The 102,570-nt window shown below is 41.9% G+C and overlaps 6 protein-coding genes across 8 annotated transcripts; 4 read left to right on the top strand and 2 right to left on the bottom strand.

Annotated features, from left to right (window-relative positions):
- The first annotated feature begins 47,104 nt into the window (after positions 1 to 47,104).
- On the top strand, positions 47,105 to 49,200 carry msx1a (muscle segment homeobox 1a). Its single transcript, XM_035152289.2, has 2 exons — positions 47,105 to 47,641; positions 47,895 to 49,200. Exons 1-2 carry the CDS (start codon positions 47,209 to 47,211, stop codon positions 48,311 to 48,313), a joined length of 852 nt encoding a protein of 283 aa, XP_035008180.1. The 5' UTR covers positions 47,105 to 47,208; the 3' UTR covers positions 48,314 to 49,200.
- Positions 49,201 to 55,025: 5,825 nt separating this feature from the next.
- Positions 55,026 to 57,151, bottom strand: LOC118105514 (cytokine-like protein 1). Its single transcript, XM_035153378.2, has 4 exons — positions 56,893 to 57,151; positions 56,762 to 56,806; positions 55,963 to 56,109; positions 55,026 to 55,864 (listed from the first exon to the last, which is right to left on the bottom strand). Exons 1-4 carry the CDS (start codon positions 57,037 to 57,039, stop codon positions 55,763 to 55,765), a joined length of 441 nt encoding a protein of 146 aa, XP_035009269.1. The 5' UTR covers positions 57,040 to 57,151; the 3' UTR covers positions 55,026 to 55,762.
- Positions 57,152 to 57,862: 711 nt separating this feature from the next.
- On the bottom strand, positions 57,863 to 69,707 carry LOC118105334 (limbin). 2 transcript variants are annotated; one of them, XM_035152970.1, is made up of 23 exons: positions 69,223 to 69,707; positions 68,878 to 68,953; positions 68,195 to 68,376; positions 68,019 to 68,075; positions 67,707 to 67,893; positions 67,480 to 67,580; positions 67,291 to 67,356; positions 67,007 to 67,141; positions 66,641 to 66,780; positions 66,126 to 66,450; positions 65,678 to 65,917; positions 65,342 to 65,517; positions 64,538 to 64,697; positions 64,228 to 64,404; positions 63,800 to 64,110; positions 63,490 to 63,664; positions 62,177 to 62,320; positions 61,841 to 62,068; positions 61,298 to 61,530; positions 61,109 to 61,196; positions 60,774 to 60,949; positions 58,613 to 58,714; positions 57,863 to 58,411 (listed from the first exon to the last, which is right to left on the bottom strand). In XM_035152970.1, exons 1-23 carry the CDS (start codon positions 69,421 to 69,423, stop codon positions 58,024 to 58,026), a joined length of 4,068 nt encoding a protein of 1,355 aa, XP_035008861.1. In that variant the 5' UTR covers positions 69,424 to 69,707; the 3' UTR covers positions 57,863 to 58,023. The 2 variants fall into 2 exon arrangements, with proteins under 2 accessions (XP_035008861.1, XP_035008862.1); XM_035152971.1 differs by having other exon boundaries at positions 62,177 to 62,308.
- A 283-nt stretch (positions 69,708 to 69,990) lies between these two features.
- On the top strand, positions 69,991 to 77,275 carry LOC118105482 (ellis-van Creveld syndrome protein). Its single transcript, XM_035153325.2, has 20 exons — positions 69,991 to 70,427; positions 70,500 to 70,595; positions 71,073 to 71,162; positions 71,554 to 71,774; positions 71,876 to 71,960; positions 72,065 to 72,163; positions 72,317 to 72,445; positions 72,536 to 72,697; positions 72,779 to 72,995; positions 73,709 to 73,857; positions 73,989 to 74,087; positions 74,179 to 74,391; positions 74,505 to 74,614; positions 74,802 to 75,003; positions 75,210 to 75,434; positions 75,769 to 75,904; positions 75,993 to 76,095; positions 76,201 to 76,327; positions 76,427 to 76,523; positions 76,944 to 77,275. The coding sequence occupies exons 1-20, from the start codon at positions 70,245 to 70,247 to the stop codon at positions 77,090 to 77,092; spliced, it is 2,892 nt and encodes a 963-aa protein (XP_035009216.1). The 5' UTR covers positions 69,991 to 70,244; the 3' UTR covers positions 77,093 to 77,275.
- A 1,963-nt stretch (positions 77,276 to 79,238) lies between these two features.
- On the top strand, positions 79,239 to 82,566 carry LOC118105170 (major intrinsically disordered Notch2-binding receptor 1). Its single transcript, XM_035152638.2, has 3 exons — positions 79,239 to 81,233; positions 81,576 to 81,794; positions 82,117 to 82,566. Exons 1-3 carry the CDS (start codon positions 79,239 to 79,241, stop codon positions 82,309 to 82,311), a joined length of 2,409 nt encoding a protein of 802 aa, XP_035008529.1. The 3' UTR covers positions 82,312 to 82,566.
- Positions 82,567 to 89,586: 7,020 nt separating this feature from the next.
- On the top strand, positions 89,587 to 96,630 carry LOC118105502 (rac GTPase-activating protein 1). Of its 2 annotated transcripts, none has more exons than XM_035153351.2 (17): positions 89,587 to 89,761; positions 90,136 to 90,229; positions 90,698 to 90,900; positions 91,103 to 91,254; positions 91,585 to 91,654; positions 91,781 to 91,834; positions 91,994 to 92,071; positions 92,216 to 92,333; positions 92,486 to 92,631; positions 92,965 to 93,129; positions 93,225 to 93,320; positions 93,480 to 93,678; positions 93,855 to 93,960; positions 94,110 to 94,242; positions 94,374 to 94,482; positions 94,687 to 94,795; positions 95,373 to 96,630. In XM_035153351.2, exons 2-17 carry the CDS (start codon positions 90,145 to 90,147, stop codon positions 95,446 to 95,448), a joined length of 1,899 nt encoding a protein of 632 aa, XP_035009242.1. In that variant the 5' UTR covers positions 89,587 to 89,761; positions 90,136 to 90,144; the 3' UTR covers positions 95,449 to 96,630. The 2 variants fall into 2 exon arrangements, with proteins under 2 accessions (XP_035009242.1, XP_035009241.1); XM_035153350.2 differs by having other exon boundaries at positions 89,588 to 89,761; positions 90,130 to 90,229.
- Positions 96,631 to 102,570: the final 5,940 nt, after the last annotated feature.

Raw genomic sequence — 102,570 nt, 5'->3', positions numbered from 1 at the left:
AACACATTTGACCGAAATCAGAAAAAAGTAACATATCCCTGGAAATATCTGACCCTAGTGACGGCCTCTCTCAAAGTTATTACCTCTAAAATTGAAGTACTGTCCATTTTCACAACTTCCATTTTGTCATTTATGGCATCTCTTTATACAAGTGTGAAACAGAGGCACAGTGAGTGAAGCTGTCACCAAATAAATGTCTCATTATATTCCCTTTCCTCTCCGCAACAACTTTTACCACGCCAAACTGGTGCAAGCACATATGCAACACACACACACCTACACACACACCATGCCCCATAGTGTATGTGCTGAGTGGTATATGAGATTTTTTTAAGGATGGTGGTTTAATGTGTTACTGCTGCCAAAGTCATGAAAACAGTAAAGAACAAAGTGAAGACAGCTGTACTGATAGACAGAGCACGGTCAGCTACATGTATGTTTCACAAAATATATTAAGGGATGAAGAGAGTGAAAAAGATTCAAGAGAAAAAAAATGGGGAAATATTACAGAACATAAATTGATCTTAGATAGCACAATTTTTCATAGTAAAAATCTACAAAGCACACACTGCCTTTCATATGTGCACCTTGGAGGAATGTGGTGACTGTGCTGCGGTGGAAGGGAGCTGATTTTGCCGATCTTTGATGCTCCCACTAGTGAGCCGTCTCCCACTGAGCACTGACATCCTGTCAGCATGAAACCTCTTCTCATTCCCCGGGTTAGTCACTACATGACCACAAGACGCTTGTGTATGCGTGTGTGCGCGCGCGCGTGTGTGTGTGTGTGTGTGTGTGTGTGTGTGTGTGTGTGTGTCTGTCTGACAGTTCCTATACAGGAGGAGGGAGGAATAGTGAAAAGAGAATAAAGAAAAAGTTTCACATTTCCTGAATTTAAATGAATTTAGGTTTACACAGACCAAAGTGAAACTGACTTCCTCATTTCCTCCCAGAATATAAAAATAAGTCAAAATCACATCAACATTTGTAATGAGGCAAATTACAAATTACCAGGAACAGAAATTTACACAAATATATGTAACTTTTTAAAAGCCTAATATTGTTTAATATTTGTCTCTTTGGTTGTATTTCCTTATGAGTTCAACTTTAGCAGTTTAGAGATTATGAGTAATTTAGACAAGTTTGTGATAACACCAGGACTGAGAGGACTGGTTAATTTTAAATAGTAGATATTGCCGCTAAGTCACTTTAGAGTAGAGTGTTGGAGGAAGAAGCCATGTTACAATCAACTTCTAATAGCACGATTTGTAGTAGCTGCTCTTCATTGAATGCCTTTAATTATTGTATTTTTCTATTTTAAAAAATGTGTCAGTTGAGTTAAAGAAGCTGGTGGAACAGCAGCTGCGGAGATGGAGTATCTGGACTGGCTGTCTATTTTGACTTCGGTCTTATATTTGTAGTAGACTATCATTTCTGTTGATAAGAATAAACGTAAGCAAGTTAATTGCTGAAGTCTGGGAATTAGCAACATTCCTAAAATAGGTCAAATTCAGCCAGAAACATAAGTTGAAGTTTGTTAAAGAAGCCTCAGATAAATAAAAATTAATTAGAAGAGGAAACCATGGTGAAAAATAAAAATTATAATTTAAATTGCTGTATCGAAAAACACACAGACTGACTTCTGGGCTGATTTTGACCTACTTTACTTGTTGCAGTTGTTTATTTCCTGAAATAAGTGGTTCAGTTTGTAGTAAACCAATGGATGAACTGATACGTAGCCTAAAGGATCATCATAAACACACGTCTATAATTTCAGGACCAGGGGTCACATCCATGTAACTTATTATTATCATTTTAGACATGGATTTAAAAACACTTCATTACACCATCCATTATCCACAGCTCTTTATAGGTAACCAGAGGCTGAAAACCTCAGCTTTCAACTAAATAACTAACTCGTAACATCTTGTGGGCTGGCTGGAATTAGTTACAATTACCTTTTCAGGTAATTATGAATCCTCAGCAATAAAGACCCTTGCTCAACCCTCGAGGGCCCTCGCCACTGTCATTTAAATGTGGAGCGGAATTAGTGTGACGCAAACCAGGGTCTCACGCCACCTTAATTGCGAGGTGGAGGGAGCCTGTGGGTGGGTGAGGTTTCAAATAGCTTTAATTGATGCTGAGGTAACAAACAGGTAACAGAATCGTTGGGAGAGGACCGCCAGGGGGGTTAACGATGAAAACTGGTGAAAGAGTGTCAGTGTCACAGCTTTGTTCACCAAGAACAAGCCCAGAGAAAGAAGCTCTCAAGAAAATTCAGACTGAACAACAGCACGTTTGTGATTTTAATGTTTCTCATTTAGTAAAATTCACGCCTTCATTTTACTCTGAGTGTGTTTGTCGTTTTTTTTAAGTCTCTCTTATCTTTGTTTCTATTGTGATAGATTGGCAGAACTGTGCCTCCCCCGCTCTACCCCGACATATCCAAACGTCAAACTGTGAAGTCCTCATGAGTAATAATCTCTTTTCTCGCCCCAGTTAGAAAAGGGAGAGTCAGGCGGCTTCACTGACCCTGGCTTTCGACAGCACGTTCCAAAGATTAAGCAAACACTGGTAATTGCCCCTGAGATCAGGTTCTGTTTTGACTGTTTGTCATCCTCGCTGCCGCCTGATGTGCATTTGATCTGCAGTCGGATGGCAGCAGTGATCCTCGTTCACTCCTCACATCTGAGCTCCACGCAGAGAAACGGCAAACCACCAGGCGAGCAGGGAGCAAGGACTAAAAACACACACACACACACACACACACGCACACACACACACACACACACACACACACACACACACACACACACTGGTACAATGTGAATTAACAGCCACTCACTGAATGCTGTGTGCATGCTGTTGGCTGCGGTCGACGTCAGGATTTCATAAGATTCTCCTCAAAGTGGCTGAAAATTCTGCACAAACCGATCGTGCATGTGTTTGCATGCGAAGTCGCTCTATTTACTCTCATACAGTAAAACAACAAAATATATTTGCCATTAAGTGTAATTCAGTTTCATTATCTCATCTTGAGGTGATTTTGAATGTCTCAGTGGAAAAAAGACATAAAATTTCATGCTTCCACGGGGATAACATGGTCATTAAAAACAAACAATTACTACGCACTTTTATTGGTGCAAACAAATTATGTCCAGACAGCCACAATAAGCACCACTAATGAGTCACATTTCTGTGCTTCAATACGTCACGTGGTGTCAGTTAAAACACAAAAAGCCAGATCCCTATGAGATGTTTGTTTCAGTCAAAGTATTTTGTGAAATTATGTTAAATTGCCTACAAATGGAAGCCACGTTCCACGTCTAAAACTATTTGCTGGGGAGTAAGAAGAGGATTATGAAAATGTTACATTGACATTTTTCAAAACTGAAAAGGATTTTTGGACTTTTATTTTCCAGCCAACTCTCATTTTGAGCAACATGACATGCTGACAAATGATTGCACAGATGAGTCAGGAGTGCTTTGCAGTCAGTCATGTCAACCTCTCAGCCAGTTACAGCTGACCTTGTCAACAGGCGCACATCAAACCAAAGTCAGCAGCGCGACTGTTTCAGTAGCCCGGTGCTGACCTGAGGAGGTCTAACCAGAGGTGGGGTTAATACCTGCTGCAGCAAATCAATCTGCTTTTCATTTTCAACCTGCTGGACCATCTCAGCCCATTTAAAAGGCCTCTGTCAAGGGGAAAAAGACAATTTTTGCAAGTAATTTTGACATGTCAATTATCGTGGATTTACTGTTATTAGGATGATTGCTCCAATGAATCCTCCCAGTGAGCTGCTTGGATTAAAGGAGCATTTGACATTTTTCTGGGAAGTTTGACAAGGAAAACCCGCAAATATTTTTGTGACTGAATCTCTGTAAAAGAGGATATTATGAACACGCCGTTCACCTCCAAATCCTCGCTTGCAATTTGTTGTTCAGACCGTGAGATTTTGTGACACAGTTTTTTGTTCTTTTTTTAATTAGGAACACAATTGTAATTTCATTTTAATGTATTGAGTGGTTTGTTTTAAGTTTGTCTCATTTGATCGATTAGTTCAACATTTTGAACGGACTTTATTGATTTGATGATTAAGGTTGTTAGTGGTTAACAATATTCTCATACGGTTATGACCTGACAGCCATGGGAAGGGTTTGGGCTCTAAATGAGGCATAATGACAGCCTGCAGGCAAAGCTAATACTAATAAAACCGCCTGACAACGCTACAGGAATGTTGCCACAATTAATGAAACCTACCGGCCTCTCTTCTGTCTGGTGCCAAGGCACATGTGGAACCTCTAAAAGCCTGTGTTCCTGGTGGAGTGAATTACCCCCTCAAACCAGTCACACCAGGATATCAGGATGCAGCGCTGACTGAAGTTAAAAGGCCCAACGCAGGGCCCAATCCCCTAAAAGCATTATTGTATACACGCAAGCTCACGGGGATGGCTTGTGTGCGCTTAAACACAAATACACAGACAGGAACTCGGTTTACTGGCAGATCAATGAAAGAGTAAACAGTGAGTTAAGATTGAAATGGTTGAAAAGGCTCACGATGGACCCGGGATTAACAGTTCTCACTGGAATCTCCTATGGAACTGCAATGTTTGCATGTGTAGTAAATAGGATTTTGTGTGGACTATTATCTCATACTTTGTGTTTTTTAGCATCACTCGTGTTTAATGTTTCAATAAGATGTGAAACAGAAAACAGAAAGAAAGATGAGGAATGTGAGAGTTTAGAAGAAACAATGTTGTGGTGCAGACACCAGCAGAGGGAGGGAGGGGAGGAAGAGGGACCAGGGAGATTCTCCTGTAATTGCTGGAGCGACATGGGGGCAGATTCAAGGCCTTGGGCTGATATTAAAGTGACCTGAAAGACTCCAGACACAACAGGCCTCTAAACAGTCCTGGCTCCACTGTGGAATGAGCCTCCCACGCTGGCCGACCCACTGCCCAAACATCACCGTCTTGCCCATGTTGGCTGACCAGCATCTTCAAAGTCATGTGACTCTATTGCTTCTGAGGTGAGTTTGATGAAAAAAGAAAAACCAGTGGTGTCTCACACAGAAGCTTTAAATATCTTCACAGTCTGACTAGTTGAGGTGACAGAAAAACAACAGGTTTTTGAGTAAACTAAAATGTCATGTAATGAGGGGCATTGTGAGAAACCAGTAATTACAATGTACCATAATGAACAACAACATGCCTCATGACACATTTAACAGAATCCTGAATAGGCAGATCTATCCAACATGTCTGCAAAAGTGTTTGACACAGCTTGGCAATTCTATCCAGAAATCCCCCCAAAATGTTTTACCGCCACAACTTGGGCCACCTCATCTGCAACCACCTCTGTGAAAATCATAGAAAATTCACTCACTGTTAGAAAATATAAACTTAATATTTGGGGGGAGAAAGCAGAAGAGAAGTTTTTTACCAACGATACAAACATACAAATCTAGTTATCATTATTTCTCTATTTATCAAATCTATTTGCCTGAAGTTACATGAACAATCTTGCTGTAGAAATATAATATTCTGTGAGATGCCTGCATTGAAAATATCCCTTAAGTGAAAGTGTAGCAAAAAACAATCATCACCTCAAATGTATTATGCTGAAACATCACCCCTGTGAAAGTTACACTGTATTATTATTATTATTATTATTATTATTATTATTATTTGTAACTGTAAAAGCAGTCGCAGCAACACTAGTATCATTAATATTATTGATACTGTTTGGTTGAGCTGGAGTTAATTTCAACTACTGTGGGTCAGTTAAAATATTTTAGTCTAAATTCTACCATCATGAATAAGAACAGCTAAAAAAAAAGTATAAGTACCTTACAGTTGTGCTAAAGTACAATTAACTGTGTAAGTAAATGGCCTTGGTTATGTTTAATCACTGCTGGTAACATAACCCACAGTTCCAGCATTATTCTGGGGATATATACATGCAGAAATCATCATTATCATCTTTTCTTTCTGTTGCAACAAGTCCTTGTGGGTCCTTTGTCTCTACCCTCAGCTTCAGCCCACAGGAGCTAGAGTACCAGAGGCACAAGGATTGTAACAATAATAAACATATGGTGAAGGTTTTGGCAGAGTCACGGATAAAAGAAGCAACACTGACTATAGGGCTCACAACAACAGTTGTCCCTCCTGATGTGGACTAGGTATACTACATCACCGAAGGTCCTCCTTTGCTGCTGTCATAATTACGGCTGCTAGTTGTTGTTTCACAATAAAGACTAACTGTGGGTCATAATAAGCAACTTGTACTGACAACATACGGTGTCGTCTGTTACAGGAAGACAGTCTCCTCTGTTACATTTGAATCAAACCGTGTGTTCACAATCTAGTGACTCTAATGATGAAGCAGTCTGTGTATATTCCCCTGTTTGTGTGTGTGTGTGTGTGTGTGTGTTTACAGCTGTGAGGTCCAGCGGTGGCTGAGTGATGCCTACCTTGGTCTAACACCATAGTTAACACGGACACTCTGGCTCCACGATGGGTGGAGTCGCCAGACAGCATAACTGGGCCCTGCAGCCCACTGTAATTAGCCTTATTGAAGCTGTCACTCAATGAGCCGCCCCAATCTGGTCCCAGAGCGCCCCGGTGTTAACATCAAGGAGAAGGTGCTAGGGGTGAGGGCTCCGAGCCGCTGGTCATGCGATGCTACTAGCTATGAGCTATCTGTTACTGTGGTAATAATGCGGTAATAACTTTGTGCTCCGCCATTCTTCCCCTCGCTAGCTTTTCTCAGCCCTTCTCTCCAGCCTGGAGATGTGTTTTGACAATCTGATTGTTCGTTGGCATGACGTGATGTAACGAGGGACACATGTTGCCGGGGAGGAGGAAGAATATGGACGTAACATCAAAGAGAGGAAAATGAGATCTTAGGCAGGACCCAAATGTAGAGCGAAATAGGACTTTTAAATCTGTTTATGTATCTCAATGAAGATGTTTTCAATTGGGGGAAATGTAGAGCTCAGATATAAGGGCATGCCTTGAGTGCGGGTTTGATAGGATAACAAAGTCCACATGAAACATGCTGTGTCTAATAGGCTCATAGCTTTAGAGATTTCTGTTGTTCCTCTTAAACTCACAAGTGTTTTTACTCACCGTTGCTGTGGCTCTGACATCTGCTTATTAATACTCCATGTCAGACAAATACAAAATGTTCACCAACAAGCACCACACCAAACAAAAGACAGGTCACACACACACACAAACACACGCTAGTCCTCGAGATTGTCATTCACTGTTTGACAAATTCAGTTGAGTTGCCGTTTTCACACAAGCGCTGACGCCCAAACAGCAAAGTTTAAACTCTGTCCAAATATCCTGAGGGTGATATGAATGGTGCAGTAGCGCCGTATGTTCACTGGAACTTCCTGATATGTGCCAGACATAACAAACTGTGTTTGTACTGCAATGACTCTTCAGGAACATATTTTTAAAAGGTTGTATTATTGCTGTCAGTGAATTTTTTGTCACAGTGTGGAATATATTTCTTGAGCTATTACAGCCTTAATCATAGGCCCGCTCCTGGTTCATGAAAGCTGGTACAATCTTTGGCTTTCATGATGCATAAAATATAAGGGATGACCTTTACCTCATAATCACCTCATGTAAAAAGTAAGTTTCGTTACATTTATTGTATAATATGGATGTCCAACTATTAAAAGAGAAGGAAACTGTGATTCTACCCTGGGACACAGCCCTGTCCTGTAATGGAAGAACTCTACAACCACAAATCTTTTATTTACGGAGACTTAAATTCATTAGAGTGTCTTAATTAGCAGTATCTCAGAACTGACAAACAAATGTGCAACATGATACAGTGACATGTTGCCTTGTACATGATTGACTCCAGAGTCATTCCCAGCCAAAGCTCTTGTATCGACTACTTAGTGTAAAGCAAAGTACTCACACGCTGTTAAGGCAGTAAAACAGCTTTGCTACAAAAGCCGGAGGTATTTGTGGGCTTAATTACATTCATTTTAGCCTTGGCATTTTGATGGTAAAACACTTAGCTTAGGAATTTTCATTCCGTTTGTACACTATTGTAATGAACACAAACCCATAATTGTTTCTCACCCATAGGCACTAACTGGGCTTTTTTAATTTTCCATCGCCTGCTCAGTAGCTGTGCCAAGTTTTCTTCAGGTAATGTTGAAACTATGACTCACAAAGGGTGCAGGCTATGAGAGCAGGGCCAGTTTTGAATGGAGCTAAATATATACCATATTCATAAATGCTTCCTGGAATTTGTTATACAACCTGCCTCTTTCCAATGAACCTTTTTAGGAGGGTGCAGCAGAATCACATGTATTGCTTCTTTTCTAATTAGAAGTACTATTTAATTATGTCTTTGTCAACAGCATCATTGTGCTTTGTTGAAGGAAAGCATCACTCAAATGTAATTAAAGGCTAAAGTCAAATTCAGTAAAAGCTACATCCATCACAGCAGCACTTTAATGAGGAAAATACTATGTTGTGCTCATAATTATTGCTTTACTATTGTCACAAAAGAAAAACTTGAGATAGCTCTCAAGTGGATTAAAGCAAGTGGAAATCAGACTTGGTGGACATAGGTTTAGGGTGTTCCTAATACATCATTTGAATTTTGGCAGAGATGAGACCGTTGAGAAGAGGGTGAGACGTTTGGAGACAGTCAGGGACATAAGATTCACTGAGAAAATGACGAAACAGCTGGAGGACGCTAAACCTTCTCGTAGTACCATCAAGTTTATCATGGAGCTCCCTATAACCCACATTCTGAGAGAGGCTGTCATGCACATCTGTGTAGACAGTCCCTTAAAGAACCAAGATGCAGAGTCTCTAGAGTAACTGTGCAAGCTCTTCCAGATTATCTGCAATAATCTGGAGGTGGTCACAGCCAAACAGGTCATAGACTCATACTTTGACCAAATGGCTAACATTACAAAGGAAAGGAAGACATCAATTGGAGTCAAGAAGTGGAACATCCTAAAGACAGAACAGGCTGTACAAGAGTGCAGCCTCAGGTTCTACCTCCAAGCCCACTGAGGATGGAAGGCCACAGTTAACTGTGGACAAATGTGAACAAGTGAAGAAAAAGTCCCACCAGAGGCCGGGTGAAAGGGAGCCTGTGGTTTTTGTGGGGCCTCCAGCTTCCTCCTGTAAGAAAAGAGTTAAGGCTTCATCTAACCTGAGGAGCAAGAAGAGAGGACAAAATCAAACAAAGCCATTTTTTGTGGTAAATGCTGCATTTTACAAAGAGCAGCCACAAGTCATGATTCATTTTGAATCTTCAACCACCCAGATGACTGAGATGGGGGAACAAATTGAGTGAGAATGCTGTTGAACAGGACACAGTGGATTTAGAGTTCATTATACCAACCAAACTATATTCAGTTCATCTTTATGTTCAAGTGAATGTTTGTGCAAGATTGGAAGAAATAAGGCATTCTTGAGACATCCTGTTCACAATCAAACAATGTGCTTTGTGAGGTCCCAGCCACCTTGACCCTTGACCACCAAAATTGTATCACTTCATCCTTGAGTCCAACTGAATGTTAACAGCATAATTGGAGAAATTCTCCCCCAGGTGTTTTTGAGAATCACAAGAATGGGACGGACGGATGTACTGACAACCCAAGTATATTGGCACGATAGGAGCATCATTACTTTGCTGCGTAATGCTGAGTAACTCCGGATGATTAACAACATATACCACCACACACAAAAACCATCCTCACTGCAGCACTCATCCCAGCTCTTGGGCTAATGATCACAAATACATATGTCAATTCTGACTTGAATGATCAATTATTTTTCTGCAGCAGGGTTTTGTCAGTTTTGTAAGTGAGTTCAGATGAGTTATCCCATTTAAAAAATATGTTTGAAATATGATCTATTTCTGGCCTTGGATAGTATAATAGTTGTATTTCACTTTAGTGATAAATTCATTTCACTCTGAATGTTGAAATATGATATAAGCAGGGAGAGAGAAAAAGGTTTTTGTGTATGCCTGCCAAAGAAATCATAGAAACTGTAGTTTTTCACAAGCCTCTTTTCTAGCATTTTCTGCTGGTTCTTACAATGTTGCCTGTTGTTTAACTGCTTTATATAAACTATCATATGTAGTTTAAACAGCTAAAATTCTTGCATGTAAAGTGTGTGCTGGTATTGAGTAAATGTCAGCATGCGGATGTTTCAGCATGTGGGAGGAATTGAGGTTAGACTGTGCAGAGACCGGCAGTCCTCTGAGTGAACACTGGAGAGAGCCCGTCTGCTCGGTGTGAGCGCCGCTCTCTGCGCCCCTCCCCTCTAGGTGCAACAGCAATCACTTCGCTCCACACTGTGGTTTCATTTGTTTGTTTTGACAAGAGCATTAACTTACCAAATTGCACCTTTAAAGTTTGGTATCACTTTGGAAACATACACAGACGGCATCATGAGAAATAAATGCACCGGCAGCGGCCAGGAGAGGATGTGGGCAGATGTTCAAATCTCTTATCCCAATGTGCACTCTTGAATTTAATAAGAAGAATTACTTTACTCAAGCCATGAGACAAATATGATGTCTTCATCTAACTTTTTTTTAAAACTATATTTAGAATCATTCTCAGACCCAAAGTGCAGACTAAGACCATGCAAAAAGAGAGCGTCAAACTGTCTGCCACATAATGAGCATCCCTTTTCTTACTTTACATGTGTGATTGCTCTATTTGGGTGGTCCTGCCATCATACTCTCTTATTTAGGTGTACAAACACGAGAAACGTTGGAAAATCTAATCAAGATGCAAAGATAATGACGTGCTATGTACATAAACACATGCTTTATACAGTAGACGTACCCTAAACAAATTTCAAGTCTACTTAAATCACGCATAGTCTCTGAGGCCCTGAAGGAATCATCATCTTCATCATCATGAGCTGGATTCACAGTGGACATTGTGATGGATTAGATTTTATCTGCTCTTGACAAATGGAAATGAATTGCACGTTGAGAAGATACGTAAATACACGGACGAGAGAAAGAGGATGTATTGCACACAAAACAGGACAAAACGTGTGGCATGTGAACCTGCACACAAGCAGGCATGTGCGAGTGGAAACACACGCACATGCGTGCTCAAATCTGTAACAACAGTTTGGTTTCTGAGTCATCACCATGTGAACAGTGTGACAGATTGCTGAGAGACAGGGTGGTGCAAATAAAATACTAATGACAATATAATGGCTCATTAGCTTATGATGTGGGGAGCATTGTGTGCATGTATAACCGTGAGTGTGTGAGCATGTGTGTGTGTGTGTGTGTGTGTGTGTGTGAGCAGAGGGAAAGCCTGCAGTGTGAGCATGTTCCCAGGCTAACCTGACTAGGTGAGACTTTCTGGCACCAGCGTCTCAGTGCAGCCCTGAGGGAGCTGTACAGTGCTGCAGCCTATGAACTGAGGTATGTGCACACTCACACACACACACACACACACACACACACACACACACACATTAAAGAAAAGGCAGAGGCTTCTCTTTCTTTCTATCTCGTCTCTGAACACGGCTCCGTTTGAAGCCGTAAATGCCACCGAACATGATGATATACTGTAACATGATGTAAATACATGGTTCACATAGTGCACGTAACCAACTATAGCTGCATAATAACTTTTTAAAACCTGTGGGAACGCTGCATCCTCATACTATTTATGTTCCCATTACCACAGTGTGTCACACTTAACACTCAGGTAAAAAGGTAACCTACTGCGGTGATGGGTGAGTTTCAGGGTCAGGTCTCTTCATGTGTTTGACATTATTAGCAGAGCTACCATGTAATCCAGACTCAATCCTCAGGCCAATGAGACTTTATTGGGGGTAAAGGGTGATGGTTATGGAAGCTATTAGACAATAATGGAATAAACTCCCCTCCTTTAACTTATTTGGTCCCTGGAGGATTGTCCCATTTCCACCAAAGTTACTTATCGCTGTGTATTTAGGAAGAATTGATGACATACCTTAAAAGGTTTGGGGGAAAGCTAATCTCGCAGTCTGATAATCCCTGTTTTCGGTTATGATTTTAAGTATGGTAATCTCAGAGAGCACTTTCCCAGGGTAAGAGCGGAGGAGGAGGGATGGGTTGAAGAGATACGATCAGTAACTAAACCATGAGGATGTTGGACTTTAACTTTTTAATTTTATTTTCTGCTTAAAATGTTTATACGGCCTCTGCTTTATTTAATCATATGCTCTAAGTTTTTTCTGTTAATTCAAGTGCGAAGTCCTGCGTAACTCACTGAAACATTACACAAAGGAATCAAAATGTATTTTTTTCTTTGTCAACTCGACTGTTATAAATTACTCTAAAGAACAAAAGCACAATGCATCCCTGCTGAGTGTAAAGTCGCATCACACGTACTTAAAAGAGTTGGTAATGATGACTCTTCTCTCTCTCTCTCTCTCTCTCTCTGGCTCTGTAATATCAGTGTTATTATCCGTCATTAGCGTCTATTACACACTAAGTTGTTGCACTGATCATCATCTTTGAAGATGCCATAATTACAGAGGAGTTTGCCAGGAAAGGTTTTGAAACGTCTGAGACAATATGGTCTGACGAAGACAAATTCGCTACAGGTTGCCTCCACTCAGAAACTGTCACTGGAGGAGAATGGTGCTTGAAAACACTTCAGACAGCTGCATCTGCATCCACCAGCTCAGATTGAACAGTTTTATTTGTCACAACTCTCCTCCTTTTGTTATTCTGCTTCAAAGAGGGACATTCTATTGTTTTTCCACATGTCTGTAACAAGACAAACAGAAATGAAACCCTGGGGATTTAAATTCTTACATTTATGAGCTACAAAAAAGAGCCAGAAAACAGTTCAAACTATGCTCTCACTTCAGTATAATGCCCATCCCCAGACTGGAGGAACAGGCGCAGGAGTCTAACCTGTGTGGGTCCCTGGGAGCCTGTGGTGGGCCGTTTGGCTCTGTGAGAACGTGGCGTGGAGGCTAAACCCCCTGTTTCACTGGAACGTGTTTTCCTTTCTCCATGTTTGGACACACAGCAGACAAGTGGAGGTTAGGAAAACACTCCGCTAGGAGCCAAAGGACTTATCCGACAAGTAATTAGGAGCGGGGTCAAGTTGAGAGAACTAAGCCCTGTAATTCCCCCTGCAATGCCACGGGTGAGGTAAGGCCTGCCTGGAGATCCTTTTCCTCCTGAGAAGGCCCTCAAACAGAACAGAGAGACACAGAGAGAGGAGGGATGAGAGAGGGATGAGTAAGTCAAACAGAAGCATTTAAAGTGGAGAGAAGGGGAGATGGTAGACGTAACGCTGAATCTTTGATTTTGCCAAAGGATAAGTGCTAGTATACTATATAACATACAGCGTTAAACTTTTTCACAAAAAATGTTGGTCAAATTTGAACAATTCATATTTTACCATTTCTTTTTGCTTGGAAATATTGAGAAGTATTAAAATGCCCTCGGTCAGAAAGGTTGAGCTTTATGAACAACAAACAAAAATTCGGAAATAATCAATGATCAAAAAGTGAAAATAATTTTATTTTGCCAATATCCAAACTGTTTTCCAAACATACTGTGATGACAATATGTTTGGAAACAATTAAACTTGGGAACATTTCCTAAAATATATTGTATTTGACCATGTTTATTGGTTTGTGGTGAATAAATTATACTTTAGATTTTTTTCCCCAAAACAAAATAGATTTTTTCAGCTTCTAATCTGAGCAAGAAAATTATTACAGATGTATGTTACTATGAAATCTTACAAGTTCAAGCATAGATACTCAAGTGGGATTTTGACATAGCTGTAGTTAAACATTTTCCAGGGTTTTATATTTTCAGTCCATTGCACGTGAGATGGGAAATATTGTTAGTTTTATTAGTTGCCTTTAAGTTATATATATATATATATATATATATATATAAACTAATAATTAAATAAGAAAATAAGGTAATAACAGAATTACCCAACAGCATATAAATTAGTTAAAATTAACTCATTAGCTTTGACAGCAAATTAAATGATTAAATGATACTTAAAAATAACAGCTCTCGACAGACATTCCCATTGCATAAAATATTGTATATAAATACAAATTAAGAACCAAACCGAGACAAAGACACAAGCCACTCTTCAACGCTGTGTTAAAGACACAACGTCAACACAACGTCAACTCCTGGGTTGTCTTTCTGCTTTAAGCTGCACGTGAAATTGCCTGGTGATGAAAAATCCTATTTACATTTTTGGAGCGGACTCTCCTGTCAATGGTGGCCCCGCCGAATGTGCCGTCTGTCCTTGAGCCCAGCGGGTTCATGTGAGCCCTGGCGAGAAAACACCCATTATGTGTTCATAGCCACAGTAGGCCCGTGCTATTGACCTTCACCTCAGCTTTCATGTGGCTCAATCCTAAATCAAACCTCACAACCCACAACATGTTCGTAAATCAGTCGCTCAGGACAGATACAGCAAGAATCGTTTTAAAGCAACATAAAGAACAAAATATAGCAAAGAAAAAAAATGAAAATAAACATTCCTAGTGATGATTTGCACTTTAATTCAGTTGTTGCCAGTAATTTCTCTTCTCTCAGCCCGAAGACTCCATGTTCCTCTTAGTAAATATTGTTATGTTGAATGCTGCGTTTAAACATAATTTTCAGAAGAGCTTTCATCTTCCAAGTTATCTAGCTCTTCTGGCTTTGGTACAATAGCCCTTTTATCCACTTAGACAAGTGCAGTTTCCAAAAAAAAACTACAAAGCAGCGTCATGTCAGCAGATATAAGATACTTTTTGTTCATGTATCAAATTATTACCAGACGATTACTACAATGTGGACGTTATGGAAAATATGATAAGTAAAATCTAAATTTCTTGGGAACCTTTGAGCATTTTATGTAAGTTGACAAGAGGAGACAACCTGAAGAGGTATAATAAAGAAGTCCTGTGTGTTATTGCTTCTACGTACCGAACTATGTGTTGAGGAGGAATAGAGTGGAAAATAACGGACTAACTCTAATTTAAACAATCCAGTCTCCACAAATCCTTCCCCTGGTGTTTATTGTATTTTTTATATTTAATTTTGTTTCCTATTTTTATATTTTTCATATTCCTACTTGCACAGATACACCACAGCAAATTCCTTGTGTGAGTAAACCTGCTTTGCAGTAAAACCCGATTCTGAACCATGTGTCGTGGAGGGATAGTGGCTACATGTTAGCGAGCACTGGTCTCTATTTGGAAATGCCTGCTCAGTGTTTGTCTTCACTTTGCGGTGGTTTCCAGAGGGTGTTATGGAAGGGCAGATCAGCCATCTCAGCGATGGATTAGAGCAGACTCGGAGGCTCTGCAGAGAAGTACTGCCCTCATTAGAAAAAATGGGAAATAGACCTCTGTTTCATAAAGAGCCATTAGCGTTTATTGATGAGACTAATGTGTGTGTTTATAGTAAATTAGAAGGAGAGAGGCCATGCTTTAGGGGAGCTGGTGATGAAAGGCTTGCATTAATGCACGTGGTGGAGGGACTGCTGTTTTCCATTTGAACTAACCGCTTCCCCTCCGCTCAATACACCAAACCTCACATACAAACACACGCACACACACACATACACAATACCTGCTTAGATATACTGTACATACTGACACTCTCTCACTCACACACACACACAAGCACACACACACCAGTCCTCCCTCACAGCAGCCTACACATGTAAGTCATATACTAACCAGAGTAGGCCTGGCGCCCGGGGAGAGCAGCCTGGAATTGCCCCTAAGAAACCAAATCCACTTTATCAAACTGCCAGATGTCACTACCAATCCTCCTCCACTGGGCACTGCTTTCACCAGGCAGCAGCACGGAGACGTGGAGCCTGCTGGAGCCGACATGGTGACACTAAGACACAGAGCAAAAAGGACTGAGAAAGATATAAATCTGCAGGTTTCATACACATTCATTATCTGTAACTTTTACTGGAAACAATGCATGTGCGTGCCATTTCACAATAAAGCAAACTTTATTGTACACCTGTACAACTTTATTTTGAAATCCTTATGCACACCTTTGCAGCTTCTCATCAAAGCACATTCGTACACGATGTATACACACATAAATACACATAGACTTTTGTTTCTTTCTAACCCAAATCTATTTTCTAGTTTGTTTGGCTGAATTTTAAAGTCTATCTTAAATTATCTTTGGTTTTGTCTGTTGCATATATTTTTCCTATGTATTTATGAATTGTCTCTTAAAAAACAATAACAATAAAAACCTATAAAAAATATAAACAATCAAATGTATTGTAATACTAAAATAGCCTTCTTCATTGCACTCACAGTACTTCTTTAAAATACCAGGCCAGCACAGATGTACGATACTTTTAAAGTAAAGCCAGGAACATTAAACATTCTCAGACATTTTTTTTTCCAAATCAAGAAGATCATTTCCTTCACTAAATCTCATAAGTGCCATTTCAATTCATCCGCTTACATTAGTGGATCTGTTCCATGCACCGTTGGGATGTTGCTGTTGTAAATAAGGCATAGACGAAAATGAACTTTCCAAAATGGTAAATTATTCTTCATTACAACAGGGTCACGGTTACCGGAGATGCCAAGCAAAGCAAACACTTTTCAAAGTCCAACAGCTCCCTTGACATCTCGACTGCCCGCTCAGATTGAACAGGAAGCAAGTGGTAATTTGCCGTGAGTTCTGTCCAGCCTCAGAACTCCCAGACATTGTGTCGTCCAATTAGAGCGGAGTCGCGTGGTTACAGAGACGCAGAGCCAACGGGTCACGAAGTTAAAACGGATTCCTACCGTCCCCAGACAGTTGTTGATTGAGTTCCTGGTAATATGTATATATTGAAATCACTCCTTCCCCTTTGTCATTTTGAAGTCATGAGCTTGTGTGCATGTGTTTTGCATAAATGAGTCGGCCTCATGAATCTGAAAAATCAGCTGCAAATGGGACGAATGGTAAATATGGTTTGAAAACAAAATACTGTATTACGGGCGCTTTGAGGAATGGAAATGGGAAATGGGAACATGCAACGTGCACAATGTGGTTTGAATCAAGTCAACCTTATTTTGCCATGATTATGTAACTAATTACATTTCAGGCTTTTCCATTCTGAAAATGGATGTTGTCTTCAGTGGGAGAGAGACATTTTAATGCATTTCCATGCCATAATTAATTAGTTCCCCTTAATAGCTTGGAAAAGCCTCCTGATTGTACTAACAGCGTACTATCTTTTCCCCATCAGATCCAGACACTATCAGATATTGATTGGCCTTTAGAGAAGAATCATTAGTCTGTATTTTTGGGGCACATTCCGCCTCAAAGTTATATTTTTACTTAACCTGGTTTAGTAATTTTGAAATAGATACGAGTTTCCTCATATTTTTCTAATTTAGTTTGGATCTGATATCAGATCAGATCACACTGAATTAGAAAAAAACTTTCATGTGAGATCATTATGGAAATTTTTTATGCTCTGGAATGAAACGCAGCACAGAATGTATTCCCATTTATTTTGTACAAGTAGACATGTTCAAAAATAAGATCATTGGCTAAAGTGAGCATAAAGACTGACTGGAAACAGGGAGAAAAATCCGCCAAATGTTGTCTATGTCATCATCGTGAGACGGCCGGGCAACCAGTAGCCAAAACATCATCCACAATGTGTTGATTTTACACTTCATCCATCATCTCGTCTCCGTCTCAGAAAGACTATGAATATGCAAATTTCAGAAAATTACAAACTTTTCCTTTAAGACTGCATCTGTCTGCACACACAGCAGCACCCAGACTTAAACTTTTATTTTCAACAACACATTCGCACACACAGACACACACACACACACACAATGCAGTGAACTTATGTAATTTTCCTATCATACACAGGAAGTGGTTTCTCCACCATCACCATCCTCGAGTTGCCATGGGTAACATGGTGTTTCCTTACCACCTCTTCCTCTTCATCCCCTTTTCTCTTGCTTGTTTGTTTGTTTCCCTGATGTTTTTATTTAAGGCATCAAAAGACACCCCCCACCCGCTCCCTCCCTCGCGACGTCTCCCCCAGGCCCCAGACCAGTCAGGATGATTTGTAAACTTCAAACGACTGAGAGCCCCAGCCCGGTCTCCTCTGCTCATTTAGGTAATTCAATAAGCCAGGGGGGGACAAGCACAGCGGCGCACTGTTTCCCCCTCCTGCCCTCTGCGCCCTCTCCCTTCCGACCGAAGCCTCTGTGGACTATCTGCAGCAAATGTCAGTCTGCAGTCAAACCAGCTTCCGCTAAAGGAGGATCCACTGTTCAGAAAGGCTTCATTTTTATATTTCAACCACTATCGTTTTATTTAGAATAAGGCTCATGTTAGTGATAATGGTTGTCCTCCTGCTGACCCTTATCACTTTTATCTTTTTCCCTTTCAAAGCTCCCCTTATATCACGACTACTGAATGCGAATTAGGCCTTACCCTGATATTAACGTCTGTTTGATCCGATAACCTCATAAAGAGACAGTGGTCTGATAGAGACACCCTGGGGAAATCCTCCCTGCAGCTGTCAGTAAATGCTTATCAGCATGGTCACTGTATGCATGTGACAGTTCATTGGGGCAACAGTCTATCAGGGTTTGTTCTCTAGATGGTATGGTGGGGGGGTGGAGTGGAAAAGGTGGGGTCAGAGGGAGGAAGGAGTAGTTAATGATATCCGCCTCCCTCCCTGCTTGTCGAGACAGAGGTGGCGGCAGGTCTAAGTAGGCATTGCCACAATGTCCCAGACTCATAAATGCTGGAAGAGCATAAATCTCTATCTTTATCAAAACCACACAGAGACGTTGGTGGCCACTCCCCTCCATGGCTGCCTGTACACACCAAATGTGCATCTGATAAACTCCCCGCTCCCAAACCCCACTGCTCCACATCAGATGCAGCTAATAATGCCACACAAAAACCTGGTAGAGAGAGTCAAAGGCTGCTTACCCTGCCACCACAATCCACAGAGGATTTGACATCCCATGACTTGTTCCAACTCATGTCTAAACATAAATCACACAGTTTTTAATATTCCAACGAACCAGTTTTAATATGAATAGCAATTACAGACAACATAATGAAAGGTGGTTCTGTCTTTACTGGTAACACTGTGGCATTTGTGTTTCATTTTGCTTGGTTCATCTCTGACCAACAATCAACAATCAGCCAAATTAAAGAGAAAATTCTCAGGACTCGAAACAATGTGAAAAGTTAATGATCTTATTAAGAATTTAAAAAGCAGCAGAGCGTCTTGAACCTCAGACCTGCTGTGTTTCCCTCTCCCTGCCTGAGCCCACCCCCAAAGGACGTAGTAAATGGGCCATTTTATCTCTTTTCTGTCAACCATGACTGCAAGAGCACCAGATAGTCATCTGGAAGAAAAAAAAGAGTAAAAACAATTTAAGTGGCCTCACAATTTTTTTTTTTTAGAGTCGTCCAAAAACCTTTCAAAGCAAACTATGATTGGGATGAAATTGCAGAGCCTCTTCCGCAGGAAGGAAAAGCTGACTAATCACCTCGTCATTAATGCTGCGGCTCATCAGGGCCGTGCCGCCTGCTGGCACTGCCCACACGGCCGACACTGACTGCTGCCGTCACAGTGAGGCTAGTTGGATGATTTGCTCCAAAACAGCTCACGGAGAATATTTGGATTGTGCTGTTCAAATATTTGGTGCGCCCTGACACAGCCGCCGCCATCCAGAGCTGGCAAGGCAAGAGACTGCCTGTAATTGATTTAATTATCAGTAATTACCCAACTGTTTTTGTGTACGCTCTGTAGTCCTGGGTTGGGGAGGAGAACAGGGGGCGTCTGTAAATGATGTGTTTCCATCTTAATTAATGCTGTGGTCCAGTCAAGTTAAAATGCGGCCACACAGACACATGTAGATGTAATTTTGTGGAGACCGACACAGGTCGACGCTGAGGGTGGCAGTCTGACATGAGATTGAAAGGAGAATTAATTAGCTGAGTCGTGCATTTTGTATGTGTGTGTGTGAGAACCATTTGCATGCACATGAGCTCCTGTAATATGTGTGTGAGGGTGGGGGGAGCTGTTAAAAGTCTTGAGTTCTAGCCTGTAAATGTCATGTTTGGTCAAAGATTTCCGTTTTTGCCTTCTAATTGGTGTCGGGGGAATTTGGTTTTTAAAAGGGGAGGGTTAAAAAAAAAAAAGCGGGCGAGGAAAGCGTAGAGGGGGGAAATAAGCCTACAGAACTGCCGAGTTCCACTGAACCCAAACTGGGTTTTAATGGTTCCTACTCCAGGGGAGCGTAGCTTGGGTCATTAAGACGGGAAAATGGGGTCGTGCTAGAATAACAATCCCCCGCTTTTATTTGACAGCACAAGAAAAATATTGTGTCAACACATAAAAGAGGTTAGTGGTGATCATAAACTACATTCGCTGTTCAAAAACTGTGGAGGGGGAATAAAATATTGTTGAGGAGGTGGCAGGTTTTGCAGAAGGTGTGATGCTGAGGCGCCTTCATCTTGAGTTTGTAGGTAAGAATAACAGAGAAAGGAAGAATTCTTCACCAGGACTTTTTTCACTTACAGAGGGACGTCCTCTGGTGCAGCTTCAAAGCAGACGCTGCTCATCGCTGCTTATAAATCTGAAGGCACACTCTATATGTTTCATGCACAACCACCCTCCAGCCCTCCAACACCCCCCACGTCTCCTCTTCCCCCCTGGTCTTGGTCTCGACAGTGAGTGGGTTACTCTACTGTTTACAATATTTCAAATTCCCTCTCAAGTGTTTGGCTTGGCAGGTTGTCCGGCCTTTTCCCTAGCAATTACAGGCTTGCAGGGTTTCTCAAATGGGGCTTTTGAAGAAATAACACTTTTCTCCCCAAGCTCAAGGGAAAAAATTGAGACATTTGGCGAGCAGCTCGTACAGTCAATCATACAAACTGTGCTCAAGCTCTGTCTGACGCACTTGGCCACTAAAATATCCTCATACCTTGTGTGTGTGGAGGCGTACAGACACACACACACACACTTTTTGATGCTCAGTTTAGAGTCCGTCAGACAAGTACAGTGACTGATGTGCTGTTCCGGAATATGAAGATTTGATGCAAATCTGCCAATTGTTTTGATCTAGTCATCTACCAAAAATATTTATCCTATTGTGGGCACGAATGTTCCAAATGTCATGGAAATCTACGCAACGATTGTCGAGATAAGGATTTCAGTTTTCCAAAACATTATCATGGCTAACAAAAGCTCACTTATTGTGAAAAATAAACAATGGTATTTCCCATATCACAGTTTTGAGAGCAGATATGACAGAAAATGGAGCCGGGGAGGAGGACGACATGAAGGCTCAGAGATATAGATGCTGATTGTTTACTTGTCCATAATTGGACAAGATCAACGTCCTCAGGTTCTGCTTTATCTCCCAGAGCGCAGCAGAAATTATATTTAATGTGTGGGACTGTCAATGAGAGAGAAAGAAGACAGCAGAGAGGCAGATATGAAGACAGACAGGGGGAATTTGTTTGTTTGTGCATGAGCATGCACGTGCAGACGAGAGCCTGACAGCGAACATTCTGAGGACGTAAGTCATTGCCGCTTCTCATTCTGGTATTTACAATAAACGTAATTGTTCTACTAAACTTTCTCTGTGAAGATTACGATGCCGAGTTCAGATGAAAGGCCCAGAAACATCAACATAGTTGGCCTTGCATTGTCATAGGGCGGAGAGAGAGGGAGGGAGTGCAGGAGGGGAGGGGTAGATGTGGGGAGGAGGGAGGGGGGTCTTGAGTTCCTTAGCCTGAGGCTAAGAATCTCCCCTCCCTCTGCTCCCCCACCTCCCCTCGCTCTTCCACCCACACAAGGGAGTTAAAAATCCCATTTACTCTGACTGGAGCCAGGAGTTGGCTTGAAAAGGCCGGGGACAAAAAGCGATTTTCCACGGAACAAAACCATTACAATGGTCCAGCTTTGATCTGCACCCCCCCCAACTCCACTCCTACCAGTGCCAATTGAACTTTGTCACCATGCAACTGTCATCCACGAAGGGAAAGCCCTCATACTCTGAATGAAGCGGTCCACAGCAATTTACTCCAGACAGCGCTTTGAAGTGTCAGGGAGAAGTCCAGTTCCTAGGCTGCACTTTTTTTGGGACCGCTCTCCCGCTCTCTCCTCTCCATCCTTCCCTCGTTCCATTCCTTTCTCTTGCCAATTTCAAATGGCCAGCAGGACAGCGTGGACAGTCCAGCGGGGCAGCAAAAGAAGAGAGAGAGCATTAAATGTCCAGTATCTTTGCCTTCTCTCTCTTCCCCTCCCTCCCTCCCTCCCGTCTAAGTAACAGAGGCATGCAGCGCTGGCATGTGGATAATCAGCCATGGGGCCCCGCGACATCAAAAGCTTGGAGAGCCCCTAAGAATACAAATGTGAGGCCTAATGGTACACTTCATTAATGTCCTCCCCATCAAAGGCCACTTTACTGACTTGGGAGATTGACTAATTTACACATTGTGGGAAATTGCTCCCAGCCATGCGTAAAACTGCCAAGCATTTATATAGAGAGAGTCAGAGAGAGAGCTGGGGGGAGGTAAGTGGAAGGGACAGCCTCTGTTCTCTTCTCTAGTGCTTTCTTTAACTGTTGGAAGTGGCTGAAGGCCAAGCCACATTATCACACATATGAACACTGGGGAGTGCACGGCTTTGTGTCTCATAAGGATTATTACTTTTGGCATTTTGATGTGCTCTATCGCTCTTCCTCCCCTTTTTCTCTTTCGTATCCTCTCCTCTTCCCTCTGTGCAAGATCCACTTTTTTTTTTACTTCAGCTTACTAAAGAATAGTTTAACATTTTGGAAAATCTAGTTCTTTGCTCTCCATGAGTGTGATGAGAAGGTCAATATCAATCGTGTGTGTTTTAAGTACAGACCTTAAGCCAAGATGAAGTTAACTTAGCTTTGCGTAGCTTAGCATAATGATTGGAAACAGGGGGGAAGCTGTGCTCTGTCTAAAGGGAACAATGGTATCGTGCTGGTTTAAGCCGTATATGAACAAAAATGTAAACATGTCAATTGTGCACGGCAGCATGTGTCTTCACAAGCAACAGGTTTTCTTTGCGTCCAGTGTGGGTTGAAACATTTAGTGTTCACAGGTTCTGCTCTTTGTATAGAAACCCAAGAAATATGTTCATATCGGGCGACTTTGCACCTCACACTACATCAGATGGCAACATTTATTACCAAAGCAGGAAGTTGTTTTTTCCCATCATTAAGCTGGCTGTAAAGTAAAGGTGGAGGTCACAGGCATCCCACGGAAGACGGGAGGAGCTGAGTTTAGGGTTTGTCACACACTCAATGATTGCTTTGTTATATCAATAATCCTTATCTGTCCATAATCAAGTTTGAGTTATTTAACTAGGTAGGGGTGGTAATTTGTTTCTGAAACACTTTATATTACTTGCTGTAATCCTCTTTACGTGACAAAAACCATCAATAAATAAAGTCATCTGAAATAAAAGCAGTGTCTATAGCCCTCGCAGAACTGTAATAAACACAACATTCAGACCTGATGAAATGATTGGCTGGCTGACCTGTCTGTCACTAAACGACCTGCCTGCCTGCGTGCACCCTGCCCGTGCTCTTACTGCACATGACCAGAATCTTCCCAAGCATGAGAGGCTCACAGCACTCAAGCAAAGACGATAGCCATAAATGATGATCATTTCTAAATCATATTTTCTATCTGATGTGGTTTTTACAAACTAAAAGTTCAACAAAGTTCCTAAGATTAGATTTACCGCTTCGCTGTAGATGAAATATTCAGAATCACTGAACATGCAAATATATGTCTTTCATTTCTGAAGTTTGACAACTGGAAACCAAATATTTCCTACTTCAGTGGAAGGTTATTTCTCCGTGTGTGTACACAGTGAGGTTTCAAGTTTACACAGTCATGTCATATGTTCCAAATCAGACAAATTTGGCTTGGACTCAATTTAGATTCAGAATGTGAAAACACAGAAATTCTCCTCTTTCATCTTCAGCAGATGAATGTGAAATCAACCACAGCAAGTTTTTAAACTTTGGACAAACCCAGGCTAGCTGTTTCCCTCTTCTTCCAGTCTTTATGCTGAGCTATGATAACTGCCCTGACTCCAGCACTGTTCTTAATCTGCTGAGATTAGAGTGTCACTGCCTACACGTATATCCCAAAGATTCTGAACAATTACCTAAAAACATACAAATAAACTTATCTTCAGCGATTCACGCCTTTCTTCCTCTTTCCTGCAACACGTTTGTATAAATATTTCACTATTGCCCTGATTCACACAAACACACACACACACACACACACACACACACACACACACACACACACACACACACACACACACACTCATATTACTGTCAGCACCAGTTATTACAAGCTGGAGCCACTTGCAGGCCGGCGTGTTTTACAACCACGTTAACCATGCTATGGGGAGTGCTTGTGATATTTTCTGTCGCTGTCTTACATATATGTTAGTGTGAGCATGGACCGTGTGTGTATATGAGTGTGTGTGTATGTTTGGGCGGCTGGAGAGAGTTAACGCCTGCTTCGGGCCCTGACACTCGCGATACAGAGCAAGTCTTTCAGCAGGCAAATTATATGGCTTTAATTTGTCTTCTTGAAACAGTGTAGCAGAGCCGCAGACGCTGATGCCAAGTGCCGCTCGACTGTAGCACTGAGGAGAATGTTAAAAGTGTGTTGAGTGTCTGTACATGTAAGCAGAGCCTTGACATAAGTAAATACACTGGCTTGGGTGGAACACCTGTTTATGTTGGAGACTGGAGGAGCTGACAGATTTTATAAAGGAGTTTTCAATGTTTTCCATGTAGCCAGAGAGTAGCAACGTTTTCAAGGAGCTACACTGGCAGAAGTGCTGTGCCACTGGACGGGGGTTCTCTGGCAGGAGCGGAAAGCCTAATGTGTCTTGTTTGCAATCTGGACAGAGTTGTGTGGTTGGCCCAGCCTGCAGTAGTACACACTTCAGTCATTGGCTGGTCAACAGAGGCGATTTGAATATCGTGACTAATTCGACCAATTAAACTGTCACAGGCCTTTTTTTTCAATAGTCCGTTTTTTTCACAGGCTACTCATCCATAATGCTTTCCTCTGTTACTCCAGGCTTTGACTTTAACTCTCTCTATTCACAGAGAAGTGGTGCAATGAGCTAGATCACAGAGTATGTAAAAGCATAGCCAGAGGCACTACTGGGCCAAGCCACAGTGGAGGGGGGATCTTTACAAATTGAAGAATGAGGTCAGTATAAACAGTTTGAGACACTGTTATTTGGCTGCTTTCAAATCAGAGGCGGTCAGGGTGGTCAAAACAAAACTTACTGGAATTATATGGAAGTCATAAAATAAAATTAACTACTTATGGATATGAAGAGAAACTCATAGCATCGCTAATGTGATAGCCGTAACTCGACTAGTCCCCAGCGTGCAAGTGTACGACTTGCACGACTTGAGCTTCTCATTTCAAGTAAATGGAACTGATTCTATTTTGAATCAGTTAGACACAGAGCATAGATAAACAGAGAGATAGACATACTGGATTTTGTTCAGTGGCAGCCATACTGCACAACACAGCTCCACCGCTGTCGGTAACTAACTCATGACCCTTTGGAAAAACCACAGGTAATTCAGACACTTACATTACTGAGGCTAAAACAAGCTTTTTAAGCAGCAGTGCAGAGTTTTCTAAGGTCTGGGTGTACTTTAAACAAACTAGGTCGTTGAACCCGATCAAAAGGCAAAAGTGTTTGTACCAGTACCTTAGGGCTTTTCTTGACGGTGAAAGGGATTGGGGGGGCAGGGTTTCAGGCACTGATAGACGATCAGACATGCAGCTCAATTGGAGCATACAGGGGACCTTAGGCCTTGTTCAAACAGACAACAGTGTTCCTTTCTTCATTTCAATAAGAAAGAACCATGTCATCCAGGAAATAAAGTTAAACCTGGCTTATATTTTGCTGCAACAAAACAATGTGATTTAGCCCTGCAAGAATTTCCTTCGGGATTAATAAAGTCTGATCTTATCTTATCACACAACCATATGTATAAGAGAATATTCCTTCGTCATGTACGATTTGATACGATACAATGCACAACACACTATTAGTCCCTCAAGAGAGAAACTGAATAAATGAATGTGAATCTTGTAATTCTGCTGTTTAAATGCAAAAAAATGAAGATACAAGATTTCAGAGTCAAGGATCTTTAGCTAAGACTTTTTGGACCTTTCTGGATTTACTGTCTCATTGCTACCTGAATAGAAGAGGGTTGCTTTTGATCCGAACATCTACTTATTGAGACTGTTGCATCATTAGAAGGCCTCTGGATAGTTCTTTGACAATCATTGAAATGCCAACATAAAGTAGCCGACTCCCTCACTCTCAATGTGTTTGGAGCGTGGAGTAAGATTTTCTGTCAGTGTCACAAATTGATACAATGTTAAATTGAATGTGCAGATGACCAATCGAAGCTGTTGTAGCTTGCTAACATCATTACAGACTCAGAAAGACATAATCAATGTACTTATGTGCTTAAATTACGATTTAAATCGGTGTTTTACCTGTTTTGTTTGATCTCCTTCATCAACCACACCAATAGCAATGTTACAGAAGGTATTTCAATCTATTCTCTGCTCGAACGGCAACCACCTGCATGTGTTTAATTGTTTGAAAACTTCTGCCATTAAAACATTGTCTTGTCAAAACAAAACAGCAGATGGTAATGACCAAGATCAAAGGGATAAAGGCGCATAGGTGTGACATTAGCACACATTCAGTCAAACACGACACTGGTTTGTCCTCAGGGATGTGAGTCATTATATCAATATGATTGCTCTTGTTCTAGATGGCTGAAGTGCAACCAAACTGTTGCACAGGTTGTCCCGAGACACTGTGGTGATGCCTGACCAATGGAGACATTTTGGGAGACTGAAGGGAGACTTGGCATCAATAGACTTGAGTCAGGTCTTGTGAACCTCAAAGGGAGCGCTTGAATTCACCTTTTGTCCGTCCCTAAACGAGACGCTGGGGAGACTGTGCCAATCTAGTCCGCAGATCTCAAAGAGAGGGAGAGCCACGCTTGGATTTAAGTAATGCGGTGCTCCTTGTTGAACAAATTCACCATTGTGACTCTTTAGCCTGATACTATCCACATACCTGCTTTTGGGGAATGCATGTGAAAAGGCAGTCTAGAGTCTCTGCCAAGAGGAGGGATGGAGTGGTGAGGAAAGAGGAGGGGCTCCACTTAATGGGTCACAAATTCACATTGAGAGGAGCCACATCTGCATTTTATCAGCAAGGCCCAGATAGTGTTACAGGGGACGATTGTCTGCAGATTGGCCATTGGGCCTTTTAAAGTGGTAAATTGTTGAGCAAAAGCAGAGCTGCACACAGGATGACGTAGCATGGTGCCGCCTGCCACTCACAGAAGCTGAAGGGCCAACCCCAAGGCAAAAAGCCCGATGAGCTTGGAGGAACCAGTGGACGTTTCCTCGTCATAATACTATGTCATTGCTAAAGCTCTCTGTGTTACCATGTCTGTTCAGTTACTTGTGTGCACAGAGGCCCTGCGACAACTCAGATTAAAAAAAATGGTCCAACCCTTGGTCCAACCTTGTTGTTTTTTATTTACCCTCCCTGACATGAAAAGCACAAGTGGTAATCTGGCAGAAAGACGATATCTGGTCAGACATGGTCTCTTCCCATGGCTGACCCAGAACATCCTCGGACACATCTACACCACAGGGAGCTGTGGACGTGGGGGCCCGCGTGGTCTGACAGTGAAACAAGTCCCGTGAGGCGTCAGCGTACCCGCGGGGACTTCTTGTCTCTTCCCTCTGCTTCATTACCATCTCCCCCTTCTTTCTACCCTTTCATCTGCAGTCTATCGCTGGCTCCAAGCCATCGCATCCGGGAATATGGTGAATGGGGTGGGAGGCTACAGACGGAGTGGGAGCGGATATGGGAAAAAGAAGAATAAACATCACAAAGAAAGGGGATTTTTTTCATTTCAGTTTTGACGCCAGTTTCTAACAATGAAAGTCGACACAAAAGTAGAAGAGACGTAAATGTCGGTGGTGGGATTAAAAAATTGTCAGTTGCAGCCCAGGTAGTTCTAAACAGACAGAGTTGACTGCAAACTGGACTAATCCTGAAAAGGCCAATAGCATTTTAGTGTAATAAATGATGCACAAATACAAAAATGGTGATTATTCATTGCTCCTTATAAATCTACACTTGCATAAAATCGCAATGGATCTGGCTTTATCTCTGAAAACGGTTTTGATATGCATGACTGCGGGCCTATGACACCAACACCTGGCGAACAAATCAGTGAGCTGCATCGCACAGCTCAGCAGAATCAGCTGCAAAAAGCAACAAGAGACAGTTATCCCACTCGTCTTCAAAGTGGCCAATAAAGATGCTCAGCTGAATCTCCTCACTTTATCTTAATTGTCGGAGTAAATGGGAGGCAGAGCCATTCCAGTTTATGATCACCTATTTGCCCTCTAATGGTGTTTATGAAGAGGATGGAAATAAACAAATTACAGCAGATGAGTAGGATAACACAGACACACAGACACACACACACACACACACACACACACACACACACACACACACACATTATTCCAGAGTTCAGACGTATTGCATACAGTGCAACTAACATTTGAGTTATCTTCACTTTTTGTGGAAGGATATATTATCTACATTACATTTCATTTAGCTGACGCTTTTATCCAAAGTGACTTACAATAAGTGCATTCAACCATGAGGGTACAAACCCAGAACAACAAGAATCAAGTAAATACAATTTGCTTCAAAAAAGCCAAACTACAAGTGCTACATGTAAGTGCCATATAAGTGCAACTAAACTGAATTTTATTTTATATTTATTTTGTATTATTTTACAACAATACTGCAGAAGTTTCAAACTTTCGGGACATATTTTTGGAAACAGTGTGTGAAGCTCCTTTCATACAGGACAAAAACACTGACCGACACCCTCTACCATCTGGCTTTTGTCTTCAGTGGAAAAGGGCACATTTGAAAGCTAGCTAATATTAGCCCTCATTCCCAGTACTGTCATTTTTATTCCTGTTCCTTTCAGCACTCGCTGAGTCATCAGAGGCTCCCACACGTGTTGGGAGCGTTCAAATCACAATGGGACAAGTAGCGGCTAACAACATTGCTCCCTAGTTGACCAGCCGTGTGGCCACTGCTAATGAAGTGATGTCACCATTTTAATACCTGGTCATTCATCAAATTCACATCACCAACACTGTTAGTTTGGACCCAAAAATGTACTTCTCCTGGAGAATGGTGATTTAAGGGGCACTATTCTGGTAGAAATATACATTCCTATTATTTTGAAATAAAGATTTGCCCAGTACACAAGTCAAAGTAACCAAGAATATTACAACATATACTGATTTCTACTCTCAATCACTAATAAAAAGTAACTGGTTTGGAATGAAAAGAAAAATCTTAATATTATGAAAAACTATATCAGATATCACAGAAATCATGGACCAAATATAATCTTCCATTATTAAGCAAAAGTGTCAGACTGTGATAACAAAGCCATCTCCGGTGATTTCAGATACATTTTATTGACAATAAAAAAGGAATATGCACTGATTCTCTGGCCAGAGATATGAAACCAATCCAGCAGTTTCATTCGACAACCATTAAGTAACTGAGGCTAATTTATTGCTTTCTCATTTATTGATTTCTCTGACCTCCGACAGACACACACCTTCACTAAACGCACACATAAATCTATGCCTATCCACCCACTACACACACACACACACACATGCACACACACTGCAAGCGGCCTTATCGCCAGACTCTCATGCGCACCCAGACTCCACTAATCAAGACAAACTCCAGCCATGCCCCTCACACCCCAAAGCCCACCCTATCATATCCTTCTCTCATTCCTGACCAAAGCCCCCACCCAACCCCCCTTCCGCCATCATCTCCTCCCACTGGGCCGCACAGGGTCCCACTGTTATTGGTTTGGACATAATTTACTGCCCACTTGGTAATGTAGCATTTCAGCATATGATAAAAATCATATCAAGTCACAGCAATGGGTGCTATGGCTTGAAAGGGACTCATTGTAATCATTTAGATACCAGAGGAGGTCCCTGCTCTCTCCCACTCAGTTCCACTCTCTGTTCTCACCCTTCTCTCAGTCGTCCTGTTCCTCTGCACAAAGATTAAAATATATACTGATATATTCACTTGGACGTGTTCATGTAAAACTCCCCGCTGGCATTTTCCTCTTTCCTCCTCCACTTTTTACTGCAAGACATTTTCAAGGGTCAAGACTAAGCACTGTACCCATTATTGTTTAAAAAAGAAATCTGGCTGCAGTTAGTCGCTTTACTATTTGTGGTAATATTCTCGTTTCCCCTTTCCTTGTGAAAAGAGAGAGAGACAGATGGGGGCGTGAGTGAGACAGAGAGGAGGGGAAACAGCAGACTGAGGGGGAAAATCTGCCTCTGAAATAAAAGGTAAAGTAAGGAAATCCCAACGTTGTGACAGTGAATTGATGAAAGTTGTAATTATCATAATTAAGTTAGTTTGGGGCTTCATATGGAATTGCAGGAAGCGTGGCTGTCTTTTCTCTCTGTACTTACAGTGGGTAATAAATTGAGCCCCAGGCTGATTCTGTTGCCACATTTCTTTCCACACCATCACTGCTGAGCTACTGTTAAACTGCGGTTAAAAGGCATGATGGTGTTTTACTGTGCTACAACAGATGTCGATAGGAAATGTGCTGTTCCCGGGTACCTGCAAAAGTAAAAAAACAACATTATTTACACAAAACATTTTGAATAAATTTCACACAGCAGCAGAATAGGTATTATGTCATTATTATATCATAGTTTAATTGAAATGGTCATTATTTAGTTTGAACCGGTCTGGTTAAATTTGTACTGTGTAAACAAGCACTGTTGCATTCATTCAATACATTGTTGTAATTCCTCTTTGGCGAGCTTGGATTCAGAGATTGCCGCACTCCTCAAGTTTAAAAGGTTCTGTATGAGCGGATATTGAGATAATTGGTGCGATGCGTAAGGATATGAACTTTGGGTTCAATTACGTGTGAAAGGACTTTCCTTCCAGAACTATGAGAGCGGAAAGGAGGCTTATGAAGCAGCTAATCCAATGATAACACTTATTACACCTTAGTTTGCAGATTTTGGTCTTGAAGTATGTGCTGTATATGTATACTGGACTATGTTCAAGCCTATATGTGTTTCATTATTTGAAATTCAGATAATGTGGAATTCTAATAAAGGTTTAGGATTTTTTCTTATCAGACAATTAAAACGTATAGATTACAAGACATTGTAGACTATGTTTATAAAACATTCTATTCCATAAGCAATCTAAAAATAATTTTAAAATGGTGAAAAAGATGAAAACTTCCATCTACTCACAAAGGTGGGAAAAAAATCGACCTCACTTGGCAGAGGTATTTAAGATGGAAAATTAGTGGTCCCTATTTCCAGGTCTTGAGGGAGATAGCTATAAGCGCACAATTTGCCTTGTGTTTTATGTGCGGCCCTAAATCTGGGTTTTATCAGTGTGAGGGAAAATCCTGACGCACTCTTCGGGTTTCACTGACATTCAGCGCACTCACCACTGGACACAAGACGCTCTCTCTTCACGGCTCATCTGTTCCAGGCTTGACCACACAAAGGAAGAAGCCACATGGATAACCAAGACGCTATCTTAACACTAAACAGAGGCCTCCTGTGTACAACAGTCCAGATAAGTAGACAGGTGATCAGGCTGTGATCAAAGACGCAAAATTACTTCCAAGGAGATTCTTGCTTTTAAAACAACACATGTGATTGTGCCAATTATCAACTGTCGACTCCCATTCAGTGAGATAAGAACTCACAGCTACATCTGTGATGTCTAGTGTTGTTGGAATTTTATCTGTTTTACCAACTGAAACTAATAACAATGACTGTTTTTGATATCGTTGTATCATGTTGTGCATCAACGTGAAAACTAAACATATAAAGTGAAAGAATGAATTTACAATGAGACAAACTGAGAATGCCAGTAATACGCAGCAGGTTTCAGTCCTGATCCGTATTGAGGGTGACCAGCACTCTAGCTTGCTGAAGCTGGCTTAGAGTTTCAGTGGCCAGTGACTAAACATTAGGATGGAACAAGTGCGGGCCTTTGTGCAGAAAACTAAACCCAATGTCGTTTGAGGTCAGCTGACTTGTCTGTGTGTCATTTGCTTGCAGCTAAGGAGGCCGTCACTATGCTGCAAATCTCACACGCTGCAAGGCCGCTGTCCAAGAGAGAGCCATTAGTATTCGTTGTTAAGTGAATCGCTGAAGTGCTCACCAAATTAAAGGCAGACTTTCATCTTTCAAGAAGTAAATAGGTGGTTTTCCTGTTCGTTCCAAAGTAAATAAGTTAGAAAACTGTTTCCATCCACTCCCAACCCAATCGTCTGGGTCCTATTTACACCACTAGCTATTTAGCCATCTTGCACATCCATGACCATATGCACAGCTGAAAGGTATTGTACACTTAGAGAGAAACCTTGAGAGAGGCCAAATCTGTCGAGTTGAAACAACAGAGAGAGGATTAACAATGCGTGTGGCTGTGCGGTTAAATACCCAACCTCTGACTTGATAGTTTTAACAACTTAATAATATGTACAAAAGGAGACTGGAGAAAAATCCGATCTGTTCACAGGACTGCTTTAGGACTGGAAACCATTTCAGAAACCAAACAGCAAGTTAAGTGTTTTATACAGCTTTGGTTCATTTAACAGAGCCCTTAGAAATCAGTTCAGGTGTCATTGGACGACAGAGTAATTGCATGTTAATCCCTTCTAATATGTCTCAAAACTGTGTAATGAAACAATTAATTCTCAGCACCTCCTCTTACCTCCCACGTCTGCAATCACAGGAACATTCTCGAGCTTTCATAATCCCCTCAGCCCAAATGAATCCGCACAAGGACCTGAAACCTAATATCACTCTGCACTGTGGTCCTGACATCATCGTCCCCCTGGTGTGCGCACTCTTACTGGGTGCGCTCTTCATACAAGAGTGTGCACTTGATAAGATTCACAGGCCACTTAAGAAGCTTTTCAGTGGTTTTCAGCCGCTGTCAGGAGTCAAGTGCAACCCCTTGGCTTTGTCCCACCAAAACTGTTGACTGTGAACGACACAAAATCCTAGGAGCACGCCGCACACACCCGCCAAAACTCACTCTAGTGTCAAGCCATGGAGGATTAACTTCCGACCAATAACATGCAATTAGATTTATTTTCCTCTCTTAATCCTATTAGGCTGCAGCTGAGCAGTCAGTGGTCTTGCTTTAGCTGAATTTAATTGTGTTTCTTATGCCCAATGAGCTGTGTGCTGCGGGGGGGTAAAGGAGTGGTTGAGGCCCCCTCCCCGTGTCAGCCTCAAAAAGCCACGTCTGAAGGGTTCACGAGCAGCTGAGGCGATCTCAGCTCCGGGGCAGAGCTCCGCTGAGCTTCCTCTCATGGAAGGGAGACTGAGAACACTTCAAACTGTAAAGTGAAACTGACACCACCCATAATCGTGTCACTTTGCGTGCTGTCCCCTTTCATGGGCTCGCTAATCCTGTTACGCTAAAATAAAGACATGGCCACGTCTCCGGCTCTGAGGCCTTCCACTGCTCATTTACAGACCCTTTCTCTGCCTTTGTGTATGTGTGGGTTTATCCACCATTGTTGCTTGAGTGGGTCTGAATAAGAAAATAAAGACAGGCAGAGAATAGGCTCACTTCTACAGCACATATGGCCAATAGCAGTGCATCTTTGAATTTTAAAAGGTTGCAAACAGATAGTATAGTTCCATCTCTGAAACTTTACTTTGTAAGATTAAACATTTTTCTAAGCAGGATGAACATCTCTCGTGAAAAATACTATTAGCTATCATGTATTAAGCCGTGCAGGTACAGTTGGTTAATTGTTTATATTTTTAGATAAGTTAATGGTTATTTAATGATTATAAATCACAATTTCAGGTATGCGGAGGTCTGGCTGACAAAGAGGGGGCTCTCACTCTCGCAGACAATAACCCTTTGTACCTTTTCTTCTGATCATATTCAAACCAGAAGCTAAATCACCTCCGGAGCCCACCCCCTGTACTCGCTTTCTCTTCTATTCCCCCGACTCTTGCTCTCTGCTCAGTTACACATGTGATGTCTAACTCCAGTACAATTAAAGATTTTGACAAATGAAAGATCAATCCGTTCTCGTCAGGTGGATGTAATACCTTTGCCGGCAAACTGAATGACTCCATGAAAAGAGCAGTTCATCACATCCTCGTCCGTGTGGAAAAACGCAGCAGCAGAGACAATCAGAAGAGGAAACGAGAGAAGGTTATCGTCTCAGGCTGTGAGCAGAGACACGTAAGGCGGGAGAAGGATGTTCAGAGGTTCCTGGAGTGATTTCTCCTCAACAGCAAACATGACGCACAGTGTATCACCAAGTCGAAAAGCATCATTACTGTATTACATTACATGGGTCCAGAACTAAGTGTGTCTTTTGTAATCTAGCATACAGTCCCTGACACCAACCCTGGTGTACCCAACAAATTGCTGCCATTAAAAGTAGATTGCTACACCCACAACGAGACCAGTGAGCACCCGGACACACATCGAACCTCACGCAATCCAATCAGAACAAAAACAAACATCTGAAGCAGCAAACTCTCATTACACCGTCATCCCTCCAGACCCACACTTCAGTTTGAAACACTTCTTGATGACTGAACAAACAAATCCCAACATTTTTAGTGTTTGGCTTTTGGGGGGGCAGATTAGTAATCATATCTCTGTCCTGTTATTCTATGTCTGGGCAGGGAGGGGGGCGGGGGTGGGATGTGTGTGTGTGTGGGGGGGTGCAGATGAAGGAGAGGGAGGGGTTCGTGGGCTTTCGCTGAAAACATAATTGGCATGGCCCCGGTGACACTGTCCATCAGATTGCGCTGTGCCTCTCTGTGTGTATTCGCAGGCAGGGCCCCTGCGATGTTTCATTAAACAAGGAGCAGGGGCCTCTGAGGAGATGTTTGTGCAGCCTCAGTGGCTCCACCACACAGTGAGGAGCGCGCCTCGCCATCACAGCCCCACACAACTATAACTAGCTGCAACCCCGCATATACCTTTGCCCGAGTCTGCGTATATGAGTGTTTTAAAAAGTAAAATTAAAGTTCTAATAATTTTCATGAAATCAAACCACATTGGATATATATAGCTTTAGTCATTCAATGTGTTTACATTGTGTGCCTATCTGTGGTAGTTTTCACTGTGTGGTCTGCTGGATACAAATTGATTTTGCAAGCACAAGGGATTCACAAGAAACAATGTCTGCATGAAATCCAGCATTACAGATTGAAATTTTATCTCACTGATATCGGCCTGAGTGTTTACTGTTCGCTCTGCTCCAGAGCTGTATAAGGTTTCTGCTAATGCAGCTGGCAAAACACAATGTGGCTTTTCAGTGTGAAGTAGTCACAAGAAATGTAATGTAGTTGTCACAGGGTTTAGTGCTGACAGTTATTATTAACAACTGCATGTGTAAATAAAGAAAATGTTCAGCATTGTTTGACAGAGGATCAGTAAGGAAAATTTCAGGGAGTAAAGGAAGAAGACGGAGCAGCCATGGCGAGCAGAGCGCCAGGCTGCACATCTCCCAACAACACAGCAAGGCAACCCTCTGCTTTCCCTGGAGCTTAGGTTGTGTCCAAAACGAGCTGTAATTTGTGCAGATTGCGATTGCACTTAATCTGATTGACTGAGTTTGCTTTTGTGAACAGATACACCAATTGCTAATCTGTTGTATTTCCTAAAAAGCTGCTGCCCGAGGTAAGTTGGCTTCCCATAGAATTCTGGGACCTTTGGTAATAAACCATCACCACCAAATCAACCAGGACTGTAATTTTAAGGTATATAACTTGGCCTTTTATCACCAAATGGTATATAAGTAACGTGTCATTTTCCTTAGGTTATTTAGCATGTTACTGCTATGCATTTTTCAGTTGTTCATGTATCATTTTACACATCGTGACGTCAAACCTAACCCTCCCAGTCCCAAACCCTTACAATAATTATAGGGTGTTAATTGACATGGTCATTAAATGATCAGCAAAAAGCTTAAAAGGTGTAGAAATGACATGTGAAATGTCCTGAAAGTGGTGCGCTATTTATACACAATCCCACAATACCAGTGTGCCAAATGGAGACTTTTCATCCTGACTCACTGAGGAAAAGCACTGTTGATATACAGTAGGATTCAATTTGCAAGTCCAGTAAGAATTAAACCATCCCTGAAATTATCTGGGTCACTGAGTACTCGCTAAGCTGCTTCCAATTTCTAAGAAGAATTTCAGGTCCAGTGAGCTGAATAGCATTATGTAAGAGTCAGTGAAGTGTGGTTATATAAAAGTTATTCAGTGATGCTGTCAGATTCGATTGTCGTCACCTGGTCGAGGTAATCATAACTCTGAACGCATGCCTTCCTGTAAACCATCCAAACCTGCTGAAGCACATACAAAAATACTCACTAAATCTGCATGTCTCCAGAAAAATCGCTCCACAGTTTAGAATAGTTTTATCGTTAGTTCACAGTAACAGTGGATGACCATCCGCTGGAAACAAAACCTATTATACAACCGTTACACAATGACACAGAAAACACAAACCAAGATCCAGTTGTGCATAAAAGGGCCGAGGCTCCTGGTCATGGCCCTCAACTTCAACAAAGATAATCATCAGAGATATTGAATGAGGGGGATGTGAAGATAATGTGAAGCATGCAGGCCAGAGGAATCCACGCTGCCTTATAAGGTCTTAAGTATTGCAGAGAGGGCAAAGGAGTTAGTGCGGGCACAAAATGGTGGACAGTACCTGCTCATCCACGGAACGAACGTTCATCTACGGAACAAATGCTTCATAAATAACATCACATCCAAAAGAGATTCCATTGTGAATAGATCACGCATGTCCTGTTGTCTGGACTTAATGTTACAAGGTGGAGCCAAATGGATTCGGCACATGCTCGCCAACTTTTTCTTCAACTTTTCCAACTTTTTCTTTTTCTTGAGAAGGGTTGATATCCTTTCCTGAATTACCCTTAATTCCACATTTCAAATGGTTCTCAGTATTTTCCACTAAATCATCCAGTCCCGTCCTCCTGCACTGTAGTTAACCGCTAGATCCATCGCTTAATAGCACACCTGTACTTCTCACTATGCTCACCTGTCCATCAAGTGAAATCTAATGATCATATTTGTGTAACTCACCCAAAAGATTCCCATACCTTTTAACAGAAGCCAAAAATATATACCACTTCAGCTGGCTCCACACATCTAGTTGTGTCTGCTAACAATTAGCATATAGGTTTGTGCGACGCCATTGTTTGGACTGCCGGCCTCTCAGAGAGATAATGAACCATAATCGTTGAGTGACGCTGTAATTGCCAAGGTGTATGGTGACACGACAGCCGACACAATTACCCTACTTTTGACATCAATGCTCTCATTAAATGATGTCATGGAAACACGATGCCCTGCATATGCGTACACACCCTGTGAGACTTCGCACATGCGTGTGCACAAACACACACCACACCGTCTGGAAAATGGTTTCTGAAGTCATATTCTTAGAAATGGAAAAACGTTTGTCTCATTGATATTTTATCACAAACAAAATGTGTTTTATTTATGATTGTCAAAGTCATCAGCTTTGTCAAAATCAGCAGTAATATTTGGATTCTTACAGTATTTTTTTTAATCAATAATAGAAGATAAGTTACTTATTAATTTTTTATAATTTAATTATGAATAGCAGTTGGCCTCCTAATTTGTCAATCTTTTTTCGAAACAAATTATTAATATTTCCTCAGAATTTTTGAGGTTATAGACTTTCTTTCAACTTTCACATTTTCAGTATTTTGGAATTAAAATAAAAGAAATAACCTATTTAATTTTTTGTTATTTTAATTGACAGAACTCATTGGTCAGAGTCTATACAAGTTTAAAGGTGTGTATGTGTTTTGTTTTTTTGGTCACAAACCTTATTATGACCAAGCAGTTAATGGATTCAGGTAATACCAGAACAAAGGTTGACCTTCACTTCTTCATTCAAGTCTGTGAACCCTAACCCATTCAAAGTGACGGCAATATTCATTTCTGTTTTCACTTAAATCTGGCTTAGAACTGCCTTTACAAGGTGCCTGTGCAAAGCGTACAGAAGTATTTCTTTATTAAGTGTTAGAAGCTACTGGTGTTTTAGTCACCACTTAAATATATGCCGTAAAAAGGTGTCAAGCAAATAGCTTGTTACAGTTTTATTGTCACAGCTATAACACTATTCATCCAGATCACTTTTCTGCACTACAAGCTGAAGAAACTACAATATGAGAGGCAGCAATAATAACAAGACCGAAGTTCACTCCTATTTACATATATATATATATATATATACAGATTTTCTTGTATACACACACTACCTCTCTCATGCACACTGACTCACCTCCTTGAACTACTTTCCTTCACCTCTCTCTCTCTTACACACACTACATTGACCATGAAGCCTTGACAAACAACACAAGCAAAAGGCCACAGCCATAAATAAACACGAGAATTTGTAAGGCTGACTTTTGCAATTAGGACTGCAAGGGAAAATATATCTCTGAGAAACATTTTAATGAGCTTCAGCTAAGCTGCCGTGCTTTCTAAAAAGAGCACCCCTATAACGGTTCATCACTCAAAAACTGATGTAGGGAAAATTCTTGAGGGTGTGAGATATTTCACTGGGCCCGGTGATGGGCTCAGTAAAAAGCCTCAGGCGTCATAAAACCTGAAGGCAATTAAAAGTGGTTATTTTTCACCCGCGTATCTAAATTCTGTAGCAATTAATCTGCCCAATTTGATTACGAACGGCACAAATTAAACAATAAAGACCTGTCTAATGAGGGATTAATTATGGGTAGCAGGAGGGGAGTGGGACCGAGGCAACGGCCATACGTCAGTGTCTCCTGTAGACAGCAGAGGGCCATAAGGAAGACAAAGAGGCTCCTGGTCCATGTGGTCCCGCGCTGATAGGGCCCCCTCATCACAGATCAGTAGATCCACAGCCCATGGAGCCCATAAACGGCTGAGCCATAATTGAAAGTGCCAAAATCAATAGCGTTGACAGGCCTTAATTAAATTAAATATGTCTCCCATAGGGGAGGGGTGGGGTTGTGGAAGGAGGTGGGTACCAGTGCTGCTGCCCCAGTGAGCTCACTGAGGAACTGAGACTGCAGGGGCATCTTTGGTGTGTGTGCATTGACAACACCCTGCGGTGATGATGTTATGCAGAGACACATGCTATGATTAAACAGGCAGTGGCAAATGTTGTAGATGTTCTTTGAAATAATTTCAATCTATGAACGTTTAAATCAACAAGAGCTTTCAACAGTCAGAGCATCGGTTTTCCTGAATTTTAACTCTTATGCCAAACTGCAGGCAACACAATGCAAGTTCAACTTCAGGGGAGTGCTTACTCATTCCATCTGTGTGTATTTGGTCACCTGTTAGGCAGCGCCTTGGTGTGTATTTATCTTTGGTAAACTTATTCAGTCATTCAGACATTAAAGTATGGTTTTGGTTGGGCTCCATTCCCTTCCCAATACATAATACAGAAGCCACCACATAACAGCATATTCCCTACTATCTTATACCACAGCAACTTCTAAAGAAACACTGATATAACTTGAGAAATATTTTGAAATGGCATCAAATAAAGGAGAATTCTTCTTTTAATGGATTATCAAAAATGTTCAATGTTTCCCATTAACAACGTAAGATATGTCAAACCTCATGGCCTCCTTCCTTTCAGGTTTTCTCACAACAAACAAAGGGGATGTACTGTACCTACAGTAGTGACCTGCATGGCTGAATCTGACACAAATCCTCATGCATTCCTGCTGCGGACTGCTGGATGTGGTGATATCTGCCTGGCCCATTACAACCAGAGGATCTCTTGTGTCTTTAGGCTGATCCTGCTGGCCACAAGGAAACACAGAGAGGCAAAGGACATCACCTGTATAAAAAGCCCAACTCCTCATCATTTCAGGCTTTGCCCACATTTAAAGGATTAGGCAGCCAAAGTCAGCAAAGGGTCACTGACAGAGTGTTCCGCTGGGTGGAGGCAGGCGGAGGACAGGGGGTTAGATGGGATGGCGATGGGGGGCTACAAGAGGCTGAACCCCCTCTGGATAAACTTGAGTTGCAGACTGTTGAGACTTGTGAGATTAGGATGGAGCCAAGTCTGCTACAGTGTGATCTGAAGGACAGGGCACGCCGCAGCTTGCTGTCCACAGTGCAACTTCCCAGACAAACCCCTGATTCTGCCCCGCTTTGTTGTTTTGGTTTGCTTTTCTTTGGTCAGATCTAAAGCGAGTGGGAACAGCCCGAAATGATGGGCTTAAGGTTTTTGGGAGGATGGTTTATGTACAAGGAAGTGCAAGACAGAGATTTTGTGGTGATCTTTTAAAAATGGCTGACCCACACACAACCGTGCAAATTCCTTCAGTTGCATTTCAAAACCTATTTGTATCTGATGTCAGTTCCCACAGAAATAATTTTCAACACAAGTGTTATTATATTGCATATCTTGATGAAAATGGGAAATGATTATGTCCCAAGGAAAATAAGATTTGGTGATGTTATCTTCAGAGGAGATAATCAGCTATCGGTTTACAAACTAAAACATGTAATTGTTTAATATTTGGTTCAATATAATGTGATAACATGAATGGCACTGACAAATAAAAGAGCTGATATCTACTTTAATACATGAGGAAGATTGTAATCTTTTTTATCTTGTTTATAGCAACGTTAAACATTCTCACAACGGATTTTATTTATTTAAAGCTCTGAATGGGATTATGCAATAAGTATTAATAATGTAATATGTATTACTGTATAGAATAATGATAAATTGTGATGTAATTATTATTATATAAATATCAGCATAAGATAATTGTGACAATAATAATTCTTGTTATTATAATTATCGATAATAGTAATTTAGGTATTATAATTATATATTATAATTATAACTATAAATAATGTATATGTGCTATATGTGTATAAACTTAATAATATATATAATCATCATTATTAGTGTAAAATACGTTCATAGTAATAATACATAATTATATTAAAACATATTTAGTAGTAGGCCTATAATATTACTATAACTACTACTACTACAATAATAATAATAATAATAATAATAATAATGTTTATTGTTATTATTGTTATTGTAATTATTATTGTTTAGGCTGGAAAAGTAACTGAAGCAATAGCATAAATAATGGTTGCAGCAGCTTCTATCCTAAAAATAAGACTGGACATGTTTTCATTATTCCTGCAATTTGTTTTGAGCGTTGGGGTATATGGCTGATAGCGTTTTGATCATTTACTTGATCATTAAGCATCCTTATAATCCTCATATGCCCGATTATAAATGAGTTGTTGTTGAAACTACTTCTTGTTATGCGCTTATTAAGCATTTCATTTAAGCATCTATTCAGTGTCTAATCAACAGGGACACTCGCTGTTCGAAAAAAAACCAAACGATCGACTTATCTAAATAAATCCCGTTATTTGTCATGAGTGAATCAATCCATTTAGATGCTCTATATCATATTAGCCAGGCCAGTGATTTGCAAATGATTTGAGTATGCTTCCTGTTTAATGGCGTGAAAGACATAAAGACATAATAATTCAATTTCACACCAATACCTCGGGTAATTGAGATGTCTGTGATTTAACGATGGAATGTTGTAAATTTAAAAAGCCGCAGTTTTATCTAAGTTTTACAGCGGAGTGAACGACGAGCACCGACACAGATACCACATGATGAAATGATTTTGATTTTAAAGTCATGCAGAGGTCAGGCTGTGAGTGTGATCCTATCACTGTGTGCGTGTGTGTGTGTGTGTGTGTGTGTGTGTGTGTGTGTGTGTGCGTGTGTGTGCGGTGTGTTCTCAACCGACTGTGTGTAAGCTTATTATTGTATATTATACATAATTATTGTATTATTAATGTAAAAGGTATATTATTTTCTAGCGTTTTTCTAAACATTTCAAATTTCCACCGATTTCTTGTACTTGTTATTTTGTGTTATGTCTTAATAAATAACAATAATAATGATAATAATAATAATGTATGATGTTGTAATATGATGTGTAAATAATGAATTATTTATTAAATGGGCAGTATTAGTTAATTGTTTTATTAATCGAACAAAAACTGATTCTATTAATCATACTTCATTGCAATTAAATCAAATTGCTCTGTCATTTGATGAAGTTAAAAAGAGTCCTGTATACTTTTCATAAATGTTATACCTCCTGCATCTTGATCAATAGGCAGCTACAGTATAGCTCAAAGTCAGGTCAGTGATTTACTAAGAGCAGCTATGATGATGATGATAATGATCCTAACACTGAAAATGAAACCTGGTATTTAATATATTCATTCTTAACGACTTTAGCGAACACAGTTGTTAAATAACCTCGGGACAGCAGGAGGAGTGGGTTTTCATTAGCGCATTAATATGAAACGAACAGTGATGCGGTCACAGGTGCTTCAGGTAAGCTGCAGCTCAGCCAATCAGAGCGCAGAACCGCAACTGGTTCACGGTGCACTGATAAACCTGGAAAATAAAGCAGTTTATAAAAGAGAGAAATTGGAACATGGAAATGATTTCCTTTTCTCGAGGGTCGTGTGTTTTGTATCCGAGGCAGAAGACTGTCTAGGTATCGATATTTCCCAGCAGACAACCATAAAACCACCATGCATCATTTCACCGACTTCGTGGCGATGCCAGGCAAATCCAGTATTTCTTCTTTAGAGACCCTGCCTGCAGGACACACCCCCACCTCTCACCCGCGGCTCTGGCGACAACCGAGCTGGAAACCTCTTCTTCTTCTGCTGCCCCTGGACCGCATGAGGGTTTTTATCATCACCGTGGGACACATTCATCCCGCCTGTCCGCCGCTGGGAGAGCTGAGGCTGATGAATGGAGAACAGAGTTGACTAAAGCGCTGCATCTGATCCACTTAAGAGATCATAATTCCAAAAACATCCGTTTCTTCTTCTTTGTGGTATAATCCCTGAAACTCTACATTTATCTCCGGTGTCTTCACGTGTCGTCTCTCCGAGCTGCTGCAGCGTTTTACCACTGTAGCATTTGACTAACTCGCACTGACTCCCTGAGAGAACACAACTTCAAACTGAAGGTTATCAATAAATGTGTAATAACTCACTGTAATAAATACATGTTAATGTTATATTTTTTATCATCACAATGAGATAAATTATGACAGGTATGAGTAATTTTAAGTGTCATTGCTAAGACAAAATATGCAGAGCTGCACGGTGCAGTCTGATTAAAAATATGAACTATAAAAAATATGTAATAATTAACTTCATATATAATCGAATTTATTGAGTTCAGCCTTTATATTTACACAGGATGCACTGAGAGATTGGATTACATTGCATTGTTGGTGCTATTTTTTTTAATTGGCTATAGCACAAACGTTTATGACCAAAACAGTCTATTTTATATGGTGTTAATGCCAAGATAATTAAATGAGTTAATGAACACAAAGTGTGATTTGGTCTCATCCACCTGTCGGACTGGACCAGTGTTGCAGGCGCTGTGAGGAGTGAAAGGCGTGTAGAGGCTGAAAGGACCGCGAGGCCTTGTTACTCACTGGCAGCGAAGTGATCTCATATCCGCCTGATTGCGCTAATTGCTTTGAAGTATATGGAGACGTGATGTATAAATGCGCAGCCCCGGGTTGGTCCGCTCTTGTCGCTCCGCACATCTCCACTAACTGCATCAGCCTGTGGGACCTCCACGGTCACGTGCAAGCGCAAATTCCGCTTTAGATTAAAAAAGTGTGACCGGGATTAGGATTTGCAGCTTCTCACATGTGCGGGTGTCACAGGAAAAATCACGGACCGGCACCAAGTGCAAATATTTTCTTCTGAAAGTGTCTTTTGACATCCTCGCCGTCTTTACAGTCTAAACTGACAGGGCTCGCATGAAAAGGGGGTTAAGACAACTTTGAGAGGAGGCAACAAAGGGCCTTTGTGTGGAGTCCCTGCCTCCTGACTGCAAATCAAAGGTAGTTTATAAAAGTTCAATAAAGGCCCGATGAGCCTCGCGGTCGTTTTGTATCGCAGCTCGGCCCTCATTTGTTGCCTCGGGATTTCAATAAAACGCGATGGTAATCGTCTTCTCCATGGCATATCAGTCTTCTGTGAGGCCACTGTTTGGGATGCTAATTGCCACCAACATTGTTTCGCAGCACCACTGTCCCTCTGTTCCCCAGACGAATAGACTGGAGACGAGAACAGTGCAGCAGCACATTCAGGTTAAAACAGAAGTTCATTAAATTCACCTCCTGGTCGAGAGAATCCAACAATATTATCGATGTGAGGAGACAATGGTGGAGAGGAGAAAGTATTTTTTTTCTGGGGTGTTACGCGTCGATTCAGATACTGAGCAACTGAGTGTCTGAGCAAGTTAAACTTCAAGATGATCCTTTTTGCACCACGGTCCTCGGCCCATAAAACACTGGAGAGTGCAGTAACAGTAATCACAGCCCTGCAGTGTTTCCAGTCTGATTATGAGTCTCTGGAGGAGCAGGCCTGCACATCCACGCAGAGAGAGAGAAAACACAGCAGGCCGTGCGCTGTGGCCACACTTGACCAAAACAGCGCGCGTTAATGCGTCTCATGTGTGCGTATTTGTGTTTACGCAGGCTCGTTTAACGATCGGTGTAGAGGGGACGGGTTAAGTGTCGGAGCCCCGAGCAGAGAGGCGCTTCAGACGGACGTGGGAGCCCGGAGACTCCCGGTGACTTCAAAGCAGTCGGAGCAATGGCACTCGTTCCAGGTTAGAGGCTTTAAGTGTTTCCAAACACTCTGCAGCTGCATGCGCGCGGGGCCTGCTACCTGCACGCACACGCACACGCACACGCACACACACGCACACGCACACAAACAAACATATAGAGAGGCTGCGTCTGAGGAAATGATACATTGAGACTTAAGCTGTGCGTTAAGAAACCAAGCGGAACCTGGTTATCTGCTTGGCTGACTGCCATTTAAATATGAACGCGTCAACCGGAAGTCACACTGTTTTCCAAGACACATGTTGGAAGGAAGTATTTTACAGGCTTATTTTAGGAAATTATATGAAGCACAACTCATGAAAGCAATCAACATGCTCAGCCTCATGCATTATTTCTTAAATCATGATAAGGCCTACCTTGTCGTGTCATCTATAGATTTGCTCATGTTTACACAACAGTCGAGTCCACAGTGTTAAATCACTGTGTCACCTTGAATATGAATCACATTGTTCCAGTGCAGGAAGCATTTAGGGCTGTTTCGACCAATCAGACCACGCCACCGCAAGTTTAAGCTTTACCAGGGACTGGTTCCACTGGTCCGCGGTACCCCCGTGGTCCTGGGGGTCCGGGAACTTTATTATGATTTCTCTGAACGTCACGGCGCAGAGTCTGGGAGTCAGTGATGTGAAGCCTCACACTCAGCCAGTCCTGCACAGTCACATTACAACAGCACACACCTCCTCACACTGGGATCATGTGGTCTAATGTGTATCTCGGGAAACACTTGCACCGAGGAATCCTTTTCAGCCATGGACTCTCTGAAAGTAACGAGCCGGCGCTGACCTTTTCTTCTGAGGCGCCTACTATTACACCGACCGTGGCGCTCATTTGAATAGATGGAAATGGCGTGCGATCGGCTGAGAAAAAGCTAATTTTTCAGGCTGAATGGCTCAGTGTCCCTGGGCTAGGGCGGGTACGGAGGAGGAGGCGGCGCTGCGCTCTCGGTGCGGGTTGAACTTTTTCAATAGTCTCCCTAAGAGTGGAGCGCTTTGATCCGGCCGCTGCTGGCGCCTAAAAACAACATAACTTGTCTGGCCATTAGAGTGACTGACAAATCTTGACAGATTGTTTATGCCTGACAATTAGCGACGCCTGAGAACTGACGACACCGCAAAAAAAAAAAAAAGAGGCAACCTGGTTTCATGTCAAGATTCCTGAGGCATACTTTAAGTCTAAAACGTATACTGCAAAATTTGAACTGCATTATTTGATATGGAATCCAACTTTAAGAGCGCATCCATTGAGATAAAAACATGTTCTAATAGATGTAGTGATATTTAATATAAGTGACAATAAGAGGAGCGTAATGCGCGGAATGATAAGGCACAGAAGGTAGAGCCAGGTAAATCAATGACAGGCCCTGGGTTAAACCCCTCCCTGACTCCACGCTGTCTCCGCCCCCTCGCCCCCAGACTCCACATAATTTTGACATTAATGGATGTAGTCAAAGAGGGACAAAATCCCAATGACCCCCCCCCGCTTCCAAAGCCTGATAATTACCCCTAAATGACTCCGAAGGCCTGTGTGTTTCAATCTGATTAAAGCCCTAAAGCCGTCAATAAACAACGCGCAGCGAGAGGTTCAGCACATAAAGAGGACCAGTAAACTGTTGTGCAATATCCCAAGATTCACTGCTGCGGTGTAAGGACCAGAGTTATCAGGTGGGTCCAACACAAAACAGCTTGTGGGACAGAACATTTCTCAGAGATTGTGTAATCATAAAGTGGGTAATAATAGAAATAATGGACATGGCTTTAGCCTTATAGGGTTAAAGGCTGATCTTTTAAAGATCGTAAAAAAGATGATCATTGGAGGATTTAGTCTTGGAATTAGCTGTGTTTAAAGTTGGTTGTGTTTGATGTAACTATTGTTAACTTTCCCACTGTGATTTCTTTTCCTTTTTTTAAATTTTTTTTTAGTGTCTCTCAGGGGCCAGCCCATCTCAGCCCTGATTGGCTGCCTCTCCATCCACGCCTGCCTTATTATAGCCCTGCGCTCCAATTTGGTCACATAAACATGAGGATACCGTCACCTTAGGGCGCACCGCATGCAGCCACTTTTTTGAAACTCCTTGCGCGATACCCACTAAAGTAAACCGGTCGCTTTCCCACCAGTGCCAGTCGGACCTGTATGGCCCCATCGATCGCCATGTCAGCTCTGACCGCTGCTTTGAAAACCGAAGACCTTCCTCCCCGCTCGGCTATCCTCAGCAGAGGCGAGATGCAGACCAGCCTGAGTCCCGCAGAGGAGCCCAGGAAGCCCAAAGTGGCGATTCTGCCCTTCAGCGTCGAGGCACTGATGGCTGACAGGAAGCCCAGCAGAGAGGTGCCATCCTCGGACGCCCTGTCCGTGGCCGGGACGTCCCAAGTGCTAGGGAAGAGCGCACGGATGGGATCCTTCGGGAGTCTGGATACTGCACTTCCTGCTTTGCCCATGAGCTCTTCGTTTTCAATGGGAGAGATCATGAACATGCAAGAAGACGTGCTGATTAAACCCGAGAGCCCGGACAGTAACGAGAGGTCTTCATGGATACAGAGCCCTCGTTTTTCCCCGACACCTCCACGTAAGTTATATGATGTTAACGCTGTGAATAGATTCGAAAAAATAGGTAATATCGTTGTTTAATACAATTACAATATGTGTCAATGCATGTTCTTTTTGTTAAATAAATCAGGACTTGTGAGGAGAAGTATATCTATTTAGAGTTATTGAGTGTGAAATGTGAGAAATGTGTACCCGAATGTATTTGTCTTGTGGATGGGGCATTGCGCGCAGTAATCCAGGGGTTTAAATGAAAGCGTTTTGTTTTTTTGCAGGAAGGCTGAGTCCTCCCGCTTGCCCTCTGCGAAAACACAAGACGAACAGAAAGCCCCGGACCCCCTTCACCACGTCCCAGCTGCTGGCCCTGGAGAGGAAGTTCCGACAGAAGCAGTACCTTTCCATCGCCGAGCGCGCAGAGTTCTCCAGTTCCCTCAACCTGACGGAGACCCAGGTCAAAATCTGGTTTCAGAACAGGAGAGCCAAAGCCAAGCGGCTGCAGGAGGCAGAACTTGAAAAACTGAAAATGGCAGCTAAGCCTATGCTGCCGCCAGCTTTCGGGATTTCCTTTCCTCTCGGTGCGCACGTCCCCGGGTCCTACGCAGGTTCGCACCCGTTCCAGAGGCACTCGCTGCCGGTTTCCCCCATGGGACTGTACGCCGCGCACGTCGGATACAGTATGTACCACCTGGCTTGACAGGGACGCAGGACGAGGGGTAGAGACTACTTTGTGACAACCCCAAAGCAGTTGGACAGGTGAGGTGACACTAGTAAATACAGAGGCATCCTGGAGGTGAGCTCAGTGTCACATCTGGTCTGGGGGCCAGGAACTTCTAATAAACCCCTCTTCTGAGGACCTTGAAGTCTATCCACTTCTCGTGACCTCGCCAGTAAGTTCACACACTGCAAAAAGAATCCAGCTTTACTAGTCATTTAATCTTAACCTTTAAATCAGTTCTGTCAGTGGAATTTGAAATAATAGTCGCAACCATGAACGCAATGAAAGAAGAAATCTTAGAAATAAGACGGCTGTGAGAATAAATGACTTTAAAGTGGGTGTTTTTGCGGTGCAGAAGTGGAAAACAGCTCAGCACCTGTAGGCCTATGGCTGATCACTGATGGACAGTTAAGTACGGACAGCAGGCTGTGCGCCACAGACAGAGATAGCCCACTCTTTGCCTTTTATTGCTGCTTACAGCACGTAGAGAGGCTATTTCTCAAGCCTCAATGAGTGACAGACTATTACGCAGCTGGACATTTTGCACCAACTAACCAATGTTGGGTTTCATTGCAATTGTGGGCTGCTGTCACACTGCAAAAAAAAAAAACACTTTCAATTTTTTGCATTCATATCAATGCGTAACGTGGGTTACTGAATCCAGTGTCAATGAATGCTCTTTGAGAATTTGGAGAACCACAGCATTTGTTTTTCTTTTTTTATAACAGCACTGTCTGTTGTCGGATGATTCCCTTCGGAAGGGATATGTGTACTGTAAAATAATGTATATTTGAAGAATATCCTCATTTATATTATGAATATATTTGTGACATAACTTAATAAATTGTTTATTCTTTTTTCATGAAGAACTTGTTCGTTTTGACTGACGTTTGCACGGTGCCTGTTGCACCAAAATGTGACTATTTAATGGTCAAAATGTAACTTTAACCATGATTGGAAAATATAGGGAAATAATTGGTATTTAACAAATCATTGTCCATTTTACGATGATATTTGTGGCTTTTGTGATGAAAAGAAACAAGATTATTTGAGAAAAAGCAGAAGTAAAAATTATCATGTCTGTTTAAGCAGGTAAAAAAAAGGAAATATTAATATTACTGCAGCTTGAGTAGAGCATAATTTATATATTATTATTTTTTATTTATATTTATCTCAATGAGATCTAAACGCTTCATACATCATAACAACATTGAGTCTGTAGAGTCCAGCATTTACATGCAGACCTCTCACTTTCTGTGCGCACGCAAAGATGCACGCAGCTCGCAGAGCATGGTGCCCTGTGAATTTAAACTTGTGACATGTTATTTTGGTGGAATGTATTGCTACAGCTGTTGCCTATTGCTTTGAACCAAAAAAAAAAAAACTAACCTAGATTTTGTTGGCGCCAGAAGAGTTTGGAGGGGGTGGGAGGGGTGACAGCCAGTTGTGCTGACTTCAAAACACACCGATAAATACTGGAGATTGCTTCTCCAGGGTTTAAATAGCTTGTAAACAATCCACCAGAGTGTCATTACGGGGCGTTTAGTGTGTAAAATGAGCCAGGTGACACCCCATCACGGAGAGGACAGGGTGCTCGGGACCCGTGCGCCCATCCGCACACAAACATGCTCCGCGACTGGGGCGCGTAAAGAAAATATTTGAATCTCCTGAGTGATGACCTTATAGACAAATGACAAAACAGGGATCAGATAGGCTGTGGGGAAAATTACAGGCCATTCTGCAGCACGTTTAAAGGCTTTCTCCTGACTGCACTGCCATTCAGGCAGGGGTTAAATTGGAGTAAAATAATTGCTGTAATGAGCAAAGGCAATCTGCCGCAGACTGAGGCCGGCTCCAGAGAGGCTGTAGCTCCAGGCAAGGCGGAACTTTTATCATTCCTAAAATGTCAACGGGGGACTGGGACGGGCAACAGTGCTCCTCTCTGCGCGGAGACTTCCTCCTGCTCTGTCCCAAACCAGGGCCTGCATCTCCTGCTTTATCTCCACACAGAGTTTTTAACAACCATTTTATAATTTTAAAATCGCCTAGTCAATTAATGACATGCATTTAAATCCAGACTGCTTTCTTGAAGGCTTTACTTCAATCCACGCTGAATCTTCCTCCACTAAAAGCCTTTTTTATTTATTTACTTAGTGTTTTTAGTGTCCTCGGCTGCATTTTCTCCATGAGCCATGAATTAATACATGATCCCTGACAATAAGGTGAAATCACACGGATGAGAGCTCCATCTGAAAAGAGAAGAAACTTGACACAAAAGAGCCAAAGGGGGATCCGTCCATTCTCTTTAACCTCTCCTCATTGTTCGGCACCCTCCTCTCCCCCTCGCTCTCTGTCTGGCCAGGAGTCACACAGAAAACAAAACTCACTTGTTTATATCATCTGAAAGATCACAGGAGGCTGTTTGACTCTGCAGTCAGACCCTCTTGATCTCCAGCACACGAAGCGGGTCAGGCTGTGAGGAGTCAGCTCAGATAAATGATCTTTGAGGAGGACGATCACTGGATGTTCCAGAGACTTTCAGATGATGCGTTATCTGGGCTTTTTTTTATAACCTGAATTAATATTAAAGTTAATGAACAAAGTTCGTCTAAAAAACAAACTAAAGGTTCATCTGGTTTTATTCCTAAATATCCAAATGTGTCCAGAAGATACGTGATGTTAGAAAAGCGTAAAACTCAAGATAAAAGCTGGTGTGTGTGTGTGTGTGTGTGTGTGTGTGTGTGTGTGTGTGTGTTGTGTGTGTGTGTGTGAGAGAGAGAGATCGGAATGGACTCATAAAAATGTTTAAAAAAATAAAATAAACTCGCTTAACATCTTCAATCAGAAGTAAATGACAAACAGGCCTATGGATCTAATAGATGCATCTCGTTTAAAACAGGTTAAAGCAGGTTCCTTCCTTTACGACGATCTTTACATCAAATAATTTCCTTTTCTTTTTTCCAACACATAAATACATTTGTAAAGCTCCACGATACCTGATCATTAATGAAGATTCAATCATTGCTATTAGAAATAAATTGACGATTTGGGATCATGATCATGAACTCTGTAATAAACAAAATAAATGATGGGGCATTTTTATTGGACTTTAACTGTAATAAATTACAGCCCATATAAATATGTTGGTCTGACCGATGCAAGTCGCAAAGTCTAATCCCGCGCTGTGATTTTATTAAGTAAGTATCAGACAAAGTGTTGACAGGCTAAATCCAGTCCCTGTAGTAATTGAACCGTGCAGCAAAGTCTAATTGAACCTATACTAAATAAAACCCTAAACACATTATGACTATATGAGATGTGGGGGGAACTGACCATATACACGACTCTTAGGCCAAAATCCACATCTGTGAAAGTGACCCTCTGTGTTTCCTTCCAAACCCCACACCACCACCTCCTGTTCAGAGGGGGAGTAACATAAGAGCTGATGTCGGAATAAAAAGGTGGAACTCAACACTACTGCCAATCAAAGTCACAACACTGGAGCAATACTGAGATTCGTGTGCTGTAAATACAATTAATCATGCAGCATGAAAGTTATAAATCAGTGTTCACTCTGAGCACTGATACACATCATCACCAATTTCTTGTGGCCGCCTTCAACAAAAAAAATGGCAATAAAGAGCAGCCTCCTGCAGACAACCAGATGTGCTCATATGCAGGGAATTTACTGAAATGTTACAACAACGACATGAAATGTAATAAGCTCAACATGACGTTTGAGACCATCATACAGTAAAAGTCAATATTAATGAAATTGAGTTGGACATCTTAGTTCCAGGCAGCTACAAGCATATATACATACATATATATAGGCCAAATACAGATATAAACACGTTCATTTTCTTTCTAATAATTTTAGTATTTATGTATATATTTTAATATCATTTTATTTTACATTTATTAGCTAATTTAAATACTATTTTTAGCTTAAAAGTCCTTTTGTTCACCAGAATGCAATTCAGATTTTTTTTTGATTGACCTGAATTGAGACTGGCCACTCACACTATGAGGTTAAAGTTATTGACACCAGAGTCATCGCCTATTGCCATTAGAAGACCTGAGGTGACCCTCTGTTGAATAATAACTGCAACATGTAAATCCATGGAACAATTGTGTGTTTATTAGGTACATTCAGTGTTGACAGGGGGGGGCAGCTTCAGTCTAAAATGTGAGAGGTTTGAATCTCACTGTGGGTTGAACTCTACAACACATGCCTCCATCCACAGCCAGAAGTGTGGAGTGTGTGCCAGTCGTCTATTGAAAATTAAGTGGGAAACGTTTTCTTACGTGGACTAATGAGGCAACGTTTCTTTTAAGATGCAATAAAAGCACTAAATGTGATGGGAAATTGCCTGAAAACCCCATAAACAAAAAACTGAATCGCAAACTCCATCACCGAAACTTTATTGGAAATAGGTTTCTGATCTGTCCTTTACAAGGTAATTTAGTTCAACAAAGCAGAGAATGATTACTGTCACCCCTGGGCTAAATTGTTGTGTTTTATTGTGCGGCATTTAGCATTTTTGGTGCAGTGTCACAGATCATAAAGTTGCTAAACTACGTGGCTGCCTGCGGCTCCCATGTTCTGCTCTCGTTTTGCCTTAATAATGATAATAAGGTGGATTCTGTGAGGGGCTCAGACCTGATGGTTCAGGAGTGCAACTACTCCATTCTTGGCACAAAAAGAAAAATGGTCTTGTTGCAACATGGGACAAACAGAAGGAAAACCTCAGGCTGTAAAATGATTAGTATATGTTGTTAGATTAAAAACGCCTCCTGCATACGAGTGATGGGGCTGAATAAGGGTGAGTGTTTCCCAAATGTCAGCTGAATATTACATTCCTGGGAATTGGATAATTACGCCAATACAATATTATGACATTAGATATTTTTATTAAAATGTTACATTATCATAAGTTAGAAAATTGTGAGTTCATCCTCTCATACTGAATCATTACTCTGTCAAAGAAACCTAACAAATAGGGACATTTTCAACAGTGTAGGTTGCAGATTTAACTCAAGATAGATTAGACTAAGGTAGAGCTCAGGCCTAAATTCCTTTTATCAAATAAAAAGTATAAATGAAAACGTTTTAAAATGTATTATATGACACTACTGTGGTGGCATGTTTGAATGAAGCCCAATTGAACCCTGAGAACTCTAGGCTGTGATGTTTTAAGGTGGGGGAGATACCCAGCTGTGGTTGAGTCAGTTCTGACGAAGAGAACAGTTCTGTCAGGGGCATAGAATGATGGAAAACTATCCTCATCTGATGTGGCAGTCTGAAAGTATGACAACCAGCGCCACCTTGTGGCATATAGAGGCACCTTCATGCTCCTGAAGATGAACATACAAAGTAGGTCTCAGTGAAGTGATGGCCACTGCGTGGAGACTCTGCTTGTTCAGCAGCCTTCAGAGGTGACACTGCTGTTGTGATATGCTGCACACTGGTGCTTCAACAACCCTGGAGATGACTGCAAACACTTCAGTGGAACTCAGCACTACTGCCAACAGCAGCTCCGTCTGAACACTCCTGCACAGGTGGTCAACAACATTCACAATGGCCTCGCTCTGTTCAAACAGCCCATAGTAATGTAACAGTGAGCCAGTTTTCACAGAACCAGGACCCCGAGAGTGAAACAGCTAAATGGAATCCAGCCATGATATAGCACACTTGTGTGTTTCTTACGGTGATACGTTGAAGTGCTCTCAGAAAGTCAATCCAGAAGCAAAAGTCTCCGACACATTGTAAAATTCCCACGATTGTGTCTGTCATTAAACATATTGTTGTATGACGGACACATTGTAAAATTCCCACGATTGTGTCTGTCATTAAACATATTGTTGTATGACAGACACATTGTAAGATTCCCACGATTTTGTCTGTCATTAAACATATTGTTGTTTGGCAGCTTGGGAAGTCTTTCAATGAACAGAGAGAGTTGTCAAACAAGTCCCTTCCATTCAGGTGTTCACATGGCACGGGTGTGAATGTAAACCAGGGACTTACCTTCTTGTCAAGTGAATCATATTCAAATTCTTGGTCATGGTCTCATATGAACAGATTAAAATATGGATTAAATTAAATCCAGGCCGTAACCCAAAAGTATGAGCAAACTGTGGTACGTGTCAGATAAAAAGTCTCAATATGAAATGAGCGAATCATTTATCAAATGGCAAAAAGCAGAGTGAAAAAACAGAGAAATCAAAGTTTTAAGGAATACGGCCCCAAATCCCAGATGCACATTTATATCCATCACAGCAGAACCACTTCTCTGTGATGCCAGTTACATAGTATTTCCAATAGAGGGCAGCAGAGGCCATGAATAAAACCACGAGGGCAGAGCACCAATATTAACTGTTCAATAATCACAAAGCGATGTTTCCTCGGTGGGAGGGTTGAGTAATATTTCAAATTATTTTTGTCAGCCGAGTGGAAATGAATGGGAAACCATAATTTATGAAAAGCCGCATCGTTCACTCACAGCTCATCAATCACATATTCCAGACATAACCACTAGTTTCTTTGAGTTTGTAGAGAGAAAATACAAATCTACTTTGATTTAAACCATTGTTAGAGTTTTATTTAAGTCTGAACTGCGACTGAAAGAGAATCAGTGTTCATACGGGCAGAAACTCAACAGCTAAATAAGAAACAGGCACAAACAGGTACATAAACATACGTTTTATTATATAATATGAGACCTACTGTGTAGAGATTGTCATTATAAAGAACTGGTATACGTGTCTAGTACAGTTAGGGTTCTATTTCTTCATCTACATTGTGCCTAAGGCTATAAAAATATAAATTTTTGTTGAGCTTCACTCCAAGAAGCAGCAGCATTGTCACAACTTCTCTGGATCTAAACAACAAGAAAACATTGAGAATTCTGAGGGAACACACTGTTCAACCTAGGCAACACATATAGGAACATCTAATTCTTGCATTTTCAGCCACCATGTTCAACCTCGTAAAGTGTTTACAACACACTGCATAGTGCTCCTTTAAGACACGTCAGACCAAGGGTTATGGCAACACAACATATTTATCTTAATGACATACGGAGCTTTGATCAGCCTTGGTAAGTAAGCAGCGGTTAAAGCCCGGCTCAGAAGCATCTCTTATTGGTTTATTATTTTAAGGTTTTCATCGGCATGGTTGGCATTCAGCAAATTTCCTGTGGAAAGTTCTGCACTCCTTGCTGGAATGTAACCACACATGTCCTCTAACATGAGTGTGCAGCTGTAGCACGGAGCCAACTGGGTAGGGCATGAAACAGCACTATGTGTCCTGCCGAAACCATATGATGCGTCTCGTACATGTGTTTGTACGTTCATTCTGCGTATTGTTGATATGTGTTTTTATGTATGTTATAGACCAGTGTGTTGTCGTCTTTCATGTGTTGCTCATCTCTCCTCTTGCAGGAGCTGAAGCCGGTCCTCTGCATAGTAAGGGCTAGTGTGACCGGTATCAATAGCCTCACAGTCATCTGTGAAAAACACCAGGTCCTGCCAATGAAAAACAGAGATATGTGGTCAAGCCACTCAGGCTCGAAAACAAGCCATGTTGAGAACAAAAGCACTGCACACTCTTAAGATCTTCTCACCCGATAACACATCCTGGTGATGATGGTGTACAGGCTCTGGATTTTACGTTTCAGCAGCACCATTCTGGGACGCTCTCTGCAGTACTGGTTGGGGTGGTTCAGCACCACATAGAGAAAGTCACGAAGCTTGGTGGTGATGCACGCGTTCTGCAAGGATAAAGCAATAGTTATATAATGAACAACATGCAGCATCATCTCTGTGCCACTTACAGTAATTATACTTCTTGTGAATTATTAGTTGTACAGATTACACTCAAAGATCAAGTAGTCAAGCAAAATAATAAGCAAAAATAAGTTTTTATGTCTCATACATTCTCATTTTACAAACCCTCATCAAACAAGTCATGGATCATCTTCAGATAAGATGATTTAATCACACAACACAAAAACAAAACAAAAACACAACAATGCATTGGTTTGGATTGTCTAATATTGAATAAGCTTTGTGAAAGCAACAATGATCAAATTTAGCCTTAAATATCAAACAGGACTTCTGGTAGTGGACATTAGGGGTTCTCCCACAACTCCCAGTCACTGGAAATCCCCTCATTCCACAACACTGCTCCTAAGGAAAGGTTGTGGTTTTAAACTCTTCTTTATGAGCAGAGAATGTCCAACACTTAATAAACAGTAAATCTTTAACAAATCTGAGGTAGATCATCAAAACCAATTATCACGTGCACGATGTATTAACAACACATCTCTATATTATTGAACTTTTCTTGTATTGCTGTTGATGAAAGTAAAATTGCGCTAAATACTACGTGTCCCCACATCACAAGCATTGCTTTAAACTCACATGCACATCCAGGAAGATCGTGGGGAGGACCTCAGCGCACGTTTTCTGCGAACCCAAAACAGTATCGTGAGAACACACATCGAGTGGAGCTTCCACAGCCTGGTCTGCAAACTGCCACAGTCCCCACTCACCGTGCGGTGGTACGTGTGGATCTTATCCAGCAGAGCCATGACTTCTTTGCTCAGGCCGAGCGCCCTGGAGTAGCAGGTCGGAGGAGCGCACTCCGACAGGCGGAGCAGGCAGAGGAGCCACAGCAGAGCGGCCGGTCCCAGCCTCATGTCGGCTTATCTCAGTGAGCGGCTCGGTGTCTGCTTCCAGCTGCGTGTGCAGCCAACACTGATCCAAACGGTACGGAGGGGACCCGCCGCACTTTTATGGATGGAGGGGCAGAAAAAAAAAAAACCCGCTGGATGATCACGTGGAAGTGCCGCAACACTGGGGGACATTTGGGGGTCTGCTGTTTGTTAGTGGAGCAAACCAGTGCTGTGTTCATATAACTCCACATACCCAGGTTATGTCTGGGTGATAATAACACAACCACATATCTTGCAACTGCCCCCCATATTTGTGGTTTGTCTATTCCCAGAAACGTGATTTTTTAAATTATTAGATTATAATTATCAAAAGGTAAATAATCATCTACATGCCAAAAGAACACAAGACGCAAATGAGGGAAAAGTAAAGACTTCGATCAGGATGTTCACATGATGTGATCCAAGGGTGTTTGACAACTTTAAACTATTCATAATCACTTATTTAAAGTATTGTTCATGAAAGAACTTTGTGTTCGGACACATTTAGATACCGTTGTATATTGAGCACATGGATGTCTGCAATCCTCGTATCAAACCTTCATAAAACAACCACCATCTGCAGTTTGGTCATGGATGTTTAAGTACAGAAGGTTTATTTGAGTCTGTTCTTTCCCAGTAAACTGATTAGTGGTGTGCAGCCTTTTGATCTGAGCCTGTAGCTCTGTGGACTGACGGCAGTTATGGCTATGGAAGACTAACAACTGGTGAGTCACCACTTACTTTTGACCTTGCAAATCAACCTGCCTATTACAATCTGAGGAATTGAGAAGGAGAAGGAATAACTGGAAACAGTCAGCTGCCTTTACTTGAAAAGCTACAAGCTACATACATGTTACATAAAAAAAGTCTGTTTTTGCTACAGAGAAAACTTTATGAATTATGTTGTATTTAAGTAACATCATAAAGTACCATCATTATAAAAATCTTACAAAGCAATATTTGTAAATGTCACAATAGGTTTGTCGGGGCCACTGAACCTTTCTTCAGATTGAGGAAATTCCTCTTCCTTTTTCTCTTGGAGACATTCCCACAGTCACGAGCTTCAGGTGGATCCCGAAACACAAACAGCCTCCCCCCTGTCCCAGTGACGTCCAGTGCACAGCCGGCTGAGGCTGAGCTGTTTAATGTTTCATTCACTGTGTCCCCAACTTTCCCTTTAGCAGCGTCACTTTGCTGCTGTGTAACCGTGCTTTCAATCACGGTTGATTTACAAACGCGCGGTTGTGTTTCAGTGAAACTGTCCCTCTTTCCTTTCTCTGGTTCCACATCTCTCGGAGGCAGAAGGTGAGATGAGGGCAGCAGTTTTTCCATCAGACTTTGCCTCTTTTCCTGGAGCCTGTGAGATGTGGAGGACAAAAGCTGTGTTGTTAGTGGGACTGGAGTGTTTGAGTGCTTACCTCATGCATGTGGTCACTGCAGCCCAGCCATGATGAACTGCGTATTTCACTTTAATAAAAAGGATCTGTATGATGCTGGTGACCACTTAACTACAAACAATCTTTACAAGGCAGCTGGTAGCACAAGTCAGACAACTCACCTCTCTCTGTCCACAGGGCAGCACAGCGTGCTCGGCATATTTCCATGCACCACGTCTTCTCTCAGTTTGACAGAAATAAGTCGATTAGAACCCACAGCACACCTGGTCAGAAAGATTAAGAGGCTGGTAATTAGGATTCAGACTCTGTGCACAAAGCCAGTTTTGATTAATAACGCTGAGTGATCCCCTAGCTATCAGATACACTGTAAAAACTTTTTTATCACTTTACAGAGAGAGAATTGTGATGTTTTTCACTGAAGTCAAATATGTTACTACCTCTCATAAGTACAAGTCAGGCTTGTCAAAGTAATACAAAATACAAGGTTCATTTTTATAGGGATAAATATTCAAGATTGCCTACGCACCGTAGAACTGTGTTGCTTAAAAATCATGTTCAATGGAGAGTAACAGTAAATCATATCCATAATTTCACATTTCATTACCTGTATAATAACCACCTACCACTCTACTGATTCCACTGTGTACAAATGTAAAAGAAGTAAAAGCAGACTTTGGTCAGGAGGGATTGATAATGTGTGAGCTCCTGGTTTTTGATTAGTTACAAATGGACTAGATGCAACACGTACTTCTGGACACATTCTAACATTTAGATGATGTACACTGAATGGTCCAACTGAGGGAACATACCACAACAAACTGGAAGCATGCCAGAAACACCATGAAGCACGAGGACAAAGAAGAGGAGTGGATGAAAAGAAACGGTGGGAATTTTGAAGGTAGATCTGATGACTCAGACTTGGTATTTTCATTTTTATGTCCAACTTAGCAAAGGACACCAAGATTAGGTTTGTTTTTGTCAACAGAAAGGATAAGATGGCTGCATGCCTGCATTGTTTATGAATGCAGTTCAAATCAGTAGCTATATGACTGTATGAAATAAAGTGCAATAAAGGGATCTTATGAGAAGATCAGTTCAGTTCATTTAACCTTGACCAGTCGGATCCTAAATTAAATGTTAGTTCAACATTCGCGACTTAAAGTACGGGTAGATGATTTTCTACAAACAAAACGAAGCAGACACAAATAGCATTGAGAAAGAAAAGTCTTGAATATTGCTCCAAACAGAGAATTTTCATTCCCCCGTCCTTGGGCCACACAGCTCTGATCCAAAGAGACCTCATGCATGAGACATTATTCATGTGAACTCCAAACTCAGCAGGAGCCAGACATGAGTGTTCCAGTGTATCAGGAAGAGAGGGGAAATTAAATGTTGAGTCAAATCCCTTTTCCTTCCATCTTGGCTCAGGGAGAATGGCTCTTGTGGAACTGTGTTCAGACAACATTTATTTCAATTGAAGACAATGCTCGCAGATGGCTGTGCTTCAGCCAGCTGCTGTGGAAACTGAACTGCTTTCTTTTAAATCAGTGACTTCACATACAAAACTACTTTCTTAAACCACAGAATTGCTGAGATTCTGGCTACAAACTGGAGACAAAAATGTTTTCACTCGATAACAAGTAGTTTTATTCTTCTTTTTTTCATTAAAAAGAGTGAAACTGAAGATTTTGGCTTTTGGTTCCAAGTTTGAGACGTTTTTTTGCCAGATGGATGAGACAAACAGATTTTGTATGATAATGTTAAATAAATAAAGTATATCCATTCAGCCCTTTTACAGTAAAAGAGCAATATTTTGATACTTGACTTGTACATTGTGTGGGTACTCACAGTTTAATTGATGAATGTCTTCTAAAATAACGTAAAATAACGAGGACCAGGACTTTTTATGAACCAAACAAAGTCCTGCCACAATTTACATACCAGTGAATCCTGATACAGCTCTCTGCTGACACAATAAATGGTTAAGTATTGATTTAGTTTTTTCGACAACGACAATTTGTTGAATTTGTTCAATCTTCTTTCAAAACACTTTATTGGTCAAGCATGAGTCTATCTCTGGGTAGATATTATCATTCCTTTTTCTTAGGATACTGCACAGTTTATTCGTGGAAATAAATAAGCAGAAAAGATACGCCACAAATCAAATATTCAATGGGATGCCAAAACTCTTTTAGATCCCACTGTATATTCACTGTTATTATCACGTGTTGAACACATTTACCTCTTTGGACTCCACACTATGTAAAATTAGACATTTTCAAGAATGTTTGCCAGAGAATAAAAACCGAACCTGGTTCTTACCCCACATTTTCTTGCTCTGCCAACAATGACGCATGGTGCTGTTTAGGGCAGAGGGCATCAGAGATGGAGAGGAGTTCGCTTTCAGGCAGCGTGGGGAGGAGGAGGCGCAGGGCCTCCAGGAGAACTTCGGCAGACACCTGACTCTGCTTCACCAGCTGAGATGCAAACTCCAGATCCTGAAATGAAGAGCAGGGCACAGAGCCATCATAAATACAGATTTCCTCTACTTCCACTGGCGTGCACACAGAAGTGAGGATGTCACTGTATTTTCTCAGGCCACTGATATGTTTGTATTCATAATATTACTGGAAAAACAGTCTTGAATAAAACCCGACCTGGTCACAGTTTCCATAAAGTCTCTTGAGCTCCATTTGTTCTTTCAAATCTTCCATGGCTTGATAGTTGGCAGTTCTTTCTTGCAAACTGAAAACACCAGAGAGTTTCAACATGGTAAAGTTTTATGGCCTGTGTCCACCCACAAAATTCCTCATTACTTCTGAGATAACATTGATGTGACAGCTCACCGCTCAGACAACAGTGTGATGACCTGACCACACTTGTAGAGCGCCTCCTGGAGGATGGTTGTCATCCTGCAGTCCTGCTGCAGCCGAAACACTTCGTCTTCCTCGATATCCTCCTCGCTGTCTTCAGAGTCGTCTCTGCGTGTTTTATTTGACTCGACTCTGCTCTGAAACATCTCTAGGCCATCCAACTCGGTCCTCTCCCTCTGAAGCTGCTGCTCTGCTTCCTCGAGGCCCTGTAGTAAGAGGCAGATTATCCCTCTTATAAAAGGCTGAGTGTACATCCATACTGCTACGCCTTTTGGTTTGAAAACCGCATTTTCAAAGTAAAACGATCTCTGTCTACATGAGCATTTTTGGCTGCAAATCCGTATTAACCCCCGTCCATACTAACACACCTGAAAACGCATCCCACGTGACCAGTTGCGTATGGGCATGCACGTGCCAGTAGCCTGAACCTTATTATACACCTCAAAGGCCATGAGCAGACTTTTAAACATATAATGGTAAAACACAGGCATTAACCATGAGTCAAGCATTGCCTACCATGCAGTGGCTCTGTATACTCTGGGCCATGTCTTGGCTCTCCAGGCTCTTCCTCTCTCTGAGCTGCTGAATGAGCAGACCGTGCAGGGTGAGCATGGCTCTGCAGGTCTCCAGGACTTTGGTCCTCCTCTCAGCCTTCAGGAAGTGGATGGCAGCCATTTGAATCGTCAGGTTGTCTGCCTGAGAGCGGAGTTCCTTCTCTCTCTCCCTCTGCATCTCCTCCAACACCTGCCAACATTACGATGGATGAGTCCATTTAAAGCACTTGCTGCACTTAGAAATGACTTGCAGTCAATGTAACTGGAGTAACAACAGCTTGAGTGTCCTCCTCTTCACCTTATTCATGACAGTGTTCTCCATCTCCTTCTCTTCCACAAACAGCTGGATCCTGTCCTCGAGCCTTTTCTGGAAAAGCAGCAGGTCCGATTCGTCTGTTTTCTGTCTGGCCTTGCTGCTTTTCCCCTTGGACTGCATATTTGTCTGCAAAAGACCACATATCCATAAGGTGGTTGGGAACTGACTCCAACCACACTGCTGTGATGTGATTAAAAATGAAACCACTCTGTGGAGCCCTTTATTATTTCTGAATAACAATGTGCACTCATCCAGCAGCCACACAATTGAGGCTGAGAACAGTGTGGTTTGCACTGGTGGTTGCTATTCTCCATTTCTTATTCATAAGAGAAAACATTAAATGCACTGTTATCTACTGTGGTAGTTTAATTCACATGGGCTCCTCTCGTTGGATTATCTCCAGAACTGTATTATGAAGAGAAGTAACAGAAAAATATAGTTTTTGAGTATCAGAGCCAGGCATTAAAAAAGATAAATGCATTTCGAGAATAAAGCCAAAATGTCGAGAACAAACTTGAAATTTCAAGATTAAAGTTGAACCTTTAACAATATGTCAAACTTCTAACTCTAGCTGTTTCCAGACATGACCTTCGGAGGATGTCTGCAGAATTGGGTCTGGACTCTCTCTGGATTTTGGAGATTCGCTTGTGGTGAATCCTGCAGAGGATCTCCTGCTGTGTACTCACATCGGCTCCTTCAAACTTTCTGCGGACTTTATATTGGGGGGGCTGTAGAAAGTCGATAAGCTCTCAAACAGACATTTGAGTTCACACATACACACCGCTCCATACAGCCGCTCCAGAGAACGTCCCCCGGGGGACGTTCGGGGGTTCCCCGGGGTTCACATAGCTGTCAGTCACGCCTTAAACTGGACAACTTTAAAACAAAAACAACAACAAAAATCGTCCTCCTCTAATTTTTAATGCCTGGCCATAAAACCCTCCCATACTACGACGGAGTAAAAGGGTTAAAAGGGAAAACGGTTTAGCGAGATTCACTGAAAAAAAAACCTACCAACCGATGTTAATGAAAAACTTCAATGCCTAATTATAAAACAAGAATGCACAAATATCTGGGGATACCACTGTGTTCAGTGCAATGATTAAATAAGATTGGACTCGATAGACATCTTCCATACAGAACATTCTGTACAATTCAACACTTTTAGCACAACATCTTTTAAAGCACTTAAACAGGTCATTCAAGTATTGTACCAAATATGTCACCAGAGTCACAAAGTAACTCTACACATTGGACATAGGAATAAATTCCAGACTTTGTGATTATGCGTTTACCATCTGTTTCTCGCTGTCCTTTCTCCAAGCCGCCAGAGAAGTGTGGAGTTTGGTTTTGGAGACAGCATGAGGCAGCACCAGGCAGCGGTCCATCACAGACAGACACTTCTGGAACTCCAGTTTCATCCTCAGCCTATCATCTTCAGATAGAGTCAGCTGGGATGAACACAAACACCTAGGGCAGAGAGGGAGAAAGAAGAATGACAGATCACCACATCCGAGTTTGACTTTACATGACTGTGTTGGAGCGCTTTAAATGTGGAAAAACCTGTGAGTAAATTGACTGATGTCATTAAACAGCATCACTGACCTGAAGAAAGCTCTGGATTGTGCCCTTATCTCCCTCTGCTCCTGCAGCTCTCTCTCCATGGCTTCCTGCAGAGCTTCCCTAGTGCCGCTCAGGGTGCGCAGGGCTGCCTTGCCTTCCTGGTGCAGCCTCTCCTGGCCCTGCAGGAGAGTGCTTGCTCCTTGTCCCTGCACCTGTCCTGCTCCTTGCTCTGGATCTACCTGCAGCAGGGAGAGGTGCGTCCCTGGAGGTAAGGGCGTTGGCAGAGCCTGAGTGACAGAAGGCTGGATGGCTTTGACTTCTGCTATCGCACCTTGGATCACACGCATGGTCACCTGAAGAACACACAGAGGATCAAGACAAGTGCCTATTTAAAGGCAATCCATATTTGTGTGTGAATTTTTGCGTGATTAGGTCATGATTGTGCCAGATGTACACTGTGAGAGCAGCACCTTGCGGATGTCAGCAGTAGCCTCCTCATCCAGGTTGTTGATGAGCTCAGCTAGCTCCAAGCTGTGAGCCGTCAGCAGGTTCTGCCAACAGTGCAGGTTCTGGGCTACCTCCATGCTTTGCTCCAGACGCTTAGACAGAACCGACAGCTCCTTCTCTCTCTGTTTGTGGACTCTCAGCTGGAGAAGGGGGGCAGGATTGAATAAAGGCAACATTTTAATTCAGGACTGAGATGAGCAACAGGTTTTGCTGCATCAATCCACAATGAATAGTGGTTTGGAATTAGACCCTAATTATGCATGATCCCTTCACCATTTCAGTGATAATCTCCCTCCTCTTCTTGATCAGGCCGCAGCGCATGGCTCTCCTCTCTTGACTCAGCGCCTCGTCCAGTCTCTGCCTCACCATCACCAGCTCTTTCTGGGCCTTTTCCTGCAGCTGGTCTATCTGCTCTGCAGGCACTGTGCTCCCTCTAGTGGAGAATAAGAGAACATGCCAAGTTGAAACATGGCTGCAGTATAGTTGACTTATTATTGTTTCTGCCAAGGGGGTTATGATTTCACTTGTGTCTGTTTGCTTGTTGATGTAAATGTTGGCAGGATTAAGTAAAAACTACTAAACTGATTTCCACTGAACCTGGTGGAGGTACGGATTTATTAAAATTATTTTCTTTGACATTGCAACATCAGGCACTTTTCAAAATGTTTGTAAATTTTTCAGTGAATAATTCAGAAATCTTTTTTCTTTTCTATATCTACGATAAGAACTAAACAAACATGTAGGATTTGGCCCTGGCAGAGGTATGCGCTCTACTGAGTTCCATTCTGGTATGAAAAAGACCCATGAGACTAAATTGTCAATAAAACTTAAATTGTAATAATTTTTTAGTATTTAGTATTATAGTAATTTTTAAGTATTTTCTCTGTAAAAATTTACATTTCAAATATTTTATAATGCAAATGTGTTCACTCATATTTAACTATTTCACTTTGAGTTGGAGTCGGTATCTTCAGATTGAATTTAAGATTACAGATGTGGAAACAGTGTTTGTTAATATTGCTTGAGAAGATTACTTTTAACATTCAGAGTGTGGAATATCCTACAATAAGCACTGACCTCCTGATGTGAGTGAACCAGCTGTCCAAGTTGCTGGAGGTGCTAGAGAAGGTGTCAGAAATCAGGCTGTTGAGGCTGTGGAGGCTGTGAACCAGGAACTTCCTCTGTGCATGGCGTTCAGCCAGAACATAACGCTGATTGGCAAGGACGACATCAAGAACCTCTTCAAGCTGATCCTGAACAAAGGAAACGTCACATTATCACATTAATAAATCATCAGTACTTCAGCAAGTGGAAATATCGGAAACATACAGATGTCAAATGCATTATTGGAGGAGGCCATTCATGGTTCTAACCGTGTGTCAGCAGAATGTAAATCAACTTAGGTTTCTTTACCTGACAAGTAAAATAATCATGCTGCAGACTCATGGCTGTGCTTTTCTCCAACTCGCCCATCCTGGTGGCCTCCTCCAGCTCCTCAGAGAAGATCTTGTGCAGCTCCACCCGGCGCCACTCGATGATTTGCCTCTGAACCTTTGCAGAGGCTTCTTCATGTCGGACCAACAGGATGCGCTGGAGCCGACTCTGGCTCCGTTTATGCAGCTTCTCCAGCAGGACACTGCACTGGAGGACTTCCTACCGACATCACAAATGGTTTACACTATAGTAATTGCATTAAAGAAAAGCAATAAATGGGAATAAAAAAAGTCTCCTGCAACTTCCCTAACAAGTTTTACTATCTCTTACCTCATACATTATTTTCCAGGCAATTCTTTTCTGTTTTCCAATTTAAAAGTAAAACTAAACAATACAAGTAACTTAAAAAGCTACTCATTACTGTTACCTGTTGGTCTGCATGTTGACACAGCAGCTCGGCCTGGGCTTTCTCAGCTGCCTCCCTGCGGTGCTCTGCTTCCATTTCTTCCCGAGTCTCCAGGTTACACTGGCCAGCCAGGGCAGCCATTCGGGTCCCCCGCTCCTCCTTCAGTCGGCCCTCCATGCCAAGCAGCTGTCCATGGAGCACACTGAGAAGCCTCTGCTGGGCCTGGGCGGTGGTCTGCCCCCTGGCCCTCAGGCCCCCCAGCAGGGAGGATATCACATCCTTGTAGATCTGAATGCGTGTGGTCTCCAGGTTGTTGGTTGCGCGAAGCAGTGTCGACATTTCAAGGCTTATGTGGATGAAATGCAGAGTAAACAACTTAAACTTGTTCATTGTATATTATGCTTCAGAATATATTTATATATGATTTAAATGCATTTTACTATTTCTTGCCTTCAGAGGTGAATTCCAACATTTTTACACAATTAAAGGAAATTAGACTTTGTAAAAAAAAATTCCCTCTTGACTGGTTTACTCACTTCTCCAAAGCCTGGTACATGTTCTGAGGATCCTCTAACACCATGATGTCCACCATCTTGTCTTCAAATGTTGACTCATCTTTAATTGTCTCAGTCATGTTGCAGTCTGCATACTCCAGGTCTGAATCCCTTCTTTTCCTCTGAGCAAAGAGAACATATGTGCAGTTTATTAATATATTCCTGAAATAAATCATAAAACCTAAAACAACTAGCAAAATATGTCAACATTATTTCTAGAGAGCAGCTTTTACTCTCTCTTTATATAAAAACACCTTATATACTAATACAAAGATACTGCAGGTGATGAACAAATGATGATAACAATCACTTAAAAACAACTTTTATCGACTTTTATGTTTGCGATACCCTTTGCTGAAGAAGGTTAAGCCTGGTTCTGAGGCCTATCAGGTTCATGGCCAGAAAGCCGAGTGACAGCAGAACCAATGTGACAAAGAACCCGGCAGCAAATCCAGCAAAATGGACTCCGTGGTTGGGATAGATCTGAAACGGTGAGCACAAACATCAGACTTCTCATTAACTCAGTTTTGTCAACATGATCAACACTCAAACAACAAACGTGATGCTCAAAGCTGCAGGTGGGTTTCCAGTGGTAGAACAGTATAGGTGTATTGTGAGAGCCATCAACTCACTCTGTCAGTGGAGTTCACCCTCAGTGTTAGATTAGCTGTTAATGGACCAAACATACTGACGTCATTCTGTGGAATCAAGAAAACAAAACTTCAGGTAATAACACCAAAAATAATTCTGCATAAGTTGTGAAATTAAAAACAAATGTTTCACTTGAGTTAAAAAAGAGGAAAAGTGGGTGCAGCCAATACCTGTGAGGCATTAGAAAAAGTGAGAAAAGCTGGAAGGTCCAGTATTTCACTCTTATGACTCCTTATGTGAGCGGTGTAGTTGACCACAATCTGAGAACCAGCTGGGGAGTAAATAACAATAATATGCTATTTTTAGCAGACAAATAAAAATAAAGTAATAAAAAGTTCAAGCAAGAAATGTTTGGGTTAAACATTATCTTCCACAACATTGTGATAGCCACACGTACCAGACAGGGAATCAATAGCAAATGTCTGGTAGCCTCTTTCCACCACCCTGCCTTCAGTTTTTAGGGGGACTATTCCAGACAGGGAGTCCCGGATAGCCACCTGAGACAGGTTGGTACCACCGACCGGACCCATGTTGTGAATCAGCAGGAAGAAGGTCAACTGAGGAGGGTCAGTGTCGAGCTTCACCTAGAGACCATGTGTCCGAGGAGGAGAATTGATCACTGCATGTTAAAGATGCTTGAGCAAAACTATATTAGGAATTAAATGCACATTGATAAAACGGGCTGTATAATAAGAATATGATGATGTACCTGAGCACACTTGTGAAATTTGACCCCAAACGCAGATGGAGGTGCCACACTCTGAACCTGCAGAAACACTCAAAGCATTTTACAATTAGTTATTTCCATCATGACAACCCTTTAATTAACCGTTCTCAAAACTTTTTCAGTTTCAAGAATGGCAAAATAATAATGTAGAAACCCACCTGAGGCAGAGTGTGGCCCGGGTTGAATCGGGTGAGTGTGCTCCTGCGGAACCGAAGGTGCAAGATTTTCGACATGTCAGTAAACGAAGAGTAAAAGGAGTGTCCCCATGGACCGGCAGGAGCTGAAGAAGAGAGGGGGCCGTCTGAAGAAAACACCACTGGCCCTTTGAGTTCCATTGTACCTGTCAGACACAGGGTTGAACAAGTCAGTAAATAAAATATTTTTCAAAGTGTCATGCACCAAAATGTGTCCAGCTCGCATGGACACTACAAACCTAACAAGAACAAGAACAAGAGCAGTAGCAGTAGCAGAATCAAAGCAATGGAACAGATACACTTTCATACACTCCAGACTGTCACAACTCAAATATCTAATCTAATACATATGCTTCTCTTTAGACATTAATCATATGATCCATAACTTTGCCATTGACTGTGTATGTCTTCTAACCTTTCAAACGTAAAGCGGTTTCCTCTGTGAGTAAAGTACAGTAGTGAGGCTGAATCTACCAATAAATAAATAGCATTTCTATCTACCGAAAGATCCTCTGCACATACACAACATTCAGAGAGTGCACTCAGCCATCAATTATGGCACATTTGACTAAACTCATCTTCACAGACACATTCATTTAGTAATTGACTGTATAGCTGATGTACAAACTTAAGAGAAAGGCACAAACCATCCATCCTGAGCTGTGTCAGCGCTGAAGTTCTCCCAACACGGTCATGTTGCATTAGATGGAGACTGGAGAAACTCTGACCATGGAAAAGAGGCAGATGCTATTAAACATAATAAATCCTACATAGATCAACCCAATGACGGCCAAAGAAAGTCTTTCACAGAGGTTCCTCTAGAAGCCTCTTCTTTAGACCTGGTGACAGAATACTCCTATTAAAGATAAATGCTATCTCTGGTCGTGGGGTGTGCAGCAGCAGCAGGAGGCTGCTCCTCTATCAGAAGAGAGGCTGAGGGCTCTGGGTTGTTGACATGTAAGAGTTGTGGTTCTAGTTTTGGAGCTACTCACCTCCTGGTTCTCCAGCAGAGGAGAAGGAGGAGGGTTCGTGCACCATGATGCATCCTGACATGTACCGTTACAGCAGGACTGGTGTCCAGCTCCGGGACCCGGGCGGCGTCGTGAAGAAGGTGGAGGCGAACATGACACTTGTGTGTTTAAGATAAATGAAAGTATCGTGGCCGTCGTCGCGACTAAATGTACCTGAAGCATTCGTAGTGTTGCTGTGTCGCTCTCACCGAGGAGAGCCGCTAGCTAACGGGCTACATCCAGAGATGGTGGTGAAAACCCACCGAAACATTTCGACAGCTCTTCCCTCAGAAACCTCCTCTGTAACAGCGGCTCTGTCATACAAACAACACATTACCAGTTTGTTAACATTTCAGGAGAAACTACAGGCGCCATTTAAGAGATTTATACAAGAACACAGCGTCCACAATCACAGCAGCGGCTCCACTCCTGAAAAACTTTTTCCAAAACTTTGGGACAACGGGCATTTCCTCTGGGCCTGTTAAGCACCATGGAGTATACTAGTTGATTTTCAAATTAAAAGTAGATGTGTTGAACCGCGGGGTTGATGGAATGGTGACTATCTAAAAACAAACCATAAAAACGCTAGTATACCGTTATTAGCCCAAGTGTGATGTATGCATTTTTCCAACTTTATTATTGCCCTCATTTTATGCCCCGGGTCATTCTTGTGCTTTTATACTGAAGAGCATGTCGTGTGATTTCCGCCCTAATGCTCGCTAGCTCTACTGTCTCTGTCCTCCTTTCTGATCCCTGCACACCCATTGGCTGAAACTTACACCAACTTTGTCTTTTTGGAGAAAGTGTTTTGAGAGACATTTCTTGATTCGTCGTCTTTTATTATTTAAAGAATGTAAACAATATAAGAAAGAATATAAACTAAAGAAAGATGCAAGATGGTGAACAGTGAGGAGCAGCTGGCTTTGTGTTGTTGCCATCAGTAACATGTCTCCTGTTGTTGTCAGGCCTTCACAGCTAAGTGCTAACACACAGTTCCGTGTGAGATGACCGGACAGGGAGTGATGATGGCGGACTGTGGCGTGGATGTCACGGTGGTCTTCTCCGAGTCTCTGTTCGTGTACACGGACCTGCTGAGTGTGGCCTCGGTGTGTGGAGCACTGTGCGGAGTGTTAGCTGCTGCTCTGCTCTATGTCTTCTGTCTGAAGCCCCTGCTGCTCACCAGACAGGTAAACCTCGGATCTCTCGTTGTAAACACGTTGTGTTTCCATTTTCACATCATCCCCCTTTCATAACCTCAGGGCTATAACGCGAGGAGGCTGCTGGAACCTGATGACAACAACCACAGTGACTGTGTCAGCAGGAAGGAGGCTCCCCCTGCTACCACCAAGGAAAAAGTACTTCTCTGTCGATAACATACACTGCATTGATTGATTGATTGATTTACACATGAGGATGATGACGTTACATTAGATCTACAATAGAGCTGGGCAGTAAAACAATCTCTAGTGATAATCACAGTACAACTTCATCAATGATAATATAATAAAGGTTCAATATATATCATTATACTGCTTATGCATTGTGCAGCACAGTGAGGAGGTAGAACACATTATTGATCTATCTCAGATTTTAAAAATGTTTTGCTATTCATCACAAATCAGACTTACGTATCTATTATAAAATGTATATTGATAATTATTAATATAGACTGATGTGAACATTTATATATTTTTGGCCCTATTGTCCAGCCCTAATTTATACCCATAAAGTGAGGCTAAAGTGCTGGTAATACCAGTTGTGCACATTTGTTCCATGTTTGTTTACTAATTAACTTCCCACTAACCATCTATGTCCGTGCACTCGTTGACCAGGAGAAGAAGCAGCTGCCACCTGTGAACAGTGATGTAGCCGCATTTGCATCCAGAGCAAAAGTGGTTTATCCCATCAACCAGAAATACAGAGTAAGTCTGCACACACATGCTGGTGTAACATGTATTTTAATGTGAGTAGACTTAACAAAGTTAACATGCCACATTTCAAGGAGCTTCATTAAGGTGTAATTAAGTGTGAGCCAATCAGATTTAGAGCACAATCCTTTTCTTAAGACTTAAAGACATCAAACAGACATTGCACCTTACCAAGAAGTTCTTACTTCACAAGTGCTCCTTTTGCATAAGATTAAACACAGGCAATTAAAATATAAATATAGAAAAGTTGACTTAATAATAGGAATGACATGTGACAAACTGTGAGTTATTGAGCATGTTGTATGTAAAGCTTGCTAAAATCCACTCTTAAGATCTAGACATTGTAAAGAAAGTGTTTTCTGCAACCGTTCCCTCTACCTGTCAGCCTTTAGCAGATGGAGCATCCAACCCGTCACTACATGAGCACACCAAGTTGTCTGCAATGCCTAACGAGGAGTCGTCCTCCACGGACGGAGAGTCTCTGAGCCAAGAGCAGGACAACGATGACAGCAGTCAGTTTATCTCCTCCTCGATGGTCCCCAAGAGCCTGCAGAACCAGAGCTTCACTCGGGTCTCTCACTACCCTCACACACTGACACAAACAGGGTAGGGCTTTGTGGTCTCTAAAAGTAAATCCATAATCATACACATTCATATACAGCAACTTTGCACAAACCAGAGTGAACATTTTCTTGTTTTCTCTGTAGTTTTGAAGGCAGGATCAGTCTTCACTGTTTGGCCCTGCAGGACATACAACAACTTTGTTGTCACCTTCAGGAAGAAAAATACCTGGTGAGTAGATGTCATTTGTTTCATTAACTGCTTATCGTTCAGATATATAGAGTGAAGATACATTTTTTTGTATTACTTCTTGTTTCTTCTTATTGCTGCAACAGATTTTTCTTCAAATGGTGAAAAAAATATTTATCTGCCGGTTTCCGAGAAACAAAAATGATGCTGACTTCTGCAAGAATATTCTTCAAACACAGGAAAAGGTAAAACAGAATGAACTATTCATCGTATCTGCTTTTTTGTTGTACCTGTTTGCATAATGCATTCTTTTTGCAGTTCTCATTTGCTGTGAATTGTAACACTTACATTTAGAGTTTAATCCACAGGAAAGTTCACATTCTCATTTGTTATTTTAGGAACTAAATGAGCTGAAGAAACAGTCGTCTGCAGGACACTCTGCCAGCGAGAAAAATGATGACGCTCCCTGCACATTGGAGGAGATCGAGAGAGCTCAGAAAGATCTCCTTGAAAGTGGACTTCAAATGGTAAAACGTGATAAGAAAAACCCATAAAGCAAATATTTGAATCACCCTTTATTCATAGGGAGATTAATGTAATGAAATGTCTCTTTACAGTCCAAAGGTTTCAGCAAACAGGTGGAGGACTTGTGTCAGACTCTGCTGATGAAGACCAGCGTTTTCTCCAGGGATGAAGCCCAGGATGTCATTCTGTCTCTCATTCAAACTCTTCTGTTGGTAGAGAACCAGCTGGTGAACACACAAGAAGCAGAGCTAAGAGTAAGAAATACAAGCTGTTAGTTGGCATAACATAGATTTGACATCACACCATTCTTTGAGTAACATGTTTGATTCTCATAGAGAATACATCAGAAGCTGCTGTGGTGGGAGGAGCTGACCGCGCTCCTTCAGTCCCAACCTGCCCTGCTCATGCGGGAAGCGTCTCTGAGGCAGAGCTTGATCGCCACAGCACTGGAGCAGCTGACGAGCGATGACATCTTGACTTTTAACCACATGGAAAAGATACTTTCAGAAGTTCAGACTGCTCTGATGAAAGGCCTCCAGCAGTGCACTGAGGGTAAGACATGCACAGTCAAAATGGTTCCAGCTATAATAAAGAAAAATCTGAGTTACTACCAGGTAATAAGACACCGAAACAAAAGATGGTTGCCATGCTGCATTGAGCATTTTTGCAAGATTGTGATTGTAAAAGTGAAAAAAGAGTGTTAGATTATAATCTCCGAGTTTCTGCTGGCAGGTAGCAGTGGACAATGTCTAGCCTACTTTTCAAACTCAAATGACGTACTCTCAAAATAGACCATTTTGTGGGAATCCTCTTAAGCTCCTCAAATAAGGTCAGGTACTATCAGGACACCACTGAATATCACTATTACTGCATTGCAGACTCTCATGCAGCATCTCTCAGCATCAGATAGATTATAAAGACTCATAGCGCTGTACTACTGTGAAATCAAAGACACACAAAACTGTAAATGAATGCTGCTGCTCGTGGTAATGTACTTTGACTTTCTTGGTTTATTGTACTGTTAGAGAAATGGGTAAACATGGGTGAGCTGACTTTACCTTTTACGTTTTATCATATATATGTTGTGTCCAAGCACAGTAAAAGAGTAAAATAATTTAATTTACATTTTACAACATCAAAAATAGAAAACAAATAAGAACTTTCTTAAAAGAGTTGGTATAACAACACACTGTCATTCATATCAAGAATGATAAGAAAAATCCTCATTGAAACAATACTCTAAAGGTTCAGCTTTATTGTTCCAGAGTGCTCGCTGAAGACGAAGGAGCTGGTGAACGACAAGTGTAGCAAAATGGAGTCCAAGCGGAAGAAGCTTCAGAGGAGCCAGACGAAGGAAAAGACTCGCATCCTGGAACAGACACATTCTCACAGTGACCTACAGCAGCTCACCAAGGTCACAACAAATAGCCTCATTTAAATCTGTCTTGTTTATGATTGTCTTTTTTGTATTTTTAGGCTCTTCTCTTCTCGTAAGCCTGTGTAAATCCACTGGTATCTAAATGTGAACTGTAACTGGTCCTACAGGTTTACCAGGAGCTGCTGGTCAAACACAGGCTGCAGATTTCTGATCTGGATCTGCAGCAGGAGAACAGGGTGGCTGAAGCTCTCTGTGACTTTTGGAGGGTAAAACATTAAATACTGTATTTTATGTTGAATTGTGTGAGCGTGTGTTTATATTTGTCTTCTACTCTTGAATGAAATCCTGTATCTTCAGAAACTTCGTACCTCTTGGTCAAAGAAGCTCGGGGAGCCAGCCAAGGAAATCTTTCTGGCCTCAGTCTCTGCTCAGCCTGAACTCTCTGCTGAGCACTGTGAGAAGCTGTGGTTGAACCTGGAGCAGGAGCTGGTTGCACAGCTGCAGCAGGCAGAGTGCACCATCAAGCTGCAACTGGACGACCTGAGGGCTCAGCTGGATAAAGATAGACAGGTAGACACACCGTGGATCTACATTTGAGCTTCTCCGTTGCTTGGCAGTTTGATTCTTTCAATATTTAACTTTTCTTTCATTTTTAAAAAAAACTTTCCACTGTTTTTCTGAAGGGGTGGAGTGAGGAGATGGCTCTGGCTCAGGCCTGCCTCCAACATCTGAGTGAGCAACAGATGAAGATTCTCCAAGCCATGGTGGCCAGACAGAGCTACACAATCAACAGGTGAGATGTGAGCATCTGTCCAAACGTGTATGTGGTCTACTTAAGTTGTGAAAGACCTGGTGAAAATAAAACTTTTTGCACTCATAGCAGATTTCCAATACAGCTACAGTATGTGAGCATATCTGTTTATATCTGAATCAATGTTTATGACGTGCTTTAAAATACTGCAACATGATCCTGTCCTCAGTGAAGAGGGGATGCTGTTAGAGAAGAAACACGAGCACCTGTTGGTGGCAGTGCAGAGGTGCTTTGTGGTCAGGCACTTCAGTCTGCACATGCTGAAGGAGATGAGGCTGTCCAAGCTGAAGGGGCTCTCTCAGACTGATTTCAGGGCAGCGCTAATGGAGGATCCCAGTAAAAGCCTGTCCTGCGTCAGTTCAACTCACAAGGTGGGAAAAATATACACAAGCAAATTCAGTGTTTTGACTGAGAACTGAGTCTAAAAATTCACGAAAGATTCTCTCAGTTTAGTGAGAACTATATTTTGACTTCTTCTTGATCTTTTTAGACTTCCTCTACACTTAGGATTCTGCAATGTGACTGATTGAAGGAACTTGGTCTAGGCTCAAATGCTTTTGTCTCTTCCTAATGACAGAACAGCAGTGCCAGCCTGGCAGAGAGGCATCTGGGTCCAGAGAGTCAGCTGGTGGGCCACAGCTTCCAGCAGGAGTTCCTTTCTGAACTGGAAACAGGAATGGAGCTGCTTCAGAGCCATGCGCAGCTGGTGCTCGGGAATGCCCTCAGCCAATCCATCCAACAGATGATGGAGAAGGCGCCCACAGAGTCTCCGGCCTCCCCGAAAACAGATAGTAGCTTGAAGGTATCCAACTCCTGTTCGTGTCAAATTTCTGTTGTGTGTTTCTTAAGCTGCGTGTACTACATGTACTAAACTCCGGATATTCTGCTGAAATTATCCTGCGGGGCAGTAGTGAGAATGCAAATGTCCGAGTCAGTTGCTCCAGACAATCACTGGTGTTTTTTTGTGCCAGCTCAACAAGATTCGAGAGCTTTTGTCGATGAGGGTCGACGCCAGTGTCAATGTGCTGTAAACAGAAGCATCTCCTTTCTGTAGCGGAGTTAATACATTTTTATGTCGAAAAACAGCTTCAGATTAGTTTCCAGGTAAATGGCAACCTTTGCTCTTCCCTCACTAGCACCACCTGATAGAGGCTGTGTCAGAGAGCGTATACGTCACCAAAGATTCTCTCACCACGCTGGTCCAGAGCTACTATTCCCAACTACAGGACGTTACCAAAAAACTACAGCAGGATAAGCAAAACAAAGACCAAGGTGAGAGGACATTGCTAGGGATTTGGAACACAGAGCATGATTGATGAATACTGTGCGTTAACTCAACTGTTGTAAACTTTTCCCTCAGAGGTGAATGAGCAGCGAGAGAGCAGCAGTCAGCTGAACAGAGCCTTGCAAAGGGAGCTGGTGAACTGGGGCAAAAAACCCATGTCCGCTGAGTTTCAACAGAGGTACAACAACCCCCACAGTGCTGGTCGTTTTCTGTTGGAATACTCAGTTCATCTTACATCATAATAGCACAGTTCAGTTTTCTTCTTTGCTTTTGTGTGTATTAGGGTTGAACATCACAAAAGGAGGGTGTTGGAGCTGAGTGATCAGCAGCAGGAGATGATATATGAGGAACTGAGGCAGAAGAAAGTGGCCCAAGATGAAACAATGGAAAGGATAAAAAAAGACCTAGTGGTAAGTCTGCTTCAGGTCTACTGTGTTTCTAAATTAATGAATATATGTACAATCTGGCACCGTTATTGTTTGTCAGCACTGTGTTACTGTCTCTATTAGGATGCAGAAGAAAGCTTTATAAACGAGGTGGCAGACTTGGCGCGGGTTTCACTCCACAGTCCAGAACCAGAGCCCAGTGGTGAGAAGGACAATGCTGGTAAGAGACTGTATCCCCAGAGAATAACAGTATAGCTGCTTTCAGACATGCACTGATCTCCAGACATTTTCCAGAGGGGATTTATGTGAGAACGCAGCTTCGGACATTTTCTGGAACTCTTCCTGCCGGCCCTCCAGTAAAATGCCTGGGAAATGTCTGAGCGAGCCCATATGAGACTACAGCACGATTATGTCTAGTGACGATGTGCTGTAAACAATAATGAGTCTTCCGCAGCAGTATTTATTCCTTATGTCCTGTTGTTGTGAATGAGTCAATGGAGCAGCATGAGACAATCTCATGCTGCGTTCTTCATATGTGAAAGTCAAACCCACTTCCCTGGAGTTCATGTCTGAAAACGGCTGATGAGAACCTTGTGCCACTCCCACATTACCTGACCTCTGCTATGTTGTATTTCTACAGGTGACCAGAGTGGCACAATATTGGACCTGCTCGCCCTGAACCCAGCATTAGATCCAGCCTTGAATCCTTCACTGACTCCAACTATTGTAACACCAGTGGCCAAGTCAAAACCAAAGAAGAAAACAGAACAAAAGTCCCATCTCAGCTGAAATCACAACATGCCAATGTTCACATGTTCATACTGTGAACTACGAAAAGATTCCCTCATTTTTATAGTTTATAAATTAATAAAACTTCATTATTGTTGTTGTTATGAAGGTGCTTCTTTTAAAGGTTTAAAGTGTTTTGCTTGAAGTAAGTTATTAAAATGTGGCCGTATTTTTCAAAAGCAATAAGTCTAAATTATTTTAAATGTCATGTTCCATCAAATAACGCAACTCTGAAAAACAAAATCAAATCAGACTATCTTTTGAATACATTATCCAACTTTTGTACTTTTTCCCCTGGTATAAAGAACTATCACATCACAGGTCTGAAAGTAGGCACTTACTGTACTACAGTTTGGCCCTATATCTTAACACACATTGCTTTCATACCACGGCTCATTCACTGCATAGATCCCCATTGATTGCAGAGTAAATGGGATGATGGATGCACTCCTCTGCGAGTCGTCAGATGAATTAGAGTTGTCTGTTCAGATTGTAGCAGAGTGCTACTACTCAGCGAGGAAAGCCTTGCCCTGCTCTTGCTCTAATGGGGTTTTAAGTACAAGCCTTTATGGATGATAATGCAGAGTAATGGCGAAAAGTACGAGGAGGCTGAAGTCTGGCAGACACTTGTGTGTCCAGGCAGCAATCTAGCATGCAATTCACCCTGTGTCTTAAGGTTTACTGTCAGTTTAGAGTTTTAGGAGTGTCAATTAGTGAACATAAATTTTTAATCTGACCTTTATTTGTATGCTCACCTTGCACGCAAACCCAATTATTGCTGTGGCACCCTGAGAAAATATACTCCTGATTCTGCTTCACTCACACACAGGAGTGTCCTGCTGAGAATGTGCCTCTCCTCCTGTGTATCTCTTAGAAATGAGGGTGTATTGTTGACTTTGCGAGTGTTCATTGCTGATCTTTGGTGAGGGGAAACCGTTTGGATGTATTTTGAGGTCCCTGAGGGCACTGCAGGGACTTGTGGGAAGATGACCTGATTTCTGATTTTCTCCTCTGCTGCCTGGGCTTTGGGCTAGTCGCTGCTACAAACACAGGAGCCCATGAAACGAGTGTGACAGCATGAGATGACCTGGATCTATTTACGCTTTTGGCGCAAAACTGGATGTTATTTGTCAGTGTTGATGGATGCAGGCGTGGTTGTAATTATCTTTGGATAGATTCAGGTAAGTGTCGATGCTCCATTGAAGCTACACTTTTAATAAGACATTTAAAACCCACATTACCTTTACAACATGATGTCTTTATTATTGTCCTAGCTGATAAATAGGACTAAGTACAGATTGTTGCACCTTTTTAATATTGCCTTCTCTGTCCCGATCTTATCTTCAGATTGTTAATGTGACCTGATTACATTATCTCTGAAGATACGTCAGTATTTCCTTCGCTCAGTAAAGTTTAGACTCTGCCCTGAAGCTGTTAATAGAAATGAGGGGATTAAAAATGTCCAGTGAGGTAAAGATGTGCGCAGTGAGACGGCGTCATCACATCAGATGATCGGTTATTTTAGGGCCAAAAATAAGGTCGCTTTGAAAATTATCATTCAAAGAACCTTTTCCATCAACCATGTAAACTGAATTCTTTGGCAGTAACACAATGTTGACTAAATACATACTGATAATGAAATTGTATCATATTGTAAACACTTGTAATTTAGTGAAAAACTACAACACATAACCGGGTTATTACCATTATTAAGACAATATAAAGACATCAATCATAATGATACAGCAATACAAAATAACATCCTCATAATACTTTGCCACTATTACTTTATTATTCTTATTAATGCGTAATATTATATATTTTTGCGACATGTTTCATATTAATATTACTATTATATTTCCCAGAAACGATAAAAAATATATTATTTATTTTCTTGTACTAGGAGAAGAAAAAAACATTATTAACGTCATGTATTAAGATTTACTTGCATTTATCAGATTAGATGTGGGACTTTCCTGCAATCATACTTTTTGTACTCCTTATGTCAGTTTTATTTCTTGCTTTAAAGGCTTTTCATATGTTAAGTAAATCTTTTTCAATTTCCTTTTTTTTTTTTAAAGCTGCCATACAAATAAATTTGCTTTTCCTTTCTGACTGCCTTGTTTTTTTCCTCAGGTGAGCAGCCATGGCTAACCTGCAGCAGGAATACCCCGGGGTCCTTCTGGGGATCCTGGAGGAACTGGCCAATATGCGCCAGTGGCTGACGTTCCAGGATCTTTGCCGCATGGTCAGCACCCGCTTTGACCTCGAGCACCTCATTGAGCTCAGGAGTTTGCTGTTTGCTGCTGCCAGCCGGGACCCCTGTTTCCCAGCAACTCTCTTCAGAGACAGGGTTTCCACCAGGGGCCAGGGGCTCTCTCCCATAGGCGTCGCTGCTGACATTGTAACTATCTTCAATCTTATTCAGATGACGGGTGGGGCTCCAGACGACATTCAGCCAATCAGAGCTCAGGCAATCCTCCCAGTTGACCAGTACCCAGGCCCCAGTCTGCCTGGAATCCACCAGCTGAACATTTCTGGTCGAGAAAGAGCACGCGCCCACTCGGATTCTGGAGGAAGGCCGATCGACCAGCACTTGCTGATTCCGAAATCGAATTACTCTGCCCGCAAGCGAGGAAGTCTTCCCCCCGATCCCCTCTCCCTTGTGTCCTCCCCTCCAGTCAGAGCGAGGGCCGTGTCTTTCGACTTGCCTCACACAACACTCTTGTATTCTAGTGGTCAAATCCCCAACGAGGTCATGAAGAATATGTACCTGCCTTTGGAGACGGACAGTGAGTCTAGTGGAGATTCTGCACCTTTGGAAGTGTTTGAACCTGAACCGGCATCGTCTGTTGACCAGAAGAGAAACGTCTTTAGGAAGGACTTCCATAACCAGCCGCCTCTTATACCCCAGGTGACCGTCAACAGTGAGTCTCCTAGTCCCAACATTTTAAAGAAAGGCTTTGACAATCACAGTTTTGAAACAATCCCAAATCCTTACGCATCGCCTGCAACAGTCCAACAATTGCCAGAGCCGAGGGCTAAACATGAAAGCCTTGATGACCTGCAAGACTCAACTTATTTCGGACCTGGGTCTGTTGCAGAGTGCTCCCCTCAACACCTGCAACCTCCCAGAAATCATAGACCAATCTGGAGCAACAAGAGCCACAGTCTAGAGGACCGGATAGGCTTAGGCAGTGTTGGAATTGGCATAGAATCACAAAGAGGGCAACTTCCCAGGAGATCAACACCTGCTTTGGGGTCCTCAGGAGGTGAGAGTGGGGATAGTGGATTGCCAAGTGGAGGTGACGGAGTCAAGGCTCAGGGAACCCAGACAGACCCACCGGACACGAGGCGCCTTCGTAGCCTGGTCCACGCTGATCGCCTCTCCTTCATGACCTCATTAGATGACCCCGAGTTTTGTGAGGATGACATCAGTGTCATCTTTCGTTTCTTAGATGACATAAGCATGTGTGGTTCTACGGGAGTCCTGCACCCCAGCGATCCAACAGGGGCCATCAACCAGGACACACCTGAGGCCAGACGTGGTCGCTTAGGTCAACTTCAGAGGCTTTTCCACTCTTTAGAAAGCACTGACGATGGGCTGAAGACCAGTGTCTGTAAGCTGCTGCTCCGTATGAGCCAGATAGAAAGACAACTGGACTCACTGAATGATGTGAAGGCCGAGATCTCCCAGGTGCTCTCTGCATTGCAGCGACTGGATGAAAAGATCCAGCTGCCTGTCGGTGGCAGTGGACAAGGCAGCGGTGGGCGATGGCTGGAGCCTCTCAGTGGTGTCTCCTCCTTTATGAGCCACCCTCTGACTCCTTCTGAGTCATCGGAACCTCAACCTCTGTCAGTATCTGGGGATCTGTTTCCAGCTACCAGCATGAGTAGTCTGGACTGGAGCCGCTGGAACACTGCTGGGGAGCTAACAGAAAGTGTCCAAGGTTTGGCTGATTCTAAGGGGTTGAAAGAAGGGAAGAAAGATGCATCATCTCGTCGTGCCTCCAAAACGCAGCCTGAAGAGAAAATAGTCCCCGATTCCAATCATCTGAAGGTTTCTAACCCTGCAAGAGACTGGACGGTGTCATTCTCAAAAAATAAAGATCCCAAAGCCTCACACGGGAAAATTGAACAGGTAGGGAAATTCTACATTCTATATTCTCGAACTGTCAGAGGAGAGATGGGTTTCTCAGCATATGACCATCACTTCTTAAACAGATTTAACTATAATCCAGTATGAAGGCAAAAATATATTATGTGCACCGTATGTATCCATGGTTCAAACTTTTGCAGTATGCTTTTTAGGCATGGCTGCAAAAAAACACACCTTATCAATTCAAACTAGTATGCATGTTTGGTGGTGGTATTTAGTTAATTAATATTGTAAACATTGCCTCCAATCATTTAAAAAGTAACACTTTTAAAGGTTGTATATACAGTAAATATAAAATATATGCTTGGTCCATTTTCTTTCTAGACAGATCAGTCGAGCAGCACAACTAACCTCCTCAACCATAAGTCCTCCAGTCTGGTGGAACAAGTGTTTAACTCATCCCTGTTCCGCCACAAAGACAGCAGTCTGACAGGGGGGCTCAACTCTGGGAAGATTAAGGATACCAGACTGGTTGAGGGGAGAGGAAGGCCCATCTGGACTGTAGATGACAGAGAGGCACGGATCTCCCCTTTGGATGCACAGGTAAGAATAGATGACTTTTAAAGGGATAGACTAATTAAAAAAATTCATTTATGTCCTTTTTTTCCTGTAATAATTATCATATTAGGTCAGTGATTTTAATCTAAAAATAACTAAATTGGGTTTGCTTTCTGCATTTTCTTTTGATTTTTATTTCTGGGAATAAGTGGCCTAACATACATGCATCATACAGATGCAAGGTAAGTAAGTAAAATACAAACTAGTGATGCATAAGGTGTTAATAGAATAGTTTAGATTGTGCTTTATATTCAGTACATATGGGTTAATATTTGGTCTAAAATGCTGTTAAATAATTGTTCCCCAGGCCCAGGAGTCTCTAAACCCCAACAACATGGAGTTCTGGATGGACGACATCTACACTCCAGGTTACGATGCTCTGCTCAGGCGCAAAGAGGCCGACCAGCGCCGGGCCAAGGTCTGCAAGCTGACTGCACTCATTGCCACTGGGGTGGCCATCATTCTCATCATTGTCATTCCTATTTGCACCATGGGCTCATGAAGACAATCACAGATTGCCCACACTGTTGCCTGTTTTCATTTATCTATTTTCAGCAGCGATGTACTGCACCAAGGAACTTGCACAGTATTCAGATTGAGGTTAGTGAGAGTGTGACATAAATAAACAGACAGCACCCCCTTACATTTCTCTGCATGCAGCACCATTATTCATGACTTCAAAAATAGAGGAACTAAAGCTTACTTTGAAAACTCCGAGTTCCTCCCTCATGTAGTAACAACAAATAGAAAGTTATCTGCCGTACGAAACCATTTTTCTTTTCTCTATTTACAGTCATAGATTTCATGATTTGTGTTCACAATCTTTTCAGGTCACTGTATATGGTAGTAATTACAGATGATTTAAAACTATTCTAGAATAACTCTTAGCTTATGATGAACTCATACAGAGTTTCATTTTCCTTTTTATTTTCTTATTTCATCTGCTCTTTTCTGAGAAACTACACTGTTACAGACACATTGTGAATCAGCTTCAGCCTTGAACACTGCCTGACTCCTCTTTGCTGGACCACTACAGGACTCATTTTACTTCTTTGGAAAATAATAGTTTTATCAGGACATGTTTTAATGGATTAAGTCGAATGGAGAGTTTGTTTTCTTTTAGTTTGAGGGTTCTTGTTATTCCTTAAAGTAACAGAATATACAGTAGTGCAGAAGCTTAAATCAATAAAAGTGGTATTTTTATAGAGTTCCCTCCCATTTTTCAAACAGGAAAATATGAGCTGTTTAATCCACTCCTGAATGTGTTTGGGTGGTGGGACAGAGTGTTTACCAGGTGTCAGGTTTCAAGAAATGGAAGATAAAAATGTTGTTGTTGATGAGGATGTTTTGGCTCTGGAGCAGTGGAGGAAAGAGGGAGCCCTTTCCAGTAAACACGCTCTAAGTGGGAGATTCCACTTGTAATTCAATTGATGGGATGTTTGGAGTGCACCATATGCACATTATCTTCTCACTATAGACTCACTCGGCCAAAGCTTTTCCATATACCTGCAGACTCACTTAGCACCAACAGATTCATCTGGCTTCCCCTCACAGATGAGGAAAGTAGACATTCCATTTTCTAAAAACCTCCTGTTAACTCAGGTTTGGTGCCAGTCTATAAAATCAACAGGGGGTTCATAGAAAACATATACACCTGTCAAATATAATGGAATCCAACATGATTGCTCCACAGCAAACAGTACCTTCGTACAGCTTGATAAGTTCAGTTTTTGCTGAGGTGTTAACTGAACTCTAAGGTAAAGCTGTAATGTAAAGTACAAGGTTGCATATCAGTACCCACAAACTCAAAATGCCCAGTAAATTAAATGAAAAATCTAACAGATATGTAGCATCGTAAGCTTTACAATACCAAAGTTTATTGCCTTGCGAATGTATTGGATTGCATTGCATTTTTCGGTGTTGATGTTATTTTGTCCTTGACAGTGCAAGATAAGGATGATTTTGTTTCCATGCAACAGAAGCACTGTTCTCACTTTATGGTGCATACACCGAAGTGCACAGAAACTAAGTATCAGTGGGAAAAACTACATTAAACTGCTTGTATTGTTTTTGTTAGAACTTTAAACCTAACTTTGCTTTCTGTACAATATATGCATAGGATATATAGAGGGTGTGTTCTGCTTCAGTGCATCTTCCTAAGTAGATGTTTATCTGCCAAGTGTTCCCCATGAGGCTGTTTGTGGATCCATTACCCTTCCACCGGTGCCACTGACTAACCCTGTGCTCAGCACAATCTGCAGGTGCTTCCTCTGAACGTCAGTGCATGAGAGCCTCCTGATACTTTTTTCATTCCTGAAATATGGACCTTGTTGTTGCAATATCCATGCACCTTTTAGAAAGACAACAGAAAATCTGTGAAGTCTTTATTCATACAGAAAACATGCAGGTATCTTAGTACAAGTGAATGTGAGCAACACTTTATATGATTGTGAGGATGTACGATGATTTATGTTGCCTGTCTGAATAAACTCAACAAAGTGGTACATAGACAGTATGTTGTCTAATATGATAAATAATAAATCAATTTCTTATAAACATGCACTTAAAACATTATGGTGAATGAAAAAATGTCTTGAAAGGAAGTGCTTTGATTTGTGATATAATTTTGTTCACGCTTTTCGCTTGGTAAAGTGTTTGGATGATTATTCTCGCAGATAGCAGTTACAATGCACTCAGTACAGGAAAGTGCAAACAGTGATGGTTGTAAAAGGTGAGTGATGGCAGTTAAAGGATTTGTGACTGGAGGAAATGTACATATAGAGATGAATAATTGATAAAGACAGACAGACTGAATGATCCTATTATCTCAAGTCAACTCTAATAGACCAGCAGTATTCAGAGCACACACACACACACATTTACTGTTAATCCAACAACCAATGTATTAAATTAATCATAGACATAAATCAGTTACAGTCAATTGTTGAGATGTTTAAAAAAATCAAATGCGGATGTCTTTTTTACATTATATATCATTGAGCTGACACTTTTATCCAAAGCAACTTATACAGACAATATAGACAATAAGTTCATTCAACCATGAGGGTACAAACCCAGAACAGCAAGAATCATGTAAGTACATTAGCTTCAAAAAGCCAAACTACAAGTGTTACATGTAAGTGCTTTGTATAATATCTATAGTTATGAGGGCCAATTTTGGTTCAATACCAACATTGTGAGGATATTTTGGCTGGTCCTCACAAATTCAATGGGCTGTTTGAGGGTTAAGACTTGGATTCTAATTTACTTTCTACCTATGAGGTACATAGACTTTGTCCTTTATCAGCTTTGGTAAAATAAGGAAATATTTGCTAAACTCACCTCTTCACTGTTTAAGGTGGGAAGTGCCTTTTGTTGTTGGGCTGTTGTTTTGGTGAGTTTCAATTGCTGGGCCATTACCACCAGGTGCTTTGTTTGACTGATTATCAGGGGTGTGGTCAGCACAGCGGTAGCCAACCATCGTCAACTCTGGTGTTTAAAAAACAGAATTTGATGCGTCAGATATGTGTATATATTCCGTCCCTGTTCGCATTTCTTCTCGTAGATGCTATAAGCCTCGCACTTGTTCACAACAGTACCATAACCTTTCCACCCTTTGCTTCCCACCAATCACTTGAATTCCCTGCTCTCACTGACACTTGGATCACACCAGCCAACACATCCCCCCCTGCTGCTCTCTCCTCTGCCTACTCTTTCACCCACACACCCAGACCCACTGGTAGAGATGGTGGTACAGGTTTACTCATCACCCCCAAATTCTCTACCCGCTGCCACATTTTACTCCACTCTCTTTTGAATTTCATTCCGTGACTGTAACTCATCCGGTACAATGAAACATTGTTGTCCTCTACCGTCCACCAGGTCCTTTGGGAGAGTTCTTGGAGGAATTAGACGTCCTCCTCTCGAACATCAAGAAAATGGCCCTCCACTTGTCCTTCTTGGCGACTTCAACATCCAGACAGAGAAGTCATCTGACTTATTACTTTCTTCTTATGCTCTCTTGCTCACTCCTTCCCCACCTACTCACAAAGATGGCAAACACCTTGATCTTATTTCACCAAAAACTGCTCTACCCCCAACCTTGCTGTAACCCCACTTCACGCCTCTGACCACTTTCCTTATCTCTTACTCTCTCCCACTCTCACAATCTGAGTACCTCATCTGTTTTATCTGCCCTCCCTTCATCTGACTCTTTCTCACTCATACATCCTTTATCTGCCACAGACACTCTCCTCTCTTCTCTGTCCTCCTCTCTCAATTGTCTCTGTCCTCTTACTTCACGACAGGTGCGCAAGTCCTCCCGAGCTCCGTGGTTGTCTGACTCTGTGCGCGCCGACAGAGCCACCGTGCGAGCATCAGAAATAGAATGGCGAAAATCGAAACCCTCTGATGACCTGCTCTCATATCAATCTCTTCTCTCCTCCTTCTTTGCCTCTACTTCTGCAGCCAAAAGCTCTTTTTATCAAACAAAAATACAATCCTCATTTTCCAACCCCAAAAAACTACTTTCCAATCTCCTTGACCCCCCCAGTCCCCCTCCTCCTTCCATCCTTCTACCAAGCTACTTTGTCAACTACTTTACAAAAAAGATATATCACATTCACTCCTCATTCTCCAATCCATCTTCTGAAAATAACTTTCCATTAACCACATCTTCATCTTCATCCCCTTTCCTCTTTCACCCCCATCTCTCCCAATCAAGTTCTTACCCTGGTAACTTCCGAACGCCCAACCACCTGCCCCCTTGACCCCATTCCTTCTCACACTCTCCAGTCTATTGCTCCCGTCCTTCTTCCTTTTATCACCCATCTTATTAACACTTCCCTGTCAACTGGCTGTTTCCCTAACTCTCTGAAGGAGGCAAGATTTAACCCTCTCCTCAAGAAACCCAACCTCAACCTGTCTGAAGTAAATAACTACAGACCTGTCTCTCTTCTTCCCTTTCTTTCCAAAGCTCTCGAGCCAGCTATCTTTAATCAACTCTCCTCCTATCTTCACCAGAACAACCTTCTTGATCCTCACCAGTCTGGTTTCAAGGCAGGCCACTCCACTGAAACTGCCCTCCTTGCTGTCACTTAGCAACTTCACACTGCTAGAGCACCCCCCTCTCCTCTGTGGTCATCCTTCTGGACCTTTCAGCTGCATTTGACACAGTGAATCATCAGATCCTTATTTCCTCCCTTCAGGATCTGGGTGTCAGGCTCTGCACTCTCCCTGATCTCATCCTACCTCAAAGACCGTACCTACCGGGTAACTTGGAGAATATCTGCCTCAAAACCTTGTCCACTCAATACTTGGGTCCCTCAAGGTTCTGTCCTGGGTCCCCTCCTTTTCTCTCTGTACACCAACTTTCTCGGCTCTGTCATTCACTCACATGGCTTTTCCTACCACAGCTATGCAGATGACCCCCAACTAATTTGATCTTTTGTCTGAAACACAGGTAGCAGCACGAATCTCTGCCTGTCTGACTGACATCTCTCAGTGGATGTCCGCACACCACCTGAAAATTAACCTTGACAAGACCAAGCTACTTTTCCTTCCAGGGAAGGGCTCTCCCACCCATGACCTTACCATCACCATCGACAACTCTGTGGTAGCCCCCACCCAGACCGCAAGGAACCTGAGTGTGACTCTCAACAGTCAACTCTCCCCTACCACCAACATTGCTGCAACAACCCGATTGTGTAGATACAAGCTGCACAATATCAGGAGAATACGTCCCCTTCTCACTCAGAAGGCAGCACAGGTTCTAGTCCAGGCTCTGGTCATCTCACACCTAGACTACTGCAACTCCCTCCTGGCTGCTCTACCTGTTGGTGCCATCCAACCTCTGCAGCTCATCCAGAATGCAGCAGCTCGACTGGTCTTCAACCAACCTAAGTTCACTCACACTACTCCCCTGCGAACGGATCTGGCCCAGTCTACATCCAGGACATGGTTAAACCTTACACCCCAGCCCGTCCACTCCACTCTGCATGGGCCAATCAGCTTGCTGCTCTCTCACTGCGAGGGACACCTAGCCACTCAACAAAATGATGACTGTTTGCTGTCCTGGCTCCCAAATGGTGGAACGAGCCCCCCACCGACATCAGGACAGCAGAAAGTCTACACATCTTCCGCCGCAGACTAAAGACACATCTCTTTCGACTACACCTTGGTTAAGAAGATGATGGTCTAATAACCATCGTCAACTCTGGTGTATATATATATATATATATTCTGTCTAGGTCAGAGGTAAGAATCTTAACACCATTAGTAATATCGAATCACTATGATATAGATGCCATTTTTTTGCCGAAATAAGAGCAGTTTTTATTTCAGTTGAGTCATCCTATATTTATACTTACTAACTTTATATATATATATATAAAGTTAGTAAGTTGAACTTGTAGTTTGGCTTTTTTAAAGCTAATTGTACTTACATGATTCTTGCTGTTCTTGGTTTGTACTTTGGGGTTTGAATGCACTTATTGTAAGTTGCTTTGGATAAAAGCATCAGATAAATGATATGTAATGTAAATGTAATCTTAGGTTGAGGGGCTAGGGAATGCATTATGTCAATGTCCTCACAACTGTAGAATGAGGTGCATGTGTGTGTGTCTGTGTTATCCTTGTTGAATATTGAACAATGAACACAGTAGAGCTGTTGCTCCTAGATATGCCATCCGTGGCTGATTAATGATGCTGTTGTGTGCATCCTATGTGCCAGGCCAGCCCACAGTGTTTCAGAGGATGTTATGATTTCACACTGAAGGAACTGCAGCACTGCAGTGCATATTTTCATACACAGCAGGTGAGCAGGATTAACAGACACTAGGATGACTCAACTGAAATAAAAACTGCTCTTATTTCGGCAAAAAAAAAATGGATACAGAAAATAACATATGGCAATCAAATTTGTGTTTAATCAAAAAAAAAGACTGCAGTTCATGAACTGGTAATGATCTGGACAATATAAAGAGAGATTAATAATATAATTTATAAATTAATATTGGGGTAGGTTAATTAGAGCCTGTTTGAATGTGAGCATGAATGGTTGGTTGTCTCTGTATGTTGTCTCTGTAATACACAAGGGACATGTCCAGGGTGTACCCTGCCTCTTCCCCAACGCCAGCTCCAGCTCCATCCCCCTGACCCTCAAAGGATAACCCGTATGGATGGATGGATAGTTTGTTGGATGGATTGATGGATGGATGGACAAGTTAATTTCTTAATCAAGTCAGTCAATTAAAAAATTGTTACATTTTAAAGTAATACAATTATTTATATGTTAACTTGTTTAAAGAAAATGCACGTAGACAATGACATTTCATGTTATGCTGCTTGTTGTATTTCAAAGGCTGTTGAGGTCATCTGTAATAATTATATACAGCATCATGTGATGTGTCACATATTATCTCATAAAGCTATCTTCTACTGGTGAATTATGCCGAGAAACATCTTACTATTGTTTTTTTAATGTCATCACATCACTAGACTCATCACCCATGTCACTAGGATGACAGAAGATGTTTTTACAATATACATAAATTGCATATATGTGTCACCCAGAGATACATCATAACAATCAGATTGACATATATATTTATACATGTATATATGCTGAGACACATCTAACCCCTCAGTGACTAAAGGTGGATAATAAGAGAAATAGGAGGAACTAGTGGAAATGTCTCAACAACCCCGCTGCAGTTACAACTCAGGAAGTGTGGGGGCGATAGAGCAGCCGGTCCTCCTCAAAAGGGGCCGGCGAGGAAGAAAACCGGCGCTGATTTTGAACTTTTGAAGAAGAATGTGTAAAGTTAGTCAGACAGGTGTGGCTCGGTCACTGCTGCTGCTGGAGAGGGAATCAATCTCCTAACCGCTGCGTTAACACTGAACGGCGGGACAGTACGTGTCAGCTGCACTTCCACTGGAGAAACATCGTACAGGTGCGTGTTGTGATTTCTTCTTTAGCAGCGCGAGCGACACGAAACCAACTCCTGTCTAATGTGACGATGCTAACGTTAGCGTGCTACAAGGCACAGAGCGGTTCGAACAGCCGTGACATAATATCGTTAATGAACCTGTGAGAGCTGGTTTGAACACGGGGAAGATAACACGTGTCAGCGTTAATAACTCCGCACTTAGACGTGCACAACGTTACAATAAGTTCGTGCTACAAAGGGTGACCTGTAACGATTCACTGCTAATTCAGTGCGAACCACTTTGGGAAACCACCGAAACAACAATGCGTACGATCTGAGGCATCATCCACATGTTCTCCATGTTAGTTTAAGTTTATCTGTGTCTGATCCAGCTGCAGTGAGACAGGATGGAGTCGTCTACAGTGAACCTGTACAACCAGTTCCAGAGTCTCAGGGCTCAGGTGGACGGTCTGGATGAGGGCATTGAACCACGTAAGTTATTTCCGCACGTTGTGTTGGTATTTGTCACTTCAGAAGCCTGTCGCTGTGTTAGTGTAGTGAAACCACTCTGCCGTGGCATGTGCTGGTGTTAGCAGCGCTAAGATGTTGGTTTTTGTACTGTTTGAATACCAACATGTGTAAAGTGGAGTGTTGAATTATTAACCATTGAGTGAATGCAGATACAGTGCTCAGTATACGGCCTCTGTTTTATTAGTTAAGAATGAAAGGGCCTGGGTATAGTGAGCATTTCCATAACAAAAGCCCATATAATGCCATTCACTTCCACGAAAGCACTGTTACTTTACAACAGGAAACTTTTTGTCTTTTTGTGCTTTGTCTGGCAGTAATTTGCATGATAACAGCTGTAATGGCGACCAACTACACATAACTACTGCTGGGTAAATACAATATGGTTCACAGCCTCAATATAAAATTATTTTCTTCCATTGTCTTATTCAGAGTTCCTGCAGATGGCAATGAACTTTGAGGATTGCCGTAAGAAGTGGCTGCGGGCGGGCGACGAGCTGGTTTCCTGTCAAGAAATATTGGCAAAAGCGGAGACTGAGAGGGGAGCGCTGGAGGTCAAACTAAAGCACGCTCGCAACCAGGTGGATGTGGAGATCCGCCGGCGGCAGAAGGCTGAGACACTCTATGAGAAGCTGGTTAGTGTAACAGTGTTTACAGTTTACATGCCCTCTCATTTACTCGCTCTATTGTTTGAGCTCTTGTACATAGCAATATGGAAATAAGAAAATGTATCTTTAAATAATGCAATGGTAACTTTTCTTTGTAAAGTTTTTTTAGGTGATTTTTTTTTTTGCCAACAAGAAAATATTAATTATAACATGTTTTCCTCTTTCTCAGGAACGTCAGCTGCAGTTGATCAGGGAGCTGCTAATATCAGACAACGGTAACAGTGTCCTCCTGAGCGAGGAGCAGCGCTCTGCCCTGGCCTTTCTCAGCGCTCACTCCCAGGCAGCACAGGCTGCTAAAGGCAACCTCAACTCCAGCAGAAGGTCAGACCCTTCTAATCTGGTTCTGAAACAGTACTGATGAGGCTAATGATGATTCTAGACTTTCAAATAACTCGGTTGTCTACTCTTTTCTTGATCTTTTTGATATCGTAAAGATACTGTAGTGTAGCACTTCGTTTAACTACACTCTGTACCATACAGAGGTGTAGAATGCTGTGTATACTGTCCACTGTAGAGGATATAATTAATGTGAAATATTAATTCCTATATTAGAACTAATGTATATGTACTACTAGTTTGCCAGGGCAAAACTTAATTCCCCATTAACATGGATACTGTGGGATTAAATTCTGACTTTCATCTGTTTTACAGGTTAACTAGGATCGATGAATCAGCTTCTTTGCTATCGGACATTAGCTACGACCAAACGGATGACTCTCTGGTATATTGACCTAATTTCCTGTATATAATTGTATGATAACTCATGATTTGAGTCTCAAATCGTGGGACAATAGTGTTCATGAACATTAACTAAGTACTATGGTCTTTCTCTGCACTTGTCTTCTAGGACTGGGACTCCTCTGCGATGAAGACTGTAAGACTGCAGAAACGGCAGAAGCGAGTTAGTGATTCCTTAACTCATATTTTCTTTGTTTACATTAATGATACTGTAATTTTTAGCATTTGTTTCAGGTTAGGGATAAATGTGGTTAAGGGTCTTTTTCTTGCTATTTATCAAGCCACAAGAAAGTGTTATTTAAAGTTAAATTTCATTCCACAGCGTTCCTCCAGAAAACTCGCTGAAGTTCCTCCACAGGCTTTGAAGAAACGTCGCTCCACTGGACGCACGCCAGAAAGGGTAATGCTGACCTCTGCAGCCTAATCTAACACATAGCACAAACATCTGCAAAACAGACTGCATCTGTAAACATATAAAGTTCAGTAAAATAAAATCAGTTTGCTGATAAGACGATTAAACATCTTTTTTTAATATATAATTCAGATGAATGAGTCTATCGTGGCCAAAACTACCATCACTGTGCCCGTCAATGGTGGCACTGTTGAGACTGTCTCCACCATCGAAACTGTGCCGTACTGGACACGCAGCAGAAAGAAAAGTGGTAAGAATATTGTAGATAAAAAAATATTTTGTGGGACCTGGGAACAAAAAAATAAATGATTCTGACCCTATTACAATTTTTCCAGTAGGGTTTTGTTAGTTCATTTTTTTTACTGGTTTTGGTATTCGACTAATGTGAGATTGTGTCTGCAGTTGCTCCAGCGTGGGCTGATACAACCACTACAGACCAATCTGAGACCGCCAGCGAGGCCCCCAGCACAACTGTGTCAGATTTCCCATCATCACTCCAAACCCCCAAATCTAAAGGAGGAAAGAAGCACCAGTTCATCCCTAAAACAGTAAGAACGAGAACTTAGGGTGTATTTCTCCTGACATCAGAATGGTGAGCTGTGTCATCTTGTTGGTGTGTGACCAACCGGTTGAGGCAGATGGCCGCCCACATTGAGTCTGGTTCTGCTAGGGGTTTCTCCCAGTTAATGAGGGAGTTTTTCCTCTCCACAGTCGCCAAAGTGCTGCTCATTGTGGGAACTGTTGGGTTTCTCTATAAAAAATGTAAAGGTCTTGACCTTCAATGTAAAGTGCCTTGAGATAATGTATGTTATGATTTGGCGCTATACAAATTGAATTGATGTACTTACCCACTTTACGCACTGTGTCCCATCCATCACCAGGTGATCAGGTCTGAATTCTGTGCACCCTGTGGAAGAAGAACAAAGTTTGGAAAGATTTACCTTCGCTGTCAGGATTGCAGGGTTGTGACTCATCCAGAATGCCGTGACCGCTGTCCCCTGCCCTGTAACCCCACATCTGTTAGCACTCCCATCTTTAACACAGAGGTACATTTTCTCATTGCTTTATGATGCATTTCAATATCAAAATGTTCTATTATTTTCATGTTACCTACATGAAAACTGATGTGTTCTGTGTGTAGTCCACCCTCGCTGACTTTGCTCCAGCCACATCCCCAAAGATCCCAGCTTTGGTTATCTACTGCATTAAGGAGATTGAACACAGAGGTCTACATGAGGTGAGGCTGACTTAATTAAAGTCCCTGTTTACTTGTCACCATCATGTTAATGCTGCGATCCTTTCCCTTAAGCAATTCTAATAGATAATCCTTTCTCTAATTGGTTATCTCCTTCACAGCCAGACAATGACGGTTGCTTTTATCTTTTCCTCACTGCAGGTTGGCCTGTACAGACTCTCTGGCCACGAGCGCTTGGTCAAAGAGCTGAAAGAGAAGATGATTAGAGGAAAGACTCTGCCTCGGCTTAACAAAGTAGAAGACATCAACGTTATTACAGGTGTCCTCAAAGACTTCCTCAGAAACCTCCCTGAGCCACTGCTCACCTTCCACCTCAACAAAACCTTCATGGAAGCAGCAGGTGAGTTTCTGAATCTGAATCGCTTATGGGTGGTCTGTTATCTAAAATGGTCTTTATACATCTCAAACTTTTTATTGCTTAAGAGCAAATACTTTGATTTATTAAATGACCTCATTTGGATAGAGGAAACAGCAATATACAGGCAGATTAACTGACTGGTGTTAATGTCATTGTAGAAATCCAGGATGATGGCAACAGTCTGGCCATGCTGTACCATACGATTAGTGAGCTGCCTCAACCCAACCGAGACACTCTGGCCTGCATGATGATTCACCTGCAAAAGTAATTATAACCTTTCAAAAAGGCTTTTGTTTTATCCTGTTTCTACGCTAGCATAGACCTTGTTGTGACCTCTAACATTTCTGCAATTCAGGTCAGCATGCACCGTTGAAAAGGACGTTGTGAAATGTATTATTTACTTCTTCCCCCAGGGTGTCACAGTATGTGGATAACAAAATGGATGTGCACAACCTGGCCAGGGTCTTTGGCCCAACCCTCGTGGGTCATGCTGTTCCCAACCCAGCCCCCATGACCATCCTGAATGACACAAGTAGACAACCAAAGGTAACGTGTAAAGTAGCACCTGATTTGTCAGTATGAACTGTATATATGTGCGTGTGCCTGTTTACTTTGAGAACAATGTTTTTGTTCTTTGGACAAGCTTTCATGAAAAATCATGTTGGTTCTGTCTCAAGGTGATAGAGCGTTTGCTCAGTATTCAAGAAAGCTACTGGAGCCAGTTTGCTTTTCCAGATAATACAGCCATGGACGACAATCACCAGTTTGAAACTCCAGACCACCAAGGTAAAGCACGGACAGCTACACTGGAAATATACATGATGAAATCACTTGAATAACACGAGATGAAGACAATGCGATTGATGTTTGTTAGTTGTGGCAGGACATAAGTTTGAGATTTAAATTCCTTTTAAAATGTTGTCAATGGATACAACCTCTTTGCTTTATAATTAACAGAATAGTCTGTACTGATGTTTAATTTATCTGTAGTGAGCATATTGGGACCAGTGACCACTCCAGAGCACCAGATGATGGCTAAAACACCCTCCTCTAGCTCGCTGTCCCAGCGCATGAAGCAGACCCTCTCCAGCACCTCCTTGTAAGTTCACTCGCACTCACTTTCTGTTCACACAAAACTGAAATAAAGAGGGTCTGCATTCTTCATATGCCACAGCTTTGGCCGGGATACTATTTCCCATTTCAAATGATTGTGTAAATTATTTAGATTGTCTTTTAAATACAGGAGTGGGTGAGATGTCAGTCAAGCACAGACTGTAAACGGCCACATAGTCCGGAAAATCTGATCTAATCAATTTACGAAATGAAAACAACTGTTTGTGTGGGGCCATGAATATAAAATATAAATTCTTTACTTAGTGATTATATCATTTTTTAAAATATGATCATCAGAAGATTGTTTCTGTTTGTGCTAAGCTCGTGTCATTTGCATATTTAATTTTTAAAGAATCATCACCTCCAGTTCAATTTTAAGCTTTGAACAAAAATATTCAACCTGATGTTGAGTAAACTATAAAATGATTAGTTATTCTCATATGAAGACTGCATTCCCCTTTTTACCTATAAATATTTATCTTCAGGGGTACTTGCTATTTTTTGCTGAAATTATGATTAATAAGCTTAAAATATGACCATCTTCCCCTCGCCGCCTCTTTTAGATTTGGGAGCAAGAGCAGATCAACAGCTGCCTCTCACCGCCAGGGGAACTTCTTCTCTTCTCCACAGCTCAAGTAATGAAGGGTAAAAGAAAAAAAAGAAGCTCACCCATGTTGTATTTTTTACCTACTGCAATAACAAAATGTATAATCACGTGGGAAATCTAAGCATGCAAAAAAAACAATGATTTTTTTTTTATTGAAGTGTTCTAACCTCATTGCCATATGTTTTTATTTTTTCTGTGGAAAGATTCCTGCATGAGTGTTTAAAGTTTGTTTTTATATCTTGTGAGTACTAACGATTTATTATTGACCAAAACTGGTCACATGTATGTGATTGAGGTTTAACCATGGTTTCTAAACCAATTTAATGATCGTTATTTTCTAATAACACTTGGCATTGATGTTCCTAAGTTGTTTGATCATAGGTGTTTATCCATCTTTGAATCTGTGGTTGTAACCACGGCGACAGGGATGCGAAAGCACACTACTGCATCGGACAAAGAAAAATCATATTATTGGCCAGTGTCCTTTTGGCTTTACTTGTGTTGTCTTGGAAACTGACACCAGTTTCCTGATTTTATCATTTTGTTTTATGTATGTTGATTGTGTGGCGTGAAATAACAATCATGAATTTTCTACTTTAACAATACTGCATTGTAAACACTGACACTGAATGGGAATAACGTTGCTTTTTGCACTGTATGAATGTACGTTAACAATCTGAATATTTTCTACCTGGGAGCACAGACCACTAGAGGCTGCTGTTGCACCACTTTTAATATGCAAACCTTAACCAAAGAAGAGGATCTGAGACATCTGTGTGGTTATAACAAAATAAAATCTAGAGTTTCTACAGCCTGTTCAGTTACTGTTGAGTATTTGTATTCACAATAGTTTTCTTGGTACGGTTACATCTCCAGTAACGCACTGGAGAAAATGTCACTTTGACAAACTCCCGATTTAAGCGTGATGATGGGTCTAAGATCTCCTTATTTGTGGGTACCTTTTTGTTAAAACCAAATCTAGTGCCAGTCAGAAATATGGATTATTTTAGGTTGTCGGCTCGTTTAACACAGCTTTGTTTTATATGTATTTTATACATCCTTGTACAATATTTCCATTATATTGTTTCTCTAATGAAATGCTGTCTAACTGACTTAAGATCTTGTGGACTGAATATTGTCAATTCCTTTTGTCTTCGCTCAAATAAGATCACACAAATCCATAGTGGAGTTAAAAATAAAACATCAAAAGACTGGATGGTTTGTCTTGGTGGGTGTTGTTCATGCATGTGGGACGAGGAGCTCTGCTGAAATGAGGCCTGATGTGAGGAAAACATCGTACATCGTGTGGGTTTTATTAGCAGAAATTCAACATCAAAACAACCATCTTACACCTGCACACGTTTTTGTGTTGCCCAATTAACTTTGAGGATGTTAATGCTGTATTCTTGTAGCCCTCAATGTTCATTCATCTTGATTTTCAACGTCTAATTTGAGTGTTAACCATTGTTGAAGATCTTAAATGAAAGAGCGTAGACACAACAGCATTTATTCCAAAGCTGACATGGCACTGAATGATAATACAATTTGGCTCATTGTTCAAATAGTCATTACAGCTATTTCCATAATCTATTGAGCTGAGTGGACAGGCGATGAGGTCCAACATCATTATGAATTAAAGCAGGGATCATTTACTCATCTTATAGTTATTCCATTAACAGCTCACTGTGGAGAGAGCTGAGCTCAGGCGGAACCTATTGACATACATTTTATATGGCCTCATTCAATACAGAACTTCGGCAGCACATTAGGCCCTTTGAGATCTACGCCCAGCTGTTTGGGGGAGAAATGAAAATATGGTGAGCAGAGTTCATCCAAATTAGCCTGTTCCTTGCTTCCTTTCTGACTGTTACACACACACACTTAGACAAACACAAGCAACAAACGACTGCAGAGAAAAGTCTCGAAAAAATTTTTGAATTTCAAATCAACATTAATAGTTCATTAGCCTGAAATAAGGTCTCCTGTGTGTCGATCTGTCCTCTCATCGGGGGGATTGTGTGTTTATGCTGTACCATGCAGCATACGCTCGGAGGCTGCAGACATCAAACAGCTGGCTGTGTACAGTGCGTCTCTGCAGCTCCACATTCCAGCATGCCCCAGTGTGTAGTGATGGAGCTCTGCTCTGCTGTGGGACCAATGAGGGCCAAATGAGTAACTAGTCCAATTAAGAGCTCTTAAATAAATTACAATGTAAGCTAGTAAACACACAACAACAACAGCACTATTTAATTCCTTTATTTATACAGTGAACTGCAAGCAGTGATGCCAAAGAAGAGAACAGTGCTATTACCATCTCTGGAAGCGGCGTACGATCAATAAATTATTCAATTTCATAAGGTTCAGTTATCGCTGGTATTGACGCTCTATAGGTGTCAAGCTCTCGCTGAGCAGCATGTACAGTGTGTCCGGGGCTGTCTGTTCGAGGCCGGAGCCAATAATGTCAGCACCTCAGAGATGTCAGCTCAATAGGTGCCAGTCAAATCCACCCATCTGATCATATACCTAATCAATACGTTTGTTAAAGTAGAAAGTCGTGTTAACACTAGACAAATGTTTTTTTACATGTCTTGTTTGTAGAACACTTGTATATATTTTTTCACTTGCCAGCGGTGTTTCTGTGTTGCAAAACCCACTCGCTAGTTTGTAAGATTTACTGGTGGATGAGGCCACGCTTCATACAGATTTGCATTTCAAGTGACATAAAAATGTTCTGGGGAAAAGAAGCAGCGACTGAGTTTAGGGAAGAAAACGTGAAACGCTGCAGATTTATAAACATGACGACCACGACTAACACGCTGCCTCCTTAGCAGGCTAAGCATGTGCTGCAGAAGTGATCCTCCAGATTTGTTTCTCATACTGTTTTCAGTGAATTATGTGACAGACTGTGTGATCAATATGCTTTCCATTTGCTAAATGAAATGCACGACACTGAAATACCAAACTACGATCTGCCTTTAAAACCCAGAAGATGGGGGGAAAAAAAGAGTCATTGTCCAAAATACACCCACCTGTGAGTTTCTCTCAGCTTCAATACCCCTGCTCTCTCACTCCATCTCTTCTGTGGCTTCATCCCTCGTTCACAACCCCCCTGCTCCCTCTCCCTCCTTTGAATCGAACCGCCGTCTTAGCCCGGCTACCATGCATGGTCGATACCTTGTTACCACAGAAAAATCAATTATCTCGACCAAGCAGCAGGGGGAAGAGGCAATAATGAAAGAATGCTCCTCCTTTCCAGACGATGGCCACGGTCATTAAATATGAATTTATCATTAGCTGGAGAGATTTATGGAGCGAGATGTGGGCCCCGAGTTCACGCCCTCTTTACAGCATAAGTTCAATGTCTGGTTGCGAGTGTAAACTAATGGGTAACAGCTTTTCAGGCTGATTATATGATATATCCTAAAGCTTAACTAGGAATGGATTATTTCAGTCTGTCAAACACAAGCAATCTTCTAAAAGAGGCCACATAACATCGCCTTACTGCAAATGACAAGAACGTCTACATGTTCAGTTGTCGCCTCTGAGGAGAGAGTGAAGGACACATCCTAAAAATGATTTTGCCTGTGTGAGGTGCTAGTTGCATGAGATGCCACCACATCGACGAGCAGCCGGGCACTCATCAGTTTAATGTTTGAGCGCCACTCACAGGTGACAGAGGAGATGACCGTGATGGGCGACAGGTAGGTGGGCATACCTGCTGTACCTGCTCTGTAATGAGCCACGTGTCTGACAGCTACACTGCTGCTAGAAGAGTGGAAAAAGAAACCCAAACCACTAACGTCACCACAGTCAGAGAAAAAAGAAGAAGTGCAAATGAGAGAGAGAGAGAGAGAGAGAGAGGGAGGGAGGAGGATGGAGCAGAGAGGGAAAAATGTGTAATTTGGACTTGCTCTTAAGGCAGCAATAAATTCCATTTTAATGGGGCACCACAAGCAGTAGCAGGCACTCAGCAGTCTGTTGTGTTTGATGCCAAATTGTGCAGAATAAACAGATTTGCTGTGCAGCTGGTCCAAAGACACTTTCTCTCCGTGTCTCTCTCACATGCTCTGTTCCTCCTCTTCCACCACAAATGGACATACCAGACAAGAATTAGACAAATTGTCAAAAAAGATGGCAAGAGCTTTGATTCATTTTCTTCCACTTAACTGAGTACTCAAATCCAGCTGTCGCATACAGAGCATTTATTTTAGCAGGAAAAGAGAGAGAGAGCTCTAGCCTCTAATGAGAAGCAACGCGCCACATCTGGCTCGCACAGCCTCCTCGGAAGATGAGGACGACCCGTTAGGATATGGTCATCCTTCACAAGTTCATCTATGTCTGAGGCTGTTTCCATTGATTCCTGATCCCTTTACCCGAACCTCCGACCAAATGTCTACCCAACCCCTAACAGCACTTTTCTACAAAACTGACCTCTGAAGCTGACCCTTAGCAGCTGTCTTCAGGCTGCCTTGTCGAGGGCAACAGTATGTGCAATGGAAGAGAATCACTATTCGATGGGGGAAACAGACTTCAACGCAACTTATGCATGGTCCCTGCATTCAGATTCAGCATTGGTACACTAGGTGACATAATGCAAAACAATATAAAAGGATGTCTCTGGCTGTCAAAAGTCCCAAAATAACACTTGGAGAAACTTTTTATTAGTACTGAATAAACTGACAATACAAGAGCGATTTTGACTGTGTGAGGACAAAAAAGTTTGCGGCATAAAAAAAAAAATGTGTCAGCGTACATTGGTCAGTGTGAGAGGAAATGCTACTGTGAAACTCATGACATTTGGTTACATAAGTGGTTTGAGTTGATACTGTATCAGCAAGTTGCTTTGCTTACACAATGGCAGTAAAAACCCTACACCCAATGAAATCAAGTTTATATCCACTAGATCTAGATTTTTATTTGGATTTGCAAAATAAATAAAAAACCTAGATACAGTACAACTGAAAGTTTTTTCCCCCCCTGACCCATACCACATCCTTCCACCAAGTTTCATGGTAATCCTACCTTTACGTTTTGTGTTAGGCTGCTGACTCACAGACAGACAAACACAAACAAACAAACCCTGAGGAAAACATAACCTCCTTGGCGGAAGTAAAAAGCACTAAACTGAAAGTGCAGCTGGGGACAGTGGCAGTGTGTCAAGTATTGAATCATTTAATTAATTAAAGTTCTGACCTGAAGTTGGTGCTACATAAAAACCTAATGTGTATTTACTTGTACTACATTTCATCACAATTTGTCCAATGGTTATTAAGACATCATAATCAAAAGCACAAATCTTGACCTTTTAATTTTAGAGTCACCAGCATAACTCCTGCATTTCAATTGTCATTGCTGCTCCCTTAATTTCTATTAGACATTTTCTTATGTTTAAATACATACGTTTTCACAACATTGACATACCTTCCCATTATATAAAAAACATCCTCTAATCAATGTTGTAGCGCGGCATCTGTTGCACTTCCGTCCTGAGAGGGATCCCTCACATGTGGCTCTCACAGGGTAAGTTAAGACTTTGACCTATAAGTGTCACTGGTGGAAAAGTGGCTCATCAACGCCACAATAACCCATACAAACACACACATACACGATAAAATACCTGTGAGGATGCAGCCGGGTGTTTGTGTGTTTCCTCCTGCGTGAGTGCATATGAACTCATGTAATTTAATGTGAATGTGTGTGCACAGGTGCATGATATGGAATACTGTGAGAGAGGCTCGGTGCATGAATGGCTGGGTGTTTTCCAGTGAATGTGTGCACTGACCATGTGTGCAGGTATGTGCGTGCCACTAGTTCTGAGTTTGGGATTGTTTTTCTGCATGGATGGATGTAACTGCGCGCACGCACGCACGCACGCACGCACGCACGCACGCACGCTCTACAGCATTGGTGAAGCATTATTAAATAATCTGGTGTTAATAATATCGCCCTCGTGTCATGATCATTCCTCAGATTAGGAAGGCAGCAGACACATAAAACATGTTCAATCTCAGCTGGTCGCAACAGAGATGAAAAGGAGCAGGTCACTGTGGATTAAACTAATTTAAATAAAAAACTAATCGTAAATTGCGAAAATTTTAAACATTTTACATTAAATGAAAGCCCAATACAAATCCACTAACTAGAGCTCATTCTTCGGACACGTCCTGTGATTCTCCTGTTGGCCACTAGAATGCACTGTTGCACCTTGTAATCCACCTGGCTGTCATGAGGAGGCTCTTCTGCAGCAACCCATTCATTTCACCCTTCTCCCCAACTCGATCATGCATGGTTCCCCCGTGGTTGTTAGGATATGGGAGTGGTGCAGTATTGTCGGCATTAGTATCATTTGCACCAGTGACGCTTTAATTTGAACTGATAAAGTTTTTCTTTTGACTGTGGCAGCCTGCTCACCTGACGGACATCTCCTTCCCCTGGATTCCCACCCCTCCAGGGAAACTGTTAAATTGGGTGGATAAGAGTTCATACATAAATGTAATCTGGACAGGCACCAGGTTATGTTTGGTGCTTGGCTTGCTGAAAATGCAGGAACAGTAATGCATGCAAGTAATATATAGAGTGAATTCTGAACATTACATCCTGCTGCACCAACCCGCACCTGAACACTCCGGAGATTTCTGTGTTGTTGTGAGTGCGTCTGAGCGGAGAATCTCCTGCTGCGTTATTCATGAGTGAAACACAAACTCCGGACTCCGATTGTGGGGACATTCTCCAGAATTCATGCTTGAAAACAGCTTAAATTACCACAAATACATTGGATCTAACGTTTTTTTTGTCTTGTTTTGTATATTTGAAAGGATTTATGAGATGAATATTTCCCAATTCATTGAAATCATGGCTGTATATTTGCGCAGAATGGCTGTGAAAAACCATCAACAGCTTTTGTCAAGTGATTACTTTAACACCGGAGTCTGGGACATAATGAACAAAACTCTCAGGAGATCTCTGTTTTGTCTCTTAAGAAGAATCTCGTGTTCAAATGGGAATCACCGCTATTCAACGTGCTAAATGTTGCCATCCATTCACACGACTGACTCATTACATGGGCAAACACCTGTTGCTTTTCAGATCGCAATTAAGGCTCGAGGAACAAAAGAACCAGCAGAGAGCACTCCTTTTTATGGAACAGACATGGA

Source organism: Hippoglossus stenolepis, chromosome 3 (assembly GCF_022539355.2).
Source record: "Hippoglossus stenolepis isolate QCI-W04-F060 chromosome 3, HSTE1.2, whole genome shotgun sequence".
NCBI lineage: Eukaryota > Metazoa > Chordata > Actinopteri > Pleuronectiformes > Pleuronectidae > Hippoglossus > Hippoglossus stenolepis.
This window is presented reverse-complemented; position numbering and strand designations above follow the sequence as displayed.

Excerpts from the sequence above, each read along its gene's own strand:
- LOC118105482 (XM_035153325.2), top strand. The coding sequence starts at position 70,245 with ATGACCGGACAGGGAGTGATGATGGCGGACTGTGGCGTGGATGTCACG. Across the intron at positions 74,088-74,178 it reads CTCTCTGTGACTTTTGGAGG|AAACTTCGTACCTCTTGGTC; the intron begins GTAAAACATTAA and ends CTGTATCTTCAG. Across the intron at positions 75,004-75,209 it reads GCGTCAGTTCAACTCACAAG|AACAGCAGTGCCAGCCTGGC; the intron begins GTGGGAAAAATA and ends TCCTAATGACAG.
- LOC118105334 (XM_035152970.1), bottom strand. The coding sequence starts at position 69,423 with ATGCTTCAGGTACATTTAGTCGCGACGACGGCCACGATACTTTCATTT. Across the intron at positions 67,357-67,479 it reads CTTTTTCTAATGCCTCACAG|AATGACGTCAGTATGTTTGG; the intron begins GTATTGGCTGCA and ends TTGATTCCACAG. Across the intron at positions 61,197-61,297 it reads ATCACACTGTTGTCTGAGCG|TTTGCAAGAAAGAACTGCCA; the intron begins GTGAGCTGTCAC and ends TGGTGTTTTCAG.
- LOC118105514 (XM_035153378.2), bottom strand. The coding sequence starts at position 57,039 with ATGAGGCTGGGACCGGCCGCTCTGCTGTGGCTCCTCTGCCTGCTCCGC. Across the intron at positions 56,110-56,761 it reads CGATCTTCCTGGATGTGCAT|AACGCGTGCATCACCACCAA; the intron begins GTGAGTTTAAAG and ends TTATCCTTGCAG. Across the intron at positions 55,865-55,962 it reads TCACCAGGATGTGTTATCGG|GACCTGGTGTTTTTCACAGA; the intron begins GTGAGAAGATCT and ends TTTCATTGGCAG.
- LOC118105502 (XM_035153351.2), top strand. The coding sequence starts at position 90,145 with ATGGAGTCGTCTACAGTGAACCTGTACAACCAGTTCCAGAGTCTCAGG. Across the intron at positions 93,321-93,479 it reads AACACAGAGGTCTACATGAG|GTTGGCCTGTACAGACTCTC; the intron begins GTGAGGCTGACT and ends TCCTCACTGCAG. Across the intron at positions 94,483-94,686 it reads TGAAACTCCAGACCACCAAG|TGAGCATATTGGGACCAGTG; the intron begins GTAAAGCACGGA and ends ATTTATCTGTAG.
- msx1a (XM_035152289.2), top strand. The coding sequence starts at position 47,209 with ATGGCCCCATCGATCGCCATGTCAGCTCTGACCGCTGCTTTGAAAACC. Across the intron at positions 47,642-47,894 it reads TTTTTCCCCGACACCTCCAC|GAAGGCTGAGTCCTCCCGCT; the intron begins GTAAGTTATATG and ends GTTTTTTTGCAG.
- LOC118105170 (XM_035152638.2), top strand. The coding sequence starts at position 79,239 with ATGGCTAACCTGCAGCAGGAATACCCCGGGGTCCTTCTGGGGATCCTG. Across the intron at positions 81,234-81,575 it reads CACACGGGAAAATTGAACAG|ACAGATCAGTCGAGCAGCAC; the intron begins GTAGGGAAATTC and ends TTTTCTTTCTAG. Across the intron at positions 81,795-82,116 it reads TCTCCCCTTTGGATGCACAG|GCCCAGGAGTCTCTAAACCC; the intron begins GTAAGAATAGAT and ends ATTGTTCCCCAG.